This window comes from Salmo salar, chromosome ssa01 (assembly GCF_905237065.1).
Source record: "Salmo salar chromosome ssa01, Ssal_v3.1, whole genome shotgun sequence".
NCBI lineage: Eukaryota > Metazoa > Chordata > Actinopteri > Salmoniformes > Salmonidae > Salmo > Salmo salar.
In genome coordinates this window covers 36,044,357-36,188,535 of record NC_059442.1, presented here as the reverse complement: position 1 = coordinate 36,188,535, position 144,179 = coordinate 36,044,357, and the positions used below count along the sequence as shown (strand labels likewise).

The following is a 144,179-nucleotide window of genomic DNA, read 5'->3' as shown; positions in this document are numbered from 1 at the left end:
GAAGCAATTGGGGACAGCAGACTGGGACAGGGAGAGATGGAATATGTCCGTAAACACTCCAGCCAGCTGGTCTGTGCATGCTCTGAGGACGTGGCTAGGGATGCCGTCTGAGCCGGCAGCCTTGCGAGGGTTAACACGCTTAAATTTCTTACTCACATCGGCCATGGAGAACGAGAGCCTACAGTCCTTTGGAGCTGGCCACGTCAATGGCACTGTGTTGTCCTCAAAGTGGGCGAAGAAGGTGTTTAGCTTGTCTGGGAGCAAGACGGTGTCCTCGACGTGGCTGGTTTTCCATTTGTAATCCGTGATTGTTTTGCCTGTTTGATTGCCTTACGGAGGGAATAACTACACTGTTTTTATTCAACCAAATTCCCAGGGCGAATGCTGCCATCTATCCACGGTTTCTGGTTTGGGTAGGTTTTAATAGTCACAGTGGGAACAACATCCCCTATACACTTCCTGATGAACTCAGTCACCATGTCCAATGTTATTATCCAAGGCTACCCAGAACATATCCAAGTCTGCGTGATCAAAACAATCTTGAAGCATGAATTCTGATTGGTCAGATCAGCGTTGAATAGACCTTAGCACACGTGCTAAGGCCAGCTCTGTGGGAGCAGCAGGAATAGAATAACATTATTGAGTTAGATGTCAACTGGGCAGCATACACCACTTGTTACACCGAACAGAACATTTGAAGTAGCATATTATCAAGCTATTTGATCAAGCTTATAAAGAGGAGGCAAGAGGACCACATGCTGGAACCCAAGCCAGTAGCACACGGTTGCTATTCCTCATGACTTGTTAACTCCTTCCCTGTGTGTGTGTGTGTGTGTCATTCGATAGAAACGACATCTTTGTCAACGTTACAGAAATGTGATAATGTGGAGATAATTATACTTTTTAATATGGAATTCCAGTTCATTAAATACCAAAGCACAAATCGAAATAATGCATAAAGCAGCACCTAAAAATTATGCAAAAAGTATACATAGCCTTTGTTAATCAAAAGTTAATGTGTTTAGATGGGCACAATTTTTTTATTTTTGCATCCACAGCCGACTGACCAGGCAGGCCACCTAGGACACTAATTAATTAAGCTCTGAATTCATTACTTATTCATGTATGCTATATCAGTGAATGGTAAGCAGCCCTTACCTTTGTCATCCCCGCTTAATTATTTAATATCCATTCATTTGCCTCCCCTGGTTTTTGTCTGACACATGCATATTATCTAGGGTGTGCTGACAGGTGCCATTCTCTCCCGCTGTATAGTAGAACAGAACTGCCCTAACCCAAAGTGTAAAATAAACATGCACAGATAATATCAAACTGGTAATGCAGGTATTAGTATTAATGCCAGTTCCCTATTTAAATATGGATGTGATTCAGTATCAGCAATGACATTTATGACAACTTTCAGCTCTCGTCCGAGTCTCGGTGTGCTTACCAACCTTCAACAAGATAGAGAGGTAAGGATAGCAGGGGCCAAGGGGGTGACACACTGAAGCAGGAGTCAGTGGTGGAGGGCACCCTTTAGATATCAAGAGCAGACAAGGCTTTTTAACCTCTCTGGTATCATTGGGACGCTAGCGTCCCACCTCGACAACAGCCAATAAAATTGCAGAGCGCAAAATTCAAACAACAGAAATCTCATAATTAAAATTCCTCAAACATACAAGTATTATACACCATTTTAAAGATAAACTTGTTAATCCAACCAGTGTCCGATTTCAAAAAGGCTTTACGGCGAAAGCACACCATGCGATTATGTTAGGACTGCACCTAGAAACCATACAGACATTTTCCAGCCAAGGAGAGGACTCACAAAAGTCAGAAAGAGTGATTAAATGAATCACTAACCTTTGATGATCTTCATCTGGTGGCACTCCCAGGACTCCATGTTACACAATAAATGTTCATTTTGTTAGATAATGTCCCTCTCTATGTCCAAAAACCTCTGTTTTGTTGGTGTGTTTAGTTCAGTAATCCAAAAGGCACAAAGCGCGCTCTCAACATCCAGACGAAAAGTCAAAAAAGTACAATAAAAGTTCAAAGGAACATGTCAAACAATGTTTAAAATCAATCCTCAGGTTGTTTTTGTCATAAATAATCAATAATATTTCAACCTGACAAAAGCTTTGTCAATAGAAAAGGAGAACCAAGAAAGGCGTGCTCCCGATCACGCGCTGGACTCATGTCTGGAAATTTCCACTGTCGACTCATTGAAAGTGCTGTATCTCCATCATTTTTCAGAGTAAACGCCTGAACGAATGCCTAAAGACTGGCCACATGTAGAAGAAGCCATAGAGATCGTGAACTGGGTCCTAAGTCTTTGTATGGTGGATAGGCTTTCAATGGAAAAACAGCCTTTCAGAATAATAGTACTTCCTGGATGGATTTTCCTCAGGTTTTTGCCTGCCATATCGGTTCTGTTATACTCACAGACATTATTCTAACAGTTCTGGAAACTTTAGAGTGTTTTCTATCCAAATCTACCAATTATATGCATATCCTAGCTTCTGGGCCTGAGTAGCAGGCAGTTTAATTTGGGCACGCTTTTCATCCAAAATTCCAAATGCTGCCCCCTTCCCTAGTGAAGTTAAATGTTCTTTATACAGTATAGGACTTCAGGGCATATGTTACAAACACACGAAAAAAATAAAACAGTTTAGGAGTCTGAAAACAAACACAGCCCAACTTACTGAATCCACCTGCTGGTTGCTGACTCTGTGGCTAAATACAACACTGCCTTGGCTTCCATACTGGATGAAGTTTCCCTTTTGAAAACCTGCCTGGTGTCTTTCTCCAAATTTTCTCCCTGGCACACTAAGGAGCTACGCTCTCTCAAAGCAACTGACCATCGTCTAGAACAGCAGTATAAGAAAACTGGGCTAACTGTACATGCACATATATAGAGCAACCTCAGCAAGACTACAAACGGGCCATAATAGCAGCTCATACATTATACTATTCCCAACTGATCAGCAAAAGCAGAAACTTCCGGGAGCTGTTCTCAACTGTGAGCTCCTCCGACCTGTGAACAATTCTGCTACCTCAGCATCCCCAGAACGGTGCAAGCAATACCTATGCTTCTTCCAAAGCAAAATTGGAAACATCAATTACACCATATTGTCCTCTCCAGCCCCGGTAGTTGACCTACCCAGTTCTACATTCCCCACTTTCACCACAGACACTGCAGCTGATGTAACCAAACTGGTTAGGGCAATGATGCCCACCACTCGCTCACTTGACTCTATCCCCACCTCCTTTGTCAAGACCTGCTTACCTTCTCTGGTGCCTTTCTTCACAGAACATCAACAAGTCCCTCATCAGTGGATGTGTCCCTCCTCAGCTCAAACGGGCTGCAGTCACAACCGTACTTAAAATCGAACTCCAAAACCATTTGGCCACTAACAACCTACTTGAGCCCTTCTGGTCAGGTTTCAGAGCTAGAGACAGCACAGAGACTGAATGCAGACTCTGGGGCTGCCAGCATCCTCATACTGCTGGACCTCAGTGCAGCATTCGACACGGTCAGCCACGGCATCCTGTTGGGCCACATAGAGAAGCTCCTGGGCCTGCCAGTCCTGGACTGGTTCAGGTGCTATCTCACTAATCACTGCCAGTTTGAAGTGATTAGTTCTAGTAGGTCAGAGACAGTTGTGGAGACAGGGGTCCCTCAAGGTTCGGTCCTGGGGCCACTACTGTTTTGTATCTACATGCTGCCACTGGGAAACATCTTGAGGAAACACGGACTGGCCTTTTACTTTAATTCTGATGACACTCAGCTGTATGTCTTCACAAACATGGATACTGTCAATGCCACTGCCACTGCACGCTGTCAGCTGCCTGCAGGACATCGAAGCGTGGATGTAGTTGAGTTTGCTGCAGTTAAACTGCAAAAAGATAGAGGACCTCCTGATTGGCACTCGCACCATTAAAAACAACACCAGCAGCTACAGTCTCAATATTGATGGTGTCAAGGTCCTCCCCTCCAGTGAGGTTCGCAATCTGGGTGTGATATTTGATTGTCAGCTCTCGTTTGAAGCCCGTATTAAGATTAGACCAAAGTCAAATTTTTCCATCAATGAAACATTATCAGGTTATAACCTATGCTATCACAACCTGCAACTGAGGCCTTTATTTAATCTGCCAAGTTCTTAAACAGGCTACAACATGTCCAGAACTGTGCTGCACATGTCCTTACCCACACCTCCCCCGCAAGCATATCACTCCATTGCTGTTCAACATCCACTGGCTCCCTATATGCTCATGCATCGACTTCAAAATCCTGGTTCACACATACCAAGCAATCCACAACTCTGGACCCAAGTACCTGTCTGACCTCATTCTACCCTCCTGCCCCACACGCACCCTTCGCTCCGTCTCCCTTCAGCAACCCCGCAGCAGACTGAAAGCTATTGGTGACATGCATGTCTCTGTGGATGTGAAACACACTTCCAGACACTTTTAGGGCTGCAGAGTCTCTGTCTTCTAAGGCACAGCTCAAGACTGTGCTGTTCAGAAAAGCTTTCAAGGACCCTTTCTAATTCTGATCTCCGGATCTGATGGCACCTGTAAATGGCTTTGTTTATTGTCTGTTCTATGTTTGATTGTTTTTAATATTATAATAAACAAATAAAAAAAATGTAATTGCACCTTTAGTGTGAGAAAAGCGCTTTACATATTTTATAAATTATTTTTATTAAAAATGTCCACGAGACAAGGCCCCAAAAATACAAACAAAAAACACACAGTTCGTCTCTCATGGTTTAGGCCTAGTTGTTGCGTTACGGGTCAATTTGAGGTATGGACTCAGCCGCCCGCCACTTCAATGGATACTGAACATGCAGAGGGGAGAAGCAGAGCAAGGGTAAGTAGTAGGTCATTCTCACGGAATCATTCAGTCTCACTCACAAGGTAATAATTTGTCCCTATCTGGGATGTGGCTTGAGTTGCAAAAGTCACATCTCTATGTCATAGCACATTGGTTGGTCTGGTTCGGCTCTCGGTCTGGGTCCAGGCGGTAGCAGTGGAGGCGGGGTCAGCAGCAGCTTCATGGCGGTTGTGTTTCCCCAGTAGCAGCTCTGCAGAATTGAGCTCTCAGCTCCGCTTTCAGCATTGGCTCATTAAGGTGATTGCGCACAGGTGCGCCAGTCCATGGGTTGGCATGTCTCGAAGGAGACCAGCCAAAAAGGAGTAACTAAATAAATAAATTTGTGAAACACACAAAGAAAGAGAACAGCAAACCAAAAGGATCATGCGTAATACAAATTAAGCACACATTAATTACTTAAGGTTACTGCCACTCAAAACAAGTATATTACACAAAAACGCTGATCTTTATGAAGGGCAAAAATAAACTGACTGGAACCTCCCAACATTTAAACATAGTTTAAGTTAAAAGTCATACTTGATTAACATTCAAGTCATTTACTGTAAGTGACTGGCATCCGAATGTTTTTACTTTTTTTATGAACATGGATTGAACACAGTCGGCGACAGGATACATCCCTGTGTTCCAAATTACACCATATTTCTTATATGGTGCACTACTTTTTAATAGGGATAGGGTTCAATTTGGGATGGAGCCTCTGTAAACTGTTGTCTTTACCGGCTGCCTTACCACCTATTATCAGGTCACACTGTAAATACTGCTATATACACTAACCTACTGTGGAAATGGAGAAAAGTATTAAACATATTCCCTGCAGCGTAAAAATATAATGTAATAACGTGATAGAGTGTGGATGTGATTATGTTTCTAGCCAGGGAGCTATCCAGCCAAGTATCTCCCCTTTGCCAGGCATGGGTGCAGCCAAACGATAACGGTCTGGAGCCTGAAGGAGGCTTTGTTTGCTTTCTCAGGCTGTTTGTTTGTTTCTGCTGCCTGTCTGCCCAGCGCACCAAACATAAGATCACTTTTTATTTCGTTTTCATCCGCATGAGTGGAAGTGCTTAGCAGCACAGACACTCCTCTTATCTAGCCGGTCTCTCAATCACAGGAGAACTGAACACAGAACACAGAATACTGTCTGTCACTACTAGTCACCAAACTGAATTCCATATTATAACACTCACTGATACTGTTTACATCCATCATAGAGCACCATACATTGACATTTAGAGGGAAATATTTTTTTCCCACCAATAAAAACACACAGTTCGTCTCTCATGGTTTAAATCTAGTCTTGGAAATTCCACCATTTCAAATTTACAATGTATTAATGCAATAATGCATACTTGCATGTAATCAGAATATCACAATAAGATACATCTAAAATTTTCATTAAAAGGTTCAACATTAGAAAAAAGCAAAAGGCAAAATCATGTTTTCATTTAATTGGGTACCAAAATAAATACGTTTGTGGCTACTAATTCTTAAACATCTAAGTCGTTGGGAGCGGATGGGGTTGGTGGGTTGGGGGGGTTCTAAGCTGATATATGGAATTGTTTTAAGGTCAAACCATGGATCATTTAGCTATTTTAGAATTTTAGGACCCCTTTAGGTATAACAACAACAAAGAAACTATAAAATATAGAATTTGGCCTTTACGACTATAGAAACACATTGAATAACACATTCAAAAAATGTATCATAAGGAATAAGGTTTTGAAGTGTCTGTCCTACATGTTGGAGATAAAAGAAAGCTCAGGGAATCCACTATATACCCAAAAGTATGTGACACCCCTTCATTCGGCTATTTCAGCCACACTCGTTGCGGACAAGTGTATAAAATCGAGCACACAGCCATGTAATCTCCATAGACAAACATTGGCAGAAGAATGGCCTTACTGAAGAGCTCAGTGAATATCAATGTGGCAGCGTCATAAGATGCAACCATTCCAACAAGTCAGTTTGCCAAATTTCGGCCCTGCAAGAGCTGCCCAGGTCAACTGTAAATGCTGTTAATGTGAGGTGGAAACATCTAGGAGCAACAACGGCTCAGCTGTAAAGTGGTAAGCCACACAAGCTCACAGAACGGGACCGGTGAGTGCTGAAGCACGTAGCGCGTAAAAATTGTCTCTACCGACTTCCAAACTGCCTCTGAAAGCAACATCAGCACACAAACTTTTCGTCGGGAGCTTCATGAAATGGGTTTCCATGGCCGAGCAGCTGCACACAAGCCTAACATCACCATGCGCAATACCAAGCATCGGCTGGTGTGGTGTAAAGCTCGCCGCCATAAAACTCTGGATGAATCACGCTTCACCATCTGGCAGTCCGACGGACGAATCTGGCTTTGGCGGATGCCAGAAGAATGCAACCTGCCCCAATGCATATTGCCAACTGTAAAGTTTGGTGGAGGAGATCTGGGGCTGTTTTTCATGGTTTGGGCTGGGCCCCTTAGCAAGTCCCCATTGCAATGTTCCAACATCTAAGCCTTCCCAGAAGAGTGAAGGCTGTTATAGCAGCAAAGGGGTTCCATCTCCATATTAATGCCCATGATTTTGGAATGAGATTTTCGACAAGCAAGTGTCCACATACTTTTGTTAATGTGGAGTGGAGAAAGTAAAAAGCTTCAAGTTCCTTGGCGTACACATCACTGACAATCTGAAATGGTCCACCCACACAAACAGTTTGGTGAAGAAGGCTCAACAGCGCCTCTTCAACCTCAGGAGGCTAAAGAAATTTGGCATGGCCCCTAAGACCCTCACAAACTTTTATAGATGCACAATTGAGAGCATTCTGTTGGGCTGTATCACCGCCTGGTATGGCAACTGCAGCGCCCACAACTGTAGGGCTCTCTAGAGTGTGGTGTGGTCTGCCCAACGCATCTTCAGGGGCACACTACCTTTCCTCCAGGACACCTACAGCACCCGATGTCACAGGATGGCCAAAAAGATCATCAAGGACCTCAACCACCCGAGACATGGCCTGTCCACCCCACTACCATCCAGAAGGCGAGGTCAGTAAAGATGCATTAATGCTGGGACCGAGAAACTGAAAAACAGCTTCTATCTCAAGGCCAACTTAAAACTCTCCACCCTCTCCACTACTGTCCCATCAAAGTAGATAGGGGGCTGCTTCCTCTGCTGTTTCCTGAAGTCCATGATCATCTCCTTTGTTTTGTTGACATTGAGTGTGAGGTTATTTTCCTGACGCCAAACTCTGAGGGCCCTCACCTCCTCCCTGTAGGCCGTCTCGTTGTTGTTGGTAATCAAGCCTACCACTGTAGGGTTGTCTGCAACCTTGATGATTGAGTTGGAGGCGTGTATTTCCACTCGTTCAATTTGCAAAGTAAGGAATCTGTGAAAATCGAACCCTAACCGTTGTTTCAACCAGCCATATCACGAGAACGTAACCAGACTTCACTATATAATTAGAGGTGTAGTATATCCTATAGGACACCAAATTTGATCAGAGAGCGACGCCTTCATGGCACGCCGATGACGCAGGCGGTCTTCACTTGAGCAACTCTAACTTTGTCAAATAAGCACCAATCGTGGTCAAGCCAATGAGCTGGGCTTTACAGGAGTATCCGGAAACCCTGTATCTGTTGTAAAATGTAGCTACTAACCTTCTGCGACAGCATCCCTTTCCCTTTTTGACCAAAATTATAACAATATTCAGAGTTATGAAGTTATGAAAACTGGTTGTTTTGCAAATGTTGAACTTATAATATGGCTACTAATACTGGAAAAGATAAATCAAAGTCCAGATTTGATGATATGCTTGCAGAAAAATGTAATATGAATGCAAATGTCTCCTTCACGATTTGCCCAAATGTACCTGGGTGACTTTACACTAAATGTCATGTAGTTCGTTCATACTTCAAGTTATCCGTCTGAAACTTTGTACATACACTGCTGCCATCTTGTGGACACCATTGGAATTAACCAGAGTGATGGCTAGAACTTGGACCTTTCTCTTGCATTTCAAAGATGGTGGTAGAAAAAAAACAGATGTTTTTTTTCTTTGCATTTTCTTCTACCAGATCTATTGTGTTACATTCTCCTACATTCAATTCACATTTCCACAAACTTGAAAGTGTTTCTTTTCTTTCAAATGGTACCAAGAATATGCATATCCTTGCTTCAAGGCCTGAGCTACAGGCAGATAGATTTGGTATGTCATTTTAGGTGAACATTTAAAAAAAGGGGGCTATCGCTAAGAAGTTTTAAAACTACCACCCCCAGTTACTCAACTCTGCAACTTAGAGGCTGCTGCCATATATACATATTGACATGGAATCACTGGTTACTTTAATAATGGAACACTAGTCACTACAACCAAATAATTTCTGTACGAACTGTCAGAAACCGTCTCAGCGAAGCTCATCAGCGTGCTTGTCGGCCTTACCAGGGTCTTGATCTGACTGCAGTTCGGTGTCGTCACCAACATGAGTGTGCAAATTCTCACCTTCAATGACCACTGGCATGCTGGAGAAGTGTGCTCTTCACAGAATCCCGGTTTCAACTGTACCGGGCAGATGGTGTCGTGTTGTGTGAGCGAGTGGTTTGCTGATGTCAAATCAAATCAAAGTTTATTTGTCAGGTGCGCCGAATACAACAGGTGTAAGACCTAATGTACAGTGAAACACTTACAGGCTCTAACCAGCAGTGCAATTTTTAAGTTAAAAAGGTATTAGGTGAACAATAGATAAGTAAAGAAATAAAAACAACAGTAAAAAAAGACAGTGAAAAATAACAGTAGTGAGGCAATATTCAGTAGCGAGGCTATAACAGTAGCGAGGCTATATACAGGCACCGGTTAGTCAGGCTGATTGAGGTAGTATGTATATGAATGTATAGTTAAAGTGACTATGCATATATGATAAACAGAGAGTAGCAGCAGCGTAAAAGAGGGGTTGGGGGGGGGCAATGCAAATAGTCTGGGTAGCCCCACTGATTAGCCCCAGTGATTTACTGGGCCGTACGCACTACCCTCTGTAGTGCCTTGCGGTCGGAGGCCGAGCAGTTGCCGTACCAGGCAGTGATGCAACCAGTCAGGATGCTCCCGATGTTGCAGCCGTAGAACCTTTTGAGGATCTGAGGACCCATGCCAAATCTTTTCAGGTTCCTGAGGGGGTATAGGCTTTGTCATGTCCTCTTCACGATTGTCTTGGTGTGTTTGGACCATTCTAGTTCATTGGTGATATGGACACCAAGGAACTTGAAGCTCTCAACCTGCTCCACTACAGCCCCGTCAATGAGAATGGGGGCATGCTCGGTCCTCCTGTTCCTGTAGTCCACAATCATCTCCTTAGTCTTGGTTAGGTTGAGAGATAGGTTGTTATTCTGGCACCACCCAGCCAGGTCTCTGACTTCCTCCCTATAGGCTGTCTCGTCGTTGTCGGTGATCAGGCCCACCACTGTTGTGTCGTCTGCAAACTGAAAGATGGTGTTGGAGTCATGCCTGGCCACGCAGTCGTGGGTGAACAGGGAGTACAGGAGGGGACTGAGCATGCACCCCTGAGGGGCTCCAGTGTTGAGGATCAGCGTGGCAGATGTGTTGCTACCTACCCTCACCAACTGGGGGCGGCCCAACAGGGAGTCCAGGATCCAGTTGCAGAGGGAGGTGTTTAGTCCCAGGATCCTTAGCTTAGTGATGAGATTTGAGGGTATTATCGTGTTGAACGCTGAGCTGTAGTCAATGAATAGCATTCTCACGTAGGTGTTCCTTTTGTCCATATGGGAAGAGCAGTGTGGAGTTCAATAGAGATTGCATCATCTGTGGATCTGTTTGGGTGGTATGCAAATTATTGTGGGTCTTGGGTTTCTGGGATAATGGTGCTGATGTCAGTCATTACCAGCCTTTCAAAACACGTCATGGCTACGGACGTGAGTGCTACGGGTCTGTAGTCATTTGGGCAGGTTGCCTTAGTGTTCTTGGGCACAGGGACTATGGTGGTCTGCTTGAAACATGTTGGTTTTACAGACTCGGTCAGGGACATGTTGAAAATGCTGCCATGTTGAAAATGTCAGTGAAGACACCTGCCAGTTGGTCAGCACATGCCCGGAGCACACGTCCTGGTAATCCGTCTGGCACCGCAGCCTTGTGAATGTTGACCTGTGAGATAGGCATCCCGCTAGCGGAACACCAGCCGACAACATCCGGTGAAATTGGAGGGCATGCCATTAAAATAAATAATCGTAATATTAAACATTCATGAACATACAAGTATCTTATATAATTTAAAAGCTTAAATTCTTGTTAATCTATCTGTGTTGTCCAACTTACAATAGGCTTTACGCCGAAAGAATTCAATGCGATTGTCTGAGGACGGCGCCCCACATCAACATATTTTTCAACCAGCACAGGCTTCATAAAATCACAAATAGAGATTAAATAAATCACTTACTTTTGAAGATCTTCCTCTGTTTGCAATCCCAAGGGTCCCAGCTACAACATGAACGGTTGTTTAGTAAGATAAACTCCTTCTTTATATACAAAAAAGTCAGTTTAGTTGGCGCCATCGATTTCAGTAATCCACTCATTCAACCAGCAGACAAAGGAGTCCAAAAAGCTACCGCTAAACTTCGTCCAAACAAGTCAAATGATGTTTCTATTTAACCTCAGGTACTCTAAAATCTAAATAAACTATAATATTTCAGACAGAAAGTAATATGTTCAATAGGAAAGGAAAATTAGTAAGCGCACGCCCTCTCCCTTGCGCACCGAAAGACTGAAATTGTTCCGGTGCTCTTCTCACCAAAACTCCAAATTCTTCCTTGTTTTTCAAAAAACAAGCCTGAAACCTTGAATAAAGATTGTTGACATCTAGTGGAAGCCATAGGAATTGCAATCTGGGAGACGGATTTACATAGGAACAATAGGTTTCCGTTATAAGAGCCTGGGACCTCAAAATAAATATTCTGGTTGGATTTTCTTCTGATTTTTTGCCTGCCATATCAATTCTGTTATAGTCTCAGACCTTATTTTAACAGTTTTAGAAACTTTAAAGTGTTTTCTATCCAATGGTACCAATTATCTGCATATCCTGGCTTATGGGCCTGAGTAACAGACATTTTACTTTGGACACATCAGTCAGGCGGAAATTCAGGAAACTAGAAGTTTTAAAGGTCTTACTCAAGTCAGCTACGGAGAGCGTGATCCCACAGTTATCCGGAACAGCTGATCCTCTCATGAATGCCTCAGTGTTGCTTGCCTCGAAGCGAGCATAGAAGTGATTTAGCTCGTCTGGTAGGCTCGTGTCACTGGGAAGTTCGCGTAGTCTGTAATAGTTTGCAAGCCCTGCCACAAAGACTAGCTTTGGAGCCGGTGTAGTACGATTCGATCTTAGTGCTGTATTGACGCTTTGCCTGTTTGATGGTTCGCCGGAGGGCATAGCAGGATTTCTTATAAGCTTTCTGGTTAGAGTCCCGCACCTTGAAAGCGGCAGCTCTACCCTTTAGCTTAGTGCGAATGTTGCATGTAATCCATGGCTTCTGGTTGGGGTATATTCATACAGTCACTGTGGGGACGATGTCCTCGATGCACTTATTGATAAAGCTAGTGACTGATGTGGTGTATTCCTCAATGCCATCGGAAGAATCCCGGAACATGTTCCAGTCTGTGATAGCAAAACAGTCCTGTAGTTTAGCATCAGACCACTTTTTTATAGACCAAGTCACTGGTGCTTCCTGCTTTCATTTTTGCTTGTAAGCAGGAATCAGGAGGATAGAAATGTGGTCAGATTTACCAAATGGAGGTCGAGGGAGAGCATTGTACACATCTCTGTGTGTGGAGTACAGGTGATCTAGAATGTTTTTCCCTCTGGTGGCACTTTAACATGTTGATATAAATTCGGTAGAACTGATTCAAGTTTCCCTGCATTAGTCTCCGGATGAGTGGTTTTGTTTGCTTTTTGTCCTTATACAGCTGACTGAAGCTGGTCTTAGTGCCAGCATCCATCTGTGGTGGTAAATAACTTATTCTGGGTAGGGGGCAGTATTCGGAAGTTTGGATGAATGAAGTTCCCAAAGTAAACTGCCTGTTACTCAGGCCCAGAAGCTAGGATATGCATATTGGTAGTATTGGATAGAAAACACTCTAAAGTTTCTAAAACTTTTAAAATAATATCTGACAGTATAACAGAACTAATATGGCAGGCGAAAACCCGAGGAGAATCCATCCGGATCATTTTTTGTTGTTGAGCTCACCACTGATTATAATGGCTCTCTATGGGAATATAAAAGGAATACCTCCCAGATTGCAGTTCCTATGGCTTCCACTAGATGTCTTTAGAATGAGTTTCAGGCTTGTTCTTTGAAAAATGAGCAAGAATTTGTAGTTTTTGTAAGTGGCTCCCATTTTGGCTGTAGTGTTTTCACGTGAGTGTTTTCACACTTCATTATTTATCTCCGGTAATGAACATACTATTCTCCGTCTTAAATTGTATCATTTATTTACATATTAGGTTACCTGAGGATTGATTAGAAACTTGTTTGACTTGTTTGGACGAGGTTTATTGGTAACTTACAGGATTCATTTGTATGCATTTTGAACGAGGGAAACCGGTGGATTACTGAGTCAAGCGCGCCAACTAAACTGACTTTTTTGGGATATAAAGAAGGACTTTGTTGAACAAAAGGACAATTTGTTATGTAGCTGGGACCCTTGTGATTGCAACCAGATGGAGATCTTCAAAGGTAAGTTATTTATTTTATCGCTATTTCTGACTTTTGTGACGCCTTTGCTTGGTTGGAAAATGTATGTAATGCTTTTGTGCGTGGGGCGCTGTCCTCAGATAATCGCATGGTGTGCTTTCGCCGTAAAGCCTTTTTGAAATCTGACAAAGTGGCTGGATTAACAAGAAGTTAGCTTTTAAATTATGTATGACACTTGTATTTTCATGAATGTTTAACATTACGAATTTTGTAATGTGAATTTCGCGCTCTGCAATTTCACCGGATGTTGGCCAGGTGGGACAGTAGCGTCCCACCTACCCCAAAGAGGATAAACAGCCACAAAAGTATAGATGAAAACTCAAATAGTGTGGTCTGCAGTTTATCATAAGATGCTCTACTTCAGGCGAGCAAAATCTAGAGACTTCCTGAGGCCCATTGTCATGCCATTCATCCGCCGTCATCACCTCATGTTTCAGCATATTAAATTCCTGGAAGCTGAAAATGTCCCAGTTCTTCCCTGGCCTGCATACTCACCAGACACGTCACCCATTGAGCATGTTTGGGATGCTCTAGATCGAGGTGTATGACAGCATCTTTCAGTTCCTGCCAATATCCAGAAACTTTGCACAGCCATTGAACAGGAGTGGGACAACATTTCACAGGCCATAATCAACAGCCTGATCAGCTGGCTGGTTTTCTGATCCACATCCCTACCTTTTTCTAAGGTATCTTTGATCAACAGATGCATATCTGTATTCCCAGTCATGTGAAATTCATAGATTAGGGCCTAATGAATGTATTTCAATTGAATGATTTCCTTACATGAATTGTAACTCAGTAAAATCTTTGAAATTGTTGCTTGTTATGTTGATATTTTTGTTCAATGTAGTTTGTAGGCCAAACATTTCGGATGCTACAGATGTTTTCGATTTTCGGGATGTCTCCTGGGCAGAACTACAGTGCTGTAGTTCTGCCACTTTCCACCGCAGATGCAAACAGACGACATATACCTCTAGCTTAAACTGATGGATGTTGATGGGGATTTTTTTATTATGTTTCTTAGATTGACACACCAGTTTTTAAATAGTCTTTCAGCTAGCTCTCAGTGCATGCCTGTACTCTGAGTGGTTGAGGAGGCAGTGTATGTTTTATTCATTTGCTGTAGATCTTACCGCTGGCATAGATGGGGATTATTGTTCATCACTAACATAGGAAATCTCACACACAGCTCCACAGGGGTGGCTCTGCTTGTCAGGTTTGCTTGGAGGAGGTTGAGATTTTACATTCAATGACTCCTCTTGTATCTCCCCACATTTGTTTTGTAAAGCATTTTTGATTGTGACATAAGTCTTTATTGCAAGCAGGGCTCTAAAGCTGCGCAGAAATATTTTTCTGTGCTACCAGGAGTTTTATTTTGGGAGCCACAGCGCGACTAGGAGAAGAAATCTCCCAGATAATAATTGTTGTAATGATAAGGCTTAGCTGTACTGTTGTTTCTGAGTGCCCTAAAGAAAATAGCGAGTGTAGCTTTGATAACGTCATGGTTGCACTATTACTGCAGTGAAAACGGCCTGCTTCTCAATGGGAAAATAGTGCTTTTACACAATGTAGAAACCTAATATTCCACAAATTACTAATTTCAATGACATGTATTCATGTCAAAGTTTTGCTTTTATATTAAACAAATGTCTTTGAGGTGTTATATATTATATATTTATTAGGCACAACACATACTTCAAAAGTAGCTAGAGTTCATACAGGCCCAATATAGGCTATATTTCAATCAATTAATAAAGTTGGATTTCATTTCATTTAGAGTTTTTTTCTGAATGAATGAAAAAGGCTATGGTGCTGATTTATTCTATTTCTCTCACTCTTTCCTTCTCTCCGTCTCTCTCTCTCTCTCTGCAGAGTGTAACTCTTGGAAAGCCCCTTGCCTTATTTTCATATGGCTCAGAAAGTCAATAGTTGTGCTCGATCATCATTTCAACAGTGAGCTGCTTTTCTGAAGATATTCAGAGGACCCTGACTTCTCTTAACAATTAATGGCAGAATCATACAACTCTAAGTGAAAGTGGTGGTGTTTGAGATCAACATACATGAACACATGTTAATCTGGAAGAAATATTTACAATGACTATTGAGAATATACTTTGTCATGGTTGAATACATTGGTACAATGTAAAAAAAATGTTGGAATATATACAGCGTTGTCTATGTATAATGAATGGTGATACATTTTCCAGTATGTGAAATGTATTCAGTAGCATCCAGTGTGCTAAAACAAGCTATTTGTAAACTACGTTAATATTGTCAAATCTGTTGACTGTGTCTCTGGTGTCCAGTGTCTCTGGCCAGTTGAGGTCTGCCATCAAGCCAATTAAATATTACATCTACTTACCTGTAGGAGTGTTATCCATTTTATTCAATTTCAAGTTTGAGGCGGAAATACTAAAGCCTATCTGTGCATCTCACTACCTTTAAGCAGCTGAAGGAAGACCATCATTATGATTCCCAGCAGGGTAAATGGAGAACGATTAAAATAACTGTAGTATTCTTAATTTCCCACCTTTCAGAAAAGTGAATTGGACTGCAGTGTTTAGTTTTGTTCAGTGACAGAACAAAAATGGTCACACATTAGCCTCCCAATACCTGCTTTCCTACGCTTTCATTAATGATGAGACTGCATTAAATGAGAAAAAATTATTTGTTTCATCTCTGTGGCAGGAATGAGTGATTTAATTTTAGATACCGTACCTCTGGGACATAGTCATAATCAAAATCAGGCCTCAGAGCTGGAAATGTACTTTCCAAACTAGCTAAGGAGAGTGTGGTTGTAACATTTAGAAGTAACAGAAATGCAGAAATTGGAGAATGAAGAGAAGCAACCACAGTCCATACAACATATTCAGCACTCATAATCATCTTTGCTATCACTAATATCTGACTGTGAATGCTGGAAAATCTCAGCTCCTTCAGCTTTGAGTAAAAGTTTCATAATTTGAGTCTCATGCAGCTCCCTATTCTGCAGAATATCTAAAAATGAATTCTCTGACAGGCAATTGATTTCCGAAGTCAGGCTTTCTGCTTTGACATTGTTTTGGGTTTCCTTTGAAAATGAGCAAGATGGCCAGAAGTTCCCAAAAGATACCAGTATTTGCATAGTGCACACCTGCAGTTCTTTCTAATGGATTCCTAAAGTGCTTACTCTTGCCCAAAAATCGGGTAACTTCAATAAGCAGAAAAAGCTACTAATAATGGCCCGGTGAAGGTTCTCTACCGCCTTTATGCCATAAGCTCATAAGATAATGAACAAGGTAGCCAGTTTACTTCAAGTAGGCTGAATTACATTATTTTGTTAGAGCCTCCCTTTGATCAACATCTGTGACTAAATAGGTAAGGCATTCAATGCCATCCTTCCACGTATTATCCAAACATCCACTCATTCTGCCCCACCAACATTTCCATGCTAAGATCGCCACTGAACGGGTATTTACCGGGGTTTTACATGGTTGTTGATGTCTTTTTTCCTTGTTGTTTCTGTTACTTTCCGGTTGTTATCCTGTTATTTCAGCACTGTAAACCAAAGTGCTACCCACTTCAACAACAATGGCCAGTGGCAAACCAAAGTCCTTAGTGACATTTTCTGTAACACTGAACTACTAGAATTCGCATTGTTTGCATCAGAGTTTTTCCTACTGTAAGTATATCTGTTTTCCTGATGTTTGTATGTCATCCAAGTCAAGAAAGTGGTTGAATTACAGTTAAATCAAATAACATGTTTGAACAATACATTAAAGTTAATTATTTACGAAATATGTTATTTGTTTTATTCCTATTGAATATACCTTGTTATAGAAGAAGAAAATATTTTTCAACAAACTTTATTTGTCTCCAGTACCCTCCATTTTGAGCTCATGGACAAAATGTAACTAGGATGGATTCCTCTGATCCCGTGGGAGACTAGTCTGTTATCGCATAAATCTTCCTTGATAAGACTGAACTGTTGTTAAAACCAAAACAAACTAGTCAACGTACGACCACCGACAGTGTTTTGGACTAAAGCCTTAATTTGACGATTTGAAGATATATAGTTTGAACAGTACTTTCATTACAGGCCCGAATACATTTTAGCAAAATGCGACAACAGCAAATTCTCAAAACATGTTCTTGTTTTTCTCATGTTGAGACATTCTGTGTCTATCTGTCGCTTCAAACCACATTTTCCTTATTCATCTCTATTATACTAAAAACCCAGAAGGGTTCTCTTTTGTAAGCTCTAAGGGGATAAAGTGTCAAACAGACAGAGCAAAGAACAAATGACTAATTGCTTAATAGGTCATGCAGCCATGTCACTTTGGAATTAACTGCAGTGTCATGTCATGCAGCTAGCTTGTCCTTTTAAAATCCTTAAGCACCTGTGCGTCAATCTAAGTAACATACAATAATAAAAAAATCCAGCTCAAAATCCATCAGTTTTGCATGGGCTGCGTCTTAATCGACCACATCCACCTATGTCAGCCTTCCTCATCTGCGTTGGAAGGTGGCTGAGCTACAGTGGTCTTTGTCAGACCATGAGACATCCCGAAAATTGGTCTGTAGCGTCCAAACAGTTTGGCCTACAATATGACCACTCTATGCAAAGATGAGAATTTTCCTTTTTGCTCTATGGCCCCACTAGCGGTTCGGGGGGGGGGCAGTGCCCCTGTGACCACAATTTTGGCCCCCCTAAATGTGGAGTATGAAATAATTTTTACATAACACATTTTTGCTATCGTTCTTTTTTTACATCCGTTATTAGACAGTAGCAACGTGGAACATGGTCATTTGCCTGGTAATGCCTGCAATGCAGTGAAGAAAACGATATGAAAACAATAACGTCTAATGTAACTGGCCCCTCTAACAGTACAACTGGCCCCAGCTTGGCCCCCCCGGTTGAAATGTTCTCGAACCGCCACTGTATGGCCCCCCAAGTGCCACGGGACTCGTCTGAAGGTAACCTATACAAACGAATGGAAGTACGGAGGTAGTTTTGTGGCAACAAAAATAAGGGGTTAAGCCTCCCAAGTGGCTCAGCGGTCTAAGGCACTGCATCACAATGCTTGAGGCGTCACTGCATTTCAGTGCTTGAGGCGTCACTACAACCCTGGGTTCAATCCCAGGCTGTGTCAAAGACGGCCATGACCGGGAGACCCGAGGCGGCGCACAATTGGCCCAGCGTCGTTCGGGTTAGGGGAGGTTTTGGCCAGGTTAGGGAAGGGATTTCCTTGCCCCATCATGCTCTAGCGACTCCCTGTGGCAGGGCGGGCGCCTGCAAACTGACTTCGGTCGCCAGTTGTACAGTGTTTACTCCGACACAGTGGTGCGGCTGGCTTCCGGGTTAAGCAATCAGTGTGTCAAGAAGCAGTGCGGCTTGGGAGGGTCGTGTTTCAGAGGACGCATGGCTCTCGACCTTCGCCTCTCCCAAGTTGCAGCGATGGGACAAGACTAACTACCTATTGGATATCAAGAAATTGGGGAGAAAAAAAAGGGTAAAAGTATCAACAACAAAAAATAAATAAGAATAAATAACAAAATAAGTGTTTAAATATGTGCCCAAAAAAAAAAAATATTTCCTGAGCTTTCTTATCTCCTAGATAAAGGACGGACACTTCAAAACCTTATTCCTTATGATTTATTTCAATTGTCTTTTTTGCCATTTATGAATGTGTTATTCGATGCATGTCTATGGGCTAGTAAAGCTCAAATTCAATATTTTATCAAATAATACAAATATATCATAATTTGATACCTGAAGGGGTCCTAAAATTCTAAATCAAATAGCTAAATTATCAAGATTTGGATTTGATTTGAAGACAGGAATTTAGTGACAGGTCATCAGAGGTGTGAAATGTACACAACCTCTGTGTATGGCTTTGGCTAATGGTGTGTCTCTCTGTGAGTGAGTGAGTGAGTGAGTGAGTGAGTGAGTGAGTGAGTGAGTGAGTGAGTGAGTGAGTGAGTGAGTGAGTGAGTGAGTGAGTGAGTGAGTGAGTGAGTGAGTGAGTGAGTGAGTGAGTGAGTGAGTGAGTGAGTGAGTGAGTGAGTGAGTGAGGAGAGAGAGAGAGAACGAACTGACTTTTACCAATAATACTTCCACCTGTGCAATAGAGTTACCTAAAAGAGGATGTGGTGGGTAACAAGATGACTGTGTTCTTACAATGAAACACTATGAATGTGTGTACTACAGTGTGTTCATGTCTAAGAGCCGTAGGAGGGATGGAAAATAGATTGTTGACATCAGCCTGACAAAATTGTTTATCCTCAACATTTCAGCAGGAAATTAGGAGTTTGTTCCGAGGACAGGAAAATAGTGACTTAAAGCTTTAAGAAAAGTGTTGTGATGATACATAGAGACATAACATAAGCCTTATCATAAGACATAAATGGACATAGATGCTTATATTAATTTACAAAGCATTATACCTGCCAGGCTTTAACGCTTTGCACTGGTGGAAATTGGCATATATGGATAGGGTCAAATTGAAATATTTCTAACACAAGAAATACAAGAAGCATATGAATAACTATGGTACCAATTGAAAGGAAACAGTTTGGAGATTATCTGGAAATCATTACACCAAAGCTGAGGAAACAACAGTTCACTTAACACAAGACTGAATCCAATCATTACACTGTTGATTTTATGTGCATTTTACATTTACTGTACTTTTTGCCGCATTTGTCAACAACGAAATCTGAAAATACTCAGGATACATTTAGTAGCATTGAGGAACACTTGCACACTTGCTTCAGTCATAGTTTATTGTCTTGAACACAGCCCTGCTTCACCACCATCACACAATTATGGTTGTTTACACAGTCCAAAAACGGTCCATTACTAGCTAAATTCTAAAATACGATTTTACAGTGTTAGGCTTTCACAAGGTACTTCAGAGAAACAGATAGTAATTTTGATGTGCATAGAATGGAGTCTGAGTGCATTCACGTGTTGGCTACAGCAAATGGTCTTACCAATATGACAAACATAGGTTCACTCTGTTCAGAACAACCTAGGGTATGATGTCGCCAATTAGCAGGATGGATGGGGCCATCTTCTTGTGCTGCTTGGTAGTCACGTTTTAGAACAGCTTTAAGTTAAATCCTATACAACGCTTTATATCAGAGACCCTGAGCTCTGATGTCATATAGCATTTTACTTTACAGCCACTGTGTTCCAATTTAGGTGCTTATCAGTGACCAAATCTGTTATTTTAAATCCATTATCGGTAAGAGAGTAAAGGGCTACGTAAAGTATTGCTGAAACTATGATCTGTGGAGGGTATTGACACACGCGATTAATGTATCATACTTTAAATGTCTTTCATTTTTAACCACCACTTATAATCAATCGTAAATCCATAAATGGAACGTTTGTTTATTTTTTTTCCCCAATGTGTCATCACTTCAAAAGCCCTGTGTCCAGTCCTCTGGGGTCTGAAGTCAAACACTGAATGCCTGGTTTGTGTCAGATGAATGAATGCTGTGGTTTATTTCAATTTGGACCACATTGGTTATCACCCCCTCCCCCTTAATCCTCCCTCCCTTTTAACCCTCTCTTCCTCTTTGCCCCCTTCTCATCCCAAGCTGACACACACTCATTAGGAAGGCATTCTGGACAACAGTGGAGGGATTAAATAATGATGATATGGCTTGTTATGCTGAAAATGTTTGCAAGGCCAGGAGGTGTGGGTCTTTATATGTGCCTGTGGAGAGAGAGAAAGAAAATGGAGAAGAGAGAGGGAGAGGAAGAGACAGAGGGAGATACAGATAGAGGGAGATAAACAGACAGAGAGAGAGAGAGAGAGCGGGAGTGTTGTCGCATGTGTCTTTTCTCCGCCCTGTTTTACTGTGGCCGATGGTGGAGGAGGAGAAGAGATCCTTACAAAGCTACTTACAATTAAGTGTTTAGTACTTAAGAATGCCAGAGCAAGGTCAGTAAAGTTGTGAAACACGGCAGTTATTGTCACCATTGGGTGATTCACTGGAGCGCTGATAGGAACAGTCAGACTGCATGAAAAGCAGTTTCTCGGTAAAATCGTATCTGCTATATTCCTGTGAAATTTGAGGTGAGCGGTCATGGGTGGAAATTGTCCAATGCGAGTATGCAGACTCCTGTAGACTCCCGTGCATCCCTGAACACTTTCATGATGGAATTTTTTGGGATAGTAAATTCCCAGTTATGCATTAATACGTTTCTGGAAATTTACAGACCGTGCACGTGACGTAAATTCTCAGCTGTTCGAAGAGAAGCCCAGTGAAAAGAAGACAACTCTCTGTCTTCTTATTTATCCTGTTTTCAGGTTTGTAACATTTATAAGCATGGTTTTGTTTTTAAAATCTAAAGTGTGATGTGTATTCTGGTCATTTTGATGTATAATTTAAGTGTTTCGACCGAGTGAAAGATTTGTGAGATTTTCTCATTCAAATGAGTGTATTCAAGCTAAACTAGCTGATTTGTATGTAAGTTAATGAGAACAAGATGTCACAGATCATTTTTTATTTCTGTTATAAACGTTTGTACATGTGACCAACACTAATGATATGTATTTTTGTATCTAATGGTTGCATGCTAATTGCTAACCACTAACGTTCAGCTCAGCACAAGGCATTAGCTAGCCTACCATTTCTCCCTACAAGCTAGATACTTTTAGCTTTTGTTGTTGTTGGCTAGCTTTTCAGGAGGAATGGGCCAAAATTCACCTAACTTATTGTGGGAAGCTTGTGGAAGGCTACCCGAAACGTTTGACGCAAGTTAAACAATTTAAGGCAATGCTACCAAATACTAATTGAGTGTATGTTAACTTCTGATCCACTGGGAATGTGATGAAATAAATAAAAGCTGAAACAAATCATTCTCTCTACTATTATTCTGACATTTCACATTCTTAAAATAAATTGCCGATCCTAACTAACCTAAGACAGGGAATTTCTACGACAATTAAATGTCAGGAATTGTGAAAAACTAAGTTTAAATGTATTTGGCTAAGGTGTATGTTAACTTCCAACTTCAACTGTATAAAACCAACTGGACACAGTGAAAGGAGAGCTCAAAAAACTTACAAGGACAACTGTCTACCAACCTGTTTTACAGATACGAACTGGGCAGAGAGATTCTATGTAAAATTTCACATTGTGCACTTTTGGTGCCATTTCCTTTATGTCTATGGTGAAGATGGAGTAATGTCCATTATTATTAACTGAGCTTAACTTGTTAGCTATTAGCAGTGGGCACTCAAGACACTACCAGGGTGCAAACGGGGCACTCGTATGAGCCTTCTGAATCGTACAAATTGCGTCAGTCAAGATTCAAGGGCTAACCTCTGTCCTTTAAAACAAATTAAAATATTTAACCTCTTAGGGATCCCTTAAGCTCGAATCCTGTTACCGGGATAGATTTGACAACATCTGGTGAAATTGCAGTGCGCCAAATTCAAACTACAGAAATATAAATATTTAACATTCATATAAATACAAGTGTAATACATCAAAATAAAGCTTAACTTCTTGTTAATCCAGCCGCTGTGTCAGATTTCAAAAAGGCTTTACGGCGAAAGCAAACCATACAATTATCTGAGAACAGCGCCCAGCAGACAAATCATTACAAACAGTACCCAGCTAAGTAGAGGAGTAACAAAAGTCAGAAATAGCCATAAAATGTATCACTTACCTTTGATGATCTTCATATGATTGCACTCCCAAGTCTCGCTGTTTGATAAAGTCCCTCTATGTCCAAAAAATTCCGTTTTGTTGGTGCGTTTTGTTCAGTAATCCATTCAAACAAAGCGCGGTCACAACAGACAGACGAAAAATCTAAAAAGCACCATAAGAGTTTGTAGAAACATGCCAAACGATGTTTTTAATCAATCCTCAGGTTGTTTTTGTCATAAATAATCGATCACATTTCAACCGGACAATAGCTTCATCAATAGAAAAGGAAAAACAAGAAAGGCACACTCCCGGTCACGCGCTGGACTCGTGTCTGGAAATTTCCACTGTCCTCTCATTGAAAGTGGTGTTTCTCCCTCATTTTTCAGAGTAAAAGCCTGAAAGAATGCCTAAAGACTGGCCACATGTAGTGGAAACCACAGGGATCGTGAACTGGGTCATAAGTCTTTGTATGGTGGATATGCTTTCAATGGAAAAACAGCCATTTCAAAATAATAGCATTTCCTGAGGTTTTCGCCTGCCATATTCGTTCTGTTATACTCACAGACATTATTTTAACAGTTTTAGAAACTTTAGAGTATTTTCTATCGAAATCTACCAATTATAGGCACACCCTAGCTTCTGGGCCTGAGTAGCAGGCCGTTAATTATGGGCATGCTTTTCATCCAAATTTCCAAATGCTGCCCCCTATCCCAAAAAAGTTAACGAGTAGAATGCGAAGACACCCGACAAGGCCCAAGTTCTGGTCATTAGTATAAAGAAGAGATGGCCATATCGAGGACGTAGGTCGTGGTGCCTTGTAAGGATCGGACGGCGAGTGTGTAATCCGCCTCTACCATCAGTCCTATTAGCCAACATGCAATCATTGGATAAAAAAATAAATGGATGAGCTCCGATCAAGACTATGTTACCAACACGACATTAAAAACTGTAATATCTTATGTTTCACTGAGTCGTGGCTGAACGATGACATGGTTAACATACAGCTGGATGGGTTTTCCGTGCATCGGAAAATAGAACAGCTGCCTCTGGTAAGACAAGGGGTAGTGGTCTGTGTCTGTTTGCAAATAACAGCTGGTGCACAAAATCTAATGTTAAGGAAGTCTTTAGGTTTTCCTCACCTGAGGTAGAGTATCTCATGATAAGCTGTAGACCACACTATTTACCAAGAGAGTTTTCATGTATGTTTTTTGTAGCTGTCTATTTACCACCACAACCCGATGCTGGCACTAAGACCACACTCAACGTGCTGTATAAGGCCATAAGCAAACAAGAAATTGCTCATCCAGAGGCGGCCCTCCTAGTGGCCGGGGACTTTAATGCAGTTAAACTTAAATCCGTTTTACTTCATTTCTACCAGCGTGATACATGTGCAACCAGAGGAAAAAAAACTCTAGACCACCTTTACTCCACACACAGAGATGCATACACAGCTCTCCATCGCCCTCCATTTGGCAAATCTGACCATAATTATATTCGCCTGATTCCCGCTGACAAACAAAAACTAAAGCAGGCAGTACCAGTGATTCGCTCAATATGGAAGTTGTCAGATGACGCAGATGCTAAGCTATAGGACTGTTTTGATAGCACAGACTGGAATATGTTCCGGGATTCTTCCTATGGCATTGAGGAGTACACCACATCAGTCACTAGCTTCATCAAAAAGTGCATTGATGAATCGTCCCCACAGTGACCGTACGTACATACCCCAATCAGAAGCCATGGATTACAGGCAACATCACACTAAGCTAAATGGTAGAGCTGCCGCTTTCAAGGAGCGGGACTCTAACCCGGACACTAGTCATAGACGGTTCTCTCTGCTACCACACAGCAAGCGCCAAGTCTAGGTCCAAAAGGCTTCTTAACAGCTTCTACCCCCATGCGATAAGACTCCTGAACGGCTAATCAAATGGCTACCCGGACTGTCCCCCTCCCCGCCACCGCTGCTACTCTCTGTTTATTATCTATGCATAGTCACTTTACCTCTACCTACTTGTACATATTACCTCGACTAACCTGTGCCCCCCCACATTGACTCTGGATCGGTACCCCCTGTATATTGCCTCGCTACTGTTATTTTATTGTTGCTTTTAAATTATTTATTTTTCACATTTTTTCTTTTTTTTACTTCATTTTAGTAAATACTTTCTTAACACTTATTTTTCTTAAAACTACATTGTTGGTTAAGGACTTGTAAGTAGGCATTTCACTGTAAGGATGTTGTTGTATTCAGAGCAAATTTGATTTGATTTCATTTACATGTTTTATTTGCGCCAACAAAGAAAAGGCTAAATAATATTGTAAAAGTAACAACTTGCTTATTTGAAAAGTAACTAAGTAAATTATTACTTAAATTGAAAAATGAATGAAGTTACTCGTTACCACAAAAAAGTAATCTGAGTACTCTAATGTGTTACTTTGTAACGTGTTTCCCCCAACATTGCTAGTAAGATATACATTTTTTGCAAAGGCAATTAGCTAGTAAAGTAGATTATTCTAGAGATTGTTAAATTGAGTTGTGACATTTACACAAATGTAACACTTTTGCATTCTGACACACAGATTTAACTCCCAGCACAATGTGTCTGTTCTATGTCAAAGTGCACAAACGTCACCGGATGTTGTACTAAATTTTCTCTGCTCATTCAAACACTGAAAAAGAATGATACTCTCAAAGGTATGTTTAATGCTCTTTTTACATGCAATAGCAAGGCTCTGCACCAAAACAATATAAAATTAACCTTGTGCTTATTTCCATTGCAGGTTCTTGTGCCATCTATTACGGGACGTGCATATCTCTTAGGTTTACCTGAGAACATAGGGGACACAATCTTGAAGAACCATGCAAAGAAGGGTCGCCAGAGGAGAAAGCCTTTTTGTAAAAGTAGTTTCTGTGTAACATTAAGTTTATTACTCCTGTATTACTCCTGGTCCTTGGAATACAAAATGCACACATGACCCTATTACATGTTTCAAGTTATATGCCATGGCGTTTATTCATGGATGCCAGGCTTCCCCAAATATTTGACCAATAAAACATTTTAAATTATAAAATAATTTGTATTTCATCTCTGTGTTTTCATAATTTTCAGTTAATTCGCAATTGGCTGAATCTCACCAGAAAAATAATCTGAACGAGGGAAACAGCGCCCCTCCGTCTCAGTATGTGTAGCCCATGTATCTGATGCCGTCTGGACCAAAAGAGTATGACATTTTGCCGCCGTAGCATTTGATTGATTGATTGATGTCAGAAAGAATTTGGCCTCCCTTAATAAAAAAGTATAAAATAATTAGCCAATCAACTGTGGGGTTGCCCTGGTGCAGCAAACCTTGTTTCTAGTCTGCTTGTGTTGATATCCTGCATTAGCTAGCTTGCTAAATCGGCCCTTTCCTAGGCCATGGATGGAGATGGAGATTTGGACTTCATTCTCTGTACAGGCCAATGATTATGACTGCGATTCTGATCTAACCATGAATTCATATACTGTGCCACTGGTCTGAGATGACTGAAGTTCAATATGTAGCCTAGATGTATCCTAGTAGACTCACATTAACTAGCCTGCTAACTGAGCTGGTTCATTGTTGCCTATGCGAGGAAGTTAAGCTAGCAAGGTTTTTAGCTGGGTAGCCTATGTCAACGAAACTAAAAGCGTACTGTATGATAAAGCCATAGACCGTTTTGTCTACATCAAAGAGAGGAGGGTGGCGTTCAACTAGTCTACAAGTAGGGGGATTCAACATATTTTGTTTTACCTGCACACACACTCACACAGACAGACAGAAATCAGTCCCATAGACAGCCACATGATATTTAGCAACATTGACTGGACAACATTTTTTCTGGTATCTTTAAGTTTGTTTTCAATGTATTAAACTAAGCATATAGCCTTGTTGATTAGATTATGTTTAAATGTTTAAGTTGAAATGGTGCTGGAACAGCGGAGGCAGTAATCTTGTTTTCTTTGTGCTGACTTGGGCTAACTCAGTGGTTCTAAATCAGTTTAGCAAACTGTTTAAAACATTAACTTACTTGACCATGCTGCAGGTCATGTAACATTTTGTTACATGCAATATTTGCTTTGTAGACTTTACCGGACAGATGTTGCTTTCCGGTTTTGTGACTAAACAAACATATGTGTTGTTCAATTTATTCTACCACTGTGGGACTGTTGTCTTTTTGTTGTCTCTGCCTTATTGTATATCACTGTGGCGTGTGAACGAATGGGTTATAGAAAAAACAATTCAATTATCACAAGATACAGAGCATTCGGAAAGTACTCAGACCCCTTCTATTTTTCCACATTTTGTTACGTTACAGCCTTATTCTAAAATTGATTAAATAAAGGTTTTCCCTCATCAATCTACACACAATACCCCATAATGACAAAGCGAAAACAGGTGTTTAGACATTTTTTGGAAATGTAAAAAAACACACAAAAAAACACTTATTTACATTACAATTCAGACCCTTTGCTATGTGACTCAAAATTGAGCTCAGGTGCATCCTGTTCCCATTGATCATCCTTGAGATGATTCTATAACTTGATTGGAGTCCATCTGTGGTAAATTCCATTTATTGGACATGATATTGCAAGGCACACACCTGTCTATATAAGGCCCCACAGTTGATAGTGCACTTCAGAGCAAAAACCAAGCCATGAGGCCGAAGGAATTTAATAATCGGGGGAGAAAGGCCTTGGTCAGGGAGGTGAACAAGAACCTGATGGTCACTCTGAAAGAGCTCCAGAGTTCCTCTGTGGAGATGGGAGAACCTTCCAAAAGGACAAACCATCTCTGCAGCACTCCACCAATCAGGTAGAGTGGTCAGATGGAAACCACTCCTCAGTAAAAGGCACATGACAGGCCATTTGGAGTTTGCCAAAAGGCACCTAAAGGACTCTGACCATGAGAAACAAGATTCTCTGGTGTAATGAAACCAAGATTGAACTCTTTGGCCAGAATGTCAAACGTCACGTCTGGAGGAAACGTGGCACCATCTCTAAAGGGAAGCACGGTGGTGGTAACATCATGCTGGGGATGTTTTTCAGCGGCAGGGACTGGGAGACTAGTCAGGATCGAGGGAAAGATGAACGGTAAAGTACAGCAAGATCCTTGATGAAAACCTGCTCCAGAGCGCTCAGTACCTCAGACTGGGGCGAAGGTTCACCTTCCAAAAGGACACCGACCCTAAGCACACAGCCAAGACAAACCTAAACACACAGCCAAGACAAGCCAGAAGTGGCTTCGGGAAAAGTCTCTGAATGTCCTTGAGTGGCCTAGCCAGAGCTCAGACTTGAACCTGATAAAATATCTCTGGAGAGACCTGAAAATAGCTGTGCAGTGAAGCTCCCAATCCAACATGACAGAGCTTGAGAGGATCTGCAGAGAAGAATGGGAGAAACTCCCCAAATACAGATGTGCCAAGCTTGAGCTTCATACCCAAGAAGACTGTAGGCTGTAATCGCTGCCGAAGGTGCTTCAACAAAGTACTTAGTAAAGGGTCTGAATACTTTAGTAAATCTAATATTTGTTTTTATTTGTAATACATTTATTTTAAATTCTAACAACCTGTTTTTGCTTTGTCATTATGGGGTATTGTGTGTAGATTGGGGGAAAAACTATTGAATCAAATTTATAATGAGGCTGCAATGTAACAAAATGTGGAAAAAGTCAAGGGGTCTGAATACTTTCCTAAAGTAAGTTGTAATATGGCTTCTTTACTGGCTTGGCTTCCCCACACACTGCTACTGGTTCTACATTGGTCTAGAGGAGTAGAATGAAAACGGACTTTGAATTCCACACCCCTGGTCTAGAGTGGCTGCTTTCGCCCCCGTAGTTCCATTAATCACCCATTGCTGTACTTTGTTGGAACACTAATTGCCTATGTATCAGAACTGCATTGACTGTTTTACTCAAAATAACAGTAATCATGAATTTGCTACACATTTGGCAGAAATTATGTTTCCTATTCTAGTCCATATGCCTGAAGCTTTGCACTGTCAGTATCACATGCAAAAATGGTAGCATATATTTTTTGATTATATACTGAATAAAAATATAAATGCAACATGTAAAGTGTTGTTTCCATGTTTCATGAGCTGATATAAAAGATCACAGAAATATAAAAAAATACATTTTCCAAAAAAGCGTATTTCTCTTAAATTGTGTAAACATATTTGTTTACATCCCTGTTAGTCAGCATTTCTCCTTTGTCAAGATAGTCCATCCACCTGACAGGTGTGGCAAATCAAGAAGCTGATTAAACAGCATAATCATTACAGAGGTGCACCTTGTACTCAAGACAATAAAAGGCCACTAAAATGTGCAGTTTTGTCACACAACACAATGCCACAGATGTCTAAAGTTTTGAGGGAGTGTGCAATTGGCATGCTGACTGCAGGAATGTCCACAGAGCTGTCGCCAGAGAATTACATGTTCATTTCTATACCATAAGCCGCCTCCAATGTCGTTTTAAAGTTTTTGGCGGTACGTCTGAGACCAGCCACCTTGACAAACTGAGGAGTATTTGTGTCTGTAATAAATCCCATTGTGGGGAAATGTCACATCCTGACCAGTAAAGGGGTCATTTGTCATTGTAGTATGGTCAGGGCGTGGCAGTGGGTGTTGTTTTTTGTGTGTTTTGGGGTTGGTTTATTTAGAGGGGATTTGTTCTAGTTTTCATTTTCTATGTTCGTTTTCTATGTGTGGCCGAGTATGGTTTCCAATCAGAGACAGGTGTCTTTCGTTGTCTCTGATTGGAAGCCATACTTAGGCAGCCCTTTTTCCTTTGGGTTTGTGGGTGGTTGTTTTCTGTATAGTTTGTGGGTCGTTTGTTTATTTTGTTTGAGATTTCTCTCTAAATAAAGTAAGAAGATGAGCACTATATCCTCTGCGCCTTGGTCTGTCCCTTACGACGCTTATGACAGGAAAAATTCATTCTGATTGTCTTGACCTGGCTCACTAGTGGGTGGGCCAAGCTGGATGACTCCTGTCAGTACTGTGCTTGATTCTTTTAAAAACACATTTGTTTATCTTAGAATTTAATAGACTCGTACATATTCGTCAATATGCGATATGCACCCCCATCCCCCTTTAACACTAGAACCGCAAAAGCAGTCATTTTGACTGCTTATTATTTATTTATTTTTATTACTCCCCATTAGTCTTTAACTTTTCCTAAATAAGTCTATATATCACGCTGTCGATGTTAGAATCTTAATATCAGTTTTAAGAGGGCATGTCCTTTTTTGGGAAAGGTTTTCCCTGTTTCCTCTCCTTCTCCCAACAGCCTTAATAAAAAGCCTTAAATCAGCATTTTATAGATGATTGCAGTTTATTTGAAAAGGTTCAAGATCTAAATGAGCCCCCTGTGAATTTACCTGAGACCCTGTGCACTCCTTCGTCAGGTTCTCCTTCTCAGTTTCAGAAGTGCTTAAAGGCCTGAAAGAAATCCCCTGTTCGTGATGATCTAGACCCCCGCCTCTTACACCTAGCTGCAGACATCATTGCTCCCCCTTAACATGTATTTTTAACCTCACGCTTGACGTTAATTTAAAACTTCTTAGTGCTAAGCCCACCTGTCGACAATTTTCGGTGAAATTGGAGGGCACGCAGGTCAAATAAATAATCGTAAAAATTATGGATATTAAACATCGAGGTACATACAAGTGTCTTATATCAGTTAAAAGCTTAAATTCTTGTTAATCTAACTGCATTGTCCTATTTACAATAGGCTTTACAGTGAAAGCATGCCATGTGATTGTTTGAGGACGACGCCCCACATCAACATATTTTTCAACCAGCACAGGCTTCATAAAATCACAAATAGCGATTAAATAATCACTTACTTTTTGAAATCCAATTTGCAATCCAAAGGGTCCCAGCTACAACATGCATGGTCATTTTGTTAGATAAAATCCTTCTTTATATCCCAAAAAGTCAGTTTAGTTGGCACCATCGATTTGAGTTCAACATGCAGACAAAGGAATCCAAAAAGCTACTGCTAAACGTTAAAACAAGTCAAACTACATTTCTATTTAATCCTCAGGTACCCTAAAATGTAATTAAACTATAATATTTCATACGGAAAGAAGTATGTTCAATAGAAAAGTAAAATTAGCAAGTGCACGCCCACAGACTGATTTCCAACTGTGACTCCCAGTACCAAAACTCTAAATTCTTCCTCGCTTTGGAGAAAACAAGCCTGAAACCTTGAACAAAGACTGTTGACATCTAGTGGAAGCCATAGGAATTGCAATCTGGGAGCTGGAATTGCATAGGACCCATAGCTTTCCATTGTAAGAGCATGGGATCTAAAAAAAAAAAAAAAATCTGGTTGGTTTTTCTTTGGATTTTCTCCTACCATATCAATTGTGTTACAGTCTCATACATTATTTTAACATTTCTACAAACTTCAAAGTGTTTTCTGTCCAATGGTACCAATGATATGCATATCCTGGGTACCAATTATATGCATATCCTGGATTCTGGGCCTGAGTAACAGGCAGTTTACTTTGGTCACATCTGTCAGCCAGAAATTTTGAAAAATGTACCCTAGCCCTAAGAAGTTTTAAGGAAACCCCGAAGTTATTGTCACGTCCTGACCATAGAAAGATGTTATTTTCTATGGTAGAGTAGGTCAGGGCGTGACAGGTTTTTTTTCTATCTCTATGTTGTCAGGTTCTAGTTATGTATTTCTATGTTGGGGTTTGTTTGGGAAGATCTCCAATTAGAGGCAGCTGGTCCTCGTTGTCTCTCATTGGAGATCATACTTAAGTAGGGGTTTTTTCCACCTGGGTTTGTGGGAGATTGTTTTTTGAGTAGTGTATGTTTCAACTCTGCATCACGGTTTGTTGTTTTGTTCTTTAGTTTATGTTTATGTATCGCATAGTTTCACAGTGTAAGTAAAATGTGGAACGACACACACGCTGCACTTTGGTCCGCTTCTCCTTACAACAACCGTGAGAGTTATGGAAATCTGCTTTTGTACTGCCTCCCTTGAAAGGTTGAGATCCTTCACTACTTGACAACTATCGACTCATATCAAAATTGTCTATACTGTCTAAGGTACTGGAGTCCTTAGTTAGTAGGCAGCTGATGGTCTACCTCAAAGAAAACAACATCTTAAATGGAACACAATCAGGTTTTAGGTCTGGCCACAGCACTGTTTCAGCAACATTTAAGTTTTAAAATGACATCCACTGTGCTCTTTGTCAAGAGAAGAAGTTACATTCCGTGTCTGTCTTAATTGATTTGTCGAAGGCATTTGACACCGTGGACCATGCTGTGTTGGTGCAAAGGTTAAAATGTTGTGGAATTACTGGTCATGCTCTAGATTGGTTTATAAATTACCTATCAAATCTTACTCAATGTGTAAGGGCGGATGGTTGTAAATCTTAGTCCATAGAGGTGTGCTCAGGTGTTCCACAAGGTTCTATTTTGGGCCCACTGTTGTTTATTTTGTGTTTCAACAACATTGGGGATCATATTGAAACAGCGGATGTTCATTTTTATTCAGATACTGTTCTTTATTCAAGTGCTTGTAGTTTATCTTTAGCTTTTGAAAATGACCAAAGAGCATTTAACCATACAACAGAATCTGTATGATTTGAAGCTGGTTCTGAATTCGGGTTAAACAAAATGAATGGGATTTTCAAATGCCAGGCATATTACTAATCATGTCATTGCTACATTGGATGGACATACTATAGAGCAGGCCAAAGTGTACAAATATTTGGGTGGATGACAAGCTGAGCTTCACTGTTCATGTGGAGAACTTGATAAGGAAGCTCAAGCTAAAAATAGTTTTTCATTACCGGCATAAGGCTTGTTTTTCTCTGGAGGCCAGGAAGGAGCTGGTACGATGTACATTATTGGCGGCTTTAGATTTTAGTGATGTTATATATATGCAGGCCTAAACCACTACCCTGAGAGCAATTGATTCAGTATATCATGTGTCCCTCAGGTTCATTACCAATCAAAAATGTCAAACACATCATTGCGATCTGTACAGCGACATTGGCTGGTCAAATCAAATTTAATTGGTCACATACACGTGTTTAGCAGATGTTATTGCGGCTGTAGCGAAATGCTTGTGCTTCTAGCTTTGACAGTGCAGTAATATCTAACAAGTAATATCTAACAATTACACAACATATACCCAATACACACAAATCTAGTAAAGGAATGGAATTAAGAATATAAAAAGGTCATCACTGGTTGTCATTGACCTTGCGTCAGCTTAAACACTGGTATACATTGATTTATACGACCATATTGGGTAAAATGCCACTTTATCTCTGTTCCTTTTTAATCAGGTCAGTAAATAAATATAAATTACGGTCCTATTCTCATTTGCTTTTAACAGTACCTAGAATTAGAACAGGTCATGGTACAAATAGTTGTAGTTACTCAGCTCGATGGTCCTGGAATTCTCTTCTGAACATTTTAAAATGTGATTATCTAGTCACGTTGGTGGAGTTTAAACACTTGGTTGATGTAAACATCATAGAAGATTGTAATTGTCTTTAGGACAGCTGTTTTTTAGTTATGACATTTGTGTTTCTTTACATAATATGTCATTGTTGTACTGTATGTGTGTCTATAGGTTTGTTCAATGTTGTGTTAGTGTATGTAAGTTGTTTTGTCTGAAACTTTGTTCCCCCTGCTGTCATATCAACACTTATATTTACTATAACGCCATTAGTGCTTTTGAGTTTCACTATTAATCAAGGCCACTTGGCTCTTATAATGATGATTAGGCTACTGATGTTTTCGTCATTTGACCGTGTGTCTTGACCATGCGTCTTGGTGGTTGTGGTATTTGTTATGTATTATGTCCTTATAATATTAAGCTGTTACTGTGATCCAAGACATACTGTATGCTTTCTGTTTCACAGTTGTAACAAAGTCACTCCACAAATAAAATTGATTGAACACTTGAAATGTTATGTTTTTAGTTTTTACATATAGCCTACAGTTACAATAACTAATTGAAATGCTATTGTTTTATTTAAAATAAAATATAAAATAGGCCTTCATGAACACAACCAAATTATACTTTTTTTCTATATCATATATGAGATGAATTAATTACACTTTTAGGGGGGTTTGTTAGGGGGTCTGTCGAGGCCCAGTGGTTCTAGTGACAATAGCTGTGATAGGAGAAAAGTGAGGACTGATCAACAACATTGTAGTTACTCCACAATACAAACCTCATTGACAGAGTGAAAAGAAGGAAGCCTGTACAAATAAAAATATTCCAAAACATGCATCCTGTTTGCAACAAGGCACTAATGTAATACTGCAAAACATGTGGCAAAGCAATTATATTTTTGTTCTGTATACAAAGTATTTTTTTCGGGCAAATCCAATACAACACATTACTAAGTACCACTCTCCATATTTTCAAGCACAGTGGTGGCTGCATCATGTTATGGGTATGCATGTAATCATGAAGGACTGTGGAGTTTAACATTTTTTATGGAATGTAGCTAAGCACAGGCAAAGTCCAGGAGTAAAACCTTAGTTGAGTCTGCTTTCCTGGGAAATAAATTCACCGTTCAGCATGACAATAGCCTAAAACACAAGGCCAAATCTACACTGGAGTTGTTTATCAAGAAGTCTGAAAATGTTCTTGAGTAGCTGAGTTACAGATTTGACTTGAAAATCTATTTGAAAATTTGTATTTTGTATTTATCATTGATCCCCATTGGCTGCTGCAAAGGCAGCAGCTACTCTTCCTTGGGTCTAGCAAAATTAAGTCAGTTTATGCAACAACAAAAAAATATACAATACATTCACAGATTGCACAACACACTGTGTGTCCTCAGGCCCCTACTCCTCCACTGCCACTGCCACATATATACAGTACTAAATCCATGTGTATGTGTGTGTGTAGTGCGTATGTTATTGTGTGTGTGTGTATGCATGTGTCTGTGCCTATGTTTGTGTTGATTCACAGTCCCCGCTGTTCCATAAGGTATTTTTTAATCTGTTTTTTAAATCTAATTTTACTGCATCAGTTACTTGATGTGGAATAGAGTTCCATGTAGTCTTGGCTCTATGTAGTACTGTGCGCCTCCCATAGACTGTTCTGGACTTGGGGACTGTGAAGAGACCTGAAAATTGTTGTCTAGCAATGATCAACAACCAATTTGACAGAGCTTGAAGAATTTTGAAAAGAATAATGGGCAAATGTTGCACTATTCAGGTGTGGAAAGCTCTTGGAGACTTACCCAGCAAAACTCACAGCTGAAATCACTGCCAAAGGTGCTTCTACAAAGTATTAACTAAGGGGTGTGACTACGTATGTATAAATGAGATATTTCGGTATTTCATTTTCAATAAATTTGTCAACATTTCTAAAAACATGTTTTCACTTTGTCAATATGGAATATTGTGTGTAAATTGATGTGAAAAAAAAAACATTTAATTAATTTTGAATTCAGGCTGTAACACAACTAAATGTGGAACAAGTCAAGAGATATGAATACTTTCTGAAGACACTTTATCTGTTGTTTTTCCATATATTATCACCTCACTTCTGTGTACCTGCAGACATTTATAGGCATGGTTTGCAATTGCATTACATAGCTATAGCGCAGTAGAATGAAATGTTTAAAGATTTTGCAAAATATTTACCCAGAGTTCACTCACCTTGTGCATCAGGCCCAAGCTCAGGTATCTGGGTTTCGTGTGGAATAATCTATTAACCCCTTCCTGAATTGTACTAAAACATGTAAATACTTTTTCTACTGTATCTGGCATCAGATTGATTAAAATCTCCTGAGGTGGAGTCCTGAGAAACATCAAACCTGCACGTCAGTTTCCATGCTACATGAATGTAAGCGTTATCTAATAAAATGGATTGGCTACTGAAACATTGACTTGAGTCCCCATACATCAGTAGTTATTTTCTATCAGCCTTCATAAATTCATTTGAAATACTGTGCCAGTAAATAAGCATGCCTACTGTAGTATCATGTTGCAATAAGTGCAATTTTCTTATCTTGGTATAGATAACTCCATATGGATTCTGTTAGTGTTTCACCTAATGGTGGGTCCCGTCTGAACTATTTAGGGCTGTAGCTAAAGACTACAGATAGAGTCTTAAAACATTTGCTTGGTTTATCTGGTAGGTCAGAGGAACATTTTGACAAGCTTTGGGAACACCAAAAAGTTGGGGGACCACCGGGTTAGGTTACATTGAACAGTATTGAATTGTGTAGGTATGGTAGGGCTTGTCTGAAAATATACCTGTCTGGGATGAAGAGATTACAAATGTATTTACCAACGCAAAACCAACAAAACATACTTGTTTCATTTTTATTTTATTTTACACAACATAACAACACAGCAGATGTTGTTTCTCTGTACAGGGCTTTTTTGTGCCTTAAAACAAAGGCAATATCAATGTCACTGAAAAGAAAGCTTGAATTGTTCTTTAAAAAATATCAATTTATTAAGAGGTCCAGTAACAAGTCTTTGATAGTTGTTTTTTGTGTTGTCTCTATATGCAGGTAATTATTTCCCTGTAATAGAAAGGCTTTTTGTGAAATCTCTCATGTTCCTCTCGATCCCAAATCCCCTGTCAAGGACAACTGAAATCCTATTGGTGCTCCTTGCAAGAGGAAAACTGTAATGCAGAGGAAGGCACCAATGCTTTTCTCTTGCCACAACGACAACACTGGGTGTATGTACTGTAGAACTGGATGGGTGTGTTGGATTTATTTTTCTACATTTTTTGTATGGGTATGAAAAAACACTGCATGGACTGCCGAGCACTGGGCTCTGAGCTGCTGGAGATTCTCCACATCAGAGGAGAACAGTGATGAAATTCTGATTACTACAAGGCAAGCATCCGTTTTACTATTGGTTTTAGAAAAAGAAAAGTAAACTGAAACGCAAAAGAAATCTAAAGAATCAAAAACAGATGTCCCCACACACACACACATTCAATCACACACATACATACAAACAGAACAGTCACACAGTACTTTCTAGAATCCACTCTGAACTGGAAAAGGTGGCCTTGCCACTGTCTATATTTTCCTGTTGAAGTAGCATCCCATTCATGGACATACTCCGCTTAGACCACATATTCCCAAGTTTTGTGACCCCAATGTAGCAGTGGGCCTTGGACGAGTCCTCGTTTAGAGAGTACCTACGTTTGGCCTTCACCCCTTCCACCGGTAAGGTCAGGTACTTGGAGGATGGTCTGGGGTGTGCGCGTCTTAATATGGGCGTGTCCTTGATGCGTGAGTAGGGTAGGGGGGAGTGGAATACCGGGGCGGGGGGATGCTGCAGAGCCGTGGAGTTGTTGCGGTTGGTGTTCTGGGTCTCAGCGTTGGGGAGGGCCTCTATCTTGGGCTCAGGTGTGACAGAAGCAGTAGCGGAGGGCTTTGGCGCAGGCTTGCGCTTTGGCTTCAGAGACCCTGAGGAGCCAGGCGTGTTCCAGCTCTGGCTCACCAGAGAAGTAGCAGTGGAGCAGTCTGGGAGAGAGGTCTCAGACGAGTCCGTCAGCGTGTCTGGCGCGTGCCCAGCGGCCTTTATAGACCCTCCGCCCCCTCCCTCTGACCCCAACCCTCCCACGGCCTGTTTGGACACAGAGGGATTGACGGTGCACCCCTGAGACTGCGCCCCATTGGTCTGGGAGTGGACGTTGGTGACCAGTGTGCCTTTGCCCGAGTCACTGGTGTTGCAGACCTTATAGCGGATCATGAGGATGATGATAAAGACGAGGACGGAGGCCACGATGATGCCGCCGATGATGATGATCATGGTGCCTCCCAGGAACTGGGACTGCATGAAGTGACAGCGCAGGTACTCAGACTCGGTGGTGAACTGGATGCAGCCCACCACACGGGTGGCGGTGAGGGAAGTGATACCATCATCGTATATGGCCAGAACACACAGGTCATACGACGTTCCAGCAGCCAGGTTATTGACTAGGAAGTTTTTGCTCGTGGGGGGAATCATTCTGAGAGGAGAGAAGGACAAAGGAAAGATATCAATGTGGAATCAAATAATGAGCGTCATTCATGCATGATATTTTCTTACCAATTGTTCCAAATGTGCTTCTGCTGTTGAGAAGCATTTTCCTATATTCTTAAATCAATCCTAGTTGCTGCATTTAAAAAAATATTGTTTAACATATCATTATCCCAAAATGACAATGCTGTGTTTCATTAATCAAAAGGAATCTATTTTTGGAGAGTAATGAATCCTAAAATATTCAAAGGCAACATAAACAAGTAACAACGTCAACATGTTATACCGTGTGTGAGTGCTATATTCCTGTATAACATTAGACAGCATACATTGACTGGGTGAATGCTAATGTCATTCATACTTCTGAACATCGTTTGGCCTCTAATGTACATGGTACTTGCCTACAGAGCAGAAAGAGGAAGTGCCCTTCCCTACCTTCAGGCTATGCTCAAACCCAACACCCCAACCCGAATACCCCGTTCTGCCACCTCTGGTTTCTTGGCCCTCCCACGCCTACGGGAGGGAAGCTCCCACTCAGCCCAGTCAAAGCACTTCTCTGTCATGGTCACCCCAATGGTGACCCGGAAGCTGGTACAGCAGAGTCCCTGCCCATCTCCCGAAAACATCTGAAACCCTACCTCTTCAAAGAGTACACTATATGACCAAAAGTATGTGGACACATGCTCTTCGATCATCTCATTCCAAATTCATTGGCATTAATATGGAGTTGGTCCCACCTTTACTGCTATATTAGCCTCCACTCTTCTGGGAAGGCTTTCCACTAGATATTGGAACATTGCTGCAGGGACTTGCTTCCATTCAGCCACAAGAGCATTAGTGAGGTCGGGCACAGATGTTGGGTGATTAGGCCTGGCTCGCAGTCAGCGTTCCAATTCATCCCAAAGTTGTTCGATGGAGTTGAAGTCAGGGCTCTGTGCAGGCCAGTCAAGTTCTTCCACACCAATCTCAACAAACCATTTCTATATGGACCTTGCTTTGTGCACCGGGGCATTGTCAAACTGTTGCCACAAAGTTGGAAGCACAGAATCGTCTACAATGTCACTGTATACTGTAGTGTTAAGATTTCCCTTCACTGGAACTATGAGGCCTAGCCCGAACCATGAAAAACAGCACCAGACCATTATTCCTCCTCCAAACTTTAAAGTTGGCACTATGCATTGGGGCAGGTAGCGTTCTCCTGGCATCCGCCAAAGCCAGATTAATCCGCCAGACTGCCAGATGGTTAAGCGTGATTCATCACTCCAGACAACGCATTTCCACTGCTGCTGAGTCCAATGGCAGCAAGCTTTACACCACTCCAGCCGACACTTGGTATTGCGTATGGTGATGTTAGGTTTGTGTCTGGCTGCTCGGCCACGGAAACTCATTTCATGATCTCCTGACGAACAGATGTTGTGCTGACGTTGCTTCCAGAGGCAGTTTGGAACACAGTAGTGAGTGTTGTACATTTTTTTCGCGCTACGCGCTTCTGCACTCGGTATTCCCATACTGTGAGCTTGTGTGGCCTACCACTTCGGGGCCGAGCCGTTGTTACTCCTAGATTTTTCCACTTCACAATAACAACACTTACAGTTGACCGGGGCAGCTCTAGCAGGGCATACATTTGATGAACTGACTGGTTGGAAAGGTGGCATTCTATGACGGTGCCATGTTGAAAGTCACTGAGCTCTTCAGTAAGGCCATTCGATTGCCAATGTCTGTCTATGGAGATTGCATGGCTGTGTGCACTGTTATACATCTGTCAGCAACAGGTGTGGCTGAAATAGCCAAATCCACTCATTTGAAGGGGTGAATACCAGTAACTACTGTATCCTTTTTCTTTGTTAATTATGATTTTGCTACACTCAAACCCATATGGAACTGATTGCATTGCCAAAGCAATGAAATTAATTGAATCATATCATGTAGAAAACTTAGACCATAGCAGACACTGATTATACAAAACGTTAAGAACACCTGCTCTTTCCATGACATAGACTGACCAGGTGAATCCAGGTGAAAGCTATGATCCCTTATTGATGTCACTTATTAAATCCACTTCAATCAGTGTAGATGATGGGGAGGAGACAGGTTAAAGAAGGATTTTCAAGCTTTGAGACAATTGAGACATGGATTGTGTATGTGTGCCATTCAGAGGGTGAATGGGCAAGACAAAATATTTAAGTGCCTTTGAATGGGGTATCGTAGTAGGTGCCAGGCGCACAGGTTTGTGTCAAGAACTGCAACGCTGCTGGGTTTTTCACGCTCAACAGTTTCCTGTGTGTATCAAGATTGATCCACCACCCAAAGGACATCAAGACAACTTGACAAAACTGTGGGAAGCATTGGAGTCAACATGGGCCAACATTCCTTTCGAAAGCTTTCGATACCTTGTAGAGCCCATGCCCCGACAAATTTAGTTTGTTCTGGGGGCAAAAGGGGAATGGGGGTATATATTAGGAATGCGTTCTTAATGTTTGGTATACTCAAGTGTACATTGTCAAGAAAATTACTGCGTTAAACTCTTAAAATGTAAAAGATAAAAACAACAGCCCCCAAAAAGTAAACAACACTTCCACTGATGTATTTACCATTAACATGTACTGAGCCTGAGGGTCTCAAACCAAGATAACTGCATGTAGGGTGACTTCACGTGGAGGTTGACCTCCCTGAAATTCACCAACAGCCAATGGTAAAGTGCCCTACTAATAGTTTTGAAAGCCATGTCACTGTGGAAAATAGCACAGCACAGCACAGTCATCGAAAATCCATCCCGCCATGTCATCAAAAATCTAATGGAATATCTGTATTATTTTAGTTAGAACCCATTTACAATCATGTGAGAGACAGTCAACAATATTGTTATGTTAGCCTGAGTGTGTTTATTAGATATGCAGTACAATGGAAATTGGAACCATATCATTTGAATAAAGTGGTTTATTTTATACCTTAAGCAGATCTGAGTCAGGTATTACCTGTTCCACGGGGCCTTTTTCTGGCTAAAATTGCACGAGTTGGAGTGCTTTAAAAGAGGCTCATTCTCCTGATTTGTTTGCACATAAAACTTGTCACACAATTTGTTTGATGCCCAGATTGTTTTATCACATCCTCATTGAGTAATGAATAACGTTGAAAGGGAAATGAATGTGTGCAGGTGAAACAACAATGGAGAACATTACAATAAAACCGAAAAGGCCTGTGCTTGTAGGATATATTGACAGGAGATATGCTATTCAAAAGGTCAAGGTACTCCAGAGACCTATGGTGATCCTCAATATCAACACAGGTCTTGTAATAGGGAATAATGTGGCTTTGTGTCACGCCCTGACCAGGTGAACTCGGGTATATTGGGTCAGGGTGTGTCATGTTAGGTATTTTTCATTGGTTTGTGTTTGGTTTACGTTTTAGCCTTGTGTAGGCTCTAGGTGGGTTATTTCTATGTTGGGTTCTGTCGATTCCCAATCAGAGACAGCTGTCGCTAATTGTCTCTGATTGGGATCACATTTAAGTTGCTGTTTTCCCCACGCTGTTTGTGGGGTGTTGTCTCTTTGTTTGAGCACGTAACGTATCTGCATTTTTCTTGATTTTTGTGTACATGTTTAATTCCAGTGTGTTGAATAAACATGTGTTCGCTCCCAACTGCGTTTTGGTCCGCTTCCTCGTCACCAGGTGACGAACGTTACAGAACACCCCACCGAACCAGGACCAAGCAGCGGGAGGAAAAGGAGCGCGAGAGATGGGCTCGCGAGGGGAAGGAGTTCTGGACCTGGGAGGAGATCATGTCGGGGAAAGGACCCTGGCGGAAGGATTCCCAGGTCGAGGAGGTAAAGCCAGCCGGTAGATGGAGTCGCAGGCGGCGGTCGAGGAGGCCCGGAAAACACCCCCAAGAAATTTTTTTGGGGGGGCTAATGGGGTGGTCCGGAAGGACAGAGGAAGAGCCCAGACCACTGCTCTCGTGGGGGATGACGACGGAGGAAGAGACGAAGATGATGAGGCAGTTGATTGAGGACCTGCAGAGGGAAGATCTGGAGGAGGAGCCATGGTATGCGGAGTTGCGCGCTGTGTTGCCAGTGCGCCCGCACAGCCCGGTGCGTCCGGTGGACATGCCCAGCACATGCCGTGCTAGGATGGGCATCCAGCCAGGACGAGTGGCTAAACCGGCTCCACGCTTCAGGTCACCAGTACGTGTTCACAGTCCTGTCTGGCCCGTCCCTGCTCCCCGCACCAGGTTGGTGGTGCGTGTCCCCAGTCCTGTCCGGCCCGTCCCTGCTCCCCGCACCAAGTCAGTGGTGCGTGTCCCCAGTCCTGTCCGGCCCGTCCCTGCTCCCCGCACCAGGTTAGTGGTGCGTGTCCCCAGTCCTGTCCGGCCCGTTCCTGCTCCCCGCACCAGGTTAGTGGTGCGTGTCCCCAGTCCTGTCCCGCCCGTCCCTGCTCCCCGCACCAGGTTAGTGGTGCGTGTCCCCAGTCCTGTCCGGCCCGTTCCTGCTCCCCGCACCAGGTTAGTGGTGCGTGTCCCCAGTCCTGTCCGGTCCGTCCCTGCTCCCCGCACCAGGTTAGTGGTGCGTGTCCCCAGTCCTGTCCGGCCCGTCCCTGTTCCCCGCACCAGGTTGGTGGTGCGTGTCCCCAGTCCGGCCCGGCCCGTTCCTGCTCCCCGCACCAAGTCAGTGGTGCGTGTCCCCAGTCCTGTCCGGCCCGTCCCCGCACCAAGTCAGTGGTGCGTGTCCCCAGTCCTGTCCGGCCCGTCCCTGCTCCCCGCACCAAGTCAGTGGTGCGTGTCCCCAGTCCTGTCCGGCCCGTCCCTGCTCCCCGCACCAGGTTAGTGGTGCGTGTCCCCAATCCTGTTCCGGTCGACGGCTCCGCTCCGGAGCCTGAGCATGCCGCTCCACAGTGGTCCAGTCCGGTCACGCCCTGACCAGGTGAACTCGGGTATATTGGGTCAGGGTGTGTCATGTTAGGTATTTTTCATTGGTTTGTGTTTGGTTTACTTTATTGCCTTGTGTAGGCTCTAGGTGGGTTATTTCTATGTTGGGTTCTGTCGATTCCCAATCAGAGACAGCTGTCGCTAATTGTCTCTGATTGGGATCACATTTAAGTTGCTGTTTTCCCCACGCTGTTTGTGGGGTGTTGTCTCTTTGTTTGAGCACGTAACGTATCTGCATTTTTCTTGATTTTTGTGTACATGTTTAATTCCAGTGTGTTGAATAAACATGTGTTCGCTCCCAGCTGCGTTTTGGTCCGCTTCCTCGTCACCAGGCGACGAACGTTACACTTTGTAGATGTGTGAAGCTTTTAAAACACTATTTTTTATTGGAGCGCCAGCAGCATATCGACCTGCATCCCACTGCTGGCTTACCTCTGAAGCTAAGCAGTACTGGTTGAACCCTGGATGGGAAACCAGATTCTGCTGTAAATTGTGTTGGAGGGCCAATAGGAGGCACTTTTCCCTCTGTTCTAAAAAAAATATCCCAATGCCCCAGGGCAGTGATTGGTAACGTTGCTCTGTTTAGGGTGCTGTCTTTCCTGACTCTCTGTGGTCACTAAAGATTTCATGCCACTTATTGTAAGAGTAGGGGTGTTAACCACGGTGGCCTGGCTAAATTCCTCATCTGGCCCTCATACCATCATGGCCACCTAATCATTCTCAGCTTCCAATTGGCTCATTCATCCACCCTCTTCTCCAGTGTAACTATTCCCCAGGTCATTGCTGTAAATGATAGTATTCTCAGTCAATGTATCTGTTAAAATAAGGGTAAACAATGTATTGTAATACTGTTCAGATTAAGCAATGCACAATCTGAAGATAAGATGATGTTAGAAACTCCTTTAAAAGAAGCCTGGTGTTCACCACTCTCTACTCTCTGAGGATAGATGCTGCTGACAGCCATTACGCACATTACATATTCCTCTGATAAGGGATTGATTTCCATTCATGCCTATACAAGCAAGTAAAGGTTGATCCTTCTCTATTAGATCAACACAAAAAAGTGACAGATGTATAGTATTTGTTAATGAACCGAAGACCGTTTGCTCCTGCCCATTGGAGTTACAGCTAATTGTTTGTTATTGAGACCGAATCAATTTGTGTCCATTACAGTGCCAGTTAATTGTAGTTCAGACTGAATTAGTTTGTGTTGAACTGACTAAAACGGGCCATTTCACTGACGACCTCGTTGAAATCTAATAACCTCCTATTCACATCACAGAGAATACATGGCAGTTATGTTCAGCTCATCTTAATCAATATGAGATCATGATGCGCCTGAGTCCATTTGGGGGTTTTGCTTTGCGGGGGTTTTACTAATAAGTATTCAAGGATTACAGATTATCTAAAAAAAACAAATGTAATAAAATTGGGATTTTCTATAAATGATCTTTTTGTTTTTGTAATTCCACTCCCATTTATATATTTATTTAGTTGTTGTTTTTGTAAAACGCTTCACAATTAAGAATCAGCTACTAGTTAAACAGCTTTAAAATCTCATATCGTGGCTACTGTAATTGCTTAGCAATTGAAACTTGTTTTGGTTGTTTAGTTTATTGCCTTGCTTAGTTAGGATGGTCGCCATCATTGATTTTACAAACAAGTGGTTGAAAGCCTATAAAACATACTTTTGTGTTTGCACGTGATTGAGATGAATCTACATCAAAAACATACAAAACATCTCTGAACCTAAACTATAAGTGCACTTGATGATTGAAATTAAATCCATTAGGGCCATTACGCATTTCATACACAAATCATACACAAATAATTTGAGGGGATTGAATGGAACCTACCTGTAAACAAGAGAGTCATCATAACTGCCATTGTACTGAATCTGGAACATGCGGATCCCAGGTATATTCCTCTGGAAGTTGAACTTGATGAGTGCCGTGGAGGATGTGGCCTCAGCGATGACTACTCTCTTATCCGGACTAGTTTTGGTGTCTCCAGTGTGGTTGCTGCCATTTGCTCCAGGCCTGGTGGATGTGGAGATGTCTGAGGAGCCAGGGTCAGGCTCCTGGATGTTGTTGGTGCTGTTGGAGATGTGTGGGAGTTTGATAATCAGCAACTCAACAGTCTGATGTGCCTCACCCGCCGGGTTGGACGAGATGCAGGTGAAGGATCCTGTGTCCTTCACAGTGCTGATCAAAATGTCCAGGGTGCCATTGGTGTAGACCAACGTCCGGGAGGAGTTCGACACCAGCTTCCCCTCTGGAGAGATCCAGTGTATGGCAGGCTCAGGGTCCCCCCTGGCCTTGCACCTCAGGGCCACCCTCTGGCCCTCCAGCACCCTCATCTCGTGGGAGTACCGGGTGATGAGTGGAGGTTCACACAGGAACTCCTCCTCCGGGATGGACCAGAAATAGCGTCCAGAGAGGTGTTGCGGCGATGCGCATGTCTCCAGATCATCCTCTCGACTCAGGCGCCTCAACCACAGCAGCTCACAGTTGCAGTGCAGTGGGTTCCCGCCAAAGCTCAGTGCGAACGAGGAAGGGTTCATGATCCCAGACGTGGCCAAAACCTGGGCCCGCTGGAACAGAGGATCTGGAGGAAGCTTCTGTAGCTTATTTGAGGTTACGTCCAAGCGGTTGAGTTTTTGGAGAAGAGAAAAGGTCTCCTCAGGAATGTAATCGATCATGTTGTGGTCCAGGCTGAGGGTGTGGAGGCTCGTCATCCTCTGGATAGCCTCCCAGGGGATGGACTCCAAGTTGTTGTAGGACAGGTCGAGCTCCTCCAGGGCCAGCAGGTCGTTGAAAGCCCCCAGGTGGATCAACATCAGCTGGTTGTTGTTGAGGATCAGGTGGTGCAGCTTGGACATGCCGCTAAAGGTGTCGTTGGATATCCGGGTCAGACGGTTGCTGTTTACATGCAAGGCGCGGAGGTTCTCCAGGTCAGCAAACGCGTGTGGCGTGATGAAGCTAATGGTATTCCTTGACAGGGTGAGGTCCTGCAACCTGGTCATGTTGGCAAAGTCTTTCCTCTTGATGCTGGTGACGAAGTTGTCTGCCAGCCGTAGCTCCACGGTGTGCCTGTCAATGTTCGGGGGGACAAAGAGGAGACCTTTTTTGGCACAGAGGGTTGCAAGGTTGGGAGATAGTATTTGACAGACACAGCGCTTCGGACAGATCTGGGCCTTCACTGCCATTCCAATAACCAACAGACAGACCAGCAGTTTTTCCATTGTAAGTCAGGTTCAAACACCTGCAACATAAGACAGAGAGAAGAGATAATTAATAATTTGAACTGGATCATGACATTCACCACCAGAAATTACACCAGCAGTGACACTAACATCTTGAGTAAAGATGCTCTGAGTTAAATTCCACCCCAGTCTTGAACACTTATCAGTTCCCAGTATAATGGGGCCATTTAGTAAGAAATACCCAGGGGTCAAAACTGGTTGAAATGACATCAGTACAACTAGAAACTGGTTACAATAAAGTCTATGTGACGTAATTACATGTCCCTCTGTGACTTCTAGGAAGATTTTAACCCACTTAATTCAGACATTTATCCAAGTTTTCACCATCATTGTAGAGCCCTAGCTATTTTGTTGCTATGACAAAGTAATTTCAGAAGATTATTATTTATTTAATGTTATTAGTAATTCATTTTAAGGAGAAAAAAAACTCTTCCTCATTTTTGAGGTCAACCCTTTTATGTGATCTGAACTCTCATTTTAATATGGTGAAAAAAATAAAATAAAATTACAAAAGAAACATTGAATAGTCAAATCATAGTGTAAAAGCAGGTGAGCTAGTTTTCCTCTTTTTGGCCATTTTCTTGTGTTTTGTGGTGGAAAACTGAGTGGGTCAAGCATAACACGTCAACCCTAATACCCATAGATAGACAGACAAGAAATGTTTAAACAATCTCAAATTTTTTGTGAAGCTTGCATTCAATTGCCCTTCCCTGTTGTACACAACAAGCTTCCATTCCCCCTGTCACAAGGGGATTCATGGATGATTTAAGATGAGGTTATCAATCCTACTTTATATGGCACTTAATAGGCACTACTATAGTCTTTTTTTTAATTTAACCTCTTGAAATGGGGAAAAAGTTTTTTCTTAAGTTGAACATGTGGTCTTTATGACAGAATGATAAAATTAGATGAAATAAAACCTTTTTATCACTTTACACTACTCAAAAGGCACCTAATAGGTGGAACGACAGAGCTTTTTACTTTTAAACACATGTTCTCCTCTCCTCCATACCCAGAATGAGTCATGCCATCCCTGTGTTGGGTCACTTACTCAGCATTACAAGTGTGTGGGGGTGCAGAACAGAGGAGCTGTTTTATAATGCTTCAGCCTGAACTGCGGACTGCAGCGGACATATCTGACACGTGGGAAGATATCACCGCTGTAATTACACTGAGGAAAGTATGTAATGAGAAGATAAGTGTCTCGCTACTCACTCAGCCTGCCTGCCTGCCTGGCTTCACAGGAAGGATGATGGGCAAATTAAATAAAATCAATGTAATGAGGTTGAAAAAACCTGACAGGAGACTTTTATTTTGTGCTGTAGAGGGAATGTGATCATGTCGACATAACGGTCTATCATCATAGCCAGCAAGAGCATACATGACACGGAAACATGTTAAAACCACAGGCTTGCCTAACATATACACATACTATATGATTACCTCCTGTTTGATGGAAAAGGCCTCATTTAGCCTATAGGATGATCTGGCATAACATGTCATTTCGATGAAGGAGAATAGGTACTCGTCACATGACAGGCTACTAATAACATGACAAGGGCCCTTGAAAGGTAGGTACAGAGTCAATATATGTATCCCAAATGGCACCCTATTCCATGTATAGTGCACTACTTTAAACCAGGGTCCATAGGGCTCTGGACAAAAGTAGTGCACTGCATAGGGAATATGTTGCCATTTGGGACACAATGGATCACATGACATGCAGCTCCAGAGAAAGGCTTGCATGGCATGGCAGCCTGTGTGATTTTCTAATCACGGGGGGTCTTGTCTCCAGAGCACACAGGAAGGTCATAGCACCACAGGGTAATGAAAGCAACACTGCTGCCCACTGACAAAGCAGACAGCAGGATCATGTTCATTACCACACTGTAATTTTTTAACATTGATTTCTCTTTCAGGCTATACATACTGCTGTTTGTGTTTGTGTGGGGGGACCAGAAATAAAAAGGATGGAGGGAAGAACGAGGAGGAAATAAATATGATATTGTAATGGATTTATGTGCATAGGATTACAAACAAAGAATGTCACACCCATGCAAATATACCCATGAATGTAAATTAGTAGTTATTTTTACTGAGGCTAAAACCTCAATGCAATCTCTAAGTGACAGCTACGTGTGATGGTTTATACACATAGAGACAGAGAACCTTCAAAAAGCACTTTTTGATGATTCTCCAATTCCCTATTTAGTGCATTGCTTTTGAACAAGACCCATAGATTTCCATAAACACTACCGTTCAAAAGTTTTGGGTCACTTAGAAATGTCCTTGTTTTTGAAAGAAGAGCACATTTTTTGTCCATTAAAATAACATCAAATTGATCAGATATACAGTGTAGACATTGTTAATGTTGTAAATGACTATCGTAGCTGGAAACGGCTGATTTTTTTATGAAATATCTGCATAGGCATACAGAGGTCCATTATCAGCAACCATCACACCTTGGTTCCAATGGCACGTTGTGTTAGCTAATCCAAGTTTACCATTTTAAAAGGCTAATTGATCATTAGAAAACCCTTTTAAAATCATGTTAGCACAGCCAAAAACTGTTTTCTGATTAAAGAAGCAATAAACCTGTCATTTACAACATTAACAATGTCTACACTGTATTTGTAATCAATTTGATGTTATTTTAATGGACAAAACATTTCTAAGTGACCCCAAACTTTTGAATGGTAGTGTAGTTCCATACTACCGTACCTCTTCTATTACTTCCATTACTTGTTGTTTTTGACTTGACTCTTTTATTCTTATTATTGACATTGATTACATTAATGTACTGCATTGTTGAGGGAGCTAGCACATAAGCATTTCGCTGCACCTTTTATACCTGCTGTCAACTGTGTATATGATGAATAACATTTCATTCGCTTTGATTCGATTTAGTAAACATAATTTTATCTGTGCCACAAATCTCAGGAAGTGACTACTTTTCTGAAACTATTGGATTGACTGCCTTCAACTGATGGCAGGGCTAGATCTGGAACAGCATGTTGACGATAGAAATAGAATAAATAGAGCACAAAATCTCCTATACTATTCCAATCCATCTGACAGTCACATTTGACCTACACATTCTCTTAAATGTCCATTGCCCCAGGTGTACATAATCAAGTCAAACCAATTGACCAATTATATTTTGTACAGATACTCTAAGTATAAATAAGTTGTGACGCTCAACTACTGTATGACTCTTTCAGCATACACTGAAAAGATCAAAAGCTGCAATTAATTGAATTATACCTGAAAATACTGCAGAGGGAGGCATCTGAGGGTAAGCGCTCTTGTTTCAAACACACACCCTGAAGAAGGCACAGTGATAACAAAACGTTGGTGATTTACCCAATAAATTACTGGGGAGATAATGTATAGAGTGTGCGACTCTCTTTATTTGAATAGCTTATAGTTTATTCGCCATTAGTCAGCACCTCTACATAAAATAATTGTCTCTGGATGTGCGCCAGCTCAAGTTTTTAGTCAAAAAAATGCTATACCATCTTTAAAGGGATAGTTTACTCAGAATACAAACAAACATCATTTTCCACCTACCTTGGCTTTAGTTGATTCAAGCAGGTATTTTGGGGATATTTAGTTTCCTTTCGACACTTAATAGCCACGTTTTGTTACTCTTAGCATTCTCAGTAACACTTAAGATTATACTGTTATTATGCCTGTGTAATAAAACTGTAATTACTTTTGGAGAGACATTTTATTAGCATGTTGTTACCATAATACCTTGGTAATTGCATGTTAATTGCAGAGCAATGAGCTGAGAGTTTGTTCCCTTTTCCACTCATGCAATAATTCCATTATTATGTAATTAAATAAAGCAATTTCCAAATGTAACAACAATGTTGCTATTGTAATAATCACAAAGTTACTATACATGTATAAGAACTTGATGTCAAGTGTTACTATATTATCTTATGTCTCATTCTTTATGAAAATATATTTGTTAGTCATTTTGAAGCTGCAAAAGTGACGTACTCTAATGTTCAGGTGATTCCATGTCCTTCATGTATTTAATTATAGGCTATATTAAGATGAATATCTAAGAGCACTCCAAACCTTCATATATTTAAAGTAAATCAAGTAAGTGCCAGTTATGCAGCCAGGAATGATTGTTAGTAAAGCAGTGAGGTAGTTAAGCTGAGCACACTCTATGATGCCCTGATCAACGTTGAGGTGTAGAGAAGTAAGCTAAGATCATCCTTGGACGCACACAGACAGCATTTTCATGATATCTACTTGATATTGATATTACACTGAGAGTGAGACAGATATATAGAGAGAGTGAGAGTGAGAGAGAGAAAGAGAGAGAACGAGAGAGTAGAAAGTAAGACATTGTCGGTAGGATATGTCCTTGAGGCAAGTGGAGGCACGATTATGCAATGTAGATGGATGTTCCTTCACGTACTCCAACGCAGTGCTCTGCTCATGGGATGTTTGTTGCTTGTTTACGTGTAAGCAAATTAAAGGGTGCTACAGAATACAGAATGGGAAGGGCCACAGCATTGAAAACAACATTTTTGCCTTCCTTTCATGATGGAACATTTGTCTGTCCTGAATGTGTAATTGACAACAAGAGTGGCAATACAACTACTGTCTTATTACATTCAATCAAAGTTCAGAAAGTCCATGCTAATTTAAAAAGTCTGAAAGGGTCCTTTATTTACCACTCAACGAGTTTGAGGCAGGATTGAAAGGCTTCTTTTACCAGACTTTTCTCTCTTATTAAAAAAGGAAAACATCTGAACAGAAGTAGTACTCATATTGGCCAAGTCTCACTTTATTACACAGCCAGAACAATAAACATTCAAATCTCAGTAATATTAAAATGTTCTTCTGTCTCACAGCATACTTGCCTTCAGCCTTCTAACTATACTACAGTGTTCATATTGAGATAATTCTACATTGCTTGAGCTCAACAACAATGTGTTATGAAATTAACTATCACAGCACAGCGCTTGGACACATGGAACAATGGTAAATTACTAATAATCCCACTCGTCAACACAGTCACACTCAATGTTTAGGACAAGGCAGAGTTGTGCAAGTGGTACTGTTCCGTTTCTGTATCCTGTTCATCAATAAAATATGGCTGAGTGACAGTGCAGAGCAATGCAAACAGGAGGAGTATTAGGGGAGCGATGTGCAGAAGACGCTCAAACCAATGAATAATGCACCCGGCCAAAACATGAACACTCCTCTATAATTAACACTGATCACATTTTACACGCAACGCACATGTGCATTTTTAAAGTACTGTAAAAGGAGACGTTACCATTGCACTCAAAATATTATCATATTGTTTTTAATATGTCAATACACACACACCCGGCCGGTGGGTGTACACAGAAGAGGGGGATGAGGAGAAGGATGAAAGAGCCATGTGGCTTGGCAGCAGGCCCTGAGAACAGTGAGAGCGTTGACATGAACGTCAACTGGAGTTAGACTGGAATTGTGTCACGGTGCCTAAAATACCCATAGTAGAATCACATCAACGTGAGGACGTGTAAACTGTAATAACCTAGTCACATGTTGTTTTCATCACATCACCACCTTAGTATTTTTCAAAGTGTTATGGATCATATTTACTTCTAAGCCTAAGCATAACCTTAGAACCTCTTAACCCCTAAACCTTAACCACTACCCACTGGGTGCAGATGTCAATTCAATGTCTATTCCACATTGGATCAACGTAAATTCATTGAAATGACATGGAAACAACACTGATTCAACCAGTGTGTGCCCAGTGGGTAACCACTTAACTGTAAACATTATCCTTATCTAGGGTGCCTGCCGAGGTGGCAGGTAGCCTAGTGGTTAGAGTGTTGGACTTGTAACCGAAAGGTTGCAAGATCAAATCCCTGAGCTAACAAGGTAAAAATCTGTCGTTATGCCCCTGAACAAGGCAGTTAACCCACTTTACTAGGCTGTCCTTGAAAATAAGAATTTGTTCTTAACTGACTTGCCTGGTTAAATAAAGATAAAATAAATAAAATCCTTATCCTGACACTTAACCTAATAACTAGTTTCAGGAAACTAAGGGTATGTCGCATGTCACTACTTCACAGGAGAGGAATTTGAAAGTAAACCTTTTTTTCTCTCGCAGAAATGCCTTTTGGAACATGTGAACGTTCATGTGCCTTAATAACAAACTTGTATGCCATCTGTAAATACAAATAACATTTTTAAATTACGAGCCTAGTTGGTTTAGCCTGGTAAAAAGACAGGAACCTTCCAATTAGCCATGATTGGTTGAGATAATGGATGGGCTGGACATGCCGAGACATGAGTTCAGATTGGTCTGCCATGTAGCATGCTTCTGTCTATAACATGAGCTGGTCAGTATGTGTACTGTAGGTAATCCTTTCTAACATGGATTCTTTGAAAGATATCACGTAGTAGAACTGCAAAAGTGTTGCTCTCCACTTTCTGGAGGACAGAATTTTGAAATCAGTGGAATGTCCGGTGGAAATAGACTATGATAGCTAAGGAGATGGAGAAAATTCTGGCATTTGATTGCAAATATGCAGAGGGAGTCGAAAAGAGAACACTGTTGTATAAGGCTGTTGTATAAAACACCTGTCTTCGGATTACATCTTCAAACTAAGGAAAACCATGGCATCCTTGACAGAAAGGGAGAAGCGTCCATCCATGTATACGAGTAAGAGAGTCTAGCTAGCTACATTTTCAGATATTACACGTTTCTAATTTTGTCAGAAAGTTAAGTAAGTAACGTTAGCTGGCTGGCTCACTAGTTAACGTTACCTGTATGATATGTGTAGTAATATTATTAGTATCTCAAAGCCATTTGCATTGCTAGTTATCGCATAATGTTAGCTAGCTAGCCAACACTGAACCTGGTTGGTTAGCTAACTGCAGATTCATGCAGGGTATTAACGTTATGAGTTGGGTTTATGGTTAATTGTTTAGCTAGCTAGCTACATGTCTAAACAAAACATTTACATTTACATTTAAGTCATTTAGCAGACGCTCTTATCCAGAGCGACTTACAAATTGGTGCATTCACCTTATGATATCCAGTGGAACAACCACTTTACAATAGTGCATCTAAATCTTTTAAGGGGGGGGGTAGAAGGATTACTTTATCCTATCCCAGGTATTCCTTAAAGAGGTGGGGTTTCAGGTGTCTCCGGAAGGTGGTGATTGACTCCGCTGTCCTGGCGTCGTGAGGGAGCTTGTTCCACCATTGGGGTGCCAGAGCAGCGAACAGTTTGGACTGGGCTGAGCGGGAACCGTGCTTCCTCAGAGGTAGGGGGGCCAGCAGGCCAGAGGTGGATGAACGCAGTGCCCTTGTTTGGGTGTAGGGCCTGATCAGAGCCTGAAGGTATGGAGGTGCCGTTCGCCTCACAGCTCCGTAGGCAAGCACCATGGTCTTGTAGCGGATGCGAGCTTCAACTGGAAGCCAGTGGAGAGAGCGGAGGAGCGGGGTGACGTGAGAGAACTTGGGAAGGTTGAACACCAGACGGGCTGCGGCGTTCTGGATGAGTTGTAGGGGTTTAATGGCACAGGCAGGGAGCCCAGCCGACAGCGAGTTGCAGTAATCCAGACGGGAGATGACAAGTGCCTGGATTAGGACCTGCGCCGCTTCCTGTGTGAGGCAGGGTCGTACTCTGCGAATGTTGTAGAGCATGAACCTACAGGATCGGGTCACCGCCTTGATGTTAGTGGAGAATGACAGGGTGTTGTCCAGGATCACGCCAAGGTTCTTAGCACTCTGGGAGGAGGACACAAGGGAGTTGTCAACCGTGATGGCGAGATCATGGAACGAAAAAAAAGACTCCACTATGCAAGGTACCATTTCACTGTACCGTTTACACCTTCTGTATCCTGTGCAAGGGGCAAATAAACATTGATTTTATTTGATACAGTATGTGTTTACCAGAGAAGGTAATGTAAAGACATGACCTGCACCAAAGTCAAATTAGTATATACTGTAACATTATGCCAATGAGACAGTGTCCAAGATCTAAAATTCTGAGGTAGAATGGCCTGCTTTTATTTCACCACACTCACAACCGTAAGCAATTTTCTGTAATTGGCTCGCCATTAACTTGTAAATAATTATCTTGTTGTGAGTTTATTTTCCTGTAATAATGAAGACAAATGAGCAAAAGTGAAGACGTTGTCAGCTATATTATATGGTCGTTATTTGAACTGGCTAGCCAGCTAACTTAACATTAGCTAGCTAGCAAACAAGCTAGAAACAAACCAAAACATTGTTTAGAAATTAGCTTTTAGTTGCCTAGTTTGCTAGATTGACATATACAAAATGTGTTTTTAAATAGGTGGGTTTATGGTATTAAAATACACAAGTTATGCTATTTTGGACAACCAAGCTGCTGATGTCATGCAGCCTGTAGTTTTGTGTTTATACTTTTTCATAACAACAACGACAAGTTTGATGTAGGACGATAATAGAATGTTCATGATGTCACTGCGACAACTGTCGACAGACGTAGTATAAACCAGCCTTCAGTCTTGAAATCTTTGGTTGTTTAGTATATGTGAATAATTAAAGGAATGGGTGGACCTAAGACTTGAGAGGGTGTGAACGATGCTGAATGGGTGTAGACAAAGAAGAGTCCTCCAATAGGTTTACCAAAAGATTTAAGGGACGTTTTTTCAAAAGAGAGGTTACAAGATTACCAACTATCAAAGCAGAATTACTTTCCCCTTGTTCCTCAACTGTAATGTATTATATACAATTTTCTAGCTCTGAGTCTCTACTTTTATCCAATGTAAAAAGCATAATTTCTACATAAGACTGAATCGAGCCAGTCGGTCAGATATAATCCTGAGCAAAAAATTATAAAAGATTTGACAACATTGTCAATACTATATGAAATGTACTGAAATAAAGATTTGGCACAATTGAAAAAAAAAGTGACCATATGTTGCTAAATATAGAACACCAGTGCAAATATAGTCATCGGTTCTGATTAATGTTTTTGACAACTTTGGAGCAGCTTACATATACAGTAGAAGGGAATCATCTGGTGAAGGGGTGCTAAAGGGTTGTTATCTCAGCTTGGCAGCCTTGCTGTTTAGCCTAGAGTCTCTCTTTCTCTCTCTCTCACTCTCACTCACTCTCTCTCTCTCTGTGCAGTGGAGGGAAAGTGGGGTGGACAGTGTATGGATGCTTTCTTTATCGTAATAAGAGTGGTCAGCGTTAAAGCTGACCCCAGACACACACACAAACACACTCATGCAGATGCAGATGCAAACACACACACACACACACACACACACACACACACACACACACACACACACACACACACACACACACACACACACACACACACACACTAAGATAGCAGCTAGTGGCCATGTCTTCAATAACAATATTTCTGTCAAAACAATGTCTTCTAAGTTATTTGTATGCATGACCTGTGGTAGCATGTTTTTTCACTATTCCTTTTTCTTTTGTTGTAGACAAAACAAGACATAATGAAGCTGCGGATTCATTCTTTCCGTGAATAAGTGACATGGCATTTCTTTCAGTTTCCTTTGGAGGAACATTTGCGATTTTCTTTAGTCTCTGCAAGGCTTTGACACCATTTTGCATTGTAAATTAGAATAGTTTGAGTTGCGAAAAACACATTTGACTATTCTATTCCAATCTCCCCTGAGTGAACATAACTTCAATCTGATTCAACAGAGCTAAGGCCTTCTAAAGACCTACAGTATATCTATTTATCTATTTTCAAACAGCTGAAGACGTAGCTTTAAAAAGATGATGATTTACGGGATGAAAATGTCACATCTGCTCCTGCAATGCCCTTTACTGCTCATCCTGTGTCTCCTTGACCTGCCTGCACTCCCCCAGTACTCTCTCCCTCCCTCTCTCTCTCTCTCTCTGTGTGTGATTGTGTGGGAGAACACAGGTGTGCTGGAGTCAGAGCAGATCTCCACCAGCTGCAACCTGTTCCATAATCAAGACCTCTACAAACACTCAGCCCTGCCACTTCCACGCTGCCAGATCGTAATCTCAGTCAGTCTACGTTTCTAGCCGTTTGTTACTATTCAGATCCTGTTATCCTGTTTTTCCTGTTTTCCTTGCCTGACGCTGTTTTCCTCTCTGCTACAGTTCTGCCCGCTCTGACTCTGGTCCCTGTCTCCAGTCCCACGTCTCGTCATCCTGCTACTCTGTCCTGGATTCCCCACTCTACTACTCCCTTGGATTCCCCTCCGGACCTGCTTACCCTGTCTCAACCCCTTTCGCTCCAGCCTCAGCCTCCGCACCTGATTTCCAGCAACCCACCTGAGCTTCCCCTTGACCTGCACTCCATCTCCCCGCTGCGTTTCAATAAATTCTTGGTTACTTCATCCCAGTCTCCTCATCTGAGCCTGCTCTTGGGTTCCCCTGTTCCACTCCGCATAACAGAATTCATTTTTCCTCAGCGATAAATGGTGGTGGCAGCAGTTTCTGGATAATATTTCACATAAATCAGCAACTTAGAGGAAACATGATATTAAATCCAGAGCTGGAGGCTACAAAAGGCTGCTCCCCCCTAAGAGAGGCAGCAGCCGCCATTGTGCTGTATAAAGCAGGAAAAGCCTCTGCCTACTCTGATCACAAGGAGACAATGGAGCATTCTGGAAGGAAGGTGCTCTGAGTCACAGACTCCCTTTTCCCTCTCCTAATTTGTCTTCCTTTATCATTCTCTCCATCTCACTCTCTCTCTCATGCTCTCACCATCTCACATTCCATATTTGATAGTCGAAATATGCTATGGCTGTATTGTCAGCAATTTGTGATGTTAAGTTGGGAGGCCAAAATAAATCAAACACTTTAGTGAATGAGGGATACAAAATATATTGAAAGCATGTGCTTCCACATAAGTGTGGTTCCTGAGTTAATTAAGCAATTAACATCCCATAATGCTTGGTCATGTATAAAAATGCACAGTTGCCCATTATTTTGGCTAGCAGAGCTAGAAGAAAATGTTACTATGAAAAAGGTGTCTCAAAGGAGCATTGGGACGTTAAAGGGTGTGTGCGAGTGTGTCTCTCAGTCACCAGAGCGGTGCCTGAGACAGCAATTTCCATCACCATCAACAAAACAACCATTGATGGAATTTCTTGTGGAAGAATGGTGTCGCATCCCTCCAATAGTTTCAGACACTTGTAGAATCTATGCCAAAGTGTAGTGGAAAAATGAAGAGAGTGAACAAATGTGAACGATGAAGACCAGTGATAAAGATAAATCTAGCGACTTGCTGGCGCCGGGGCCCAGCGTGATGACACAATCACGATGTATGGCATTGGTAGAATGACAGACCATATGTGGGCTATCATAGGGGTCAAACACCTTATCTGTTTAAATTTCAATGAAGAGACATCCTACAGTAGTCCTAGGGTCACTGAAGCCAGGAGAGGTGTGAAGACTGATGAAACTTGAATGGATGAAATTAATGTTACTGTGTGAAATAAATTGTTTTGATTGTTTCAAGAGTTCATGAAGATCTATCAATTTTGATATGTTTCAATGTAGTGTAAGTGGTATGGATTTATTGTTACAGAGAAACGGTGTGATTCTGTTCGTCGGACTGCACGTAGTTCAAAGAGGAGCGACACAGGTGCGCCCGTATAATTTAGATAAGAGTTGTGATGATTAGATCCAAGAATCTGTGCGTTTTCATGCCTTTGGTTTAATGTTTTCGGCCATGCAACGTGATGTTAATTAGCCGATAGGAGATACTGGGAGTTATCGCTCTTGGTAGAATAAAAACTGGGTTTAAACGTTGGTCATTGAGTCACTGGTAAACTGATATCCTGAAATACACTTGTATGTCATAGTGGTGAATTGTCTATGATGCTAAAATACTTTCTATGATGCTAAAAGATTTCTGGTACGTACCATTTGTTAATTGTATTCTTATTGCGTAAGTGTAATACATCTGATTAAATTGAAATGGATACGAACCGTAGTCCTCACATTTCTGAGTAATATTCTTTGAATTATTATTTGGTGAACTGTCTAATGTTATTCACAATATACATAGCATATATGCTCGGTCTCTAACTGTGCATCTCTGAGCTAAGGTTAACTCAATCATTAAATGCTAGGACATTGATTGCAAGATATTAGCTCTTTGTTCCATAGCCATTTAATAATTGCATAACGGTAAACCTAGACTCTTGCGTCTTATAGTATTCTGAGTGGTGAGGCAAGGCTCACAACCTTGGCTATACCCACTGGATACAATTATGGGCTTTCCAATAATAATGGAGTCAGATAATACACTACCAATCAAAAGTTTTAGAACACCTACTCATTCAAGGGTTTTTCTTTATTTTTACTATTTTCTACATTGTAAAATAATAGTGAAGACATAAAAACTATGAAATAACACATATGGAATCACATAGTAACCAAAAAAGTGTTAAACAAATCAAACTATATGTTATATTTGAGATTCTTCAAACAGCCACCCTTTGCTTTGATGACAGCTTTGCACACTCTTGGCATTCTCCCAACCAGCTTCATGAGGAAGTCACCTGGAATGCATTTCAATTAACAGGTGTGCCTTGTTAAAAGTTAATTTGAATAATTTATTTACTTCTGAATGCATTTCAGCCAATCAGTTGTGTTGTGACAGGGTAAGGGGGTATACAGAAAATAGCCCTATTTTGTAAAAGACCAAGTCCATATTATGGCAAGAACAGCTTAAATAAGCAAAGAGAAATTACAGACTATCATTACTTTACATGAAGGACAGTCAATACGGAAAAATACAAGAACTTTGAAAATGTCTTAAAGTGCAGTATGAAAAACCATCAAGCGCTATGATGAAACTGGCTCTCATGAGGACCGCCACAGGAAAGGAAGACCAAGAGTTACCTCTTCTGCAGAGGATAAGTTTATTAGGGTTACAAGCCTCAGAAATGTAGCCCAAATAAATGCTTCACAGATTTCAAGTTACAGACATCTCAACATCAACTGTTCAGAGGAGACTGTGTGAATCAGGCCTTCATGGTAGAATTGCTGCAAAGAAAAAAACACCAAAGGACACCAATAATAAGAAGAGAATTGCTTGGGCCAAGAAACACGAGCAATGGACATTAGACCGGTGGAAATCTGCCCTTTGGTCTGGAGTCCAAATTTGAGATTTTTGGTTCCAACCGCCATGTCTTTGTGCGATGCGTGTGGGTGAACGGATGATCTTCGCATGTGTATTTCCCACCATAAAGCTTGGAGGAGGAGGTGTTATGGTGTGGGGGTGCTTTGCTGGTGACACTGTCTGTGATTTATTTAGAATTCAAGGCACACTTAACCAACATGGTACCACAGCATTCTGCAGCGATATGCCAACCCATCTGGTGGGACTATCATTTGTTTTTCAACAGGACAATGACCCAACACACCTCCAGGCTGTGTACGGGTGATTTTACCAAGAATAGTGATGGAGTGCTGCATCAGATGACCTGGCCTCCACAATTCCCCGACCTCAACCAAATTGAGATGGTTTGGGATAAGTCGGACCGCAGATTGAAGGAAAAGCAGTCAACAAGTGCTCAGCATATGTGGAAACTCTTTTGGAAAAGCATTCCAGGTGAAGCTGGTTGAGAGAAGGCCAAGAGTGTGCAAAGCTGTCATCAAAGCAAAGGGTGGCTACTTTTAAGAGTCTCAAATATAAAATATATTTTGATTTGTTTCACACTTTTTTGGTTACTACATGATTCCATATGTTTTATTTCATAGCTTTGATGTCTTCACAATTATTCTACAATGTAGAAAAAAGTAAAAATAAAGAAAAATCAAATTTACAAGTGTTCTAAAACTTTTGACCGGTAGTGTACATCATATTAGGGTCATAGACCCTCTACACTCATTCTCTGTATTCCTCAGACAAAGTGAATTTTCACTATTCTACAAAAGCACATTGAAGCTGTTCTGGCAGCTTGTTGTGTCCCAATGCCCTATTAAGACACTATGTTGGTGTTTCCTTTATTTTGGCAGTTACCTATAGCTGACTGTAGACCCATATTGTATTTCATGTGCACCACTTCCCCCTGTTCTGCAGCCAAACCTGGGGAAAAGCATGGTGAGAAAAGAGTAGCAGTAACAAGAGAGGAACGACACTGAGTAACACAAGACTACACAGTTTCAGTGTGCTTGTGTTTGCGTATTACGAGGAGTGCCTGTACGACTGTGTGTGTGTGTGTGTGTGTGTGTGTGTGTGTGTGTGTGTGCGCGGGTGTGTTCGGGCGTGCGTACGTGCATGTTTGACTCTCCACTCAGGCCTTTTAATTGGAGAGGAACATGAATCCATCGCTACATATAATGAGATGCATATTAATAAACTGGGTGAAGCAGCTCATGACACTGTGAAATCAATGAGCTACCAATCTGATTTCCCCTGGTTCTTTAGACATGTTGTTTACTGGTCACTGAATCGCAGGTTGTCATCCAGAACAATTGAACCTGTACCCTTCCCGCTGCCTGTGTTTCACAGAGGAGAAAATGCTCCCATCTGTTGTGCACTGTGCTACTGTAGCAGCTGCTGTAGACAGGCCACTGGCTACACAACCTGGGTTTGCATGTTTAATGCAGCTGAACTTTAGATCATTTCCTCTAGCAGCACTATACTGTTTATGGGCTTGGTGGGAGCTGATGAAGAGTGGTGTGGTGTGTGTGTCAAATTAAATCGTCAAATCAATCATCAAATCATATGTTATTTTATTTGCTTCCTAAGAAACAAGATTAGACTAACAGTGAAATGCCTACTTACGGGTCCTTTTCCAACAATACACAGTTGTGTATAAAAAATATAAAATATAAATAGTGACATGAGTAATAAATATACACGTGTGTGTGTGTGTGTCTCTGTGTGTGCATGCCTATATGTATGTGTGTGTGAGTGTGCATGGCGGCAGGTAGCCTAGTGGTTAGAGCGTTGGACTAGTAACGGAAAGGTTGCAAAATCGAATCCCTGAGCTGACAAGGTAAAAATCTGTTGCTCTGCCCCTGAACAAGACAGTTAACCCACTGTTCCAAGGCCGTCATTGAAAATAGGAATTTGTTCTAAACTGACTTGCCTAGTTAAATAAAAGTGTGTGTGTGTGTGTGTGTAGCTGTTGTGTGGTCCAGAGCATCCTGCAGTAGACGAGAGTCAGTGGAAATGCCGGAGGCACAAGCAACTAGCGGGCCAACATAGTAAGCAGCCGAGTGCCATGGAGAGGGCAGGAGGAGCAGGCTGCCTAGTGATTCGTATATACACTGAACAAAAATATAAACACAACATTCAACAATGTCAAAGGTTTTACTGGCCTACAGTATTCAGAAACCTTCCCTTTTTCCACATTTTGTTACGTTACAGCCTTATTCTATAATTTATAAAATTAAAAAAAATTGAATCAATCTACATGCAATAACCCATAATGACAAAGCAAAAACAGGTTTTTAGAAATGTTTGCAAATTCATTTTTAAATATTCAGACCCTTGAGACTTTGCAATGAGACTCGAAATTGAGCTCAGGTGCATCCTGTTTCCATTGATCATCTTTGAAGTGTTTCTACAACTTGATTGGAGTCCACCTGTGGTAAATTAAATTCATTGGACCCGATTTGGAAATGCACACAGCTGTAATATTTTTTTTAAAATGTTTTAATTCACCTTTATTTAACCAGGTAGGCCAGTTGAGAAAAGGTTCTCATTTACAACTGAGACCTGGCCAAGATAAAGCAAAGCAGTGCGACACAAACAACAACACAGAGTTACACATGGAATAAACAAACATACAGTCAATAACACAATAGAAAAGTATATATACAGTGTGTGCAAATGAGGTAAGATAAGGGAGGTAAGGCATTAAATAGGCCATAGTGGAGAAATAACTACAATTTAGCAATTAAACACTGGAGTGATGTGCAGAAGATGAATGTGCAAGTAGAGATACTAGGGTGCAAAGGAGCAAAAAAAACAAAAACAATATGGGATGAGGTATTTGGATGGGCTATTTACAGATGGGCTATGTACAGGTGCATCTGACTGTCAGAGACGTAGTTGGTGAACCAGGCGCGGCAGTGATTTGAGAAACCAAGCCTGTTGAGTCTGCCGATAAGAATGTGGTGATTGACAGAGTCGAAAGCCTTGGCCAGGTTGATGAATACAGCTGCACAGTATTGTCTCTTATCGATGGCGTTTTTATGATATCTTTTAGGACCTTGAGCGTCGCTGAGGTGCACCCATGACCAGCTCGGAAACCAGATTGCATAGCGGAGAAGGTACGGTGGGATTCGAAATTATCGGTGACCTGTTTGTTAACTTGGCTTTCGAATACCTTAGAAAGGCAGGGTAGGATAGATATAGGTCTGAAACATTTCGTGTCTAGAGTGTCTCCCTCTTTGAAGAGGGGGATGATCGCGGCAGCTTTCCAATCTTTGGGGATCTCAGACGATACGAAAGAGAGGTTGAACAGGCTAGTAATAGGGGTTGCAACAATTGCGGCGGATAATTTTAGAAAGAGAGGGTCCAGATTGTCTAGCCCGGCTGATTTGTAGGGGTCCAGATTTTGCAGCTCTTTCAGAACATCGGCTATCTGGATTTGGGTGAAGGAGAAATGGGAGAGGCTTGGACAAGTTGCTGGTGGGGGGTGCAGGGCTGTTGACTAGGGAAGGGGTAGCCAGGTGGAAAGCATGGCCAGCCGTAGAAAAATGCTTATTGAAATTCTCAATTATCGTGGATTTATCGGTGGTGACAGTGTTTCCTAGCCTCAGTGCAGTGGGCAGCTGGGAGGAGGTGCTCTTATTCTCCCTGGAATTTACAGTGTCCCAGAACTTTTTGGAGTTTGTGCTACAGGATGCAAAGTTCTGTTTGAATAAGCTAGCCTTTGCTTTCTTTACTGCCTGGTTCCTAACTTCCCTGAAAAGTTGCATATCGCGGGGCTATTTGATGCTAATGCAATACACCACAGGATGTTTTTGTGCTGGTCAAGGGCAGTCAGGTCTGGAGTGAAGCAAGGGCTATATCTGTTCCTGGTTCTACATTTTTTGAACGGGGCATGTTTATTTAAGATGGTGAGGAAAGAACTTTTAAAGAATAACCAGGCATCCTCTACTGACGGAATGATGTCAAAATCCTTCCAGGATACCTGGGCCAGGTCAATTAGAAAGGCCTGCTCGCTGAAGTGTTTTAGGGAGCGTTTGACAGTGATGAGGGGTGGTTGTTTGACCGCAGACCCATTACGGACGCAGGCAATGAGGCAGTGATCGCCGAGATCCTGGTTGAAGATAGCAGAGGTGTATTTGGAGGGCAGGTTGGTTAGGATGATATCTATGAGGGTGCCCGTATTTACAGATTTGGGGTTGTACCTGGTAGGTTCCTTGATAATTTGTGTGAGATTCAGGGCATCTAGCTTAGATTGTAGGACGGCCGGGGTGTTAACCTGTTGGGGATAGGGGGCAGTATTTGCACGGCCGGATAAAAAACGTACCCGATTTAATCTGGTTACTACTCCTGCCCAGTAACTAGAATATGCATATAATTGTTTTATTTGGATAGAAAACACCCTAAAGTTTCTAAAACTGTTTGAATGGTGTCTGTGAGTATAACAGAACTAATTTGGCAGGCCAAAACCTGAGAAGATTCCAAACAGGAAGTGCTCTCTCTGACTATTTCTTGACCTTCTTGATCATCTCTAACCAAAACAGGGGATCTCTGGCATAACGTGACATTTTCTAACGCTCCCATAGGCTCTCAGAAGGCGCCAGAACGATGAATGGTGGCTTTGCAGGCCATGGCTGAAAAACATTAGCGCATTTGGATAGTGGTCGATCTGAGGACAATGAGAAAGAGGCGCGTGCACGAGGCGACACCATGTTTTTATTTTTTCGTCTTTGAACTAAAACAGGGTTTCCCGGTCGGAATATTATCGCTTTTTTACGAGAAAAATCACATAAAAATTTATTTTAAACAGCGTTTGACATGCTTCGAAGTACGGTAATGGAATATTTTGAAATTTTTTGTCACGAAACGCGTCGGGCGCGTCACCCTTCTTTACCCTTCGGATAGTGTCTTGAACGCACGAACAAAACGCCGCTATTTGGATATAACTATGGATTATTTTGAACCAAACCAACATTTGTTATTGAAGTAGAAGTCCTGGGAGTGCATTCTGACGAAGAACAGCAAAGGTAATCCAATTTTTCTTATAGTAAATCTTAGTTTGGTGAGTGACACACTTGGTGGGTGTCAAAATAGCTAGCCTGTGATGCCGGGCTATCTACTCAGAATATTGCAAAATGTGCTTTCACCGAAAAGCTATTTTAAAATCGGACATAGCGATTGCATAAAGGAGTTCTGTATCTATAATTCTTAAAATAATTGTTATGTTTTTTATGAACGTTTATCGTGAGTCATTTAGTAAATTCACCGGAAGTGTTCGGTGGGAATGCTAGTCACATGCTAATGTAAAAAGCTGGTTTTTGATATAAATATGAACTTGATTGAACAAAACATGCATGTATTGTGTAACATAATGTCCTAGGTGTGTCATCTGATGAAGATCATCAAAGGTTAGTGCTGCATTTAGCTCTGGTTTTGGTTTTTGTGACATTATATGCTAGCTTGAAAAATGGGTGTCTGATTATTTCTGGCTGGGTACTCTGCTGACATAATCTAATGTTTTGCTTTCGTTGTAAAGCCTTTTTGAAATCGGACAGTGTGGTTAGATTAACGAAAGTCTTGTCTTTAAAATGGTGTAAAATAGTCATATGTTTGAGAAATTGAAGTAAAAGCATTTCTAAGGTATTTGAAAATCGCGCAAGCGTCCCACCTAGCCCATAGAGGTTAAGCATGTCCCAGTTAAGGTCAACTAACAGTACGAGCTCTGACGATAGATGGGGGGGCAATCAATTCACATATGGTGTCCAGGGCACAGTTGGGGGCAGAAGGTGGTCTATAGCTCAAAATGTTTTGGCACAGACCTGGATAGTATGACAGAACTCTGCAGGCTATCTCTGCAGTAGATTGCAACTCCGCCCCTTTGGCAGTTCTATCTTGTCAGAAAATGTCATAGTTAGGAATGGAAATTTCAGGGTTTTTGGTGGCCTTCCTAAGCCAGGATTCAGACAATGCTAGGACATCCGGGTTGGCAGAGTGTGCTAAAGCAGTGAATAAAACAAACTTAGGGAGGAGGCTTCTAATGTCTAAGGCTTTTGCGGTTACAGAAGTCAACAAATAAGAGCGCCTGGGGAATGGGAGTGGAGCTAGGCACTGCAGGGCCTGGATTAACCTCTACATCACCAGAGGAACAGAGGATAAGGGTACGGCTAAAGGCTATAAGAACTGGTCGTCTAGTGCTTTCGGAACGGAGAGTAAAAGGAGAAGGTTTCTGGGCACGGAAGAATAGATTCAAGGCATAATGTACAGACAAAGGTATGGTAGGATGTGAATACAGTGGAGGTAAATCTAGGAATTGAGTGACGATGAGAGAGGTATTGTCTCTAGAGACACCATTTAAACCAGGTGAGGTCACCGCATGTGTGGGAGGTGGAACAAAAGGGTTAGCTGAGGCATATTGAGCAGGGCTGGAGGCTCTACAGTGAAATAAGACAATAATCACTAACCAAAACAGCAATGGACAAGGTATATTGACATTAAGGAGAGGCATGCGTAGCCGAGTGATCAAGGGGTCTAGTGAGTAGCTAGGCGGGCTGGAGACATGGCGATTCAGACAGCTAGCGGGCCAGGGCTAGCAGGCTAGCAGAAGGGCCTTAGGGGGACGTCGCGATGGAAGAGTCAGTTGTAGCCCCCTCGGGCGGTTACGTCGGCAGACCAGTCATGATGGATCGGCAGGACTCCGTGTAGTAAAAGGGTCCAGGCCAATTGGCAAAATAGGTATTGTAGCCCAAGAAAATTGGCTGATGGACCTCGTCAACTAACAGTCCGATATGCTCTAGACAGCTAGCGGGCCTCAGCTAGCAGGCTAGCAGATGGGCATCCAGGGGACGTCGCGAAGGAGGAGCCTGTTGAAAACCCCCTCGGGCAGATTACGTCGGTAGACCGGTCATGAAGGATCGGCGGGGCTTCTTATCGGCAGTAAAAGGGGTCCAGGCCAATTTGCAAAATAGGTATTGTAGCCCAAGGAGTGGCTGATGGACCTCTTCAGCTTGCCGGGAGATGGGCCTAGCATAGGCTAGCTCCAGGCTAATTGGTGCTTGCTTCGGGACAGAGACGTTAGCCAGGAGTAACCACTCGGATAGCAGTTAGCTAGCTGCGATGATCCAGGTGAAAAGGTTCAGAGCTTGCGGTAGGAATCCGGAGATGTGGGGAAAAAGAGTCCGGAACGCTCTGGGATGAATCACGCAGTGCAGACTGGCAGGAGTTGTTCGGGCTAAAGGTTAGCTGATGACCACTAGCAGTGGCTAGCTTCTGTTGGAAGTTCCGGTTCTAAAGTAAAGAAAATAGCAGATCCATACCACACTGAGTGAGGCGGGTTGCAGGAGAGTATGTTGAAGTTGAGGTTAACCTGTTAGGGCTAGGGGGCAGTATTGACACGGCCGGATAAAAAAACGTACCCGATTCAATCTGGTTACTGCTCCTGCCCAGTAACTAGAATATGCATATAATTATTGGCTTTGGATAGAAAACACCCTAAAGTTTCTAAAACTGTTTGAATGGTGTCTGTGAGTATAACAGAACTCAAATGGCAGGCCAAAACCTGAGAAGATTCCATGCAGGAAGTGGCCTGTCTGACAAGTTGTGTTTCATCTTGGCTCTTTTTATTGAAGACTGAGGATCTTTGCTCTAACGTGACACTTCCTACGGCTCCCATAGGCTCTCAGAGCCCGGGAAAAAGCTGAACGATATCGAGGCAGCCTCTGGCTGAAACACATTATCGCTTTTGGCAAGTGGCCGATCAGAGTACTATGGGCTTAGGCGCGTGCCCGAGTCGACCGAATGCTTTATTTTCTTTCGTCTGTTTACCTAAACGCAGATTCCCGGTCGGAATATTATCGCTTTTTATGAGAAAAATGGCATAAAAATTGATTTTAAACAGCGGTTGACATGCTTCGAAGTACGGTAATGGAATATTTAGAATTTTTTGTCACGAATTGCGCCATGCTCGTCACCCTTATTTACCCTTTCGGATAGTGTCTTGAACGCACGAACAAAACGCCGCTGTTTGGATATAACTATGGATTATTTTGAACCAAACCAACATTTGTTATTGAAGTAGAAGTCCTGGGAGTGCATTCTGACGAAGACAGCAAAGGTAATAACATTTTTCTTATAGTAAATCTGACTTTGGTGAGTGCTAAACTTGCTGGGTGTCTAAATAGCTAGCCCTGTGATGCCGGGCTATCTACTGAGAATATTGCAAAATGTGCTTTCACCGAAAAGCTATTTTAAAATCGGACATATCGAGTGCATAGAGGAGTTCTGTATCTATAATTCTTAAAATAATTGTTATGCTTTTTGTGAACGTTTATCGTGAGTAATTTAGTAAATTCACCGGCAGTGTTCGGTGGGAATGCTAGTCACATGCTAGTCACATGCTAATGTAAAAAGCTGGTTTTTGATATAAATATGAACTTGATTGAACAAAACATGCATGTATTGTATAACATAATGTCCTAGGGTTGTCATCTGATGAAGATCATCAAAGGTTAGTGCTGCATTTAGCTGTGGTTTGGGTTTATGTGACATTATATGCTAGCTTGAAAAATGGGTGTCTGATTATTTCTGGCTGGGTACTCTGCTGACATAATCTAATGTTTTGCTTTCGTTGTAAAGCCTTTTTGAAATCGGACAGTGTGGTTAGATTAACGAGAGTCTTGTCTTTAAAATGGTGTAAAATAGTCATATGTTTGAAAAATTGAAGTTTTTGCATTTTTGAGGTTTTTGAATAACGCGCCACGGGATTACACTGGCTGTTACGTAGGTGGGACGATTTGGTGCCACCTACCCTAGAGAGGTTAAAAAATATTGTAAAATATATACGAAATATATGTGAGGAAAATACGAAGAAAAAATATATATACATGGGACACGACAACACGAAGACAGATGCCTGACTGCTACGCAATCTTGGATTTGCAATATAAGGTCCCACAGTTGACAGTGCATGTCAGAGCAAAAACCAAGCCATGAGGTCGAAGGAAGAAACCTGGCACCATCCCTACGGTGAAGGATCGGCGATGAAGTATCATGCTGTGGGGATGTTTTTCAGTGGCAGGGACTGGGAGACTAGTCAGGATTGAGCCAAAGATGAACTGAGCAAAGTACAGAGAGATCCTTGATCAAAACCTGCACCAGAGCACTCAGGACCTCAGACTGGGGCGAAGGTTTACCTTCCAACAGGACAACGACCTGAAGCACACAGCCAAGACAACGCAAGAGTGGCTTCGGGACAAGTCTCTGAACGTCCTTGAGTGGCCCAGCCAGAGCCCGGACTTGAACCCGATTTAAAATAGCTGTGCAGCGACGCTCCCCATCCACCTTGACAGAGATTGAGAGGATCTGCAGAGAAGAATGGGAGAAACTCCCCAAATGCCAAGCTTGTAGAGTAATGCCCAAGATGAATCGAGGCTCTAATCGCTGCCAAGGTGTTTCAACAAATTACTGAGCAAAGGGTCCGAATACTTACTGTATGTAAATGTGATATTTCCGGGGTTTTGTATTTATACATTTGCTAAAATTACTAAAAACCTATTTTGCTTTGTCATTATTGGGTATTGTGTGTAGATTGATGAGGGAAAAACAGAATTTAATCGATTTTAGAATAAGGTTGTAACGTAACAAAATGTGGAAAAAAGTGAAGGGGTCTGAATACTTTCCGAATGCACTGTATAAGGAAATCAATTGAAATGAACAAATATGGCCCTAATCGCTAGATTTCACTTGACTGGGAATACAGATATGCATCTAACGGTCACAGATACCTTAAAAAAAAAAGTAGAGGCATGGATCAGAAAACCAGTCAGTATCTGGTGTGACCACCATTTGTCCCATTCAGCACAACACATCTCCTTTGCATAGAGTTGATTGGGCTGTTGACTGTCAGCATGCCAATTGCACACTTCCTCAAAACTTGAGACATCTGTGGATTTGTGTTTTGTGACAAAACTTCACATTTTAGAGTGGCCTTTTATTGTTCCCAGCACAAGGTACACCTGTGTAATGAGCATGCTGTTTAATCAGCTTCTTGATATGCCACACCTGTCAGGTGGATGGACTATCTTTGCAAAGGAAAAATGCTCTCCAACAGGGATGTAAACAAATTTGTGCGCAAAAGTCTGGGGATATTATATTTCAGCTCATGAAACATGGGACCAACACTTTACATGTTGCATTTATATTTTTGTTCAGTATATACAGTTGAAGTGGGAAGTTTACATGCACCTTAGACAAATACATTTAAACTCAGTTTTTCACAATTCCTGACATTTAATCTTAGTAAAAATTCCCTGTCTTAGGTCAGTTTATTTTAAGAAGGTGAAATGTCAGAATAATAGTAGAGAGTGATTTATTTCAGCTTTTATTTCTTTCATCACATTCCCAGTGGGTCAGAAGTTTACATACACTGAATTAGTATTTGGTAGCATTGCCATTCAAATGTTTAACTTGCGTCAAACGTTTTGAGTAGCCTTCCACAAGCTTCCCACAATAAATTGGGTGAATTTTGGCCCATTCCTCTGACAGAGCTGGTGTAACTGAGTCAGGTATGTAGGCCTCCTTGCTCGCACACACTTTTTCAGTTCTGCCCACACATTTTCTATGGGATTGAGGTCAGGGCTTTGTGATGGCCACTCCAATACCTTGACTTTGTTGTCCTTAAGCCATTTTGCCACAACTCTGGAAGTATGCTTGGGGTCATTGTCCATTTGGAAGACCCATTTGCTTTAACTTCCTGACTGATATCTTGAGATGTTGCTTCAATATATCCACATAATTTTCCTCCCTCATGATGCCATCTATTTTGTGAAGTGCACCAATCCCTCCTGCAGCAAAGTACCCCCACAACATGATGCTTCCACCCCAGTGTTTCACTGTTGGGATGGTGTTCTTCGGCTTCCAAGCCTCCACCTTTTTCCTCCAAACATACCAATGGTCATTATGGCAAACAGCTCTATTTTTGTTTAATCAGACCAGAGGATATTTCTCCAAAAAGTATGATCTTTGTGCAGTTGCAAACTGTAATCTGGCTTTTTGTACGGCGGTTTTGGAGCAGTGGCTTCTTCCTTGCTGAGCGGCCTTTCAGGTTATGTCGATATAGGACTCATTTTACTGTGGATATAGATACTTTTGTACCTGTTTCCTCCAACATCTTCACAAGGTCCTTTGCTGTTGTTCTGGGATTGATTTGCACTATTCGCACCAAAGTACGTGCATCTCTAGGATGGTAAGTTGTCTTAGGACGGTAAGTTGGTGGTTGGAGACATCCCTCTAGTGGTGTGGGGGCTGTGCTTTGGCAAAGTTGGTGGGGTTATATCCTGCCTGTTTGGCCCTGTCCGGGGGTATCATTGGATGGGGCCACAGTGTCTTCTGATCCCTCCTGTCTCAGCCTCCAGTATTTATGCTGCAGTAGTTTATGTGTCGGGGGGCTAGGGTCAGTCTGTCACATCTGGAGTATTTCTCTTGTCTTATCCGGTGTCCTGTGTGAATTTAAATATGCTCTCTCAAATTCTCTCTTTCTTTCTTTCTCTCGGAGGACCTGAGCCCTAGGACCATGCCTCAGGACTACCTGGCATGATGACTCCTTGCTGTCCCCAGTCCACCTGGCCGTGCTGCTGCTCCAGTTTCAACTGTTCTGCCTGCGGCTATGGAACCCTGACCTGTTCACCGGACATGCTTGTTGCACCCTCGACAACTACTATGATTATTATTATTTGACCATGCTGGTCATTTATGAACATTTTAACATCTTGACCATGTTCTGTTATAATATCCACCCGGCACAGCCAGAAGAGGACTGGCCACCCCTCATAGCCTGGTTCCTCTCTAGGTTTCTTCCTAGGTTTTTGGCCTTTCTAGGGAGTTTTTCCTAGGGAGTTTTTCCTAGCCACCGTGCTTCTTTCACATGCATTGCTTGCTGTTTGGGGTTTTAGGCTGGGTTTCTGTACAGCACTTTGAGATATCAGCTGATGTACGAAGGGCTATATAAATACATTTGATTTGATTTGATTTTGATTTGATCTCTAGGAGACAGAATGCGTCTCCTTCCTGAGCGGTATGACGGCTGCGTGGTCCCATGGTGTTTATACTTGCATACTATTGTTTGTACAAATGAATATGATACCTTCAGGCGTTTGGAAATTGCTCCCAAGGATGAACCAGACTTCTGGAGGTCTACAATTTTCTTTCTGTCTTGACTGATTTCTTTTGATTTTCCCATGATGTCAAGCAAAGAGGCACTGAGTTTGAAGGTAGGCCTTGAAATACATCCACAGGTACACCTCCAATTGACTCAAATGATGCCAATTAGTGTATCAGAAGCTTCTAAAGCCATGACATCATTTTCTAAAATTTTCCAAGCTGTTTAAAGGCACAGTCAACTTAGTGTATGTAATCTTCTGACCCACTGGAATTATGATACAGTTAATTATAAGTGAAATAATCTGTCTGTAAACAATTGTTGAAAAATTACTTGTGTCATTCTGTCATACACTTCGTCGTCTGAAGAGGAGAAATCATCGGACCAATATGCAGCGGGTATATTGCTCATCTTCGTATTTATTGAAGGTAACACACTTAAACAAAATAACGACGATAACAGTCCAGTAAGGTGCACAGACTAAACCGGAAACAACCACCCACCAACACAAGTGAAAACACACACAACTAAATATGGCCTCCAATCAGAGATAACAAGAAACAGCTGCCTCTGATTGTAGGTCATTGACAAAACTAACATAGACATAGAGAAAACATAAACCAAAAACCCGAAACACACTAAACAAACACCCCCTGCCACGCCCTGACCAAACTACAATAACAACAACCCCTTTTACTGGTCAGGACGTGACACATGCACGAAGTAGATGTCCTAACCGACTTGCCAAAACTATAGTTTGTTAACAAGACATTTCTGGAGTGGTTGAAAAACGAGTTTTAATGACTCCAACATAAGTGTATGTAAACTTCCGACTTCAACTGTATACACTGAGTGTATAAATATTAGGAACACCTTCTCTTTCCATGACATAGGCTGACTAGGTGAATCCAGGTGAAAGCTATGATCCCTTATTAATGTCAACTGTTAAATCCACTTCAATCAGTGTAGATTTTTAAGCTTTGAGAAAATAGAGAAAACGATTGAGACATGGGACCAACACTTTACATGGTGCGTTTATATTTTTGTTCAGTGTAGCTGTCCTCCTTCAGGCTCAACGAGCGGCCAGGCCTCCCTAAGCCCATCTTTCATCTCCCCAGGAGAGCACAGCCACACTGCTGCCAACCTCAGTCTGGTGGGTCTGATCAGAACAGTCTGACACCACTGCCAGTGTTCTGTGCCCGGGAGGAAGGAGATCTCAGTGGGTGATGACGATGAGGTGAGGGGTTTCCAAAATCTGCTACCCCAATCACTACTAACCGCCATGACCCCGGTGCATTGAACAGCGCAGTGGGGAAAGGGGCTCAACAGCTGCATTGAACTGAGTCGCAGGCCAAGGACAGAACACCCCAGCTGAGAGGCAGGTGGTGCAAAGATGGTTAACCGCAAGGGTGATTGGTTAAAATACCCTGCCTTCACACTCTCTCTCTTTTTACACCGGCCTGTAAGACACTCTCCATGAACTGCTTGTGTGAAGTTGCAATAATGGCACCAAGTTGAGCTGATCAGCCTGCAGACAACATCCATGGATTGGATGATCTGATGTGTGAATCTGGATGAGGACCCAGATGAGGTGAGGAGAGGATGGAGATGGATGGCAGCCTCCAGCTACGTTGTTATCATGGCAGCCATGATGATTCCCAGGCAGGCAGACCTCTTAGATGGACCGATAATGGGCTGAGTAGCTTCCCACTGGCCACAGGCCTGCTTATCACCAATTACACAACCCCATCCCCTGAGATAGAACAATTAAACAAGACAGCATCCATGTCAATAGCCTGGGTCTGAGCTGGGACAGAGCTGGGACTGACTGGCTGAAGAGGATTTGAGAAGTAGCCTGCAGTACAGTAGGCCCACATTATGCTCTTTTGGCAAATTCTGCTTTGGTTGCATATATTAATGCTATTCACTGTGAGATTAGGGGCTCTATTCAATCTGTATCGCTGAAGAGTTAGATATTGGGCTCTAGAAATGTAAAGGTAATTTCCGGTTGAGCCGACATATGCAGAGTTTACCGTGAATGTAGTCTCTGGTAACGCAGGAACATTGCCTTTACATTTAATTCATGCTGAATAGAGCCCTAGGTTTAAGGCTGTCTCTTCCCCACTGACAGACACCATGAGTCTGACTGCAAAGGAATCCATTTGATTGTGTGACAGCGTTTAGCAGCTTTTTCATATATCCCTCTTTCAGAGAGCTTAAATTGCCCAGGATGTGTAATGACTAGCATGGAAAACAGCTTAGCTCACCATTACCATAACAAATCCATAAGCAGTTTGTATGATGGCATTACACTTATTAAAGCAAAATGGAGACAATTACCCATTTGTAAAGTAGATATGCCTTGTTACTAAAGGGTAAATCAATAACAAAGTATCATTATATACATTTACATTTTGCACATCATTTTACTTTTCCCTGCTGTTAATTTCTACTCATGCAGTTAATGCGACGCCATACTTTCTAAACATCATATTATTACTTTTCTAAACATCGTCCAAAGTCAACATTTGTGTTCACTATCTGTTGGTTTTCAATATCTTTAAAAGACAATCGGCATTTTGTGTTACACCAAATTCACTTTCAATAAATGTGCAAAACATTTTCACTTTGTTATTATTGGGTATTGTGTGTAGATGGGTGAGGAAAATATATATTTAATCAATTTTTTATTCAGGCTGTAACACATCAAAATGTTGAATATGTCAAGGGGTATGAATACTTTCTGAAGGCACTGTATATACTGTTTTCTAGTCATGGCTCATCCTATAAAACTCCTGCTGTACACACCTTTTCTATTCATATACTGTCTATACACACCATTATATACATATACAGTATACTTATATTCTGGACTCGGGCGTTGCTTGTTCTGATTTTTCTTTATTTCTTACATTTTTGCGGATTTGTGAGTGTTGTTTTGTAGTGTTTGGTATTACTACACTGCTGGAGCTAGAAAGATAAGCATTTTGCTGCACCTGCAATAAAATCTGCAAAATATGTGTACGTGAGCAATACAAATTCTTTTTTTTATTGGAATTTGTAACATATCATACGAAATGGATGACATTGTACACAATTGTGCAACATTTTTGGGGACCTGTTTTGGCTCGAGTGCTACTTTCAAACCTACTGGCTAAAAAGTATACAAAAGCTCTGTATCACATCTTTAAACCTGCATCTATCATTATAAGAAACTATGCCATTCAGATGTATATACAGTACTGTAAGTAGCTGCCACTGTATGCAAATGACACCGTATTATTATGTCTAGCCCTAGCAGCAGCAGCTCAGACAGAAACAACGGAGTTGACCTGAAATCATTGAGATTGATATTGAGCCAAAACAATATCAGCTGGAAAGAACAGCTATATAGACAATACAGAATGATTGTATGTGATTGCCTTGAATCGGTAGTTCCAGCAACAGCCATAGACTGATTATAGGTGTGATCGCCTTGTATTAGCAGGTCCAGGGACAACTATAGACTAATGATAGGTGTGACGTGTGAATGCTTTATATGCCTGCTGCCGCTAGGCGGGCACACATATGGAGGAGGAGAAATATTTGAAGTGGTTGCCCATTAGGCCCTGCATTAATCCTTAAATGTGAAATCAATACAGGAAGTGAAATGAGAGTGGAATAAGAAATCAGGTAAAGGCCATACAGTATGCTTGACATTGGATCAAATAGAAATCAATTAAAAATAGACCCGTAATCGTTGCAGCGGCACATAATTATTGTATTATAAAACATGCTTGTTGATGTTGAAAATAAGCATTTCTGAAAGCCAAATGCATAGTTTAGTAACAACATACCCATGCATGTGTTTTGATTCCATCTCATTCCCAAAGAATGTGAAGTCAAAAAGCAGTAGCCTACGTTTTGTCAGTCAATACCATGTAATTGTTTGTTAGCTGCCTGATACAGTAGATGCATTCTGCATATTAGATATACTGTAGTGTAGATCATTCTATCATCCAAATCCATGTAGCTAAGGGACGTGTGAAAGCTGCAGTGTACCTGATATAGGCCTATTGTTGTAGGCCGATGCAAAAGTATAATCCTGGCATCCTATACTGCAGTACAAATGATTAAGCCAGGACTGCTACCCCCCGTTTGGAAAGAGCTGCCTTTGTTGCTTGCTACAGCACCAAAGAGAGATCCAACACATCTTGGAATAAGTCTTGGAAAAACAAACACACAGCACATTCAATAGACATCATGGTCTACCACCTAGCTATAATAATATTCTATAATCACGCAAAAATCAGTCTGCTTTGTCTCGTCTCGTAATGAGGCCACAGGAATTGGGTCATTTGTCTCTTTCTGGATCCCATACAAGTTTCACGAGAGCAGCAGAATACCAGAGCAGCAGCCACTATATATGTATGTGCTGCTGCCAGTCCAACTGTAGAAATAGCTCTGAACTCTGGACCTGTCCATCTGTTGCACGTTTTATGTTCATATCCCCGGCATCATGGCAGACACAGGCCAGGCAGGGAGGCAGCCAGTGTTTTAGAGGGAGAGCCACAAGCACTACAAACAGACAGATGGCCTCTGTAGATGGTCCGCTCCTTTTAGACATTTGGGGTTAACTCCAAAGTTATCCTGCATGCACGGCAGAGTGAACACACATTGTTACATAAGCAGAACGTTCTGTCTGCTGCGTCTGCTAAGGGTCGTAAGCCAGCCCACCTCATCGATAACAAAAACAAATCCAAAATGATTGGACAGATTTAATTACCTCACGATCCCCACCACCCTCCCATTAAAAAGTGCTTATTTGTTTTTTGCATTATTCAGGTCTGTTTAATTGCACAGGCCTCCTGTTTGAATTATTCACTGGTTGCAACTGTCTGGCCTTTTTTCTCTTTGAGTTTAACCAGACGATACACAGAGAGAGAGGTCATACAGGTGTACTGCAGCTGTGTGTTATTTAACATACCGTACTCTGGGGCACATTGAAGATGTATATGCTGGTTGAAGGCACAGCTCTTCACAGTTTCACGCGTGAAGGCTTCATATTTGAATTCACACTTCAATCACTACACTTACAGTACACTACAGACAAAGGCAGAGACACGCACACAGAGATACTCATTATGAAGTGCCCCAAGGGGACTCCTGCCTGTCGCATGCACTAGGAAGTTTCCCCCAATGTAGCAAGATATGACAAGGAGGAAAATAATAGCCACAAACAGACGGCACTTCCGTTGCGGAGAAATTATTATTGTGCTAGCATTGGCAGGTGTTGAGATCAAGCTTATTGATCACAACAGAGAGCGCTTAATCTCAGCTGGGAATCCACACAGGGAAAATGTAACGGACCACAATGTCAGTGAACATTTACCTGGCAGGGTTTACTCATGTATCATTTATCCTCAGATGGGCTTTACTCAGTAAAAGAGAGCGGCACTGGACTGGTGCAGCAGTCATTGTTGTTTCTTCAAAGTTGCTGAGGCAAGAAATTAAAGCCCTTCTTGACAAAGCCATTACTCTATCTCATTTCAGGTCATAATGAAAGTGTACGTTTTTACAAAATCAGGAAAAAGTCCCGCCATATCTTGGAGCTTTGGGGAGATTCCATTTCATTCTGTATTGATAACATATTGTGGTACATTAGTTTGAACTGATTATTAGATCTTGAGGTAAACAAAAAGATTCAGGCAAAGTCATTTTTCTCATGCGATAACATAACACAACTCTATACTTGTCCTGATATGTAATGTTGTTTAACCTCAATTTTAGAGTTCAAATTTTATCTTAGATTTTTCTCAAGTGATTGTTTTATAATCCCATCATGCTTTGCAAGGCTCTCAGTAGAGTTGTCTGCATGAGGTTATCAGCTCCAGTTGATGGGTGGTGTGCTGCTGCCTTCTACCCTGTCTTATAAATATCAAAGCCATTCTGCAAAGTTGAAGCGATTGATCATACACTCCTCACACTCTCATCTCTATGTCAGCTCTAAAGTGTACGTTGCTCTGCTCTCTACTGTATATAATCAACAGGCGAGTTTCCTTTACAGGGTACTAGAGATACTGTAAGTTACTGTAGCATACATAAAATATTTGGTTGTTGATAATAAGGTTGTAGAAAACTGCACAGAGGCTCCGTTGTGCCTTCTTCACCACACTGTATGTGTGGGTGGTCCATTTCAGTTTGTCAGTGATGTGTACGCCAAGGAACTTGAAGCTTTCTACCTTCTCCACTGCGGTCCCGTCGATATAGATGGGGGGGGGTGAACCCATGGATGTTGTATTGTGAATATGTGATAGGAGTAGGGCCTGAGGGAACACATTAAATGTATTGGGTAAAGTGTTATGAAATGTAATGTCATGTAATATTTTAAACAGTATATAACTGCCTTAATGTTTCTGGACCCCATGAAGAGTAGCTGCTGTCTTGGCTAATGGGGATCCTTAGTAAATACAAATAACTTTCTACATGCCTCAAGCAAACAGAGCTGCTGATTCTACAGTCTGTGTTATCTCTAGCAACCATCTTAAAAACTCCATTCGTGAGCTGAATTCAAAGTGTCCCCCGTACAACAGCCTCTGCTACATAGGCCTTCAACGGACTGAGGTAGCAAGATACCATGCTCTCACAGAAAGGTAAGATAGATAGTGATATTATATAATGTAATTAGAATCATTACGATGCGATGCTATAGTGAGGTTCTGTATCATCATATGTGAGAGAGATTCAAAAAGACACTCCCACATTTGAGCTATTTTGTTGCAGGTGCATGGTAACAGTGAGATAGGTTGAAAGAAAAAATAAAGTGTGCGGGTTTCTCTTTTCTTTCAAAATGATAAGATGAGAAAACATTCTTGATTTTATCAACCACAGAGCAAAACGCACGCAGCGAAAAACAATAGTCCTGGGGTTGATTGGATCTGTGTGTAATCCAATTCCACCATATCACCCTATTTGACGCTGTACTGCGGCTGAGGTTCATGGCCGAGCAAGGCAAGCATTGTGATCTAAGGTCGAATAATAAACGCAAACTACTCAGAATTCACAACCTGTATTGATCTTCATATAGGAGCACATTAATTCAAGCTCAGAGTTAAGTTCCCACCAAATATTTGACCTTTCTGAGACATATTTTTGGCCGCCATGTTGGGTTCTCTGTGCGTGAAGGAGAGAGGTGTGATGATTAATAAGGATCCTGTCTTTAATGGCCCTCTGGTCAGCTATGATGTACATCCTGTTCAGGTTACATAACCTGAACATGTATAAAAAGCCATAACATTTGATGACAGGTTACATATTCCACTGGTAGCGTGTTGTGCCTCCGCGTCGATCACTGAGAATACGACGTGCCATTTTGTAACTCCCATTAAACATATTAAACTGTGTATGCTGAGAAAGAAAGAAAAAAGGTGTAGGATTTGTCCACCCTGCGTGAAAATGCTGCTAGGTCTGTCCATTTATCTGTGAAAAGAATATGGAAGCACATTTTTTTTTTTACAAAATACTACTCCCATGTTTGTGCCCTTAAGTGAGGTTTTCCTAGCACTATGGTTTGATAGTTTGCTGCTGTTCATGCAATGTCTACAGGCCCTACAATATTATTTTTGTTCATTCCGATGCTAAAGGCTTAGCAATGTCATGAGCTACTGAGACATGTTTGTAATTAACTGTGTTTGGTAGAGTTTGTGACTGACTGCTCAAAAACTAAGAAGTGTCATCCTTGCGTTTCACACTCTTGGGCCTGAGCAGTGCTAAATGTGCTAAAAGGTTTCTCTGTCGTCCTGGTGAGTACAGGCAGTGACTACTTTCTCCCTCCGTGCCTGGCGCACAGACACAGCACACCATGCAATGCTGATGTCCCATCCCAGCATGCAATGTGTCATTAAGATTCCCCTCTCGAGTCATCACACACGCCCCAAACCAGCACCAACACACTAACCAACCAACCCAGCTCAATCATCTGCCAGTCTCACCACCCATCTCACCAAGCCTCGATCAAGCTCAAAAAGCATACTCCTGTCTGCACTGCAAAACTATTTCTCAGAAAAGCCCACTCTCTCTCTTAATCAATAAAACTGGTGCATGCTAATGATTTCCTTCCTCTGAAGGTCAAGCAGACAACCTGCAAATGACTGGCGACGGAAAGCAATAGAAACCAGTGAAGTAGGAGAACAGAGATGGATGCACTGTGGGCTTATCCAATACATGCAGGGCCTCATTAAAGGGTCATTATAGGCATAATCTCTCTCTCTCATATATTTATATGTATGTGTTTGTCATTCATTGACATATTTCATCACTATCTCCCCGGGAGGTAATTAGAGAGCGGATGAATATTGTCACTGTGAGAAAACAGAGGAGGAAGGAAGGAGTGCCAGTCTGGAGCTTCTGAAACAATGCATATATGTGGCACTGCACTGAGCCTGTGGGATCACACACATCAAAGCAATGTTAATTCACAATAAGTAAGAATGGGCTCAAAGCTTTCTATTTCATTCCTGTCAGCACAGTGTGTCATGCAGCCTGTCAACATTTAAACTCAGCTGCTGCAATGGGCCAATGCAATGGGTTTTGCAAAAAACATTTGCCTTTTTGATATGACATAATGATCTCTAACATTAAACACAAGCTGGTTCACCACTTAAGAAAGTAGTCGTAAGTGGAGCATTCACAGTAAGCATAGTGTGCTATGTACTGAGCAGACAAATAGCATTACCGTGGATAACTACTAAAGCCATGGCAGCAGAAGCTAAAATGGAGTGGGTTTAGCATTATTAGCCCACTATGCATAGATACATAGATATAAAGGTATGGCAGCATTGGCAGATTAAGCTCATCTCTAGTCCAAGGACCCAGCCAGGCAATTAAGCAATGGAATAATCCAAAGAAGTGTAAGGAAGAATTATAATTGTAATCTCTCTCCCTTTCCCTCTCTCTCATCGATTCTCTTCCTACCTCTCCCGCTTCCCATTAGGGTACTTACCCAATTTAGTAGCTCCACAATAACACATTGAAATTAGGTTTGATAAAAGCCCAATCTAACGTCATGTGATTTATAGAGTTTCAGTCATGTACTGCATTTAACTGTGTTCACACTCAGACAGAGCAAATATTGTGGAGTGGAGACTGTCCTATCATCCTTTTACCTGTACTCATGGGTTTATTCAACTCAATGCCCTAACTTGCTGGGCTCCTCCAGACACTTTCCTCTAATGCAAGAAATACTTCAAATATCCCCACCACAACCACCACCACGGCATTAACGTTATCTCTCTCTCTCTCTCTCTCTCTCACACACTTTCTCTCTCACACTTTCTCTCTGTCCCGAGATATTTGGCTTCCTCAATTATTCATCTCCTAATCTTCTGGCTACTCTTTTTTTTATTTCTGTGTGTGTGTTTCTTTAAGTGCATCGGGGAGAAATAATACATTACATACAGTATTTAGTACTCAAACTATTACTCGGGTCACAGAAAGAGAATATTAACCTGTTTCCATAAGAGTGCATGCTCAAAGGACCTAAAACTAGTTGGTGTTTGAGCCATCGTTTTCATATTGTTTGTTATTTTTCATTTTATTTTCTCAATAACAACCATACATAAACAAAATACAATCAACAGAGGAACACACATTTCAACAAACATCAATGACATCATACCTGCTTATACCCACATGTTCCCACAGCAAACATACACATCATGTCTCACAACCACACTCCCCCTCATCCTTCATCCCCAGAACATTCCATCAACCATTTTCAAATGAGAGAGGTAGTGTAGGGGCCTACATTTGTACTCAGCACTACTGTCTGCAGGTTTATGGTACAATACATTAACAAAAGTTTGTGGACACCTGCTCGTCGAACATCTCATTCCAAAATCATGGGCATTAATATGTAGTTGGTTACCACTTTGCGGCTATATCAGCCTCCACTCTTCTGGGAAGGCTTTCCACTAGATGTTGGAACATTGTTGCAGGGACTTGCTTCCATTCAGCCACAAGAGCATTAGTGAGGTCAGGCACTGATGTCGGGTGATTAAGCCTGACTCACAGTCTGCATTCCAATTCATCGCAAAGGTGTTTGATGGGGTTGAGGGCTCTGAGCAGACCAGTCAAGTTCTTTCACACCGATCTCAACAAATCATTTCTGTATGGACATCGCTTTGTGGAAGCGGGCATTTTCATGATGAAATAGGAAAGGGCCTTCCCTAAATTGTTGCCACAAAGCTGGAAGAACAGAATCCTATCGAATGTAATTGTATGCTGTAGCATTAAGATTTCCCTTCAATTGAACTAAGGGGCCTAACACAAACCATGAAAAACAGCCCCGGACCATTATTCCTCCTCCACCAAACTTTACAGTTGGCACTATGCATTGGGCCAGGTTGTGTTATCCTGGCATCCACCAAACCCAAATTCGTCCGTCGGGCTGCCAGATGGTGAAGCGCGATTCATCACTCCAGAGAACGTGTTTCCACTGCTCCAGAGTCCAATGGCGGCAAGCTTTACACCACTCCAGCCGACGCTTGGCGTTAGGCGACGCTTGGCGTTAGGCGACGCTTGGCGTTAGCCGACGCTAGGCTTGTGTGCGGCTGCTCAGCCATAGAAACCCATTTCATGAAGCTCCCAACGAACAGTTCTTGTGCTGATGCTGCTTCCAGAGGCAATTTGGAACTCGGTAGTGATTGTTGCTACCGAGGACAGACTATTTTTCTGCACTACGCGCTTCAGCACTCGGCGGTCCCATTGTGTGGGGTACCACTTCGCGGCTGAGCCGTTGTTGCTCTTAGACGTTTCCACTTCACAATAACACACTTACAGTTGACCGGGGCATCTCTAGCAGGGCAGAAATTTTACGAACTTTCTTGTTGGAAAGGTGGCATCCTTTGGCGGTGCCATGTTAAAAGTCACTGAGCTCTTCAGTAAGGCCATTCTACTGCCAATATTTGTCTATGGCGATTGCATGGTTGTGAGTTCGATTTTATACACATGTCAGCAACAGGTGTTGCTAAAATAGCCAAATCAACTAATTTGCAGGGATGTCCACATACTTTTGTATATATAGTGTATGACCCCATCCTCATTGAAGCAATAGACACCATTATAGTATTACACTGTGGCTTCTATATTGAATACAGATGTGCACAAAGCAATTCCAATTCATTACTGTGTGTGCAGCAATTAGGGGGCTGGCTCCCAGAGAGCACTCAGATGCACCATAAAACCTAAAACCCAACCTTCGTTATCACAACGCATCAGGAATAGTTATCTGATCCCATCTCTGATAAATACACTGCATGTCTACATTATGACAATTCCCAACAATAATCCAACAATGAGTATGGTACAGGCCACATCACCACAGAATGAGATAGCCATTCTGTCAATCGACAACAGGCATGAATAATAGAAGATGAGCCAACAAGGGCAGATGGCTGCCACCTCATAGGAGTTGGGGATTAGGGTTGCATGCTCCATCACACTAAACATGATATATGACAGACATACAAACTGTACACTGTACCAGGCTGGCTACCTGCTCAACATGCATCATTAACAGTATCCTAAGTACAGAGGAACACCACTATTCATGCATGTATTCAAATCCACCAGGCAAACTCAATCAAGCCCAGCTGAAATGTTTGAAATAAACTCATTTGAAGGTCCGGTACAGTGCAAGTCTGGACTGTACCTGGTTAATCACTAGCAGTGTCTTGAGTATGGTTCCAAATGATCATCACTAATCACACTGATATACACACGCAGCTATATAAAGCAATCCATCAGCTGTGTTAATCAAACCAAACTGTTCTGGGAACAGACACCAGGTGGTCCAACCAGCTCAAAGCACCATCAATGATCCATATGGTTTCAACCACGGATCTCTTTGTTCGTTGTTTGGAAAATGCAATATATACAATAAATGTATGGTTTTGCCAATTGCATTAAAACTGAAATTACAAGAATAAAAAAATATATACAGTACCAGTCAAAAGTTTGGGCACACCTACTCATTCCAGGGGTTCTTAATTTTTACTATTTTCTACATTGTAGAATAATAGTGAAGACATCACAATTATGAAATAACACATATGGAATCATGTAATAACCTAAAAAGTATTCAACAAATTAAAATATACTTTATATTTCAGATTCTTCAAAGTAACCACCCTTTGCCAGGATGACAGCTTTGCACACTCTTGGCATTCTCTCAACCAGCTTCATGGGGTAGTCACCTGGAATGCATTTCAATTAACAGGTGTGCCCTGTTAAAAGTTAATTTATGGAATTTCTTTCCTTAATGCATTTGAGCAAATCAGTTGTGTTGTGACAAGGTAGGGGTGGTATACAGAAGATAGCACTATTTGGTAAAAGACCAAGTCCATATTATGGCAAGAACAGCTCAAATAAGCAAAGGGTATGACAGTCCATCATTACTTTAAGACATGAAGGTCAGTCAATACAGAACATTTTCAAGAACTTCGAAAGTTTCTTCAAGCGCAGTAGCAAAAACCATCAAGCGCTATGATGAGACTGGCAGTCATTAGGACCGCCACAGGAAAGGAAGACACAGAGTTACCTCTGCTGCAGTTCATTAGAGTTACCAGGAGGAGGAGACTGCATAAATTAGGCTTTCATGGTGGAATTGCTGCAAAGAAACCACTACTAAAGGACAACAATAAAAATAAGAGATTTGCTTAGGCCAAGAAACACGAGAAATGGACATTAGACCGGTGGAAATCTGTCCTTTGGTCTGAGGAGTCCAAATTTGAGATTTCTGGTTCCAACCGTCATGTCTTGTGAGACGCAGAGCAGGTGAACAGATGGTCTCCACATGTGTGGTTCCCACCGTGAAGCATGGAGGAGGTGTGATGATGTGGGGATGATTTGCTGGTGACACTGTCTGTGATTTATTTAGAATTCAAGGCACACTTAATCAGCATGGCTACCACAGCATTCTGCAGCGATACGCCATCCCATCTGGTTTGTGCTTAGTGGGGCTATCATTCTTTTTTCAACAGGACAATGAGCCAAAACACACCTCCAGTCTGTGTAAGTAAGGGCTATTTGACCAAGAAGGTGAGTGATTGAGCTGCACCAGATGACCCGACCTCAACCCACCAGGTCGCAGTTGTAAATGAGAACTTGTTCTCAACTAGCCTACCTGGTTAAATAAAGGTGAAATAAAAATAATTTTAAAAATTGAGATGTTTGGGATGAGTTGGACTGCAGAATGAAGGAAAAGCAGCAAACAAGTCTTAAGCATATGTTGGAATTCCAAGACATTTGGAAAAGCATTCCAGGCGAAGTTGTCATCAAGGCAAAGGGTGGCTACTTTGAAGAATCTCAAATATAAAGTATATTTTCATTTGTTGAATACTTTTTTGGTTACTATGTGATTCCATATGTGTTATTTCGTAGTTTTGATGTCTTCACTATTATTCTACAATGTAGAAAATAGTAAAAATAAAGAAAAACCCTGGAATGAGTAGGTGTGTCCAAACTTTTGACTGGTACTGTATAATCATCCCTTTAGAGTAATATAGTTTAGAAGATGAGGTGGCGTCAGCTGGGAACACTGTGTGACGGTGCTGTAGTGAGCCAGAACGGCTCTGTACAGTAGTTTCATGTAGCTCTGCCTCTATCACAGCCAAAGCATTATAGCTGTACAGAACAGCTCTGCCTATTCAGTTTTTGTAGCTCTGCCTCTATCTGTTACAGCCAAAGCCTTGTAAAGGGCTTATCCCATCAGTGGTGTGTATAGTCTTGTCAAATGTGTCATAGCAGGTTACGGCAGGGTCCATGTGTGTTCCTGGGCAGATTAAGGCCAGGCAGAGACCATATCCCCACCTATTCAATCTAATCTCGTCATACTACAGGAAGTCAGCCCAGGGCCTTACAAACTACAATTTACACAGAGACTAGAGGTCGACCGATTATGATATTTTTTTTTATATATACCGATACCGATTATTGGGGGGGCCAAAAAAAAGCCGATACCGATTAATTGGCAATTTAAAAAAAAAAAAATTGTATTTGTAATAATGACAATTACAACAATACTGAATTAACACTTATTTTAACTTAATATAATACATCAATAAAATCAATTTAGCCTCAAATAAATAATGAAACATGTTCAATTTGGTTTAAATAATGCAAAAACAAAGTGTTGGAGAAGAAAGTAAAAGTGCAATATGTGCCATGTAAAAAAGCTAACATTTAAGTTCCTTGCTCAGAACATTTGAAAGCTGGTGGTTCCTTTTAACATGAGTCTTCAATATTCCCAGGTAAGAAGTTTTAGGTTGTAGTTATTATAGGAATTATAGGACTATTTCTCTCTATACGATTTGTATTTCATATACCTTTGACTATTGGATGTTCTTATAGGCACTTTAGTATTGCCAGTGTAACAGTATTGCTTCCGTCCCTCTCCTCGCTCCTACCTGGGCTCGAACCAGGAACACATCGACAACAGCCACCCTCGAAGCAGCGTTACCCATGCAGAGCAGGGGGAACAGCTACTCCAAGTCTCAGAGCGAGTGATGTTTGAAACACTATTAGCGCGCACCCCGCTAACTAGCTAGCCATTTCACATTTGTTACACCAGCCTAATCTCGGGAGTTGATAGGCTTGAAGTCATAAACAGCACAATGCTTGAAGCATTGCGAAGAGCTGCTGGCAAACGCACGAAAGTGCTGTTTGAATGAATGCTTACGAGCCTGCTGGTGCCTACCATCGCTCAGTCAGCCTACTCTATCAAATCATAGACTTAATTATAACATAATAACACACAGAAATACGAGCCTTTGGTCATTAAAATGGTAGAATCCGGAAACTATCATTTCAAAAACAAAACGTTTATTCTTTCAGTGAAATACGGAACCGTTCCGTATTTTATCTAATGGATGGCATCCCTAAGTCTAAATATTGCACAACCTTCAATGTTATGTCATAATTAATTACGGCCTTTGTTAGGAATAAATGGACTTCACACAGCCCAAAATGCTGCATATACCCTGACTGCTTGCACGGAACGCAAGAGAAGTGACACAATTTCCCTAGTTATAAGAAATTCATGTTAGCAGGCAATATTAACTAAATATGCAGGTTTAAAAATATATATTTGTGTATTGATTTTAAAGAAAGGCATTGATGTTCATGGTTAGGTGCATTGGTGCAACGACAGTGCTTTTTTCGCAATTGCGCTTGTTAAATCATCACCCGTTTGTCAAAGTAGGCTGTGATTCAATGAGAAATTAACAGGCACCGCACCAATTATATGCAACGCAGGACACGTTAGATAAACTAGTAATATCATCAACCATGTGTAGTTAACTAGTGATTATGTTAAGATTGATTGTTATGTTTTATAAGATAAGTTTAAGGCCAGCTAGCAACTTACCTTGGCTTCTTGCTGCCCTCGCGTAACAGGTAGTCAGCCTGCCACGCAGGCTCCTCGTGGAGTGCAATGTAAGGCAGGTGGTTAGAGCGTTGGACTAGTAACCGGAAGGTTGCAAAAACGAATCCCCGAGCTGACAAGGTAAAAATCTGTCGTTCTGCCCCTGAACAAGGCAGTTAACCCACCGTTCCTAAGCCGTCACTGAAAATAAGAATGTGTTCTTAACTGACTTGCCTAGTTAAATAAAGGTGTATAAAAAATAAAATACCGATTACCGATTGTTATGAAAACTTGAAATCGGCCCGAATTAATCGGCCATTCCGATTAATCGGTCGACCTCTAACAGAGACACAAAAAGCTGTTAGCGACCTACAATACAATGAGATTAGATAGATATTATGATATGTTTGTATTTACAAACACCAAATAGTCAGAGAATATTATGAATATTGATATATTTTAACTAAAAGTGGCTAGACCACATAATCATGAAAGATTCTACATTACCTTGAAATATTGTCATTTTTGGTTGTTAAACCTTCCAGATCTTCTTTATGAATATTCACTTTTTAAAACAGGAACTAAGATTTTATTGTCATTTCATTTGGGACTTAACACAGTGCATATCAATCTATCAATATTTTAGAAAATAGGGATCAGTGCCTTGTCAGTCAAATACGTAATAGCATTACAGACTCACTGGCCTTCACCACAGAAACTAAACTATTACCATTCCTGACTACCACTTTTCTCCTGTTTAAACCAGCGGGTTGTAGCGGGATCAAAACAATTTGCCGCTGTCCCCTTGACAGCTCATTATCACAGACAAACATCCCTCAAAGTACCTCCCACTCACTGACAGAGAGAGGAACTCATTCTAGTCACCCCATCACACTGACAAAGATCTCACCCTGCATCAACAACTTGAGGGACACCAAATGAAAGAAAATAAAACATTGAAATACCTGGTGGTTTTAATTAGTTGTTACCAGATTAGGTTTTCTCCTGCACTAATGAACAGTAAATCCTAATTTGGTTTGGGACCCTCCACAAGCCTTAGGACTCCAAAGCTTCCTATGGTTCTATCTAGAGTATGCCCGTCTAATTCGATGCTGTCTTTAAAATAAGATAAATTGGGTATGAGGTTTTTGTCTATACTATATATGCAAAAACTGTCCCCAAATACTTGCTTCCATTATATATCACAAACCAATATTGAAAGGACAACATGTATTCCTTTTTTCAAATCCCAAACAACAAATGTTAATATAAATCCATGTGGTGCTTCTTATCAGTCAAATAAAGGCATTGTATCACCTTTCTAGGTGATCCTGGAACATGGGTTTAGACTAAAGAGATCAGTAGAGCGGTCTTCAACCATACTAGGTGTCTAGCCAGTGTGTCATGGGTTAAAGACCCACTAGGGTCTATCTACATCTCATCTGGATCATTTTCATAGAGAGATCATTATTAACTAACCTCAACACATCATCAGACCCCCAGTGTAGACCAAACTAAATAAACTAAAATAAACAAATCATCAGACCGCCAATAAACTAGCCATCCTGCAGCTTCTACAGGACCAAGTAGACCTGATCCACTGATTGGTGTTTAATTAAAGAATTTATAATTAAATGTACACATACAGTAATCCATCCTGGCCCAATCTCTATTAACCTAGAGGGGGGATTTCGACCAGAGTTAAGCGCGAGTAAATGGAACGTAATTTGCTTTTTACGTTTGGGGTGGAGATCGAAGAAATGAAGGTGTGGCGGAGGTGTGTCTACAGATTATGTATTCTGACCCCAGAGTCGGGGGGCAGGGGGTTGGGGGCCCCCCAGAGTTAGGATGTGTGGTACGCCAGTGCTTCTGTGTGGTTGTTCCTGAGGATTGCTAATAATAGTGGATCATAGTAGGATAACGTATTACAAGTAAATAATTTGGAACACGTGGCCTATTTCAATCATTATGGAACGCAGACCATACATAGCAGTTTTAACCTGGAGCCTGGTGCACGGTTCACCACAACTGGACCGTTGTCATCACAGTTCCATCATTGAGAATTATTAGGGTAGATTTACAGGACTACTCTTCAACCCCTATTGTACACTTTTATCACCATCCAATATTTTATGGTTAGAACAATTGAATATGGACATTTTCAGGATGATTCCAACCACTATATTTTTGATTCATCAATATATTTAGTGCGTAAAGGCTCTCCAAACAGTTTTTTGCATTATTTTTCATAAATACTTCTCTAACCCTAAATAATATACAAGATCAGAGTATTTTTTTTATCTACCAATTGGTGCTGAAAAGGAGATGAATATGTGTCTATTGACATGGCTTCTTTCATTGATCCCTAATATTCTGAACTGTTCTCCATATATTCTAGTGAGTCTGTCAAGAAAATTCAAATTAAAGGTACACCAAATATAAAGGGATGGCTTTCGATAAATGTACTGAATATGTTGGCCAGCAAGTGGGAGGGTTTTTAGAAATTGAATGAAATCTATTCAGAGTGTGCAAGGTAACCACTCCTGCAAAGCCTGTTACCACCTGCATAAGGTAAGTCCGAATGCCAACTACTCAGACATACGTAGGGAAGGTGTTCATATGAAAAGGTGTACATTTCCTAAATCTGGATTGGGCCCTTAGCGCTTAAATTCAATGCAGCCTGGTGACTTTTAGAATTGACTCAACAATCAACTCCTTGTTGAGCAATTAACAAATCATACAAACTAAGACATCCTTAAACTCAGTAAACACAGTATGCTAACAGATAAATTATTATCACAAAATCTAATGAGAACATCACATAAAGGTCACATACATAATAAATTCACCTCTTGCTCATAAGATTAGCAAAGCTGTTTTGGGAGCAGCAAAACCTTCAGTATATTCAAGCAAACAGAGAAAATGGTTGCTGTCCATGGTGCTGATTGGATGAACGAGTTTGTAAACACTGTTGTGTGCACTCTACCATGCGGAACACAGACCAAGATTGAGGGGCTGTCCATGGTTCTGACTCCACAATAACACTTCTAGCTTCGTAAGCTTCTGACACAATCTCACTTGTAACTGTTCATGGAGCTGGACTCTTGGCCAAACTACAACAGTCACCACATCGCCAGTTTCTTTGACACCACATGATGACTGCATAACACAGCATAGAGCATATACCACATCATGGTAAAACATACTATGCTAACGCCTCTAGAAAGAATACACAGGCATGTTGGGTTACATTAACTCACAATTCATGGGTGAGTCCTATGTCTAGTCTAAAGTTCAACTCTATCCAGGTTTCATCCCACCAGAGCTGTCAAGTATCTGCAGACACTTATCAGTCTCAGACATACATGTCTTGTCTCAGGTATAAATAAATGTGTTCAAAGCTGCCATGGTACATCCTCACAGACTCACAGGGAAAAAGCACACACATATCAAAGATGTAAAGACATTGTAGTAGAGGACTGTAAGTACTTGCTGATCATATGCTCTCTGTATGAAGTAATATTGGGCACCAGTGCTCTGCTTGTAAATGTTATAAAATATGTCATGGTAACTCCTCACACATGCACCCAGAGGGCATATCAAAGGCAAGATGTTATAGTAGACTATGTACTTGTTGAGCACCCAGGTATGTGGTGCTAATCCTGCCTAGAGGAGGATGTTGTTTTGCAGCGTTTGATTCCCTCAGTCCCCATATCACACTAACAGCAGGATCCTCATACCGTGCCCTTTGATTCCTTGGCTCGGGCTCACATCATCACAGGGTCTTAATCTCTACTAGCGTAACTAAAACAAGTCTCCAAGCTACAGGGATCGCTGCTACGCCATCTCCAACGTGCCAAATCCCACCCTGATTTTCAAAAGATCGAACTTTCAAATGATATCACAACAACTGAAGAGATCCCTGGGTCTAAAATGAATACCTAATGCACTAGACATAATATATGAATACATGCTACTTTGATAACCTAAAGGTGTATTCCACTGTCCACTCCACCCTAATAGGTGTATGGTAAAGCTGTGGTTGGGCAGTCTCCCCGTCCTCAGTGTTACCCAGCCCTTCAGAGCTGCAGCAGGCAGCAGTATGGAGGGAGAATAAATTGAATTATAGCACCACCAGCCACTGGAAGTGGAGCTGCAGCTCAGTTTGTCTATATAGCTTCTTGCTCATAGGATAAGCAATACAGAATAGCCTTACATACAGTACTAGTGAAAAGTTTGGACACCTACTAATTCCAGGGTTTTTCTTTATTTTTACTATTGCCTACGTTGTAGAATAATAGTGAAGACATCACAACTACGAAATAACACATGGAATCATGTAGTAACCAAAAAAGTGTTAAACAAATCAAAATATATTTTAGATTATTCAAAGTAGTCACCCTTTGCCTTGATGACAGCTTTGCACAGTCTTGGCAGCTACCCTGCCCTATTAAGGATGACATGTTGTGGGGACTGAAGAATTGAAATATGACTTGTTTATCAGATTACATTTATAGAAGCGCATGTGACAACCAACATTGCTGAAATAAAAGAAACGCCTTGTTAGAATAATATGGAATTCAAATGGTCATTGATGTAGCCTATTGTACTCACTAGATCCAATAGTTCATAAGTGCAAATTGTACAAACATAAATACGCGCGCACGACCACTGAGCTGAAGTGAATTTCCTTTGGGACACGATGCTTTGCCATTCTAAATCACATCCATACATTGCCTTTACCTATTCAATGGAAATATACACTTCAGATAATTTGGATCACCACATGGTTATTATATCATCATTTTGACTAATTTACATATGATCCCTATACATATCATTCCAGTGATACATATCATTCCAGTGCATCAAGAATATGTGGGTATGGTTTGAATTATATCATAGCGCGTCTATAGCAGCCATTGGTGCCATGGTAGTGAGCATGATATATCGCTTAGGACGGGGCAAGAAGACGACGACGCCTGAATCCTCTATCATCATTTGAGCATATGCCAAGGTTGAGGACTCTTGTAACCTGCCTGGGTAGCCTACATTTATAAGGCTATACACACTTCGTGGAGGGCATTAAGCGAAAATATCTATCAGGCTGAACTGGCATGGGAACTCAGCTTCCATATAAATAGAGGTGATTTCAATCTAGCCCATCATGACCGGGTGAGGCAGTGAAAGAGGGTGTCTACGTTAACAACCACCCCTCCCCCCTTTACACACACACACACACACGCACGCACACACACATCATTGCCACCACCCAAGTATACCACCACATTCACCCAAATCAATTAGAGCTAGATTAGGTCTATGGATAGCAGTGACCTGGCCAAATAAATTATCCCACTAGGTAATTTTTTATCTACGCCCAGACACTCAAATTGAAATGCAGTTAGACAGCCAGCATTCGTTCAAACTAACCATTATTTAAGTCTCGTTTTTTACCCTCCGTTGTTCCTGAATAACCGGTAATACTGAACACACCTGGTTTTCAACAACGTCCTGCAGGTTATCTGGCTTTAGAGCCCAATGGGTTCAGCCTTGAAATTCGGTCAACGAACGATGAACGAAAACAAAAAGGACTGATGAAAATGTACAGACATGTACAAACATTTAAACAGTAAAAGTTTACCTTAAAAAGGAACGCCAGCCCTGCTCTGAGCACCGACGGTCAGGGGTATCGAATTTTCTCACATTTCATATTTTCCCATGTTCCAATTTTGTTTTGCCCCATTGGATTTAGGCTAAATTAGGCTATATCAATACAAGGTGCGCTGGATTTCAAAGCCCACAACTCTGCCCAGCCATCTCTTCATTGTGCCCGAGTAATTTTACATCGGTCTGTGCTCCTCAGAACCCAATCCACTTGTGTTACTTTACTTTTCAGTTTAAAATAAAGATCCAAGAATACCAACACGAAGAGACAGTCAAATTCCAACGCGCTTCGACAGAATCCTTTGGTGAAAAACGGGCGTTTGCTTTCCCCTCAGACTCGCCGAAGACCTTGCCATTCTCCTGCCGCTCGTCGACGCGCCTCACAACAGTAGAGGCTTTCCTCCGCAGTAATACCGGCTTGCTCTATTTAGCTGAGTGTACGTCTCTGCAGCCGAGTGCTATAAAGTGGCTGCTATGGGGAACTCAGATCAAATCTCAGCAGGGAGACCGTTGCACCGCTGCACTTTACGCGCACTTCCCCCGTTCTGCCTCCACCACGTAATCCACAGAGTGACTGAGTGCCTATAGCACGCTTGCCCTCCATCCAAGTTATCAAAAGGCTAGGTCTTTCTGTCCCTCTTCTCCAGTTTATTCTCAGCTATTCAGCCCCGAATAAGCGCCTAATTATCTAAATTATGCTGCTCAATAGTTATTACATTTAAAATCTCGACCAAAAAAAAACGTCCATTATGAGGCACAATTAACGGTTCTCCCCCATTGCCATCATTGTGCTTTTTCCCAATGCTCAGTTCTACCATTCCAGATGATTTAACAAACTAAGAGCTGCAGTTACTGGGACATGTGATGGTAGCTGTTTTCCCTCTCCTTTCGATTGGAAAAAATTGAGGAAGTCACCACGGATTGGCTCAGAATCACGTTCGTTCGCACTTCTTGATTCAGCCTGTCTCTCAGTGGGACCTGCTAAGAAATGCTGGCGGTAGAGCCTTTGCAGGGCAGACAGAATATCATTGCAATGAACAAAAGATGGAAAGAACGACGCCTGACGGGCAATAGGACAGTCGCTGATGTAAAATAATAGGATCCAACGCGTAGGGCCTAATATTGTAGAAAACCAACTACATGCACCCGACTATTTTGTTGCAGAACTTTTACAATTGAGTGTGAATAATAAAGTGTTGTGTTTTTGCACTAATAATTAAGATGTATACTGACTAGAATATAGGCTTATGGTCTTCATAGACTCTATGCCTTTACATAGATGATCAACAGTAGCAATGGAAACTGAAGTCTATTGGGTAACTGCACTGAACATTGCAAGAGTAGGATATTGGCTCCTTTAACATAGTAGGATACCTGATGTATGTATAACCTGCCATATCATTCATATATGCACAGCAACGATGATAAAATGGAAGTGTGAGGTCATTGTTGAGTGGGTTACCAGATTTCAGGTGCTGTTTTCTAGTGTTGTAGCTACAAGAGGTTGAAACATTTTGACAATACATATTTTCCATTTTAAGGAGTAATAAAGTACTGCTATTGTAATAGCTCAATAGCTCAAGTTGATTCTCAGTGAGCTCTTACAATAGCAATACATTCCATTGGACATGACTCGGTGCCATCAAACCAAGGCCTCTCCACTCAGAAGTAACATGCAGCTGATAGTACATTTAAAGTAGAGTTATTATGACCATAGTCTAGACTTGTTGTACTAAGCTATTTTAAACAGTCCACAAGCTACAGTGCATTCTGAAAGTACTCAGACCGCTTGACGTTTTCCACTTTGTTACGTTTTAGCCTTACACTAAAATTGATTAAATTGTTTATTTTCCTCATCAATCTACACACAATACCCCATAATGACAAAGCACAAACATGTTTTTAGACATTTTTGAAAATGTATAAAACATTTTAAACTGAAATATTACATTTACATAAATATTCAGACCCTTTACTCAGTACTTTGTTGAAGCACCGATCACAGCCTCAATTCTTCTTGGGTATGACACTACAAGCTTGACACAACTGTATTTGGGGAGTTTTTCCCATTCTTCTCTGCAGATCCTCTCAAACTTTGTCAGGTTGGATGGGGAGCGGCGCTGCACAATGTTTTTTCAGGTCTCTCCAGAGATGTTTGATCGGGTTCAAGTCTGGGCTCTGGTTGGGTCACTCAAGGACATTCATAGACTTGTCCCGAAGCCACTCCTGTGTTGTCTGGGCTGTGTGCTTAGGGTCGTTGTCCTGTTAGAAGGTGAACCTTCGCCACAGTCTGAGGTCCTAAGCGCTCTGGAGCAGGTTTTCATCAAGGATCTCTATGTACTGTGTCCTTTCTTCTTTCCCTCAAGCCTGAATGGTCTCCCTGTCCCTGCTGCTGAAAAACATCCCCACATCATGATGCTGCCACCAGCATGCTTCACCATAGGGGTGGTGCCAGGTTTCCTCCAGACATGTTGCTTGGTATTCAGGCCAAAGAGTTCAATCTTGGTTTCATCAGACCAGAGAATCTTCTTTCTCATGGTCTGAGAGTCTTTAGGTGCCTTTTGGCAAACTCCAAGCGGGCTGTCAGGTGCCTTTTACTGAGAAGTGGCTTCCGGATGGCCACTCTACCATAAAGACCTAATTGGTGGAGTGCTGCAGAGATGGGCTATCCTTCTGGAAGGTTCTCCCATCTCCACAGAGGAATGCTGGAGCTCTGTCAAAGTGACCATCGGGTTCTTGGTCACCAAGGCCATTCTCCCCCGATTGCTCAGTTTGGCCTGGCGGCCAGCTCTGGGAAGAGTCTTGGTGGTTCCAAACTTCTTCCATTTAACAATGATGGAGGCCACAGTGTTCTATGGGGACCTTCAATGCTGCAGAAATGTTTTCTGACCCTTCCCCAGATCTGTGCCCCGGAGCTCTATGGACAATTCCTTCGACCTCGTGGCTTGGTTTTTGTTTTGACCTGTGCTGTCAACACCGTCATGTTTGCCTATTGCTCCCAGCTGCCATCCCTCATGAACACGACAATGTAAACAAATATTTGATGATTTTGACTTCTAAGACTGTAATCACTGAACTTTGTCAAGCGTGATACCAATATTCCCTCTTCTCTCATTGGCGCTTACAAAATACATTATATATCAGACTTGTACATTCATCGTCAGTGAGCTTCAAGGGCCTCTATTTGTGTTGATTACAATGTCTCTCTACTGAGGATTCTCAAGTCCGTCAATAGACTATCCATTGAGTAAGGTTACATGCATCCGATAACACGATTATTGTGGAGAGTCAGATTACTATAATAGTTACTTTAAAACATGTAATTCTTTGTAAGAAGAATGATTTCCCTATAATCCTGTTTACATGGGCACCACTAGCGGTTCTGGGAGGGGGCCAGTGCCCCTGTGACAACAATTTTGGACCCCATTGTGGCACCCCTAAATGTGGAGTATGAAATAATTGTTACATAACACATTTTTGCTATCATTCTTTTTTTACATCCGTTATTAGACAGTGGCAACGGTGATGATTATGAACATGGTCTTTTGCCTGCTAATGCCTGCAATGCAGTGAAGAAAACGATGAGAACAATAACGTCTAATGTAACTGGCCCCTCTAACAGTACAACTGGCCCCAGCTTGGCCCCCCCAGTTGAAATGGTCTAGAACCGCCACTGATGGGCACATCTGATGGAACTTTGATTAATACAGATAATCACCAATCAAAATGTTCTACCACAGTGACCATGTTATTTTTGCAAAGCCTATTTGATTCTGAGTTCGGACACATAACATTTGCATGTGAAAACTATTTGTAGTCTAAAATGGACTCTTTCAGTTTTTCGAATTCAATTCACTTGAGGGAGGCTTGTGCTCCAGCTGCAGGCACATGCACAGATCAAATATACTGCTGGAAAGCCAATTAAGCTGCTTACATTTCCTAATTATTAGAAAGATTGCTCAGAAAACCAGGTGTTTCAATCGGGTTACTCTTACTTAGATTTTGACCTTACTCCGAATAAAATAAGCAGAGTAAGGTGTTTGCATTACTATTTCCTTACTCCTCCTACTTCCATAATCACTTTAATATGAAATTAGTAGTGTGGATGTAAACGTACTTAATAATAATTGATGGTTATTATTTATTATTATCTACCTGCAGTGAAGCCACTCAACATTTACATTACATTCAGTCATCTAACCTTCTCACACAGGATCAACCAGGGTCAAGCGCCCCGCCAAAGGGCACGTCGACAGATCTCCCAACAAGTCAAAAAGGGGACCCGAACCAGCAACCTATCGGGCCACCAGCCCAAGCTCCCAACTGCCAGGCCCCCAACCATCCAAGATCCCCCGACAGTTCCCCGAGAGCTGCCCCTCAACCATCCGATGCTACCTGAGGGCAATACTAGAACAAATGGTTTATTGATTCTGTATCCTCACAACAAAATCTACAGAGCTGCGATGATGGTATGTCCCAAATATTCCACATTTTGTTGGTGGCAAGAATTCTGTACAATAATTTTAGCTGAAAGACATAAAGTCTTGAATCTTGAGTCGTTTCATGTATCAACTCATATACCCTGTGCCATGGAATCGGTACATCAATAATCTCTTCCCAACTATTTTGCAATCTGTATGGCACAGCTGTCAACATCCTGGTCCTCAAATGAAACCGGTATACTTTTCTGTTCATGCTATTTTTGTTCCTCCGCCAGTTTTGATCCTTTATTTTGGGCAGACAGCCAGATCCCTACCTCCTCCCACTGCCACCTGCCTCCTCCATTTGTAGGGTAATGCTGCAATCAATTGGTTTTAATCTTGAATTGAGCAGACCTTCCCAAACAATTCCGATAATTTAATGAAAGACATAACTCTACCATTCAAATTTAAAATATAATTTAAAAACAAAATACCCTTTTCAAACATATTTTCCATAAATACAGGTATTTTATCAACCAGCACATTTGAGTTCAACCATAATATTTGTGGTAATATGTGTATCTTTTCTGGGGGATGAAATTTAAATTGATAGTTTGAACAAGGTTTCATTTTCAATTAATTGAAAATGAGACATGGCAATGTGCACAAAGGCAGAAAGGCCACTATTAAACAATGGTTGTGCTTTTCTTAATAATCTCCTAGAGAACCATTTTGGGTTTCAGTATAACTTTTGAATAAGTGTGTCACGAATGTGTGTAGGAACGGACCAAAGCGCAGCATGGGTATCGTTCCACATATTTAAATTTGAATGTGAAACTATGCAAGACATACAATAAACCATAAACAAAACAACAAACCGTGACGAAGAGGTGCAACATACACTAACTCAAAATAATCTCCCACAAACACTAGTGGGAAAAACAACAACTTAAATATGATCCCCAATTAGAGACAATGATGACCGGCTGCCTCTAATTGGGAATCATACAAAAAAAAAAAAAAACTAGAAAAAAGAACCTAGAACACAACATAGAAATAAATAAACTAGACAAAACCCCCAACATAGAAAAAAGAAACTAGAACAAAACATAGAAATAAATAAACTAGACAAAACCCCCCAGTCACGCCCTGACCTACTCTACCATAGAAAAATACAAGCTCTCTATGGTCAGGACGTGACAAAGTGAAGATTTTAGAGAGAGGTTTAGTGTTTTTATATTTAATAATCGCAACCCACCCAGTTCATATTCATGATATAAATAGGCACGCTTTATCTTGTCTGATTTAGCATCCCAGATAAAGATACATATTTTCTGTTCATATGATTTGAAAAACAAAGTAGGCAGCACCATAAGTAAGTGAGTAAACTGAGATATGAGTGATGGTTATTCTAATGAGTTACCCTGGGGACTGTCTCAGTGTCGGTCAGCGCTGCCTACAGCTGACAGATGTGGTGAGATGGGGGAGCTGTTGTAATTTATACAACGGTGGGTCTAATCCTGAATGTTGATTGGTTAACAGCGCATTCCAGCTGGTGTCTATTCCACAAGTTACCACCGGCTAAATCTATGACGTTAAAATGCCTATTGACTCTGTTCCATCTGACTGTGCAATCCACTGTCTCATCAGCCCAGGCAGGGAAGTTATAAACTTGATCTCCACTATAAAAAGCATCTAGACATTATCTCAAATTTCTTTTAGACTAACATTTAGTTTTCAACAGCGGAGATTAGTATAAACCTTGCTGTCTGTCTCTCTGACATTTGCAACACTGTTTCAATATTCAAATTCGATCTCCAACTGTCCCATAGTAATGAACGTGTAGGGGTCGGGAGTTGGGACGAGAGAGAGAGTCATGAATCAGCTGGCATCATTTTTATGGATATAGACAATAAAATGTCAATTGAAAAAAGGTCAAATGAAACAAAGTGCAGCTAGTATGCAGCTTCAGTTTGAAGTGATTGTGTTAACTGTGTTGTTGGATAGCTCCTCTGACCAACAGTGTCCTAACGAGGGAGCACATTTTCTATGCCAGGTGAAATCGTGCCTCATTAGCTCATTGTTATGGATGTATCCAAGTAAATGTCACTAGAAAACAGCTTAACCCTCCTGCTGTGTTTCGGTTGAATTGGACCGATTTACAAGTTTTCTCTCTGAAAAATGTAGTTAATTTAATCTGATTGTCATAAGGTTCCATGACTTTGTCCACACAGGGCATCTGAAAACACAAAATACATTTTAATGAATTTCATAAAATTTGGGGTGTTTTATTAAACTTTTGTACACCTGTGGTGTTCCCGCTCAAAAATAACCGGTCATTAGAAGTGAATGGGTGAGACTACAATTAGTGTATAAAATTGAGTTCAGGCACATGCCCATTCATCAGATGGACACGCTTCCTCTCCCAGACCCCCACATGCATGTGTGTTTGAGCACACACACCTCACTCTCCTTCTTGGCTTCCATGGCAACCCTCACAGGAACCTTTCCCCAGTAGAATCTTTCCCCATGGGGACCACACCTGTTGGCATTCTCACAAACAATCGCAACATTGTTTCAATAATATATAGAACTTTTCTCGCAGCTCTGGTATATAATGTTTTTTTGAGGCCTTGATCTTATGGATTTATAATCAGCTATAATGGGGCAGTCATTTTGGACCGGGAACACAGAATTAATTAACATGAAACGAACACAACAGGAGGGTTAAACACATGCAGCTACTGTTGTTATTCAGTCTGCACTGTTTGGCATGACTGTAAGTTGTCTGCAGTTGGTTAGCTAGCAAGCAAGGGATAAGAACGTTGCCAGCCAGTATGGCAATGGAACATATAGAATGAACGATACAGAACAAAAAGACTGAACGACTAGGTCGCGTCTGTGGTAACCAAACCAATAGAACGAACGACCAGCCGGCTTGGGTAGCAACTCTAAATTTGTTTCAGGACTATATCGTGTGGAAGGATGAGATAGTATGAATAAATTCATCAAAATAATGATTTTAATGAAAATATGTCAATCATTATTTGAATATGTTGGTAACCCGTTGTATAAAAGTGATAATGCCCTCGAAGCCAAACTGATGTATGCCAACCTTTGGTGTCTTTTCTTTAAAGACAGTACACCAGAATCCAGACCTCTGACACAAATCACAGAATAATGTCCAGAAAATGATAGTTGCAATTTACAAGACCTAAACAGCTGATACAGACTTACTGATATAAAAATATTCATTATTTTAGGAATTATATTACAATTCCTAGACAAAGATTAAAAAGAAAGGGGCCTTTTCCAGATGGATAGAAACATACATTACAGACCACCTCTTCTCAGAGTTCCAACATGATCTCAAGACCTCTCCACACAGATGGAACAATAGCAGCAAAAAACAACAACACCTGAAGTGGAGTTATTATGGCCCTGTAGTCTAGACATGTTACATTACCTACACTCTAAAAAATGCTGGGTTAAAAACAACCCAATTTGGGTTATTTGGTAACCCCAGGTTGCGTAAATGTTTTTTTTTTGTGTGTGTTTTGTCTTCCACTTAAAACAAAAAAACTTAAAACAATAAAATATTTGAAAGAGGACAGAACTCATGCTGGGTTATTTTAACCCAGCCAGTAGAGTTGCGTAAATTACCCAACATGTTGGGTTAATGGGATTACCTAAACATGGATTAATTCAACCATCAGTTGGGTATTTTTTACAATCATGCTGGGCTGACCTAGCAGCTTGGTCTTTTTTTAATGTAATCCTTAGGTTCTTTTCAGGAAGTGTGGCTTATTAGGGGCATAGCTTTCAGATAGATCTTATTGGCCACCTATGAAAGTAAAATGAATTCCTGTTCATCATGTTAACTATGGACAGGACAGCACAGATGTGCTTCAGGCTTACCTCACAGCAGGTATAGGCATTTAATGATGGCATACTCTACATGCAATGTTGAATACTGCCACCACCATAAAACTGAGTTCTTTAGTTCTATGCCTCCAACATGATCTCATGATTATGACAACATACAGGCTTTCCATACAGCATAACAGTTATGTTATGTATAAGGTGAAACAGATACTGTGAAACGTGAAACTCTTCTGATTATAATTGTACATATGAGCTGCACTGAAATCCCAAATGAATCATTCTCTAACACCAGTAGGTTTACAATAAAGGTATGAGGGCCACAATTTATCATCTTCAGAGGGAAAACCCATTCAATCACATTTCCAGCATTGTGATGCTAGTGTATCAGTATAAATTACATTTATATTCATATACATATCCTGAAAGAGATCACAAGTTGACCTACAGTAGGTCATTGATTGCAAATCATTGTGGGTTTTCTCTCCCATTCTATAAATTGGAGATACAATGTAAATGTCAACCCACACGTTTTTCTCAAGACAATTGCCACAAGGTTATGGTGAATTATATTTCAGAGACTAGTGAAAAAAAACGGTCTAATTGTATATACAATATTGCAGAGACAAAGTTGGCTGTTTTAAAGTAAACGGTTTTATTTCGATAACTAACCACACTGACACCACTGCATGAAGTGGTTAGATCAGTTATACTGCTGCAACACCATCACCTGATGAAATGCAGTCATATTAGAATGAATTACACTAACGTGTGTGTGCTGCTCTTGGAAAGACATATCACAATGAGGGATGTAGAATGGGAATAATAATCCACTCGCCCTGTCAGTCATGCACCTGTCCTATTAATCAGACACACCTGGTGCCTTCATTCACACACCTGTGGTATTCAGACACATTTCATTTGGATACCTTAAACATATTATGATCTTGACAGGCGACCAGAGAATGTATACAATATTCCCTCTGGGATTTATTTCATGGTGCATATTTGGATAAACTCCATGTTACATTGGTTTATCTAGAGGAGAACATGTAAAAGAGGGCTAATTGCCCTGACGGAGATTAACCACTAGCTTTAATTTTATGCAACAACCGAACAGGAATACATTAGTAACAGCCAGGTAGGATAAATTAGATAATATGTTTTTTCTCCCTCCCGAATGTTCTCTAGACAATGAAGCTAATGATTTATAATGGTTGCCTCCATAAAGCCTTCATAAGCACTACATAAATGTGTCATAAATCATCTATAACCCTACGTCATGCTTTATGAAGGGTTAATAAATGTGGCCTAACTGTGTTATATAATCAAGACAAGTTTAAACCATACTTTCCCTTTTATTTTTACATTTGAAACCCCTTAACATGAATACAAGAAAGTTCTTTGTTTCTAGCCATTTTAAGCCTGTAATCGAACCCACATATGCTGAAGCTCTAGTCTAAAGAAGGCCAGATTTATTGCTTCTTTAATCAGGACAACAGTTTTCAGCTGTGCTAACATAATTGCAAAAAGATTTTCAAATGATCAATTAGCCTTTTAAAATGATAAACTTGGATTAGCTAACACAACATGCCATTGGAACACAGGAGTCACTGTTGCTGATAATGGGCCTCTGTACGCCTATGTGGATATTACCTAAAAAATCTGCTGTTTCCAGCTACAATAGTCATTTACAACATTAACAATGGCTACACCGTATTTCTGATCAATTTGATGTTATTTTAATGGATGGAAAATGAGCTTTTTTAAAAAAAACAAGGGCATTTCTAAGTGACCCCAAACTTTTGCACTTAAGGTTGGTCCCGGGAATCAAGCCCACTATCCTGGCATTGCAATGCTCTACCAACATACAAAGTTTTAGATGGTTTGTGAATCCTCAACTTAATATGATTTATAAAGCTTTCATTCAGCAGTGCTTATAGCACAGGTTTATGTTACATTTGATATTAGTGGTTATGTCACACAGTTATGCCACATTTATGAACCCTGTATAGAGCATCACATACTGTTATAGATGATGTATTACATATTTATGTAGTGCTCAACAAGGCTTTCTGAAGACATTAAGAAGCCTTAATAAGCTGCACTTCATTTAAAGCGGGACCAAACTTTTACTGTGCCATTGGGCTGGTGCCTTTCCTATCCTACTTATGTACTGTATTGTAGGTTATTAACTACTATATATGTGCCAGGGATGCAGCCGGAGCTGGAGCTTGGTATATCCATCTAGGACCCTCAAGGCATAGCCATAAAGTCCAAAAGTCTCCATATCAAACACTCTGTCTGGGTTTGATGTCCAACGCTATTTGAATAGGAAGATGAGATTTCTTTTACACTGTACTCATTTGCATTTTGTCCTCCTGCTGTGCAGTCTCCGTGCTCTTTCATGATGTGCCTTCATTGTAGCTGCACATCAGACTGTACAGCACCAATCCAGCGTCATTAAAGTATGTGTGTGTACTACAGTGTGGTTAAATTGGCTGAGCGACTGAATATGAAGTGTTTACGATAGTATTTCATGTGTGGTCTGATCTCTGATTCAGGGTGTTTTGAGCTTAATGTGACACAGAGGCCATTTTGTTCCTTTTTTCCGTCTGCACTTTATTTGTCTCCCTGCATGTGCAGCACACACACAGACACTGTCACAGGAGTCGTTGAAAGGGGACCAAGGTGCAGCGTGTAAAGTGCTCATATTTCTTTTATTAATGATAACACTTCAACAAAATAACAAAACGACAGCCAACAGTTCCGTCAGGTACGTAGACAAAACGGAAAACAACTACCTACAAACCCCAAAGGAAAACAGGCTACCAATCAGAGACAACGAAAGACACCTGCCTCTGATTGGAAACCATACCCGGCCAAAACCTGGAAAACAAAACATAGAAATAGAATACTAGAAAAACCCCCACATATAAACAGAAAGCCCAAAACCACCCAACACAACCACCTGTCACGCCCTGACCGCTCTACTATGGCAAATGACCTCTTACAAGGGTCAGGACGTGACAGACACACGCACATGCAAACACACACACACACACACACACACACACACACACACACACACACACACACACACACACACACACACACACACACACACACACACACACACACACACACAAACACACATCTGATCTGGCAGAGAAGAGAGAGAGAGAGAGAGAAGCCAGAGTGACCCTGTATAAACCTCCTTCAAGTGATATAATCACACACTTCTCCGTGACATAGACAGCTGGCAAAAACACAGCACCACTCCCAGAAACAATGGAAACACAAATCCACAAGTGGATTCTAAAGACAGAAATCCACTGCATAACGCTATTCACCATCCATCCCTCCCTCTTCCCTCTCATTACTGGCCAATCAGTGACTAAGCCAAACAGTTAGTAAACATTTGTAGATATTTTTTGTCTGCATGATGTTTTGGGAAACACATTAAACGTTGTGCACATCAGGAGCAGTGCATCATTTATAAAAACATGTATAAATAAAGTCGAAAGTCACTCTATATACACTCCCAATAAATGAATGGGTATAAAACACCAACATTTTGGCACACAGTGCATTCTTCAGGGTTGGAGTGGTGCGTCATTAAAATCATCGCAGTGTCCAAAGCTCCATTGAATGCAACAAATGAGATGCTGATCATACAGTGGAACATTGCTTAAAAAAACTTACCTTCTCTCTTTCTCAGTCATACAACACAATGTTATTTACCCCGCACATACAACACGACACAGAAGACTGAACTCCACTACAGACATAACAAGATGGATGGTTCTACTGTTTGTTGAAGCATGTGGCCTGTCTGTAATCAGCTCAGTGGTGTGTTTGCCAATGGGATATGTCATTGGAGATGTCCGTCTTCATTACAGGGCAGATGAGGAGAATGGGGCATGGACTAACACACGCACACACACACACACACACACACTGGAGAGAGGCTGGAGAGAGGATAACATCACATCAGACCATTACAGCACACAGAGGAGAGAAGAGGGTCTGACAGCTAGGCTATACTTATACCACAGGTACTGTATGCTTCTATCAAACTAACTGCACAACACATACCAGAAACATTGTTACTGTAGCTAACTATGAGAAACACAACTGATCATCACCCCCACACTACAGTACCTTGTTCTCCTTTTCACAGATGTAAAAACCACTTAGACCACCTGTTTTTTATTCAGTGCATTGTGCCATAATAACTATCCCATTTTGTACTTGTTCATACAATCTTAAGCCATTTTATTTTAGCTAGTGTTTCTTGGTGATAGATCATTTCACATAGTCACGATTTGGTTGATTTAGTGATGCAGTCGAAATCTGCAGCAATCTGAGTACATGTATTATGAAACACAATAGGACATGACTTTGCTACACTCAGATTAACTAGACAAAAATGGCTTTACGAGACAAATAATGTTCAATTTAATGCCAATTCTGCATTTTGAAATCTGATAATAGTGTGAAATAAAGGGAACAAAGACTTTGGTCACACTTGAATCCGACTGAAATGGAAGCAAAAGCAAGCAAAGAAACGACTACTCATCTGTGTGACTTCTTCTGAGGGTTTTGTTGTTTCACACAGTATGTGATCAGTTTACCTGATAGACGAGAGATCAACGTGACACAGCACAGCATTGAATAAAGCAACACCACGTCTACAACACCGGCTACTTCCTAATGTCCATATGAACATTCAAAGTTGTATTGGTGTTGTTCAGACATTTTCCATGTTCCATGTTCCATGCATTCCGGGAAGGAGAAGCAGCTGAGACTGTCATGCTTCTTTGAGTCTCAGAGGAGAAGGCAAGCTGTTCCACCTCCATCAAAGACAGGGGCTGCTTCTGAAATGGCACCCTATTCCCTGTGTAGTGCACTACTTTTGACCAGGGGCAATAACTAATAGGTAATAGGGTGCCATTTTGGACACAGCATGGCCTTGGGACTTGCTTTTGTTCTAGCTCATCCTGCCTCTCCTCCTGCCTCTATCCATTCCTCTTGCTTTCATGTAAGGTCTTGTTCATTACCGTTTGTAATTTAAGCTTCTTGCTCCTCTTGCTTTGTTTAGGCAGAGTATAGCGCTGTACCAAGGTTCCAACATAGTTCACTAGCATACTACTTGGAATGAGGTAAGGTATTCGGGCATGCATTAGGAATAGTATGCTAGCAAGGACATTGTAACATGATAATCAGAGAAAGTGACATAACAGGAAGGCTAACATATGCACAGGGAACAGTTGATCTCTTGGTTTGATTTGGTTTATCTCTCCTCTATTTTGTTTTATGTAGTGATAAAGAGCAGAACATGTGAGCCTTGCTACACAAGACTGACCCCCTTTGACTCTGTATATGACCTCCCAAGCTTCAGAGGATATGCTAATAGATAATACTATTGAGCTGTTGCTGGGTGTCGAACTGCTTTGACAGACAGGTGGGAATTGTTTCTTTAGTGGTTTTTGGATGGGTTTGTTTTTTATTCGAGGAGGCAGCTTAATGTGTTCCTGGCTCTGGAGATAAAACAACAGGAGAGTGCATCCGTGCTGAAACCCACAGGATCACTGTTCATACAACATTTTATTCCTCACAGAGAACTGTGAATATGCGCCATACTGTGCGTCAGATTGACCGTTGTTGTGCATTGGCTGTGTAGACCGTTTTAATGTCAATGCCAATTCACTTTAGTCTCACACGCCAACAGCACATCTTATACTGTACCAAATCCTACATTGAATTTTGAACAAGAAAATACATGCAGTGGAATATGGAGATAAATAACCTAAGCCACAGCTTTAACACCATGCAACCACATGACAAAAGCAGGAAGTATGCGAATGAACGGCTCTCAATGGGAATGATAAGGAGAGGAATCGCATTACAGATATGTTTAGACTTTGTTTGTTTTAGCTACTCGGTATCAAGGTAGTGTAAAATGAACAATATCACAGGTCATGTTAGAAAGGGTTAAGAGATATTGTCACCTGTCACTCATTTCAGATCCCTTATTTGCCTATGAAGCTGTCCCATTCTTTCTTACGACTAAACAGGTATGGCTGGTAGTCCATTCCTGAACTCCAGATTTTTTTTTTACCCTTCAGATTATCCATAATACAGAAGAAAAAAAATTACAGGCATCCCGGCCAACAAGTTTTTTTTTTTTACAACATCTCTGGAAAGAAAAAAATCTAGTTTCCCCAATGAAGATGAGTGGCTTATTATGATAATGATTATGATTATGGTGCAGCCTGGTCGATCACAGAAGCTCAGTGTCACACTGTTAACCAGCCCTGCCCACACTATGTATGAAGACTAACACTGTGCATTAAACAATGATGCAACGAAGACACTTCCTCATTCAATAGGAATCTAGGGTGATGAAAATGATTTAATATGGAGATATTGTCTCAATACATCAATGGGTAAAGGGGTTGATAAGAGGGGCCACTGCACACAGCGTGTGCTCTACAGTGCACTTAACACATCTGGTTGAAGCAGCATTTGGATGCTCAACAAACCACCCATCCAAAAAAATAAGTGGCCAGTGAATGACCCTCATTCAAATGGACCCGTACATTCAGACGCCTGGGGCAGCTGTCCTGAGCCACGTTTAAATGGAGTGCTGGAAAAAAAACATGAGAGAGAAGAAAGAGAGAGGAAGGGAGGGACAGAGAAAGAAAGAAAGAAAGAAAGAAAGAAAGAAAGAAAGAAAGAAAGAGAGAGAGAGAGAGAGAGAGAGAGAGAGAGAAGGAATGAGGGCAGAAAAAGAAAAACACAAGCTAGTGTTTCATGGGCTCTGATGGATAGCTCCACACTCTCATCCCAATCTGGCTCCACACGCTCGTCCCAATCTGTCAGGCTGCTAGGGTCTGAACACCACAACACAACATGGGTCAGGTCAGGCTTTGGCTTTGATGGCTGCCCGCCTTGCGTGTTGACATAACACATCCCTCTAAACCCCCCTTCCTCTCCCTCCCCACTTCTAACTCTAAAATAAATCCCTATGAAATCCAGTGATCTGTGCAATCAGCTCAGCCCTACTGGGACCACACAGCAGGATAATCAAATGACCAGCACCCTCACACGATAGTCAGACAGCATAACAGGCAAATGACCATCACTGTCACAAGAGAGTCAGCAGGACATGTGACCTCGAAGAAATAGAGAATGAAACAAATGTTATGCCCTTTCTACCACGATATGCGCTTGCTCTTATTCCAGAAAGCACACCAGATATACCCTGGCATTATGTGGCTGTGATGAGGAGAAATGTAAATGTTTTTTTGTCCATTGTGTATTTCCATTTGCGGAATATTTACATAAAGCATGGAATAAAATAAAAAGGTCGACCTATAATTAAATAGTAAAAATATTTATCTTCTATGTGGTTAATGGTGTGTGTATATAGATTGTGTATAGGCTTGTCTACCATATGCATCTTCTCTTTGTGTATGTATAATATTGTACTTCTCTAGGGATGTAATTATTGTCTGGATAACCTTATTGACTATTATGTATTGATGTATTGTATTTTTTCACTCCATGTGATGCACAATGCAGAGAACGCCGGAAGAAGAATTATCATTTAATTACCATAGTGAATTATTGTAACGTTGTTAATGTGTCAGTTAATCCAATAAGGGATGGGTTGCCAATTGGCAATTCGACACAAAAATAACGTTTCATTCATTCATTCATTCATTCATTCATTCATTCATTCATTAATTATTCATGCAGTCAAATGACTTCACACTTAGACAAGAATCCACATGACATAGAGTCAAATAATCACAGTCATCAGCCAAGCCAGTCTCCACTTTCAATTTAATGTAGTCCTTCATTGGGCCATAGGAAATAATTGACAGTTTGACTAAATAGTGCACTGCATGTACTTTCCCTCCCTTCCTTGAAATATTGTAAGCAAAACTTAATAATGTGTTGGAATGTCTGACTTCGTGTTAGAATTCCAAGGTGGCCTAATATAACCCTAACCTCAACCCTAACCCTAACCTTAACCCTAAAACTAACCCTAGCTCATTACCCTGAACCTAATTCTAACCCTAACACTAACCTTAACCCTAAACCCCCTAGAAATAGCATTTGATGTTGTGGGGACCAACAAAATGTCCCCAGTTGTTCAAATGTTTGTTTGTTTACTATTCTTGTGGGGACTTCTGGTGCCCACAAGTATAGTTAAACAAACACACACACACACACACACACACACACACACACACACACACACACACACACACACACACACACACACACACACACACACACACACACACACACACACACACACACACACACACACACACACACACACACACACACACAGAGAGAGAGAGAACTAACAGCAGGGGTTCAGTGGCATTGGACTCACCCCTGGAGGATTGAAATACACTTTCTGCTAATGAGCAGTTCAGGTGGCAGACTAGAGAGAAATGGATGGATGGAGAGAGAGAGACAGAAGGAGAGAGGGAGATGGAGAAAGAGAGAGCCAGAGAGAGAGAGAGAGAGCAAGAGGGTAAGATGGAAAGAGATGGACAAAGAGAGAGCGAGAGAGAGAGTGAGAAAGAGAGTTATGGATGGAGAGAGGGAGAAGAGAGCACCCACAGCATGCCCTGTCACCTGTCAGTCTTCCCTGGACCCGGTGTGATTTTTAATGAACAGCACCCAGTCTGTGGGTGGGTCAGTCGTGAGACAGGCAGGAAGGCTGCTGTCGGTGACAAACAGGCAGACTGAGCCATCCTGACAGCCACAGTCCTCCCGTGAACCCCTATCATCGACAACGTGTGTCACAGAAACACAGCAGTCTCGCTCCAAGCCTTCACACACACAGACACACACAGACACACACAGACACACACACACACACGCATGCGTGCATGCATGCACACTCCTGAAATAGATCAGCTAAGCGTGTAAGGATGAGAAGTGGTATGGGGAGAGGGGGTTAGGGGGAGAGACCTGTCCTATTCTAATCTCGGGGCGCTTGTTTCTCAAGCCACATTGCTCCCCACCTTCAACCCATCAGCCAGTTATAAATATAGAGACACCTTAAATAATGTCAACAAGTCTGCAGCAGATCTGCTTTAATGAGCCCATACGGAGTTCAGTACTGCCCTATGCTCCTCTCTCCAAATAAGTGGGTGAGGCCTTTCTCCTGTTTTACCACTGTGTTCTGCTACTGAGATGTGATGACCGGACCAGCAGCCAGCCAGGTTGACTCAACAATGAAGACAGAGGGCTCTGCTCTGAATGATTGCATGCTAAATGGTACCCTATTCCTTAAATGGTGCAATACTTTTGACCAGGTTTCAAATACACTACATGACCAAAAGTATGTGGACACCTACTCGTCGAACATCTCATTCCAAAATCATGGGCATTAAAATGGAATTAGTCCCCCTATAAAAGCCTCCACTCTTCTGGGAAGGCTTTCCACTAGATGTTGGAACATTGCTGCGGTGACTTGCTTCCATTCAGCCACAAGACAATTAGTGAGGTGATGTTGGGTGATTAGGCCTTGTTCACAGTCGGTGTTCCAATCCATCCCAAAGGTGTTCAATGGGGTTGAGGTCAGGGCTCAATGCATGCCAGTCAAGTTCTTCCGCACTGATCTCTACAAACCATTTCTATATAGACCTCGCTTTGTGCCGGGGGCCATTGTCATGCTGAAACAGGAAAGGGCCTTCCCCAAACTGTTGCCACAAAGTTGGAAGCACAGAATTGTCTGCTGAAGCATTAAGATAGTTCCAGTGAAGGGCAAAGGGGCCTAGCCAGAACCATGAAAAACAGCCACAGACCAGTATTCCTCCTCCACCGGGCAGGTAGCGTTCTCCTGGCATCTGCTAAACCCAGATTTGTCCGTCGGACTGCCAGATGGTGAAGCGTGATTCATCACTCCAGAGAACGCATTTCCACTGCTCCAGAGTCCAAAGGCGGCGAGATTTACAGCACACCAATCGACGCTTGGTACTGCGCATGGTGATCTTAGGCTTGTGTGCGGCTACTCGGCCATGGAAACCCATTTCAAGAAGCTCCTGACGAACAGTGCTGGTGCTGATGTTCAAGGGCAGTTTGGAAGTCAGTAATGAGTGTTGCAACCGGCGGTCCCGATCTGTGAGCTTGTGTGACCTACCATTTTGTGGCCATTTAAGAGGAGTGGGAGAACATGCTACAGGCCACAATTAACAGTCTGATCATCTCTATGTGAAGGAGATGTGTCACGCGTGAGGCAAATGGTGGTCACACCAGACACTGACTGGTTTTCTGATCTATGCCTCTACCTTTTTTTTAAGGTATCGGTGACTTACAGGTTCATACTATATCTGTATTCGCAGTCATGTGAAATCCATAGATTAGGGCCTAATACATTTATTTCAATTGACTGATTTCCTTATATGAACTGTTACTCAGTAAAATCTTGCATGTTGCGTTTATATTTTTGTTCAGTATAGTGAGTTTCCCACCTCTCTATTTTGTAGTCTTTGGACTCAGCTCATCTCCAGCTCTGACTAGAGCATGGAAGTTGGCTAACAGAGGAGTGAAGCAGCTGCAGCTTCACCTGCACTTGAACACCTAGCTCTTGCCTATGTGTGCATGTAAGAGGTAGCCAGGAGAGAGGCAGGCAGAGAGAGAGAGACACCTGGTGAGGAAAACGAGTGTGTTGGGTTGGTCCAGATGTTTCACAGCATTGGAGTGGAGGCATCGATATGGAATAACCATTGGTTTATTTACAAGATATTTTGGAGTTCCAAAATCCAGGGAGGAATATTGCAGGACAAAAACAGAAAATAAAATTAAAATTACAAACTTGAAAATCATGATACTGGATACAACTGTTTTTTAGGCTATGGTCATTTGTCTATGGGCCTAAACAGTACATGCTTCTGCATCAAAGGTCCGTCATGGTCTGGCGGGAGGAGCTCTACTCTACTCTGCTCAAAGATAGGCGCAAGGATGGTGTGACCAAATGAATGCATGCTGTTAGGCCTTTCCAGACTGCAAACAAAAGTTACAAATGACAATGGAACAAAGTATGTGGATGTGTGGGTTATGTGATCAGCACTACACGGGTAAATATAACAAATATGTCATCTGATGTGTGCCAGCATGATGTTACTGAGATATATCTGAATTAAATGACTCTGATGTGTAGGTGACCACTACTCTTACTCTAAAGGGTACAGTTTAGCCCCGTGACATAGCATGTCGATCCAGCGCGGCACTAGAAACATGAAGGATAGGAAAATGTAATCAGGAGCAGATAAGTGGGAACTCATTTTCAAACTGTAAGTAATGGCCAATGTTTCAGCGAAGCACTCAAGAAGAATGGCTATTTATGTGCTACATATTACACATGCAACAGTCATTAAATAATTTAGAGGAGGGACCAGCACAGCCTTGGAAAACTTCCATCAAATTAGAACACTAAATTGAGCAAATTATAGTGGTAGATATGCGATTTAAATTGGATGGCGGAGCTACTGTACAGTCCATTTAAAATGTAACAACCTTCTCAGACTATAAAGTTGATTCATTTAATTGTGATTGGCAAACATTGGCATGGATCTTAGTAGTACAGAAATTTACTGAAAATGTGACTGCTTATTTTAGAACCATCTCAGGTTCATTTGAGACTCCTTAATATCAACATAATATAATACATATTTCTTAAATGGTTAAATATCAGTGTAGTTTGTAGTGGACAGAGTTTGTAGTTAATCATCTCATCTTAGTTACAGACAATGGATAAGAAAATATGGATATTATTGCAGCCAGACTAAGTTCCTTTCTAAAAACTTTGAGATAGCCCATTATATGAAGAAGCACTGCAAGCAGAACAGGCAGTGTGATTACGAGGATTTAGTAATATGGTGTTCTTTTGGGAATGGGAGAAGAAAAGCAGTGTGACTGTGACAGAGAGGAGATCCAAGGCCAGTGGAAGAAGAGGTTTTGATGCAGTATGAAACCAAAACCTATTTCTCTGAGATGTAGGGATTGTAAATTGCAGAGAGAGTGGGGTACATTGTCCCCCCCCCTCCCTTAGTCCTCCACAGATTTCACTCGCTCCCAAAAGGGAGCCCACACACATTTTCTTACCCCCTTGCTTCAGGAAAACAGTGCGTAATAACCCTAATATGTGGAGGATTGGACATTGAAGAAAAGTGAGAGAGTGCCACCCACCACCAACTAAGCTAGCTCTGCCAAGGAACTTTTGGCAAAGACTGGGTATCACAACTAATCTCTTTAGCTTCCAGTCTGTATGTGCCAGTCAGCAGCTGAGCTGTCTGTCCATGAATGCCAGTGGACTGGTCATCTGACCTCACATTTCAGACTGGTCTGATAGACTAGACGTAACATAGTAAATGTAAATCCGGGACACTCAAATTAGTATGATATGTTACATTTGGTATGGTTACGTAAGATAAGGTTACCTAAGGCAAAAACTAAAGGAGGGGGATTAGTCTGGGTGGATGGGTTGGTGTATAACACAAATGTCTAGCAACCCAAAGGAGGCGGCGTTTGAATCTCATCACGGACAACTTTAGCAGTTTAGCTAATTAGCATCTTTGCAACTACTTACTACTTTTTAGCTACTTTGCAACTACTTAGCATGTTAGCTAACCCTTCCCCTAACCCTAACCCTTTTGGCTAACCCTTCCCCTAACCTTAACCTTTTATCCTAACTCCTAAGCAGAGTTAACATTAGCCACCTAGCTAACATTAGCTACAACAATTTAGAATACGTAACGTATGACATGTTTGGCAAATTTGTAACATATTGTACAAATTGTAATTTGTAACATATCATACGAAATGGATGATGGACATCCACAAATGTATATACCAAACGTAATATATCATACTAAAAATGGAGTGTCTCAGATTTACATAGAGAATAATACGAGATGCTCAGAGACAATGTTGCACATTTAGCCTGTCTCTTCTATCTTTATTTTAAATCAACATGTTCGATTTTTGCTGTATTTTTTTATTTGATGAAAACAAGCAATGGGATTCAGTTAGTTCCTTCTGATGCTGAACTGGGAACTAGATAACATTATGATTTACGTGTGCAGTGGAGGGTTATGAATGAATGTAAATAAACAAATAGTGCTCCGTGATCCTCAGGTTGCACAGCAGATGTTGTGGAAATATGTGTGCCTACAGGCAAGGCTGCTTGACTACATAAACAAGACGGAACATACTTGAGAACTTGAGGGACATATGCACATGCATTCATGTAGCACTGTCTGTTTTCAAGGCAAAACCAATAGTTGCATTGTACATGTTGAGAATATGAGTCAAAATGTGTCTTGCCAGTGGGATCTATTGAGTCTGCAAAGTAATTATCGGTACAAATTCAGCTAGTGTTCTTATTAGGAAAGAAGCAATCAGAATTCATACAAATAATTCATTAAATAATTAAAATCGAAATATACTTAACCCTTATGTATTGACAGAAATGCTGATACAACATAGCAAGGTTATTCAGCTGATTAGTAGATGTGTCGTTTAAAAGCTGTAACATTAAAGTCGATACAGTAAAACCTTAGATGGTGTAAAGATTTGATGCATCTGAGAAACCATAAAACCATCAAATGTACAACAACATTTTCTGTTCAGAGGAGTCAGAAATGTTTAGTTTAAAACACTATTAGAGCTGTGGTGACATGAATATAAAGGACTGATGGTAGTAATGAGCTTGTTGTGTTTTACAGGCAGTCCTAGTGCCATTAAAGGATTTGCCCGAGCCGCTCTGTAGAAATACACCTCTGGTAATGGACTTAGATTTAACCTGGATGGGAACACTGCTCAAATTGCACATTAGTCTTAACCCTTTCCAGTTCCAATATTGGCTGTGAAGGACCGTGGCATGTCCATTGGTTTCCTAAAGAGATTCCAAAAAAGATTAGCCGCACACGGCTTGTGATTGCTTTCAGAGATTCTTTAGAATCAGAATGCTGCGGTGAAGTAGTTATTACATCGTTGTAGGTGCAGGAACATGTGATTAGAATCTACGGCGTCATTTTCGTCTTACAATTCAAAGAAGCAGGGAGGCATGTCGAGAACACTGAGAATAATGTTGACCGTGCGTGAAGAGTTGAAAGTTCAGATAAAAAATGTTGAGGAGCTGAGAGATATTTGAGAGCTCAGAGAAAACTGTTGCGTGCCCAGAAATGAACACTTTTTCAAAACTAATTAACTAGTTCCCCTGACTGTTTATTGATAAATTGGTAACTGAAAAAGTAGCAAAGAGGCTGTTTTGGTACAATTTGGCTGATAAAGAATAGGCTTGTACATGCACACATTAGTGTTTCATTAGTTAGCTAAGTTACTGACGGAGTAGGCACGTTGCTATTCATGTTTTTGTTATTGCATTTCAGGTGGAGAGGTAAAATCATTAGAAAAGGAGCATGCTGACAGATCAGTAAGAAAGCTGTTGTTGTACAGCAAAGGTATTACAGTCAATGCAATATGGTGTGAATTTCCCATTTATATCGTTGGCTCTAACAAAAGGGTTGGATTGTCCAGCAACATGAGCAAGAAATGCTAACAGGGCTTTGGTTATGAAAGGTACAGTATGTCACGGAGGTGACTGTGAATCTATTAGAAGCTGCCCCCATACATTGTATTACAGTATATGTCCAGAACCTAATTCTCCTGGTATGGGTTTCACCCAGACAAATATAAAGTGTGCAACTCTTTCACCCTTCCCAAAGCTAAGTACCTCTCCAATGAGTAATTTCCAACATTTGGTAACATCTGATAATACTGCCTGCTGAAATTCTCTACTGCTTTGTGCTACACTCGTTAATGTACGTTCACCCTTCCTTAAGTTAAGTTGCCTACCCCTCTTTCCATCCACCAGTATAGACTCACAATCAGGTCAAATTCCATTATATCACACTCGACAAGTCATTGTGGATTATAGAGACTTTTCTGCCTGAACACTCCCAGCTCACATCTGAATTATTTGATTCACTAGAGTTACTACAAAGACCATTGAAAACCTGAACATTCCTGAATAGACATGGGCCTTTATTGATACCAGATAACATTACTTGAACCACAATCCCGTTTCGCCATTTATTTTGGTTTAAATTACTGTATCAAAACTTTCCCTTTAAGTTTGTTTAAATCTATTTACTATTTTCCCATTATAGTTTGTTTTTGCTTTGATATTATTATACTCCTTTCCTTAGTTCTATTGTGGCTTCATTGTGATTTAGTTTAATAATTTTTTGAGCGGTATTGTAGTTTATTGTACTTGGCCCAATGGAACCTCAGCGCAATCTGACAATCTTTGTCTATCACTCAGTACGATACTATCTAGAAGAGGCCTGCCGCGAATACTGTATTGGATCCCTGAGAGCGTGTCTGCCGTGTGGGTACAACAGAACGTTCCTCAAGAACTTTTACATATTATTTTTGGACTTGTCCAGTTGGGACTTTTAGCCATTGCTAAACAAAGATTGTAGAACACCCTTCTGTCTGTGTTTGGAAGGTCTACATATCTTGTAACCACTTATTCATATAAACTGATACAAATGCAAGAACTGTCATTCACTTGTCTGTGTCCCATTTTTCGATCAAGTCTTTGATATACAGACAGTGGTGGAACTAGAGTTTTATACATGGGGTGGCCAAGGCTACTTCGGGGAGTCCATAGACCAAGGCAGAACATTTGTGTGTAAACATAACCTAGCATCTAAGGAGCATGAATGAATCCTATGATATCTGATTAGAGGTAGAAGTGATAATTAACTTAACCCGGAGTTCTTCAATGTAGCAGATAGTGTGGTCCAAAAGTGAACCTTCACAAGAATTCTTTAACATACTATGAACAGTCAGTGTCTCTACCTCGGAACTGCAGCTCAATTTCTTTCTTTCTACACACACACACACACACACACACACACACACACACACACACACACACACACACACACACACACACTGGAGAGTCTTGGGTCACTCTGTTTTCATTAACATATAATCTGGGTCTATAAGCGTTGAACATCTAAAATATTTTCAGAAAATAAAGCTCAAGCACCAAGGAGAGAAGATAGCATTTGTGTGTAACATACATTTCATAGTTTATTTACAAAAAAAGTAAATTTACACGCTGCAATTTGACATACCAGGTATCAAGACGAAATGGACATGAAAAATATTAATCATTTTGGTGCCCATCAATATTACAAACTTGCAGTATCATATTTATGCTCATATAAATTATGTTAACTAATAGCAAAGAAAAGTTTGGGAATTGGCTTGATCAAGACCAAATTAAATCTGTGTGACATGATACCCTTTGGAATGATCATTTTAGAATGTCAGTGTACTAGCTAGTACACAGTGCAGGTTTTAATCATAACCAGAGGGACTGCCTAAGTGCCAAATTATCCTAGGTAGATTTAAAACTGCATAATTCTGCGGTTCTGGTGAGAACTGGCAAAATGTTTCACAAACTCATCCATGTTGAGGGAGCATGCCCTCCTTGACTCAACACTGAGAATTCCGAGGTGACTTAACCGGTCATCAACCATTGTTGTCCTAAGGTTAGTCAGCTTTAAAGCTGAGAAGCTTCTCTCGCAAGAACCACTGCTGACTGGTGTAACAACAGAAATCTTACAAAGTCGAAATAGCTCATGGAAGACCTCTTTAGAAGGTTGTAGAAACACAACAAACTCAAGGAGAGTACACCCTTCCACTTTTCTCTCTCCTATCAAGAAGACGCTTTGTTTGAGGTCCTCTAAATCTTACTCAAAGGTCTGAGCAAAGGCAAACAGACGCTCCTCATTCAAGAATGTTGTACTCTTTGGGTTGAGAGACTCGACCCCTTGCATTATCTCTCAATTCTTCTTTGAAAAACGCCTCTGCAGCTCAGCTGAGAGACTGTCAAGCACCTGATAAAAGATAGCTCTTTGGAAGCTCTCACCATCACTTTGGTCACTATTTATCTGTCCTACGGTGCTCGTCTTAATCTTAAGCTTGTTTTAGTCTTTTACACACTGTTTGTACACTTATTTTACAGTGCTCTGCAATCTCTTCAACCTCTTTCCATAGTTCTCCAAAGTAACCATCTTCTGTAGTCCTGTAATGTGTCTGTAAGGGCACCTACTAGATCCGCAGCCCTTGCTAGGTCAAGAAAGCTTGGTTGGAGCATGTCAGAAAGACATTTGGCATCACCAAGCACTTTACAAAAGGTAACCAAAACCCCTATGAAATGTAAATCTATTTGAGAAAAAAGGCCCCTTGCCTCCACTGATATATCACCACTATTTTCAAGTGTGATATCCTGTAGCACTCTCAGAACTGCTGGAAGCCTGTCCCTCAGATTATGGCATGCCATGTACCTGCATGCCCACCTTACATCCGTAAGTCTCTGTAGTTCCCTGGGCTGCTGCTATGGATACAGCTTTTTCTGAACTGCAAGCCACTTGAGATGAACATACAGTTGAAGTTGGAAGTTTACATACACTTAGGTTGGAGTCATTAAAACTTGTTTTTCAACCACTCCAGAAATGTCTTGTTAACAAACTATAGTTTTGGCAAGTCGGTTGGCTTTAGAAGATTCTGATAGGCAAGTTGACATAACTTGAGTCAATTGGAGGTGTACCTGTGGATGTATTTCAATGCCTACCTTCAAACTCAGTGCCCTTTTGCTTGACATCATGGGAAAATCAAAAGAAATCAGCCAAGACCTCAGAAAAAAATTGTAGACGTCCACACATCTGGTTCATCCTTGGGAGCAATTTCCAAATGCCTGAAGGTACCACGTTCATCTATACAAACAATAGTATGTATGTATAAAGACCATGGGACCCTAGAGATGAACATACTTTGGTGCGAAAATTGCAAATCAATCCCAGAACAACAGTAAAGGACCTTGTGAAGATGCTGGAAGAAACAGGTACAAAAGTATCTATATCCACAGTAAAACGAGTCCTATATCGACATAATCTGAAAGGCCGCTCAGAAAGGAAGAAGCCACTGCTCCAAAACCACCATAAAAAAGCCAGACTACGGTTCGCAACTGCACATGGGGACAAAGATCATACATTTTGGAGACATGTCCTCTGGTCTGATGAAACAAAAATAGAACTGCTGTGCGGCCCCCCAAAGAAATGCCACCCCACACCATGACTGACTCACCGCCAAACCGGTTATGCTGGAGGATGTTGCAGGCAGCAGAACGTTCTCCACGGCGTCTCCGACTCTGTCACATCTGTCATGTGCTCAGTGTGAACCTACTTTCATCTGTGAAGAGCACAGGGCGCCAGTGGCGAATTTGCCAATCTTGGTGTTCTCTGGCAAATGCCAAACGTCCTGCACGGTGTTGGGCTGTAAACACAACCCCCACCTGTGGACGTCGGGCCCTCATACCACCCTCATGGAGTCTGTTTCTGACCGTTTGAGTAGACATGCCATCCTGGATGAGCTGCACTACCTGAGCCACTTGTGTGGGTCGTAGACTCCGTCTCATGCTACCACTAGATTGAAAGCACCGCCAGCATTCAAAAGTGACCAAAACATCAGCCAGGAAGCATAGGAACTGAGAAGTGGCCTGTGGTCACCACCTGCAGAACCACTCCTTTATTGGGGGTGTCTTGCTAATTGCCTATAATTTCCACCTGTTGTCTATTCCATTTGCACAACAGCATGTGACATTTATTGTCAATCAGTGTTGCTTCCTAAGTGGACAGTTTGATTTCACAGAAGTGTGATTGACTTGGAGTTACATTGTGTTGTTTAAGTGTTCCCTTTATTTTTTTGAGCAGTGTATTTGGCTAAGGGGTATGTAAACTTTCGATTTTAACTTTACGAGCCAGATACAAAGTTATAAAGCTTCTGCAGGAGAGAAGAAAAGTTAACTGCCTCATGGCACTGATTTTACAGCATCTACAAGAACCAAATTCAAACAATGTGCATTACGGTGAACATAAAATGCAAATCTTGCACTGATTTTAATCCCTGCAGACACACCAGAATCCTTTGCACTCATGACGGCTGCACCGTCATAGCCTTGCCTCACAAGATTAGTTCTAGTCCAGACCATGTTTTTCAAGGCAATCAATTATCATTTTTGTGAGACCTGCTGCATCTAAGCTTTCAGCTGACAAAGTGTAAAACGCTTTTGTGGATGGCCCCGTTGTAATAGTACCTCACAACTAAAGACATTTTTATTTTTTATTTGGTTTCATCTGCAATTACACTAAAACTTCACTTTCTTTTACTTCTCTTATTTCACTTTGTAACATCTCAGCTAAGCCCTCAAGAACTTTGTTCTGGATTTGGTGGCTTGTGTACTTAGCATTGCCACGTGCATTTATCTATGAGAGGGTCATGCTTTGCTATTTCTTCTAAGATTGTCAAAAGTTGACACTTATTGTGAGAGTCATCAGACTCTCGATGACCTCTCTGCGCTATATTTTGAGTGGCAGTTAATAGGAGCACATCTGCAATTGTTTTTAATGCAAGTACAGTTTTCCTCCACTTTATTTGGCCGGACCTCATTTATGACATCTAACATTGATGAGTTGCTGTCAATAGCCCTTTTATGCTGATTCCAAGCATACATAGTATTGATATGATGCTCTGCCTTCGAATGGAACTTAAAACCCAGAATCTTTAAACAGCGCCTTTTTCCAGTTACAAAAACCTGACTGTGATGTGAAGGCAGATTCAGGTGTACTGTATTGGGCAGAGAAAAATGCCTACAAGCGAAACAATAAGTCAAATCTTGATTTACAGAATATTTAAGCCATGAATTGTCCTTATACCAGGAGCTGTTGAAAGCCCTTTTCCTAGTACCATGCTGAGTTCTGGGAAACGTTTTCAAACACGGCTGTACAGAACCCTCTTTTCTGGATCTTGAAATGTCTGAAATAAACATTTAATAATGTCTCATATCTCTATAGAAATGTATAATTAAGGGATCCACAAAATTAGATACTAACAGCTGCTAACTAAAATGTGTAGTTTAAAGTATATGCCTGGCTTACCATTTGGTCATTTTGGAACAGAAGTCTGATATCTCTCCCTTTCTTTTCATGTTTAATTGACCCTATGCAAAAACAATAGTCTGTATGGTTACATCTAAGCATCCAATTACCCACATTTTAGTCCAATCTCAATCTTAATTACAAATCCCCATTATCATAACTGTACCTTAAAATCAACTACCAGCCTAAGTTACCGTAATTTCCGGACTATAAGCCGCTACTTTTAACCCACGCTTTGAATCTCGCGGCATAAACAATGATGCGGCTAATATATGGATTTTTCCCGCTTTAAAAATAAATATAAAAAAACACCTTCTGTGATGTGCTCAGTTTTTTGGCGGCATGAAGCTTTCATTAGACCAATGAAATTGCCGAACGGGTTAAGGTCAAACAACTTTTTTGTTTACTGTAGTTGATTGTTTGAGAAATTGAAATTATTAGATTTTTGATGTTTTGAATTTCCAGCCTTGTTAGCAATCCCGGCTCGGGGTTCATTGCTAACCTGTAGCCCCAACAGGTTAACCTGTTATGGCTAGGGGGCAGTATTTTCACGGCTGGATAAAAAACATACCCGATTTAATCTGGTTACTACTCCTGCCCAGTAACTAGAATATGCATATAATTATTGGCTTTGGATAGAAAACACTCCAAAGTTTCTAAAACTGTTTGAATGGTGTCTGTGAGTATAACAGAACTCAAATGGCAGGTCAAAACCTGGGAGATTCCTTTACAGGAAGTGGCCTGTCTGACCATTTCTTGAACTTCTTTGCCATCTCATTCAATTACAAAGGATCTCTGCTCTAACGTGACACTTCCCACGGCTTCCATAGGCTCTCAGAGCCCGGGAAAAAACAGAATGTCGTCATCCCAGCCCCAGGCTGAAACACATTATCGCCTTTCTTAAGTGGCCGATCAAGGGACTGTGGGCTTAGGCGCGTGCCCTGGCCGCCCCCGTCTTTGTGATTTTTCCTCTGTTTGCCGAAAAGGAGATTCCCGGTCGGAATATTATCACTTTATTACGAGATAAATTGCATAAAAATTGATTTTAAACAGCGGTTGACATGCTTCGAAGTACGGTAATGGAATATTTAGAATTTTCTTGTCACGAATTGCGCCATGCGCGCGACCCTGATATACCATTTCGGATAGTGTCTGGAACGCACGAACAAAACGCCGCTATTCGGATATAACGATGGATTATTTGGGACCAAACCAACATTTGTTATTGAAGTAGAAGTCCTGGGAGTGCATTCTGACGAAGACAAAAAAAGGTAATCAAACTTTTATAATAGTAAATCTGATTTTGGTGAAGGCTAAACTTGCCGGGTGTCTAAATAGCCAGCCCTTGATGGCTGGGCTATGTACTTAGAATATTGCAAAATGTGCTTTCACCAAAAAGCTATTTTAAAATCGGACATATCGAGTGCATACAGGAGTTCTGTATCTATAATTCTTAAAATAATTGTTATGCTTTTTGTGAACGTTTATCGTGAGTAATTTAGTAAATTGTTAGTCAATTCCCCGGAAGTTTGCGGGGGGTATGCTAGTTCTGAACGTCACATGCTAATGTAAAAAGCTGTTTTGATATAAATATGAACTTGATTGAACAAAACATGCATGTATTGTATAACATAATGTCCTAGGTGTGTCATCTGATGAAGATCATCAAAGGTTAGTGCTGCATTTAGCTGTCTTCTGGGTTTTTGTGACATTATATGCTAGCTTGAAAAATGGGTGTCTGATTATTTCTGGCTGGGTACTCTGCTGACATAACCTAATGTTTTGCTTTCGTTGTAAAGCCTTTTTGAAATCGGACAGTGTGGTTAGATTAACGAGAGTCTTGTCTTTAAAATGGTGTAAAATAGTCAAATGTTTGAAAAATTGAAGTTTTTGCATTTTTGAGGTTTTTGAATAACGCGCCACGGGATTACACTGGCTGTTACGTAGGTGGGACGATTTGGTGCCACCTACTCTAGAGAGGTTAATGAAGGATGAGAAAGACCAGGTGAGAAAGTTGGAAAATGTGACCTCTAAACAAAAGGAGGACATTGCATCACTGGAGCTCTCACTCCACACTCGCGACCTCTCCCTGCAAACCATGACAGATAAGTATGAGGCCGAGCGAAGCAAGGGCGACACCTACGTGTCGAAAATAAACACCCTCAACTCCCAGGTGGACTCTGCGATGCAGCATAACACCACCCTTAGGTATCATCTGGAGGAACTCCAGAACAGTCACGAACTATCGCGGGACAACCAAACCAAGCAACCTAGCTCACATCCGGAGCTAAGAGAACGAGGGAATGTAGATGACAGGAGATTTCAGCCTCTTTCTCTTGGCCATTCGGCCCACAGTGAATTGGGGCCTCCTCGCCAACACAACCACAGCTTGACTTTTCCTCTTGGCCTCTCGGCCCACAATTCTCCACGGGAGAGTGCAGATGCTCCCCGCGCACTTGGCGGGGATCGCCTTGACAAAATCGTCAAAAACTTCCGCCTCTTCGACCCCGTTCCGGGAAAGCCAAACGACACTGAGACATTCTTAGCAGACATAGAGGACGCCTTGGATGGCTACCCAAACGCTACGAATGCAGACAGGCTCTATCTTTTGAAGCGAACGTCCAACAGACACGTGACAAGGTTCATCCGTCTACAAGAGCAACACGTGCAAAACGACTATGCTAAACTTGCCACGGTTTTGAAAATAGAATTCAGTGGTTCTGCGACTCACAAACACGATAGTTCGTTGGCTAACAATATCAGACAAGCTCGAAATGAACACCCACAAGCCTACTATCACCGGCTTCGTTCAGCTTACTTTGGCATGCTCACTGAAACAGGAATGGAAGACCTATTACCGTTCAAACAACTTTTTCTGTCAAACATGTCTCCCAACTTCATTAACTACTTGGGCCCTACTGCCCACGTCGGGTTGCCAATCTCGACGCTCCGAGAGCTGGCTAGCACCGCTTTTGAAGCATCAAAAGCAAGCCGGGCTAAGAGCCCGGACACCTCGACTTTCGAGCTTAGGCGGGAACCATCACTTCGAATTAGAAGGGGCTGCATCAGGGACATATGCGGTAAAAGATGACGATCAAAGGGGGTGGCTACCAAGTAACCACCACCCCGACAACCACCGCCGTAACAATAGCTACGATGAACGTCCCCAATCTAACAGGTCCCGTAGAGATCAACCTAGCCGACATGCCCCTCCGCCTAACTCTCACAAAGGGTCAGGACACAAGGGTAACAAGCGTAACAAGGGCAACAAAGTGTTCAACAATGATTTAAACGCTAACCGAAATGATATAGAAGCTCTGATAAAATATGTACTGCATCGTAAGAAATTTGAGAAAGAGGACAAGGATAAGTCCTCATGACTAGGCGTAAAATCGTTGGAAACCAAGTCTGCCGAAATTCATGCAATTCAAGAGGACGCAAACATTTCCATTACCCCCGCCCCCACTCAAATCCCTGTCCAGGTACCGCCCGTTCTAGACACAAGCCCGCAGGTTTTGTCTACAGACTTGGACACGGAGGTGGAGATGCACAAGAGAAGCAGCTTTGCAACAGATGATTCCTCTCCCATTCCGATGGAGGACCCACTGGGTCACGTAGGTGACTTATCTGTCTTGGAAATCGACGCAGATTACAAACCGCTCCGTTCTCCCAACCCACTCCATTTTGTTGGGGATATGACGAGAAAAACCAACTCGAACAGGCCATACCTTAGAACAGTCCTGGAGGACTGTGTGACCTGTCACGCTCTGATAGATTCGGGTTCGACAATTTCCCTCATATCCGAAACCTTGCTGGATGAACTAAAAAGGGCAGTGGACCCAACAAAACATTGGTTGAAAACGGAACATTGCGATACGAATCTTCGAGGATTCACTCAAGCTACCTCGCCCCTAACCAAACGTCTCCTACTTAAACTCAACTTCGAAAGCGTGTCACTGATACACCCCGTGTATGTGACTAGCATCGAAATCGAACGGATGCTGATTGGGAGTGATTTAATTGACCGTTTGGTACCACTAATGGATTGGAAAACCAATCAAATCTGGTCACAAATACCTATGCCAACTCCGTTGACTTCGCCGCATTCTTCCAAGGCTACCTGCCATACATTGTGCAACGACGTGGGTCCGACGTCAGCATCTGACGCAAACCCTGTGAACTTGGCCATGAGCCCGCCATTTGTGGCAAATGACAATGTGAGTTCGACTCGGAACTTAACCGAACATGAGGTTTTCTTGTGCGGCTTGGGTGATTCACCAGCCGACACTTACCGCCCTCCTCTGATAGGGGGCGTGTGCCTAAACGACACTATGGCTGAGGATACCAGGCTGGCCATCTGGTCAGAAAAATCCGCAATCAGTTTGGAAATGTTCAACGAAATTTTGAAAACGGCTAACTGCCATCCCCTTGTGCCGAAAACGTTTAGATTTCCACTGGGAACGACTCCCCAGACAACACTCACCGCAATAGGGGTGTGTGCGCTATCGATCCGCATTGGAACCAAGGAAGTATCCCACTACCTACTGGTTGTCACGGACCTCCCACATACAGTCTATGTGGGAGCGGACATTTTGGTAAGATTGGGTGTTAAACTTGATACCATACACCAAGTTCTTTGGTCTTTGGCGCAGCCAAACCAACATGCCTTGTCTTTCGACCCGGTGCGAATGGCTTCTGGGCAGACTATTCCTGAAGCTTGCAAGGCGATAACTGAGTCCGCCATGTTGATACCGGCAAGAACCACAGAGGTTTCTGTAAGACTGAACCTGGCGCCCGGATACCGGATGGAAGGCACCACTGCGTTCTTCCAACCCTCTCCAAAACTATTCGACTTGGGGCTAACTATCAATGGCAACCCACTGTTGGAACTAACCGCTAAATCCACTTACCTCCTGGTACAAAATCTGACTCAAGCGGATATTTCCATTCCTCGGCACACTCAGCTAGAAACATTGATCGATTACGCCTTCCATGATTTTGAACTAGTTGTTCCCGTGATTGGGCCTCTTCCGTCCTCCCTAGACCTAGATGGCGAGGGAGGTACGCTGTTTACTTGTCAGTCAAAAGCAATAACTCCCGTATTGCCACTGGACGACACGTCGGCGTTCCGGCTGGATGTCGATCCTGACAGCAACCTGTTAATATACTCCATCGTCACAGAGGATGATATTGCGTCTCCTCCTGCATGCGAAGTACACTCTTGTGAGGTAACAACCGATGACTCTTCCAAAAGTGACATGCCGTCACCACCCGATGAAGACCTGTACAATGTTGCCAAACCATATCCTGGTTTCCATGCACAGGTAATACAACTACTGTCGGAGGCTGATGCTCTTGTCAATGACACTGAACGCCATCAGTTGAGAGAATTGTTTAACAAACACAGTGAGATCTGGTCGACAGACTCGCTGGATTGGGGGTTACGAGTATCCATGTGTTGTGTATTCCTACGCCACCCGGAGCAACTCCTACGTTTGTTAGACAATACAAAATCCCGCTCGCAGCATACGCAGCAGTACAAGAGATTATCGATTCCTTATTAGCTAAACGGATAATCAGGGAATGTAACAGTACGTACAGCGCTCCCGTGTGGCCCGTTCTGAAACCAACGGGTAAATGGCGTCTTACCATTGACTATAGACAACTCAACAAACTGGTTCCGTTGTCTCGTTGGCCAATGACACAGCTCGACCAAGAGTTGCCAAAGGTGGCAAACGCCAAGTACTTCTCCACCGTCGACGTGGCAAATGGTTTCTGGACCATGACAGTCGACCCGCGTGACCAACACAAGTTGGCTTTCTCTTTCTCGAACAAGCTCTTCACGTTCAATCGTTGCCCATTCGGGTATGCGAACTCCCCCTCAGAGTTCAACATCTTCCTGCACAAGGCGATGCCAGACGCAGCCTCTAGGGGGACGATAATTTACGTGGACGACGTTCTCATGAGAAGTGAGACTTGGTCACATCACCTCAATGAAATGGACCACGTTCTCACCCAACTCGGGACTGCAGGGGCTAAGTTGGCCATCATGAAAGGACAATGGTGCAGGACCAAGGTAAACTACGTTGGGCTTCTGGTGGGTGCCGAGGGCATCCTGCCACAGTCTAACAGAATCCAAGCAGTCCGCAACACCTAAAAACCTTCACGAGGTGCGCAGCTTCTTGGGAGTATGTAATTACTCCCGTCAATTCATCGAAAACTACGCCGACTTGTCAAAACCGTTGACTCACCTTCTTCAGAAAGACACCCCATTCGTTTGGGATGCCACTCACAACGAAGCGGTGGCTTCCTTGAAAAACCTGCTTTGCGAGGCACCCTGCCTGGTATACCCCAACAAAGACATTCTTTTTGGAAGTCGGTTTCTCAGAGCACTGCCTTAGCGCTGGGTTGTACCAAAAATACGACCAAGACAAACGTGTGGTTGCTTACGCGAGCAAAACACTCAACCCCGCCGAACACAAATACTCAGACTGCGAAAAAGCGCTGCTGTCAACAGTCTGGGCGATCAAACACTTCACCAGTTATGTCGGCGGACAAAAGGTGATCATAGAAACATGTCACCAGCCTGTGACTTTTCTGAAAAGCCAACGAATCCGTGAGGGTGCTGTACACAACAGCAGGATAGCGGCTTGGCTCATGACGCTGCAGAGCCATGATGTAGTAATCAACTACGCAAAAGCAAAAAACCTGCCTTTGGGCAGTGCTTTGGCGGTGTGTCAACACTGTGGTGACGATGAAACCGACTCCGGACCACCCCCGCGTGACATCGCTCCGCCATTGCCTTCGAACCATCACTACTTTGAAGAGAACGTGTGTCTCGACATGCTGATGGCATTTGTAGATGGCTGTTCTTACCGCCATCTAGACCACTTGCAAGCTGGGGTGGGATTGGTATGGCACAACGACATTGCGTGCAAACCACTTCAATTTCAGCTTGGCAACAAGACCAGCCAGTTTGCAGAAGTGGCTGGCGTGCTGATCACCCTGCAAACAGCGGTGAAACACGAATTGGCAGAACTGGCGATCTGCACCGACTCAAACTACGCGAGACTCACCTTTTTATGCCACTTGCCGTTTTGGAAACAAAAGCACATGACTACTTCAAGTGGTAAAGAGGTGAAAAACAAAGAGCTCATTCTAGCTTGTGATGACCTCATCACCAAACACGACATACAGGTGTATTGGAAGAAAGTCAAGGGACACTCCAAATCACCTGGTTGTGACAAACTTGGCAACGACCATGCTGACAGCATGGCGAAATCTGGTGCAATTCACGGCACCCCTTGGGTGGTTGATGCTCGAGACGAAAAACCCACTGAGGAAGCTATGGTGTCTGCGGTAACGCGTAGCCATGTAGCACCACGGAAAACGTCTTCGCACGAACATAATGTGTTGCTAACGCATTCATTCATGAATGGCGACCTGGTAGCAATGCAACACCAAGATGAGTCCCTCGACACTTTGATGGCATTCCTGTCGGATCCTGTCAATAACCCAGTGTCCGAACTGGCTTTGGCAGGTTCACACGACTTGCGTTCGCTGTACGCAACTAAACAGCACCTCACACTTGTAGATGACCTATTGGTGTATGTTTCAGAAACCGACACCGCTCGAAGGTGGGTGGTTCCTAAAACACAGAGGGGGATAATGATAGCTCATGCCCACGACGAGCCATGTGGAGGCCATAGGCGGGTCAAGGCTACATGTGAAACATTGCGACAGGTGGCCCACTGGCCTCACATGGAACAAGACGTAGCACGATATGTGAGGGGGTGTCTAGTTTGCTGCCAGTTTCAACCCACCAAGCCACTTCACAGAGCACCCCTGCAACGCAAGGGTGTGTCTTACCCCTGGAGCTCGATCCAGATCGACTGGGTCGGCCCAGTTGCCAGGTCGGCCAGAGGAAACAAGTACCTCCTCACAGTGACTTGTGCATTCACAAAGTGGGTGGAGTGCCTGCCGGCGACCAATGACACAGCGGAAACCACTGCCGTTCTTTTGCTAAACCACGTTTTCAGTCGTTTCGGCCTGCCAGGAGAAACCGTGGACAGCGACAGAGGAACCCACTTTTCGGCAGCTGTAATGACCGAACTGTGGAAGCTCCTGGGAGTCAAAGCTAAACTCCACATCGCGTACCACCCTAGGAGCTCGGGGGGTAGAAAGGAGCAACCAATCAATTGTCAGAATCTTGAGGAAATATGTGGCAGCCAACCACAAAGATTGGGACCTCAAACTCCCATTGGTACTGAGGGCAATCAGAGCCACACGCAACAGGTCTACGGGAATGACACCCTTTGAGATGATGACGGGCCGGCAAATGACCCTTCCACTGCATCTCCTGTACCAACCGGGAGATGTCGCCGCAGCCACCGCCTACACGGCTCATCAATACGTGACCGACTTGCGGAACCATCTCCAGACTACCTTTGCGTACGCTCAAGGACAATTGGAAAGAAGTGCAGAAGGTGACAAGACCTATTACGACAAAAAAGCTTCACACCAGGTGTTCGAGGTCGGAGATAAGGTGTGGTACTACATATACACCAAACCCGCGGGCGTCGCAACAAAGTTCCTGCCCCACTGGACGGGGCCACACGAGATTGTGGTGAAGCTATCACCTGTAGCTTACCAGATCAAAATCAGCAAAGGTCGACAAAACGCCACATTAAAGTGGGTCCACCGGAACCAAATCAAGTTGTACACTCCCCCCATGGGAATAGAAGGGGTGCTAGCCAGCACCGAATAGATAAAAACCTAGCAAAACCAGAGGTACTAAGAAAATTCTTAAGTACCCTCAGCTGATCCCTTCCAGGAGACCAGTACGTTGCACCTAACATCTTTTATTCTCTTCCCAGCTACCAGATATACATCTGTTGTCACTAGTGATATCGTCCTGCGCTGTACTGATTAAAAATAAGAAAAACAGAAATATAGTTGTCAAAACAACTTTTGTTTACGAATACAAATAACTGAAATAATCCAACAATCTCTGATTATGCGTTTCTGTAGGATGGAGTTCCTTTGGATGATCCTGACACTCTGCGCCCTGGTCAAAACCAACCCAGCAACGATCCAGGACTCCTCATAACTAACTGCAGAGTACACACGCAGAGGGTATATGTCCGCCTAGATGCAGAGAATGTGTACCGCCAACACATTCCACCTGCGGCGCATTTGAGTTGGGCCTGACTGGACCAGCCAGGCAATTAAGCACGCCCAGCTAGACACTGCCCATATGTTGGCCCAACTCCAAAAGTTCACAGTAACCCAGTCAGAACTAGCTGAGCCCAGGCGAGAAAAACGATTCGTCGGGGCGCTACTATCGATAGGGGCAGCCGTAGGGTCACTATTTGCCCCAGGTACCACTGCCGTCAACGCAGTCAGTCTAGCCACAGTCAAGAGGAATGTTAGGGAGATTACTGAAGAGATGCCACTTATCCAGCAGCAGATGAAGGCACAGGCCCTTAGGTTGCAACATGTGGGAAAGTCTCTCCAGGACACTATTCTGGTGGTCAACACACACGCTACTCTCCTGAACAAAACTATCCTGTCTGTAGGAAAGCTAGCAGAGGTCATGAACCATGACTATGCCCATGTCCAATTGGTTCGATTGTTACTGGAGGATTTTCTCTGTGAAGTTAGCTCTTCTATGGACCACTTGGCCATGAAGAGAATCCCCTCATATCTAGTGCCCCTCTCAATGGTGCACGACATATTGACCTCAGCTACTTCAACCACGATAAGGCCGTTACAGTCACATTTAGCCTATAGTCTGGGGTCGGCCATCCCAATACACGTTGATTTTGATCGTAATGAAGTGGGTTTTCTACTGACGCTGCCGGTTGTTGAACTGGAGAATATCTATAGATTGAAAACGGTTCTCAATGTAGGATTTTGGCGCGACAGTACCCACGTAAAGATTGCCACGCCCCCAGTTGTAGCTTACCAGGAAAACAACCCAGATTTCTATCTCACCCCTAACCTGCTAATGTGTACTCTAACCAAAGATGTCCACTACCTTTGTCCTAGCAAACCATTTGTCAGGGATAACACTGAGCGTCTTTGTGGTATTAAAGCTATCACCAGCGAAGAACGCTGTAGAGCCAAACTAACAGCCAGGGATGGGGCCACCACCACACAAGTGGAGGTGGTAGGGAACCGATAGTTGGTCAACACACCGTTCGCGTCCGCCACTATGACTTACGAACGCCATGACTCCATCACCCAATTGAACCTCCCCAACCAGACTGTTTTTGTTACGGTACCAGAGGGGGCGATTATTCACGTAGACGACCTCGCTCTATACCACCTTCCCGACGACCGGATAGACACAGAGATTGAAATGCCGGACAGTATCCTGACTGTTACTATGATCCTTGGTCTCATTTCCCTTGGTGTGTGCACCTACTACGTACACAGGCGCACACGTGCAATGGAAGACCTAATGAGGTCTTATACTAGGATCACCCGTGGGACGTAAGCGATCCCGATTTTTGGAAAGTTGGCAATGGATCCGGAAACCCTCTTACAGGGCCCAGTCCCAGCCTCCTCTCCCGAACTCGCTAGGCCAGCCCAGTAATGTCCCTGATGTAAGCTTTGGCCTTCAGGGGCCAAGTTTTTCCAAGTGCCTTAACCTGTTGGGGCTACAGGTTAGCAATGAACCCCGAGTCGGGATTGCTAACAAGGCTGGAAATTCAAAACATCAAAAATCTAATAATTTCAATTTCTCAAACAATCAACTATTTTACACAATTTAAAAGATAAACATCTCCTTAATCTAACCACATTGTTCGATTTTCAAAGAGGCTTTACGGCAAAAGCATAAAGTTAGATTATGTTAGGACAGTACATAGCCACAAAAGTACAAACATCCATTTTCAATTCAAGGTCAGGCGTCACCAAAAGCAGAAACCAGCTAGAATTATGCACTAACCTTTGTCAATCTCCATCAGATGACACTCCTAGGACATTATGTTATACAATACATGCATTTTTTGTTCCATCAAGTTCATATTTATATCCAAAAACAGCATTTTACAGTAGCGTGAAATTCCGAGTTTTTTCTTCTCTGAAATGCTTCCGGTGAACATAACAAAATTACTATTCGAAAACATTGGTAAATTATAATATTGTCATTCAAAGAATAATATATTATCATCTCGTAATTGCTACCGAATGGCCAGATCTCAAAATAACTTTACTGGGAAATCACATTTTGCAATAAACGGGGTGCTATGCTAAGAACAATAAGCTATGCTATACAGTTAGCATCATCTAATATCGATAATAACATTGTAAATATCCCCTTACCTTTGATTATCTCCATCAGAAGGCACTGCCAGGAATCCCAGGTCCGGAACAAATGTGGTTTCTTTTGACAAAGTTCATAATTTATGTCCAAATAACACCAAGTAGTTAGCGTTCATTATGCTCCCACAAACGTGGTGGGGGGTTGTAAAATCACGCCGAAAAGCTAAAAAAACTAGTAAATAATCTATTTACGTTCGTTCAAACATGTCAAACGTTGTTTAGCATTAATCTTTTGGTCCATTTTTAACGTTAAACATCAGTAATATTTTCACACAACCTATCCTATGTCTAGATAAACAATAATGACAAACTCACGCTTCTCAGATTTATGCGCAGGCGCAAAAAAATGAAGTGACGACATGTCAACTTCCTTGCATTCTAATTTGCTCTCTGTTTATCATAGACGCTTCAAACAACTTTATAAAGATCGTTGACATCTAGTGGAAGCCGTAGGTGTTGCGAAATGAATCCTTTCTCACTATGGTATCTATAAAACAATGACACTAAATAGTACAGTCACAAAATTCAAATTTTTTTTAAAATCTATTTTTCACAGGTTTTTGCCTGCAATATGAGTTTTGTTATACTTACAGACACCATTCAAACTGTTTTAGAAAATTCAGAGTGTTAATAATATGCATATGCTAGCTTCTGAGTTGGTGTAGGAGGCAGTTAAAAATGGGCACATATTTTTTTCAAAATTTCTCAATACTGCCCCCGAGCCCCAACAGTACCCACCTGCAAGTCGGATCACCCTAGACATGACATTAGAGACAATGCCATGATAGAGCTATTTAGCCAAGACCTTGGACATATATAGAACATAGTCCATATTAGATGATTAAGGTGTGGTAGACATATTTTGTATACTTTTATGTTTTTATTCCAATTTTTGGTTTCATTACCTTTGACACTTAGGAAGCCTTAGAGCCAAGACGCCGCTCGTTTGGTGAGGAAATGTAATGATGTATTGCCTGAGTGTTGTGCGTTATTAACGTCTGCCAAGTTACTGCCTAGGTCCACTAGCCGGGATAACCGGACGACGGGCCGGAACACAGAGCCACTGCCAGACCTCCTAGGTCCATTCTGGTGGTGATCCACAGCTTGCGGAAAGCCTACCAGGGTGAACCACCAAAGGGGGGGGCTGCTCTGATGATCCACAGACCAGGACATCCGATGGTCATTCTTATGGTGGGTTGCAACATGCAGAATCATTCCAAGTTGAACCTACCAGAGGGGGACTGTCATGACTGTCCTAATCAGGTCAGGGTACAGGAGACCACCACCCTACAGATTATCTGCCCAAACCCCCAACAGAGGAGGAGAGATCTAGGGGTCTGAAGATATGGGGGTTTTATGACCCCTCACGCCCATAATAAACCTTAGGCCACAGAGAAATTCCTTTGTCCTCACAATGGAGAACTGGTCTCAGAACATTAAACATGCAATATAGGGACTTTGGAACAATGGTTTCTGTCAGCCACAATGGTGGTCATGACGAGAGGTGGAATATGAAAATGTATGTAACTTTTGTATTGTTATTAAAGGTTAAGAGATGACGTTATTATGAAAACATTGTACCTTTAAGAGTTTTCCCAGTATATGCCTGATGTTTATACATTGTACGTTGTGTGGAAAATATCCAAATCAAAGAGAATGTATTGGTAAAGATGAAATGTGAAGTTAGTGTCTAAAATGGGATTTTAGTCAAATCTAGGCCTTGTCCCTTAACTTGGTACGCCCAGAGAATTGCCCTAAAGGCGGTTACGCCCACTTCTGACCCGAGGGTATAAGACAGGAGAGTGAAGAATTAACATATCAGACTAAGTGACCCCAAGCTGCAGCGAAGGTCTAACAAAGTCAACGAACCCCAATACGAAACACAAGGTTGAAGACAAAGAAATCTTTTTCTACACGAGCTACGGACGAGTAGCTGTGTCTACGCGGGTGAATTCAAGCCGAACCACCCAGCCTCCACTCTCCATTGAATCGTGGTATCTACACCGTTCGAGGCCTAAGCTGTGAGCTCTGAGCTACAGAGCTGTCTGTCCTCAGAAGACCCCTTTCAGATCAAGGGCGAGGGATCAGACCACTGAGCCAAGAAGGACACTGACATCGTGAGGACAACCAGAGAGTTGCGCCGGAGAAGTGCGTCATTGAGAAGCCTAAACGACCCACGCGGCGCTTCCCACCTGAGACCTCCAACACGTAATTACATCATTATATTCTGACCCATAAGAGCGGCAGTTCGGGGCAAGGCTAGGTTTAAATAAGCATGGCTGACAAATGAACCCAAATGTATATTTCTCTCGTGTACTTTCTTGGTTTCTCTCTCTTTTAAATCCCCATTTTGGGTAACACGTGCCATAGTGTGTTGGCCCGTTGTACTAAGTCCTAATCAATAGCTAGACTGTGTTTTGTGTATGTGTATTTTTATCATCATTTTAGCTTGCTAGTAAATAAATAATCAACTAAGATTGGTGTGGTAAACTCATTGGTGTAGCCCGGGTTCATGCAGATTCCCGGATTATGCGACGTTCAGACATGAGACAAGAGGTTGATTAATTTAGCGACTGTTGTAAAATCGATATTCTAATATCCTTTGAGTTATTTTGGGAAATAGAAACTCAATCAAAATAATTTTCCCATGGTGCCCCAGGTTAATGAGTTAATAATTGCTTGATTCATTGCTTAATTCATTTAATCACGCAATTATAAACCGTTAATCATTTGATGAGCAATAGTCGTCACATTAACTAATACAACGTCACGACAGCATGCAACATTTTTCTCTGAGCTTTCAACTATCTCTCAGCTCCTCAGTATAATCCTCTGCGCCTTTGACATTTTTTTATCTAAATTCTCAACTTTCTCCACGCGTGCTCAACATAATACTCTGTGTTCGACATGCCTCCCTGCTTCCTTGAATTGTGAGGCGAAAATGACGCCATAGGAATCGTATATAGCCACTCTGACAAGCTTAATTAATCTGTTTTTCCCAAACGAGTGTATGCGTATCTACAAGGGTATAGAAGCAAGCTCTTGTGTGCGTAACTGTAACCATATTTTGTTTATATTAAGCCATTTTTCCTCTGAGCTGTATGGACATTATTTTAAGTAAAAGTATACATCCTGTTGGTATCAGTTGAGATTAACTTACTCCTAAGTGCCCTTAAAATTGGTTTTAGCTAGCAAATGGGTCAGCCAATCTATTTTGGTCAAGGGTGTAGTACGCAGGGAGCTGGTATAGGTCAAGTGTGCATAACAACAACCATTTTGGGAAAGCTTTCTGCACAACAACTTAACTACTGCAAGAAGATGTCAGAGTATAGCAATACATACAGCCTGCCTTGATAGTCTGCCCTGATCCTGGCCTCATGGTGATGGATGCAGTGTTTGACCTTGCAGTGTCTGCCACTGATGCAGCCACACAGCCACCGGGGAGGTCTCACAGCAGCATCTGCTCCTGTCACACAACATCATAATCCTCTTCTCTCGTCCCCCTGCCCCTCCTACCCCGGGGCCAGTCTGGTCAGGACAGGACCCACTGGCAAGGGACATAGAGGACACTAAATAAAAACTAAAGAGGCTGGATCAAACTTTAGTTTTGTGGAGTGAGGCAGAATAGAGCTCTGTTCTGCTGTTACAGATGTTTGAATAGTATGCTTTCATAGGGTTATTATTGTAATTATACAATTATTTACTTTCAATTTGACTCGCAGCTTCCTCTAAATAGAATGCTTATCATGCTTATTGCTGAAACCCTATACATCCACTTACATATCCAGTTAAAGTCTGAAGTTTCCCTTAGCCTTTACATTAGCCAAATACATTTAAACTCATTCTTTCACAATTCCTGACATTTAATCCCGGGAAAAATTCCCTGTCTTAGGGCAGTTAGGATCACCACTTTATTTTAAGAATGTGAAATGTCAGAAAAATAGTAGAGAGAATGATTTATTTCAGCTTTTATTTCTTTCATCACATTCCCAGTGGGACAGAAGTTTACATACACTCAATTATTATTTGGTAGCATTGCCTTTAAATTGTTTAACTTGCGTCAAACTTTTCGGGTAGCCTTCCACAAGCTTCCCACAATAAGTTGGGTGAATTTTGGCCCATTCCTCCTGACAGAGCTGGTGTAACTGAGTCAGGTTTGTAGGCCTCCTTGCACGCACAAGCTTTTTCAGTTCTGCCCACAAATTTTCTATAGGATTGAGGTCAGGGCTTTGTGATGGCCACTCGAATACCTTGACTTTGATGTCTTTAAGCCATTTCGCTTTGGAAGTATGCTTGGGGTCATGCTTGGGGTCATGGTCATTGTCCATTTGGAAGGTCAATTTGTCCATTTGCGACCAAGCTTTAACTTCCTCACTGATGTCTTGAGATGTTGCTTCAATATATTAACATACTTTTCATTCCTCATGCGGACATCTTTTTTGTGAAGTGCACCAGTCCCTCCTGCAGCAAAGCACCCCCATGACATGATGCTGCCACCCCCGTGCTTCACGGTTGGGATGGTGCGCTTCGGCTTGCAAGCATCCCCTTTTCTCCTCCAAACATAACGATGGTCATTATGCCCAAAAGGTCATATTTTTGTTTCCTCAGACCAGAGGACATTTCTCCAAAAAGTACAATCTTTGTCCCCATTTGCAGTTGCAAACTGTATTCTGGCTTTTTTATGGCGGTTTTGGAGCAATGGCTTCTTCCTTGCAGAGCGCCTTTCAGGTTATGTCGGACTGTAAGCCGACTCTGGAAGCTCCAGACTGTAGGCAGACTCACTCGGTTCCAGACTGTAGGCAGACTCACTCGGTTCCAGACTGTAGGCAGACTCACTCGGTTCTGGACTGCAGGCAGACTCACTCGGACCCGGACTGCAGGCAGACTCACTCGGTTCCGGACTGCAGGCATACTCACTCGGTTCCGGACTGTAGGCAGACTCACTCGGTTCCGGACTGTAGGCAGACTCACTCGGTTCCGGACTGTAGGCAGACTCACTCGGTTCCGGACTGTAGGCAGACTCACTCGGTTCCGGACTGTAGCCACTCGGTTCCGGACTGGGCAGACTACTCGGTCGGACTGTGGCGACTCACCGGCACTGTAGGCAGACTACTCGGTTCGGACTGTACACTGTTGCCGGATACTCTGGACTGGACACTGTTGCCGGATACTCTGGACTGGACACTGTTGCCGGATACTCTGGACTGGACACTGTTGCCAGATACTCTGGACTGGACACTGTTGCCGGATACTCTGGACTGGACACTGTTGCCGGATACTCTGGACTGGACACTGTTGCCGGATACTCTGGACTGGACACTGTTGCCGGATACTCTGGACTGGACACTGTTGACGGATACTCTGGACTGGACACAGTTGCCAGATACTCTGGACTGGACACTGTTGTCGGAAGCTCGAGACTGAGCTGACGCACTGGAAGCCTAATGCGTGGGGCTGGTAGTGGAGCTACCAGACTGGAGACACGCACTTTAAGGCTAGTGCGAGGAGCGGGAACAGGCTGAGTTGGACTGGGCTGACGTATTGGAGGCCTGGTGCGTGGTGCTGGTACTGGATATACCGGGCCGTGTACTGGATATACCGGGCGGTCTCGATCGCACCTCCTGCACAACCCGTCCTGGCCTGATGGTTGCCGTGCGTAGAGCGGGCGTAGGGTAGCCTGGACCTAGGAGACGCACCGGTGGCCAGATGCGCTGCGCAGGCATCCTCTTACCAGGCTGGATGCCCACTCTAGCACGTTATTTGCGAGGGGCTGGGATCAGTCGCACCGGACTGTGCGTGCGTATGGGCGAGATCGTGCGTACTTCCGCATACCTAGGCGCTCTCCACTCCATACGTCCCCCATAAAAAACACGGGGAGCTGGTTTAGGTCCACTACCTGGTCTAGCCAACCTACCCGTGTGCCCCCCCAATTTTTTTTATTGGGGCTGCCTCTCCGGCTTCCTAGCCAGCCGTGTTCCCCGGTAGCGTTCCCGGTCCTCACCAGACTTCCACCATGGGCCCTCTCCGGCCATAATCTCCTCCCACTTCCAAAACTCCCGATAGTCCATATAATTATCCCGTTGCTCCTTACCCCGCTGCTTGGTCCTTGGTTGGTGGGAGATTCTGTCATGGTTGTCGTAGGGTAAAGCGGACCAAGACGCAGCGGGGAAATGTGCACTCATCTTCTTTTATTCAATGGACAAAGAAGGTAAACCAAAATAAAAACGTACACAAAGAAACACAACGACTAATAACAGGCCGGTAAGGCACAGAGCTATACACAGCACAATCTCCCACAAAACACTAAAACAAACACATACCTATATATAGGACTCTCAATCAGAGGCAACTAGAAAACACCTGCCTCCAATTGAGAGTCCAATCCCCAATTAACTAAACAAAGAAATACAAAGAACTAGACTGAACATAGAAATACATAAACGTAGAACAGTGCCCAAAACCCGGAATACTAAATCAAACACCCTACAACTAACACCACCAGCCCGAACCACATAAAACAAATACCCCTGCCACGTCCTGACCAAACTACAATAACAAATAACCCCTATACTGGTCAGGACGTGACAACTCCTGCGTTGTCTTAGCTGTATGCTTAGGGTCGTTGTCCTGTTAGAAGGTGAACTTTCGGCCCAGTCTGAGGTCCGGAGCGCTCTGGAACAGGTTTTCATCAAGGATCTCTCTGTACTTTGCTCCGTTCATCTTTGCCTCAATCCTGATTAGTCTCCCAGTCCCTGCAGCTAAAAATGCTACCACCACCATGTTTCACTGTAGGGATGGTGCCTGGTTTCCTCCAAATGTGACTCCTGGAATTCAGGCCAAAGAGTTCAATCTTGGTTTCATCAGACCAGAGAATCTTCTTTCTCTTGGTCTGAGAGTCTTAAGGTGCTTTTTGGCAAACTCCAAGTGGGCTGTCATGTGCCTTTTACTCAGGAGTGGCTTCCATCTGGCCAATCTAGCTAAAAGACCTGATTGGTGAAGTAATGCAGAGATAGTTGTCCTTTAGCAAGTTTCTCCCATCTCCACAGAGGAACTCTTGAGCTCTGTCAGAGTGACCATCAGGTTATTGATCACCTCCCAGCTCTAGGAAGAGTCTTGGTGGTACCAAACTTCTTCCATTTAAGAATGATGGAGGTCACTGTGTTCTTGGGGACCTTCAATGCTGCAGAAATGTTTTGGTACCCTTCACCAGATCTGTGCCTCGACACAATCCTGTCTCGGAGCTCGTCAGACAATTCTTTCGATCTCATGGCTTAGTTTTTGTTTTTACATGCTCTGTCAGCTGTGGGACCTTATATAGACAGTGTGCCTTTCCAAATAATGTCCAATCAATTTACTTTACCACAGGTGGACTCCAATCAAGTTGTAGAAACATCACAAGGATGATCAATGGAAACAGGATGCACCTGAGCTCAATTTAGAGTTATAGCAAATGGTCTGAATAATTATGTAAATAAGGTATTTCTGTTTTTATTCAGCAAAAATGTCTAAAGTGTTTTCACTTTTGTCATTATGGGGTGCTCCGTGTCGATTGATGAGGAAAAAATGTAATTTAATCAATTTTAATATAAGGCCGTAATGCAACAAAATGTTGAAAAAGTCAAGGGGTCTGAATACTTTCCAAATGTACTGTATTTTGCACAGCTGTCAATTTTTTGGTCCTTAAATTGAACTGGTATACTGTTTTATTGATCGTAAGTTTCTTTAACCCATTTTGGTCTTTAATGAAGTGCTGACAGACAAGTTCCTTACGTTCTCCCCCTTCCACTTGCCTCTTCCATTTTTGCAGTAATACAAAAATATCTCATTTGTGGAGGCATTTCTGTCAACACTATTCAGGCTGGGATGTGTTCTCTCTTAGGACATAAACTCCTAGTATGTTGCTGTGTTTATGACTTCTATCCCTTCTCTCGGTGATACTACAGCACTTAGCATCTATTTCCAAGTCCTTACTATTACTGTATGATTCATGTTTCTCAGGGCACAGGTATACATGGGTCTCTTCAGAGGTGAGGCAAAAATGGAAACCCTTAAAAAAATATCCTGAGCTGGAAGAAGGCTTCAAACGGAAATCAATGCTTTAAGTATGTGATAATGTTTCATCTGTTTGATGACAGTCCTGTTTCACCCTGAAATTAGAGCCAATGGTGGTTAGAAAATACGTTGGCACAAAGTTAGGAGACATGGGCTGTTGCTATGAGGCAATTCATTGAAACTTCAGATTTGATGAGCTTATAATTGGGATGTTGATCACATCTGTGCCAAATCAGTCCCATTTCTAATGAATAAATGAAACCAAGCATGATGGATTTATGTATTATCCTTCCCAACTAATTTACAAATGCAGTATTTTTTTCACTAGACATAATCAACAACAAAAAATGATTTCGCAATTCATTGCAAATGCTTCTCTATGTGTATATGTCAAGACAACAATCGTGAGGAACTTTTAGTGTGCTCTGACATTCTTCTCTTTGTCAGCAAACTATTAAAGTGAAACATGAATAATTGAGTCTCTGAACATTGTTTCATCTGAGGCAGAGAAAAACAGCCAATATGAATTGGTTTGTTTTTCTGTCTTATTTTCTCCTTAAATTCATCCTAGTCTCTTCCAGTACTTTTCAAACTGGGTGAAATAATGTGTGGTGTTGACATATTCTGGTGGTAAAGTTCAATCTTGTTTAGCCTAATTAATGTTTTTATTTCAAAGAGACACTCAGACTATAGCCAGGCATCCATTTACGGAGTTGAATGCAACTTTGGTGGTGCATTTAATAACTGGGACCATAGCACTAACCACTGGCTAATCCCCTTGAAGCATGATTGCACAACCTTGGCCCGTCTAGATTCCGGTTCCTGTATGTGGAGCTAGCTAGCTCCTGGGCCTGTGAAATTACCTCCCAATCCTCCGGTGCTGGTCGACGTTTAAACCCGACCAGGCGGAGATACGGATATGTTAGGGAAGGGCTAGAGGAGGAGCAGGGCGAGCATGACTGTAGATACTTGCTACACATATGTTTGTTTTCAGGATGAATGTCTTGTCTCCAGAGAGCTTGTGTGTTTGCTCTGCAAGAGTGGGGGAGGAGGGGAGGGAGGGACATCAAGCCTGCTTGTTCATGGGTGTGGGTGCCTCTATTTTCTGATGCTAGGCTGAGAATGAAAGATCATTCTAAATGCTTGAAGCAAGAAATGTGAGAGTTGGTGGCCCAGGCATAGACAATAATGGTATGTTTACTGTACATAGCTTAGCATTTAATCATTTTGCTTATTCTTGCAAATATTTCAAGACAACCTTATAGTCCTTGTGATGTAGCATAGCAATAAAGTGCTACTATGTACCGTTCACGGATCCTAGTAGCTAGCAGGCTATCAAAGTTTCCTCCAACACAGAAACACACCCAGGCATTTCCTAACAATGAGAAATGGTTGGAGCGTGCTATAAAATGTGCTGTGAACAACATGATAGGCGAGAACCGCAGAAAAGATCCCCTCCTTAAGTAAATGTTGAATTCAATTTCAAAACCGCATTGTCTGGTTCTAAAAAACATTTCTGAACGACACAGTCCCCTCACCATTAACTTTGTTGTCTCTCACAGGAATGTGCAAAGAGATAGAACCCAGTGAATTACAAAACCATGAAATGTGACAATAAAGATGTGAAACATTTCCTAAACCTCATTACACACACATCCCACGGATCATTAAGGAAGTGAGAGAAAGGATGGAGATAGTGGGTGGGGTGGCGTAAAGTTAAGATGCATTTTCCAAACTGGAAACCTTCAATGCGTTTACCTCCTGACGTCTCTTTGATCTTTAACAGCCACAGTACATTATGTGTGACACTGTTTCCCAACAGTGGTGGAGATCTCTTCATCAACCTGCATGGCACATAAAGCCACAGAGTCCCTCACATCTGTGGGCTTCCAATCCAATTTCTATTTTCACTGAAGAGACATTTTCATCAGAGGGGAATCAAAACCTCTCATGTTCCTCCGAACACTTTGACCAACAAGGTCACACTTAAAATTATGTTCATAAACCCTTCATAATGCCTTCGTAAGCACTACATAAATGTGTTAAAGCATCTATAACTATGTCATTCTTTATAAAGGGTTCATCAATGTGGCATAAATGTACGACAAATACCAATGTCAAATGTGACATAACTCACTATGTCTAATATGATATAAACATGCTTTATAAAAGGTGACGTGCTGAATTTTTTTTTTTTTTAATTGAACCTTTATTTAACTAGGCAAGTCAGTTAAGAACAAATTCTTATTTGCAATGATGGCTTACCCCGGCCAAACCCAGACGACGCTGGGCCAATTGTGCGCCACCCTATGGGACTCCCAATCACGGCCGGATGTGATACAGCCTGGAATCGAACCAGGGACTGTAGTGATGCCTCTTGCACTGAGATGCAGTACCTTAGACTGCTGCGCCACTCGGGAGCCCAAAAGGTTGGCATACGCTCTAAGATTATGTTGTGTAAATCACATTACACCTAATCTCGTTCCCAGACACTTCCTCCCAAATGCTCGGAAGGTCTGGTCGCCCAACGCATCAAACTGGGCATTCATTAGTTAGGGTTAGGTTTAAAACTAGTTTTAAGAAGATAAATTGTGGAAATGAGCAAGGTTTAGCAATAATTATTACTTTTTTACTGTGTTAAGTAGTGACGAGGACTACTGTGAATGGTTGATATCACAGGCTTATATGTGCTGTGTGTGCAATAGCCTGGAGACAACATTACACCAAGAAACACTTGATGAAAGCCCCCAACCTAAAGAAATTGAATGTTTTTTCTTCTAGAACCAAGTTACATGTTCCTCAGTATACAAGCACCCACACAACAAAAACAAGCCATACCGCGTGGTGCTGGGCCCAGTTAGGTCTTTGACACATTCCCCCACTCCCCCGCTGAAAGATCAGCCATAAAATGTTGGCACCATTGTAACATGTTGTAATCCAGCCTTGATCTCCAACATGGGAACAGAAGAAGAATACCTGGTGCAGTAGTCTCAGGTTGGACTACTCCAAATCATCTTGGTTCTGACACACACACATGCAAACTTTTCAGGTCCATTAACCTATTTAAATACCTCTCACACCCTACAGTAACTTGTGGATCATGAGAGAACCTTCATGAATCAGCAAAACGTTAATAACCTATTTATTGAAACATTGATGTAGTGTCCTGTAATACTTAGTTTGAAGTGAGACACCGGTCATTCATAACACATCCATATAGCATGACGCTGTACTTAATTTAAAGTCAGACCCTTTGGTCATTTATAACACATACATAAATGCTTAATGATGTAAACACAAATGTGTTAACACTTAGGGAATTATCACCAACAGCTAAAACAAATAAACATTAAAGACATGTTTAAACCATACATACATTTCCTTTTATTTGTACCTTTTTAAAACAATACAAATACATGAAGTTTCAAAAAGTCCAACAATGCAATTACATTAAACATTACACGGGGCAGTGAATAGTGTAGCTTGTCCCTGAGCTGGCGGACAAATAGTGCTTGCCTCTCTTCCTGCTGGAGGTACTGCATGTTTGCTCCAACCTTAAAAGTAACAACAAAGAAAGTTAGCAGGTCTGTTA

At 42.0% G+C, this 144,179-nt stretch overlaps 1 protein-coding gene across 1 annotated transcript; it reads right to left on the bottom strand.

Annotated features, from left to right (window-relative positions):
• Positions 1–36,620: 36,620 nt before the first annotated feature.
• On the bottom strand, positions 36,621–93,808 carry LOC106601106 (leucine-rich repeat and fibronectin type-III domain-containing protein 5-like). The gene is made up of 3 exons (XM_014193038.1): positions 92,825–93,808; positions 45,055–46,462; positions 36,621–38,266 (listed from the first exon to the last, which is right to left on the bottom strand). The coding sequence occupies exons 2-3, from the start codon at positions 46,440–46,442 to the stop codon at positions 37,273–37,275; spliced, it is 2,382 nt and encodes a 793-aa protein (XP_014048513.1). The 5' UTR covers positions 46,443–46,462; positions 92,825–93,808; the 3' UTR covers positions 36,621–37,272.
• Positions 93,809–144,179: the final 50,371 nt, after the last annotated feature.

What these genes read in the sequence shown, in the direction of transcription:
- LOC106601106 (XM_014193038.1), bottom strand. Translation starts at nt 46,442, where the DNA reads ATGGAAAAACTGCTGGTCTGTCTGTTGGTTATTGGAATGGCAGTGAAG. An exon ending in GATGACTCTCTTGTTTACAG is followed by an intron (nt 38,267 to 45,054) that starts GTAGGTTCCATT and finishes CTCTCCTCTCAG; the next exon opens with AATGATTCCCCCCACGAGCA.